A 106,366-nucleotide genomic window follows, 5' to 3' on the forward strand; every position below is an offset into this window, starting at 1 on the left:
GGTTGTGGGTTTTGTATGTATATTTTTTTTGTGGTATTTTTTTTGTGGGTTTTGTATGTATATTTTTTTTGTGGGTTTTGTATGTATATTTTTTTGTGGGTTTTGTATATATATTTTTTCACAACCATGCACTGTTTATATTAACACCATTCTGTTTTTATACCGGAAGGGTTTCTAAAGTTAGTTATGTCCGGGATGATTTAGGGAAAGGGGATGGGACTGTGTTATCTTTGTTTGATAAATATAACTACACATCTTGTCAATAGTCTGAGGGACTCTGAGCGTGGTATTTTGGCAACGTGAAAATGGTTACATTTATTGCTTTAAACTGAGCACAACTATTTTAAATATGTATTGTCTCCAAACTCCTCTTGTATGTACTTCTTTTAATACAAGATATCGGCGTACGCTGTACTTCAACTTTAATTATAGGCGAAGGTCTTAATATTTGTTGTGTAAATTGTAGGGGAATGAATGTCATCTAACCCAGTAAAATGGGAAGATATTTTTGAAAAATACAGGAATAAATATGACATAGTATTTTCGATCGAAGGTCTTAATATTTGTTGTGTAAATTGTAGGGGAATGTCATCTAACCCAGTAAAATAGGAAGATGATTTTGAAAAAATACAGGAATAAGTATGACATTGTATTTTTTGATCGACACACATTCAAATAAAGAAATAGAAACGAAATTCAGAGATAGATGATCGCTTAGTCCAAGTCCGGGTTCATAGTTTATTTCATCTAGCATTCCCTCCTCATTGGTAAAAACAAGATCTAAGGTGGTGGGTTGATTACCTTCTCTAAATCTGGTAGGTTTGTTGACATGTTGGTAGAGGAATTCATTTCTTGTACATTCTAAGAATTTTGTAGCCATGTGTTGATCCGATACTGATGTTGTATTGGTTTTCCAATTGATGTCCTTTTAGTTGAAGTCCCCCATGACGCCTATGCGACTATTACGTCGACGGTTCATACTGGCAATCACTTCGTGAAAAGCAATAGAGTTGTCAGTGTCACTATTTGGACTTCTATAGATGGTTCCACTTAGGAGCTTGTCGTTATTCTTGAGATTAATACTGCACCAAACTTGTTCTGAAACAATGACCGTTTGTTGGAGATTGCTTGGCGTTTAGATTTGGTGAATATGACCCTCTTGTTGTTGGACGTGTCCAGGTGGGTGTCACAGTATGATATAGGTCCTGCATAATACCGCCATTTGTTTTGTGCATGCGTGCATGTGTGTATTTGTGCTGGAGGCAGGGTGTATCGGTGAATTTGAATTCTTGCGATAGCGCAGACCTGATGCCGACTTTATAGTGTCATCTATACATCAACATATATTTTGGTAAACTATATTGTAAGAAATTATAAGTTAAGTTTTGTTCATAGTGACTATCGTTCAAAGCGAGATAACTCAATAGTAAGCTATCTTTGAGTATGGTGGTAGGTGAATCTTGTACGCCGTTCCCGGTCCCGGACTAAAACCCCGTAGCAGGAATATAAAGATATTTTCATATCTCATTAACGCGATCGTTTATATTTTTCATTACATTATACAAAAATTTCAATTTTTTTTTTCTAAATGTGATATTTACCAAAATGTTTTTCAACCATCTGATAATTTAGAAATCGACGATAATGTATATTTAAAGGGGTAAAAACTTGTACGCCGCACTCAACCGTGAACATTATCCTTTTTTACAAATTATCCGAAATATAATGGCATATTAATTTTAGTTCCACAAAACAAAAATGCATTATTGTTTGTAATTAAATCAGTTTTAATGAAAAAAACCCGACCTTGTTCACATGAAATATCGACTTTATATTGATCACGGGCGAAGATCGCAGGTGTTTTGTTTACTCCCGTACCCGTGCTAAGGGGAAATCACTCTGTCAAGCTAAGTCGTTATCAATTTATATATTTATGAAAACAAAACCTGCTGCAAATTTTATGTTAAAATCGCAATGCTGGCTAACCTAACTAAACTGCGGTATTTCAACATGATCTTTGTCCTGAGACCTATATACAGATGACTGTTATTACTGTTTTAAGAACATGAATATAGGAGGGACTTTTCGATCAGTTTTAAAGCAAGTTAGATAAAGTTGAATGCATTATAATGTTTAATTTGTGTACGTTATTTCAGATGTTCAAATACGGTTATCTGCATAATTATAAACAGTAAGGTATTTTTGTTCTACATGTCTGAAAACAACATGTCTCTATTTTTATAATGATATGTAAAAAAACGTAATTTTCACGGTTGAGATTTACCCCCTTGAAATACACATTACTGTCAGTTTCAAAATTATCAGACGATTGTTTGGTTTGAGTAAACTTTAAACTAATGAAAATAACTATCTCATTGTTGAGAAATATTAATATCTTTATTTCTTTGGTACGGGGTTTTAGTCCTGGTCCGGGAACGGCGTACAAGATTTACCTACCACCCTTGATTATAACTTGCATTCAATTTGTAACAGTTAATTCCCTTCCGTTGAAACGGTGGTGATTATTCAAACAAAACGCATTAAAGATTGTAGATATATAACACCTTTATTGTCATTTTGTTTAACAAAACTATATCAAGTTATACTGTTATAGTCTATTATATATATATACGCACTATGTTTACACATATTTGATTATGACTAAAACTAAAACACACAAACTATAATGCATACTAATCTACTGCATAAGACAACTCCATCGGTTTCTTATCGCCCGGCAGTCCAACCACCGACAGCATACTAATTTACTGGAAAAGGCAACTCCATCGGTTTCTTATCGCCCGGCAGTCCAACCACCGACAGCATCAACACCCCAAACCTGCTAACCCATCAATGATATTGCCCTTGTCACTCAGGATCAACTAACGCTTATTTTCACGCAAATTCATATTAACCGGAAAGAATATTATGAAGCTTTGAAATTAAAATATTGTTCCCGAATCCGTAAAAATGGATATGTACTGAAACCCGAATGAATTGTAAAGGTTTACATGAAAGAGGTACGTCAATGTTATTTCGATATGAGATTCGACCGCGAATTCAAGAATCGAGACAACGAAAATGTCTCTCTTAATGTTCATTGCGTGCATATATGTCTTTTCGATGAATTTTCGAAGGGCTGTATGAATAGAAGAATAAAATAACCGCTGTCGACTAGTCGGAAGCGTCACCATGAAAAAGGATATTCACAAAATTGAAATTAGTCATAGCAATTATTTGAGATTGATAATTTCTTCTACATACAAAATATATCATCAAACTTCTACTTTTACTTCATACTTTAATATTTATTTTCTACTCCTACTTAAATGCATCTGTATATAGCCACAAACATAATTTAGGAAATGTAAAATGATTGGCTATGCAAATGAACGTGCGTCATGATATTAAAAGAAGAATACATCGATGGAAAATGTTTCTTATTCCCCTATTCCGTCTTTGCGTATTGCAGAGTTATCTTCTCCTGAGAACAGGTATTGATTGTTACGTCATTGGTTTGTGTGAGAAAATTACGTCGTTTTTCTCAAAAATTGATGACGTTACTCTCACAAACAAATGACGTAACAATCAATACCTGTTCTCAGGAGAAGATAACTCTGCAATACGCAAAGACGGAATATTTTGTATTTAGTGATACATTTCCCTGCCGTCGGTAATTATCGGTTTTTGTGTTTTTATAAAACTTTCTTTTGCTATAATCCTTATCCTTACCAGTCCGAATACAACGCCTAGGTCATCGCTCATACTTGATATATGGCCGTTTCCTGACAGCCGTCCATACCTGATACCTGCCTATTTAATTGTCAACCGTTCCCAACTGATGTCTGTCGAATGCAAACCAAGCTGGTTTGATATGTAATTGGTTTGTTCCCCGACATGTCTAAACACATGATATAATACAACTAGCACACACTTCATTGGTAAATCTGTCCTGCTTGACAAATTCAAAAATATGTTTCTTTGTTATATTTCTCCGCGATGCACTGTTTCCTAGCCTCAGATTTGCATTTACATCACAGAATTAATTCTGGATACTCATTCTAGATCTTTATAATCTATTTTTATCATTTCACATATTACTTTTAAGCCACGGGCATGTGACTTCTGGCTATAGTTATACAATCATGCCGGCACTAATATGATACGAGTTAAATAGTGCAGTGTGTTACATGGCTTATCTCCCCTGATTTTGATCCATCTGTTACCATGGTGTGTGTCCCGCCCCGGCCCTGTAAGATTCACTGTTGCTTTGCGTTTTCTGTCACTAGTTGCCGTGAACTTAACATTGGTTATTGCTTAAAACCTAGAACATGTTTCTCGAAAGTCGTGGTAACGTGAGTCTTAATATTTTTTTCTTCTACTAGTTCCTCTTCTGGGAAGAAAGCTGGTACTTCCGGTTTCCAATTTATAATGTTGAAGTACTTTACAACGGCAACTAATGGAATCCATATCACGGAAGACATCACCAGCAAAAAGGCGATAACCAGACACCACCATGGCAATGGGACTGTCACTGTGTAACCCTGAAATGCAAGAACAGGTATATCGGTCGTTGTTTGCGTTTAATTTTGTATAACCATCCTCGAAATGCAAGTGTTCTGCTCTCGGTACACATATCTTCTTTGCACCCATAGAATAGGTCATGACCAAATCAAAGTTTTTTTTACACTTTATATTGCGGATGATAAAAGTCGACTTGTCTGATAACTGTTTAAAGGAATCGCACGGCAGCGTAACGGTAAAATCTCCAGACTTTGAAGTCGGGTGTTCGTTGGGTATAGCTCTTTTTGTAATCTTCAAAAGATAGGCATCAGCCTAGGGATTGGTCAGGTTTTTATGCCTGAAATTAATCAAATAGCTTACTGCGATCCTTAAGTTATCTCGTGGCTTATTCCGGTTGGTGCAGAAAAGAAGGCAGGGGAAGTGTCAAATTGACCCTGATACCATCGCGATCCTGGTTTTGTTTTTCAAATGCAGTAGTGCTTAAACGTATAATTGCAGTATAAATGTCGAATGAAGAAAGTAGAATCAAACACATATACAGTATTTCAGAAATGACAGGTCATCGTCTTAATGATATCAACATGTAGAGCTAGGAATGAGTGTTTTACCTTTGCTGCATCCCATATGTCGTAGGACAAACCGTCGTTGAACATCTCTATGATGCTGGCAAGGAATATAACAATCATGGCTAAAGGTCCTATAAACTTCCAGCATATTAAGAAGAAGTAGCTCGGCCGTTTACCAATCATCATCTCAATATCATATGACAATCTGAAAATAGATAAAGTATGGAAGAATGAACGCAAGACACACATGTGATCGCACCAAAAAAGGAAACAGCAGTATGCAAACATGGATTACACTAATATATTTGTAGTCGTTAAGCGCTACAACACAATCGATTGTCATTGAATTAATAAATTTGTAGTATGACGCTCAAATGACTGTTTAATGAAGCCGTTCATACTTTTAAAGTTGCTTATAACTATACTGCATTTGTTTGCAAATATTGGTTCTGTCTCCCAGCAACACCCGTCCCTTTTAATGGCTCTTCTTCCTGCCCACATAAATACGGGCGGATTTTAAGCATTTACCTCAATTTCCCCTATGTGCCCCCGCCCTTTTGCCCGTAAGACCAACTCTCAATTTATACAAAATTGTGACCCTTTCGCCAAAGTATGCTCTACACAAAATTTGGTTAAAGTTCCTCCAAAATAGACTGAAAGAGAAGAATTTTAAACATTTAGTACTACCTTCCCCCTACTTGAACCTACCCTATTGCATACAGGGGAACCTAACTTTATATAAAAACAAATCGAGTCCCTTTGTCACATGATGCTCTGGATCAAATTAAGTTAAACAAATTCAAATTGTACAGAACATTTACGACAAGTTCTCGTATTTGGCCCCCGGCCGTCTTCCCAAAACACCCTCCATTAATAAAAAATAAAAAAATGATTACCTTTCACCCAAGGATGCTCTAAACCAAACTTGGTTAAAATCCTTCCAATGGTACAGAAGAAGGTTTTTAAGATCCGACTATTTTTTTCTTATTGGACCGCATCCCTGTGCCACAAGGAAGCAACACCCTCCGTTTATACAAATTTGAGTCCTATTTGCCCACGAATGCATCAGGCCAAATTCGAATAAAATCACTCAAGTGGTAAAGAAGCAGAAGGATTTTATTGATTTAAACAACAAAATACCCTATTGGCCCACGGCCCTTTGCACCCAGATGGGCCACACCCTTCGCTTTTACAAAACTTTGTCCCGTATGCCCAAGGATGCTCCATATTGAATTGAGTAAAAATCCATACTGCATGTTCAGTACAAATAGCGTTTTAAAGAAATAGTTGACGGACGAACGGATAACGGACGCCGCATTACGGCATAAGCTCATCATGGTCCTTCGGATGTTATGTTAGCAAGATCACTAGAGCCGAACGCCCCAGGTTGATTTAATACGTGGCATATTTGAATGTCAATTTAATGGCTTCATGTTTTCATTGGTGTCAATATCAAGGGTCTGAAAGAATGAGTGTATACTTACTGGTCTAAGCCGTATATATGGGAGACGGCTATACACTCAGTAAAGGCGATGATAAGTAATGGAATGTTGGCAGAGAAGGAGTCGAACAGGAAAAATACATATGAACCAGTTGACGTGGAGAAACACAGGGCAATGATGAACGACATTAGGCATACCACACCTGAAATAGTCAAATGTCAAAGTTAGGTACCGATCAAACTAGCCAACCAAAACTGTCGTGCACGTTTTGGATATTTTTAGTTTAAACAAGTCTCAAACCTCCTTTCGCAGCAGTCAATTTTTCTACAGTTCTGAATAACCTGAAAAGTGTTAGATAGTTCAAAAAAAGAAACTTGTTTTTCCATTGCAAGCTGGCGTTTATCTTATCGTTTGGTTGATGCCATTTCCTTAACATGTTTTTTTCGACCTTTACTTTGCCCTTCTGACCTTTTTATCGATAGGCCGTCAAGAAAGTTAAAATGAAATATTTTTTCTTTAATCACACTCGGTTTAATTTGTCAATCAGAAACTGTTCGGGGTTTTCCGTGATAGGGATATCTTGATCCAATCGTTACCTGAGGTAAAATTCAAAATAAAAAGGAATTTCGCGAATGCTTGCAAACTGACTTTTTGTGTTTTCCTTGTTACATGTATGCATTTCCGTTCTACAATATTTCAAAATTTACCCAAGATGTGCTATCGCGAACGTCCTCAATTCAAAAGGAAGTAAGTTCAATTTATAAATATGACGCTTATTATGGTATCATAGTTTCCTTCTTGACATTAACCATTTATGTACATTTGACCAAGTATGATTCTTTTGTGTTAAGGAGCTGTGGAAATTTTATCAGTCAATCATACAACCTTACCGCATATAATTTCCCTGCGAACCCCTGGGAACAGCATCATATCGTTGATGGAGGTGAGAGCGCCCTCTAGCGTACCGAACATGCTGTCTAGGCCGAGTGTGAAAAGCATAAGGAAGAAGAGGATGGACCAAAGCTGTGCCACTGGGAACTGATTGATTGCCTCTGTGAATGCTATAAACGCCAGACCGGTTCCGGAACCCGACTGTAAGGAAATCACTTATCAACAATGATTTTGTAGTGGTAATACAGTGCTGGAATACAGTGTGAAATGCAGTTTAGCAGGTGACCATTCATTAAAACGGAATGTTCAATTCATTGATGTGGTTTATCTATGAACAACGTGTTCATCGACATCGCGTATATAATTGAATACTGAGATTGTATAGAACCTAAGCCTTTTTGGTTTAAAGGGTGTGGTATTTGAGAGTTGCTTCCCTTTCTATAAGCTTCTATAAGAAAGTAGAAGATAGTGTTAGCTAAATGAAGCTGTTAGAATTAGTAATCAGTTTTGAAATGACGGAACTATGAACGAAATATTACGTTTTTATCTGTAGTTTGGTTAAAGAACGAAATAATTAAGAGGTCTTTCCTGAAATGCTTACCTCTATAAGTATGGTTTTAAAGTCACAGGTGTGGTTGACATGTGAATGTCCGTTCGTGATGACGTCAGTTCCATTTCCGTACTTTTCGAGACATTCCTCGTATGCAATAGTGGCCTTGAATCCTGGAAAAATGAAGGGGCGAAATTTGTTTGTTTTGGGGTACCTGAAGAGACACTACCACAAAGAAACGATAGGAAAATGAGAAAATGAAATCTATAGATCCCAAATATTGCAAAGGGAGAACAGATGATTTAGGGTTTCTTTAAATTCGATTGTGTGGAGGGTGATACAAATGGCCTTTTAAGGCATGCATTTGTATGTATGACGTGTATTTTCCCCTACCTGCCCATGGGTATCGACTGAATCTAGCTATAAGTCCCTGTCAGATGACAATCCATTGGGATATATAAATTATGAGCTGTTGCAGTTTTAACGATATGTCTGACATTGATTGACATACCAATATTTATATGAAAGATATGTAAAATGTACGCATTTTCGATGATCTACAATGTAGATACTGAAATAATTGCCATAACTTACCAATAATGCAGAACAATATTAAAACTTCGAGATAAATATATATTAAAAAGCCTGTGAAAGGGCATTTGTCGAGGAAAATAGGCACTGACCGAGAAGAGAGAGAGAGCACCAGCGATCATGAAGACACTTCAGAGCGGGAAGAAAACTCTGGCGATCACTTACCGAGTATGGAAAAAACGACTGTGGCAGTGAAAATGGAAGTGAAGAAATCACAGATAGTGACAAAGAAGGCCTCCTTTGCGAAATTGTTCCTGACGGGGTTATAGGAGGAAAGAGCGATCAAACAGCCAAATGCCAGACCAAATGAGTAAAATATTTGAGTGGCAGCGTCCAGCCACACCTTTGGATCAATAAGAGACTTCCACTGCAAAACAACAGAACCATAAACAATGTCGTTGAAATAGCATATATGGTAAATGAACACATGAATCGATCTCGATAGGGCTTTGCTCCCAAGAGATAGCTTATATATGGTTAATATACACATAAATCTACCGTGGAAGGGTTTGGCTTTCAAGGCCTTTCTATTTTACGTTTATGTAAGTAAATATTCTGTCGAAACTGTCAATGTATCTGTAATCCTTGATTACTAGAAAACTGTGTGTTTGTGCCAAAATATATAACCAACTATATAACCTTTATCAATTTTAAAGTTGACGTTCGTGTTATATTTACTCTCATTTGATGTCATTTCCTTTAATCTTTTTTTTTTTTTTGTGTCGGCCGATAAGGACGTAATGTTTTAGGTAATGGTACAGCACCATATATTTGTCTGTTTTGAACATGAGACTATCATACTTTTGTAGGAATAATATTGTAGGATATATTTATGAGAGAAGAGAACAGAATCAATTGCATATCACTTTAGTTGGAAACATTATCAAATTACTTTACCTCCGGAACAAACAGGTGCCACAACCCTCGCTCAAATCCACGCAGGGTGATACCCCTGAAGAAAAATATGACGAGCACCAAATATGGGAATGTAGCTGTGACATACACCACCTGGAAATACACGGAGACAGAGTTTGTGCGTTATAAACGTTAATTTTACCCTTTGTGACGATTTCTCGGAAATATCTTTATAACATTGGTAAGGGAAAAATGCTTTTGGAGAGAAAGTCTATGAGAGGCATGTTGCATGCATTCTTTGCATGTGTCGGACGCTAGTGTGTTGCACTTGATCCATTTGGCGAAGGGCACAGTTACTAAATATTTGTACAGACTCATTTTGCAGTCCAAATTTTAGATTAATTCAAAAAAAATTCCAAACACGAATATTTGTTTATTATTTGATAATGACTTGGAAGTATTAGACATATTTTCAATTGATCAGTTTCCACGTCTAAAGGTGCATTGTATACATACCTTTCCTGATGACTTTATTCCTTTGATGAGACACAGGTACACAATGAGCCAGCACACGAATAATGACACGACCAGCTTCCAGTTGATAACACTAGGCGATTCTATTGAAGGTGCTATGTCTAAGGTTTGTCTGTACCAAAAATAGGAGGTGGAGCCACTTTTCTTGGGAGAGAAACAAATGATACAAACCGATACGGAGGACGTTTGTTACAGAATGTGGAGTACATGCTTACACAAGGACAATGCTTGTTATACATTACTGCATATCACTTAGATTTCGAAATGTATAATTCATCGAGTGCCTTTTACAATTAAAATATTAACTAAAGAGTGATACATAAACAAGATAATCAACCATCACGAATTTGGGGACCCTTTTCTCCCATAACATCCTGATATTATATTTAAAAAATGATATGCTTCTCTTGATGATGCATTACGTCCAGATAATTACCAACTAGTGATTAACCAAAACATGTACCAACTCCTAGAAGCGTTATGCAATGAGTTCGGAGAGAGGAAATGTATAGTGCTTGTTCGAAAAATAGTGGTTACTGCATTGAGAGGGAATTCGACTGTATATTGTCATCATATGATTACCAAAAATCATAAGTGTTCAAACAATGGTTACCGGTTCGTAATTGTTCCTTTCAATATTTCAAAAAAACGTAATGAAGTTATGTGTCCGATGGAGTTTCGCGGCCGCCAATCCGAGGGTTGGGCTTCACATTAAAGGTCTTAAAACTCATTGTCAGATGAAATAATCTTCCAAATTTCTGCATGTCTTTTATCATTTGTTCACACCGAAGTATTAAACAAAAAATCTGAAAACTTTCCAGTTTTCTCGTAATGTAGCGGTATTTCTTATTGATGGCAGAATTTAATAGGACATTTCGACAGCTAATGTTAACTCGATGTCAGCATCAATTGCATCGTTTCGTTGTTAATACATTTATTATGAAGTCATGATTGTTTTCCTATAAAGTTAGAGTGATGCCACAGTTTTCATTTTATTGAACAGAACATATCCTGAAACGAAGGAAATTGATGAGTTTAGGCTTAATGTTGCAACTCCACCGGCCAACTTTGTACCCGTTAATCTTGAAATGTCGTTGTTATTAGCTTGTTAACATAAAAAAAATGTTTTAATTAATTTTGAATATAGTTTATTGTTCAAATTCAGTTGAAGAAATCGTTGAAACAAGCACGAAAATGAATGTTCGCAAAAATGGAAGGTACATGCAGTGCAACCTTTTCTATTAAACGCTTTCTGGCAAGAAATTTTTGAGAAACAGAATACAATTATGAAAATTTAAACACCTCCACTTCAATATTTTGTGCTGGTCGAGATCCAGACAAAATGCAGCATACTTAATTTGTAGGCATCAGTATTTGTTATTCTATCTTATCAATGGAGGTCCCAACAGAAATTAGTGTTTAAGTTATGAACAAGGGAAACAATAACAGGACTGTTTATTCATTCGTTTCTGACGTAGGGTAAGGGGGCTTCGTGCAACAAAAAACAATGACATCAAAATAATAAAATATGTTATTAGTGTTATTCAAAAGCTCCTTTTCAACAATAAATAGTGGTGAAGCTCTCTATAAAGAGGAAAAAACAGAACTTCTTTCTCGTTCGTATAGAAAAAAATGTAAGGAAATCAACACTCAATTATACTTGTTGTCAGGATTGTCACAAATATTGACACAATCCCACAGTACATGCGCGAAAATACACTTGATGTATGTGATTTTATGTGGTTGCGATTTTTTCTCCGTATTATCAGAACAAAAGCTTAGCTTCTTCAATGAAAAAAAAGATTTTTTTAGATGTCTAGGTTTGGCAATTCTTGAACTGAAACTAAGTAATATTGCCATTATTTCTTACACTTAAGTGACTTTAAAACCAAATAATACCGATGAATATTCTTCATGATCAATAGTTAAAATAACAGTCAAGAAGTAACTAATATGATCTTAAGCGTTCACTAATTATGCTTTTGGAGATGCACCATTAACAGTCAAAATAAACCCTTGAGAGGACGTTACCTAGGAACCATATAGGTGTTTCAGAATAAATAATAGATACGTGAATTTCTTTTTAAAGCAAAATTAATGGAACAAATTTGATATTTTAAAATCAATAAATGTTTTTATACGAAAAAAGCACTGTACTTTAAAGCATTCATTGTATATAAAGTATTGCCTTTACGAGGCTGAATAACGGTCGTTTCCCATTAGCGCTTGCAGTTGAAATCCCAGTTAGGAAAATTGAATAGCCTTTAACAAGAAATCTCAGAGATGGGGATAGAGGAAAGACTTTTTTAATTTTGTTAACAGTTATCATAACATGCAGTAACATTTTATCCTTGCTACATCTTGTTGTTTTCATGTTTACATACATTGTTGATACATATTCGCTCTTATCATTTGCAGTCAATTATGATAAATGTTTCTGTGTCATTTACATATAAGTAATTACAGTCAATCCATCTTTACCGTAAAATGTAATATGACCAATTGATTTGACGTCGTTTGCTTAACCTTATACTTTTTCCTTATCTCAGTTAAATATCAATGGTTTATCAGATCCAAGCTCTTTTTTTGCTACGAACCTGTAACTGGTGTAAATGGTGACGGTAAATCGAAACTTCACGGATGACTTAAATATATTTAATAAGTCTTTAGTAACAACCAAAAGGGCATTAGAATGCCACAAATATGTATGTGATAGAGACAGGTAAAGCGATTGGTTTTGTATGTACTAAGATAAATAATGTCAGCTTCACAGTTGTGAAATTAAGACAAATATTGTGATACCGATTCGGATGTCCTGAATGTTAGAAGAAAAATATTATTTAGGTGGCCATTAGTCGTCCCACACAAAAGAAATACTTGAATAGAATACATACCTGGCACTCCGGTTCTAAAATGGTGACGTTGCCTTCTGTTATGGTGGGACAAACTGACCAGGGGAGGGGGCTTTGGAAACTCTGTACAAGGTAAATACAGCACCACGCCATGATGGTGTTGTAATACAGGGCTAGGTTAATGGACACTCCAGCGGAGGCCAGCCCCAGACCCTGCAGAAATGGCGAGACTTGATTCCATGCCCCGACTGCCCCCTTCCGGAGGCGCTGACCAATGGCAAGCTCGAGGTAGAACAAAGGGATACCCTCAATTACCAACATCACTGCGTACGGAATGAGGAAAGCACCTGGAGAAAACAAAAACACATGCATTAATTTATTGGTTTAACGCTCAAAAGAAGATTTACTGCAACATGCTTTCTTTAAAGCCCAAAATTTACTAAGACGTAAATGAGATTTTTTTTTATATTTCATACATGTATAACCAACATTATTAAAACAGCAACGAACATGTTATGGGGATAAATCAATCAATCAAACATTTTGTAATGATCACAATGCAAACATATATCCTCAGAAAACTAAGAACGGACATGACTCGACCTGTTGTATAAATTGTATCACATGTACGTCAACTTGTTGCTATGAAACGCAATGAGATATGTTAAAATCAAATCTGTTCTGTCTGGAAAATCGATGCAAAAATAGGAGCCAATAAATAATTCAAACTGGACATCGTTTTCACAAGTTTTACACGCGCTACTGTGTTGATGAGATCATGACATGGACAGCCTTTATTGCACGATTAACTTAATTACTATTGAACCCTGACCTAACAAACAGGAGAAGACAAAGAGGGCAACACAAAATTACATTTGTAAGGCATATTAAAAACAAAGAGACATCTTATTTTTGGAATATAAATGTAAGCTACTTCGAAATTATTCGTCATTTTCTTAGAAAGTTGAAGTTAAATGCTGTGAAATGCATTAAAAATAGGCATATTGCACATATGAAATTCCAAAATGGTTTGTACATTTTTAACAGCTCATTCACGCACAGAGGGATCGCCTTTTAAAATGAAAATAATCTAAACAAATTATTTTGAAAAACAAGAAAGGTAAAAGACCAGTGGTCAATATTTAAAAAAAATCTACGTTCAAAATACACAAAAGAACACGACAGTGACACATTATGCCTTCGATATAAAAATTACAGCTTTCGTTTTAAAAATCTAGGAATGTTTCAGCTCGCAAAATGTGGAGCAACTTCTTAATGACTAGTTTTGCTTCATTTATCACACTCTCTCTCAGCTTCCACTCCCATCCCATTCTCTCTCCCTCCAGTTGATAAACAATGCCTAATAAACTAATCTTTCAAAGCACATAATTACAAAATGTAGCTGATTAACATTATTTCATCAAGAAATCAATGAGAGCACACCAGATGGATTTGTCTTTGTGATTAACACCAGGTAATGAATGCGCAGATATATAGTTATCACTCAATTTGCAGAGTTAAACAGCACCGTGCAGATGAGCAAGCAGACTCATTTCATATTCATCTTACCACTGATTACCATGAATACAATTTGTGTCAACAAATGCTGATCTTGCGCTGCGGACACACGACAACGCAACTCAAAAGGATAAAACTCCATTGTATCAAGCCTGAGTGTTGCTTTAATTGCTACGAGTCTTTGGGCATAACATGTATCTAACTATTACTTTTGGATAAATTAAACGGAAAAAATGCAGAACAATTTCCAAAGACTTCAATTGAATTACTTTATATATAAATGAATATGTTTGGCATATTTCCGTGCTTAACGTTCATCAGGTTAACAACCGGTCCACCCGTTGTCAGTATAATGTGACCGGCCGGGATATGTGCTGGGTGCCTTCGGCATGTTATTTCTTTCATTGAGATAGCACTATAAAGTCGGCATCAGATCCGCGTTATCACAAGGAGGCAATTACATAACCTGCCTCCAACACACATACACACACACACGCACGCATACACAACACACATTGAGGCATGTCCTTAAAAGACCTTGCCTGCTGATAAGACGTTCAATCATATAAAACCAAACCAAACAAAATGTATTTAACTGTTACTTTTAGACATGTAAAAAAAAAAAAAAGTGTGGAAACATTTTCCAACGACTTCAAGTGATTTTAAATATATATAAATGAATTCATCATATCGCAACATAAAAAGAAGCATGATCATATAAACATTTTTTTGCCGGGATATATTGATAATTATTAAAGATCCTATACGTAGGGGGAAGAGGAAGATATATGATTTGATATTGAGAGTGTGTAATATATATATATGCAATTGGAAACATATATCCATATGTTGTTGTATTCGTTTTCATCTTAAACTCATGGTAAGAAAAATGATTGAAGTGCAACTACACTGTATAAAGCAATTATCATTCCTCTAAAGGAACGTCATAAAAGCCTTAAAATTTGTCGGTTTCAAGATCAATGAAATATTGCACAAGTCGACATCTTCAATTATGAGAGTGACTAAAAACTTGTGAGAAACCAAGAAATTCCCGACAACCGAACGTGCAGCGCATACGACAGAAGAGAGGCAATCTCTTTCTAATTAGCTAAATTACTCCTCCACATACTGATAATTCAATTTAGAATAGTGGTGACCTTTCTTTAGTCTGCACTGGGTAGTATTATCTATATTTATGACGATGCGTGTGATGTTTATTTCCTGGAGTCATTCCAAGCTGAATTATTACTCAATTGGTCTGGAGATAGCCCTTTCCCACACCTCCGCAACAAAGTCTAGACCCCGATCCGTTCAGCACAGAAATACACCAGTGCCTTGTCTTACCTATATAGGAGCACACTTCGTGTGTAAATTTTGCTAGACTAGACGTTCGGTACTTGCCTTAGATCAATCAGTTATATTTGGTTAGGAAATTAACATAATTCGCAATGACTGCTATTCATTTCTATCTGAAATTTTACGGTTTGTTAACTTTCCATCGTCTCATTCGTGTACAATATTCCTTATGTTTCAGATACGAAATTAGCCTGCTGAAACAGACTTCATGATTGCTTAACGGCATGATTGTGGAAATCCCTGCAGATCCTTCTGAGCCATTCATTGTCTTTCTTATTGCTTTCCTTACTTAACGCTCAACTACGAATTGGTGGCAGTAAGGGCTATTTAGCCCAGTATAATGTGACAGGTTTACTGTCATGTGACTGTGCCCAGTCAAACAACCAAACATGTCGTCATAATAATGTTTGGGAATAGGATACAAATATTGCTTTGACATATTGTCAAATGACTTTCAACGGTGCTAAATCGTACACCTTGGGAAATTTTGAAATGGTCATCCCTGGTTATTTCAATGATAAAGTATTTGCTGATCTTACTGTTTAAAAAGGTGAGCAATGCAATGCCATTCAGTTTTTAAAACAATATTGCCTGACAGCTCCATTCACAAGTTAAGGGGCGGCTGGATTCAGCAAACCAAATTATAACGAATTGGAATTGCGACATTTCGTTTCATTTAGTTGTAACAGTAGCACATATGAAAAAAAACAAAATATCTTGCCTGTATAGATAAATTAAAGAAAAAAAAGAGTGAAAATACGCTAATTAAGAGTATGTATATATTATGTAATAGCAGTAAGGCAACATTTTTAAAAATACGCTAATAATACTCCTTTACAAATACCTCCATAACAAAACATAATACATTATTTCAACTTTCTAGCTCGTGTAGATAGTAACATAAGAAAACAACTGGCAATGAAAATGGTCAGATATCAACGATAACTTTATGCGATTAAACCAAAAGGAACTCCCTCCTAGGGAAAATCGTAGAAAAGAAATCCTTCCTCTCACGACTTCGCACAGGTGATATATGTTATCTTAATGCATACCGGATACTGAATCAGCCCTCATGCAATGAACATTTTGACTTAATTTACATTTGCGCTGCAATGTCACTTTCTAAAAGTAAAATATGTTTCGGATCATCAGACTATGTATAAATGAACAAACAATATGGAATTTGTTTTTCTTTTAAAATTACCATACTCTATAAGTTGTAGGTGAACATTAAATTAACTTGTAAAAAGAAATTGTATTTGCAGCCATGCCACAGGTCAATGCTGTTAAGTTTAAAAGTAAGCTCTTACTATCTAGCACGTCCGTTTCCCGCTTCCTTAAATGAAATGTCGTTGTCAGTGTCACTAGATACAAATAACACGAACAGAAACAAATCTATCTTTCCAGCTTTCACAATGAAGTCTACCTGAATATGTAATATCAACAAGTAGCAGGATGGCGATATGCTTTCCGCGACGACTTGACTACTCAATTTTCGAATTTAGCGAATATTCCTCTGCGGTATGACGATATTAATAAATGACGTCAATAATGTTTAAAATAAAAAAAAAATACAAACAAAAATATGTCTTAAAATTAATAGGAACTGATAAAAAGTGAGTAACGGTTTTTATGTCAACGGCCTATGTTTAAAAACTTCAGTCATAGGAAAATGCATGTGGAATTATTATCAGCTCATCAAAGAAACTAAAATAATAACTTGCTTAATATAGTGATTTTGTATAAAACAATTAATCAAATACAACACGAACAGTGCATTATCGTCACCTATGAACCGATCCCATAAGGAATCGATACCACAGTAATTTGTGCTCTGGTGATAGACGATATAGACTGCAGCTAACGTTCTAGCGGTACGTCTCCTTGAGAAATTAGACTTAATCAAGAAACAGGAGGGGTAAAACCGGAAAACTGAAATGAAAAACTCGATTATTGTGTAACTAATCGGGAAAAGTAATTTTCAATTCTTTCATTCGAAATTTTGTGAAGATTTTTGTGTGGAATCTATTATAAAAAATATATTTTGAAATGTTAACTTTCGAGCTAGAGCACTAGCATGCTAACACAACAATAGCGATTGCGTATGACATTGTGATGGATTCTCGAGGATAGTGACCATTGGAGAAAGTAACTTTTACCAGCACGACTTCTAGTTTACATAACCAGATAAATATCAGAAATCATATCTTTGCAGAGGCAAGACAAACAGACTTTGCGATGCTGTTCACTAGTTTGTTCGTCTTTGTATTTTAACATTTTACTACTACGTTTCTTTGGTGTGTTAAGTTGCGTAATTGTCCCTTATTGTTGATGTCAGGGTCGATATGACTTCATCGTTGCTGAGCCGTTAAGCCCCCCCCCCCCATTTAAAAAAAAAAAAAACAGACGAAAACCATTAATCTGCAAGCGCTCCGATAACAGTCATCTCTTTAAGATCACAACAAGTTATGGATTTTCATAAAAAATAACATCCTTTAGTCTGATTTTTATGTAAGCGTTAAATGATGCTCTTTTGTTTTTTAAAAAACACCAGGACTAATGAACCTTAAAGTTACTGAAGAACAAAGCGACGGTCGTATTAATACAGCAATGCATATTTTGATCAGCTAGGATGAAAACAGATGCATAGGTTGGAAACCACCGTGAAAAGAGAGCAGATAAGGAAAATAGAAAGAGTAGGAAGGAAAGACATGGCGTATTGTACATTTACAACACTTAACCATCATCCTCATTCATCACCTTCAATTCATCATCATCGTCATCACCATCACAATCATCATCAAAAACCTGTTCCTAATCGCCTATAACGTGAACCATGTAATTTGATACAGAAGGTCAGTTCTTTGCACTGCTTTTATGAACTTACTTTCTAGTATATTATTTTTGAGCAATGCAATATAAGTGATTGCGATGATGATAGTTCGTTGAGTGGTCCATCACCTGTTTACATAGTAATGTAACCTTGGTTATTGAAAACAAAACGAACTGCATCACTTTGAATAAAACAATCAGCTTTGAAATTCAATGCGTGGATATCCATAATAATGAAATCACAATATGTATCATCAGTGAGTTTCTTACATCCCAGCGGACTTTATCGCTAAAATTTGTAAACAGTCAGTTGATGGAGTAGATCCTAAAACATATCCAGTGGTATCAGAATAGGAAATGCCTGTCCAGTCATGACACAGATGTCATCCTGTGGGAAATAAGTACCCTGCGCACGTGATTCTAATACGGCATGTTTGCAAGTGAGAATAGAAATTTTGTCATGTAGACTGATTTCAGATCAATCAGTCTGCATCTAGACAGCGTCTGGCATACTCAATCGTTTTACCAGATATCGAGTTCTGGTGACGTGATTACATTATGTAATAATAGAATTGTGCAAATATATTAATATGTACAACACATGCGATTGTTATCTGTTATTTTGTACAAGTAGATATATGTGGATGAATTGTGTTTCTTTAAGGTGTTTGAACGGGAAAGAAAGCGAAGATTGTTTTAAGATATATTTCCAATTTATATTTTACTTCTGTAACAACTCGTGCTAGTTCTGATAAAAAAATTGACCTGCTTTATCCCACTGCATGACCAAAAGATGCGACTTATGTTTGGCTCCCTGCAGAATAGGGTGAGTTGTTTCCCTATTCCTCCTTCGATTAAGACAACACTAAGAAACCAAGAATAGACTTTATGTATTCCACTGCATGGTCCCCCTGCAGAATTTGAGCTTTTCTCACGAGGTGACATGGAAGAGACCCAAATTGATCTGCTGCCCTCATTGTAACACATGGGATCTTTTTGTTTCCTATCTTTCTACTTTTGTTTCTTCTTCTATCTACTTTCTCTTAGAAACAAGAACTGTGATTGCCTCATAACATCCAACGTGATATGGAAAAATAAGTGTTACTCTACAATAACCTGCAGGGAGGGGATCCGAAGTAGTTTTGAAATTTCAAACGCTATTTAGATTGGCGCTTTTATGTGAAATTAATAGAATGAGCAATTATATGGATTAAAGCGCAGAATCTAAAATTGATTTTCAACACAAAACGCATGTGGCTTTCGCTACGTATACGCCACTTATATAGAATCTGTCTAAATGAAGTTTCCCCATTCATGTTCTATCGGGATATGAAGAAGTTTCAGATTCAATCCATTTCTGATATATTGTATAGGAATTCAGGTAGTTTGCCATTACGAAATATATCCTTCCAGTGGTTAATATTATATTGATTGATGCATATATGTAATTCATATTTCGTTTAAATTTGTCATGTTGTATTTTCTTCCGACGGACCGTTTAAATCAATTTGTTTTTCTTTAGATGATTCTAAGCTTATGAAACGACTACTGTTTGATACCAATAAGCCTATATTGCTACAATGATATTTATTGTCCGCAGAGAAGAGGTTGTCTTACCGCGTTGACACAAAGGCAATACCTACATTACGCATGCGTACATTTCACGAAATGAAAATTATCCATTTACAGTCAACCATTCTTAAGAATATACCTGCTCTGACCTACTGCATGTTATACGAAAAGTAATTTATTTAAGAACCCTCTGTAGAATCTAGTGTTTCCCACTGCTTGATGACATTAAATCGACAAAAATACATTTGTTGCACCCAGTGCAACTTTTTAAAATCTTTTTATTTTTATCCACTACATTGTTTCCTTGCTTGGTACTATGACGTCGGCAGCACTTCCGCAATATCGCAAGGAGACAAATAAACGAGCATACTGCCCCCAGAGGAAATACATAACACGCATTAGGTCACATTCCTAAATGACCTTCATTAGCTGTTGATTAGACATCACACCTCGAGAAAAGAAACCGCAAGAACAAACATAAAAATTACCATAGGAAGTATATCTAAATACAGACACTTAGCTGTTGATTAGACATCAAACCTCGAGGAAAGAAACCGAACGAACAAACAAAAAAGAGACCACAGGAAGTATATCTAAATACAGACACTTAGCTGTTGATTGGACATCAAACCTCGAGAAAAGAAACCGAACGAACAAACAAAAAAGTGACCATAGGAAGTATATCTAAATACAGACACAGCGAGTACTCTAATTATAAATGTGTTTCATATTATTTAATAACTATGTTTATGAATTAAGAAACGCTTTTACAGCAAAGCCATTAACACGGAAAATATTATTACATGTGCGATCATTCACCGTCGAAGGGGATCGAGACAAATAAAAATGAGATGGACAAAACTCTCAAAACTCGTATCCATCCCTCAGTATTAACAGAATAGGTATAACAAAACAACATATTTCAATCCAGGTTTGTTGACTGTAAATTGTGGCGTCAATACCTCCTCACAGACAAACTGTATGCCTTCATATATTTCTCAGTAAAAGCAGTAGACCAATTCACTTTCCTTTGGGTTTGACCTTGATAAACGTAAGGTTAGCCCCCAAAATCATTCGAGTACGAAACGTCAACGTGTACCCTTCCCAGGCACTAGGATGTGTCGAGTCTATATATCAAGTTAGCATACATCCTCGTTAAACTATTATAACTTACAGTGTCGTGTTTGCATTAGAGGGATACAATTTCGAAGAAACGTATTGATTTGTGTGGTATATGGTAAAATAAACTGAAAAATATCTATCACATATATCACATTCCAAGATTGTTGTATGTTTTAAAAAAATATTTGATATCGGACGGAAAACTAGATTAGTATTAGATAATCGACGATACACTTGAAACACAACACCAAGTTCTGAGATTTCAAACCGATCGGCAATGTTCGTTGACAACCACAGTAACATTGACTGATATGCTAAAAACTGGACTAGTATTGGAATCTAAGTTCGCCAAATGTTCAAATTCCTGTTGTGGAAAATATATACACATTGTATTTTTATAAGATGGACATTTTTTATAATATATATTGAAAGTATTTATTTCAAACACAAAACACGTTAAACATATAACCGGTATTGACTTCTTCGGGTTATAATATGTAACCTAAAACGAAAACACCAAAAGCAGTAACGTCATCTACCCGGGTTGCGTTTTACACATTTCGCGAACATTGATTTAAAGTTATTCATTATTGATTTAAAAACGTCATTCTGGGACTCGACAAGTCAAGTTATGTTAGGGGAGGGGAAGTGGTATACGTATACGTTTTACCCAACCCAAACGCAAGGACACCTAATTCTTGGTAATTCATTGGATATTTTTTTTTTTTTGGGGGGGGGGGGAAACATTCAAACGATACGCGATACGGATTACCCAGTTTCATATTTGATGCCTTTCAAATATTTTATTAAATTAATTAATTGACGAAGTACAACGTAGCATTCACCTCTTCTTTCTTGAATCGCTGTTTAAAATGTAAGAGCGATTTGTATCATTTGTTTTGATTTTTGCGTTGAACTCTTTCGGAGGCACGTTACAGATAAGAAAGCATACACCCTTAAGAAAAAAAAACTGTAAAACACAAACCAGCAGCTCGGCGATCGATACCGTACAATTCACGCCACACCATGTCTGGTATATTATACTGAATCGTATCATATACACTGTAAGTAACCAAGAAAGTCGGAGGGACACCATATACACAGTATTTAGTGTAGCTGTGTTAGGTACAGCGTGCTCTGTATCCTTTGTAGATACGGGTATGATTTACTCTCGTCTTATATAATATAAAAGATCAGAAGAAGGGACTGTGTTTGCCCTTTATGCGTGGCATGCTCTCGCTTGTGGTTGTGGCATGCTTCACGGTCAGTTGTCTGTGGTATTTGTGGCGTGCGAAAAGTGCGTGCATATTACACGTCAGAGAGACACTCCCTTAGATTTTTTTTTGACTCTACCTGTAAAGAGGGGATGGTTGAAAGGGTCTTAATGATACCCGTTAATGCTACATTACCGGAGGCCAATAACTTCATCTACGTACATGTAGTATCGATTCAAATCCGGAATACGATTTTATAGTGTTACATAATTACATTTTAGATCGATATTTTTAGCAACTTAACAACAACAATGCCATAAAAATAATATTGGTTTTCCCTTGCCGTTATACCGCTTGTATGTAAAACGTACATTAAGGCATTTATGGAACACTTGAGATTGAACTGAACTATGCATACAAACCCAACATAAAATCAAAACGTTTGCATTGATTGCATTTGTATGCGAGGTAATGTTGTGTGGAAGTCACGTGATGGCTTTCCGGAAGTGATTGCGCGATAATGAGTTATTTTTTGCGCGGACTCTCCACTCCCTTGATTAATTTCCAATATTTTACATTGGTCGATGAGGATTACCAAATAGGATTTAATTTGCATCAAATGCAAAACATGGAAATCTCGAGAGGTTTGTTGCCTATCTCATTCATGTTGTAAAGTCTGCTGTCACAACATTTCAATTTTTTTGAACCATCCTTTCTCCCTTATCATTCCGTTAGAAGATATGTATACAACTGACTGTCGTTATCCGACATCCTGACTGGCATTCCCGTGTAACCGGTGACATTAGCTGTCGCCAGGAGGTTAAACCGCATACAACCTGTATAATCGGTGTTTGCCCCTGTGTTTTTCTCCATTTGACACATCGTAGAAAACGAAATGTATCTGCTGCCCCTATTGGAACACTTGCTAGCTTTAACCTTACTTTTTCGTACTACAATATAGCGACTACTCTTTTCTTTCAGTACCGTCTCCCTAGGCATCCCTTTTCATGGAGTGGCGGGATGAGGCGATGCGTGCCTTCGGCATGGTATTTCAGTGAGGTAACACTATAAAGTCGGCATCAGATCCTTATCATGTCCTTAAATGACACTAACTGCTGATATGACGTTAGACTCTATGCGACCAACCAACCAATCACAAACTACTATGAAGATATCATTTTGATATTTCGAGTCTCACATATCGATTGCTTCAAAACATAAACGGTAACAACCATGAACGGGGAGTACTAATATTAAACTTAAGAATATCCAGCCTTTATTAAGTAAACGTTGTCATTATCATAGAAACAGTAGGGAAAGAGGAGGTGGGTTTGGTCCGAACCAGAAAGGTCCATACATAATTACTCATTCCCACTTGCTTAAGGGTGAAGACCAATCTTCCTGTTTCGCTTGTGATAGTACATTGGAGATTATTATTAAGGGTTATAGACAAACAAGAGTTTTGTGCGACACACCTGATAAGATGGGAATTTTCGTCCGTCTGACAACGTTGTGAAAAAAGCACTCGTTTATTTAGTTGAAAATGTCAATGTTGACACGTTTTCTAAATTGTACAGAAAATTCCTGCTTTTTAATGTTAAATAAATAGGAACTAAAAAAATATTTTAACATTCAAGCCGGCAAATAGGCGAGGGAAAAGAGTCAATATGACTCTGATCAAATTCCATTCATAGCAATCTGAACGCTTTATAGGGCTTATATAGGGACTGAACGCGAAAATATGTAAATTTAGATATTGACACTCGTTGTTTCAAAATGTTTATCGTTTGGCAACCGTACGGAACATACCAAACAAATGTCTGTTGTTGGTAGAATACAAGCACATGATAAAACACAATTGAACTTAATCTTGTAAATTTTTATTATTCGTCTTACTGGAGCAACCTTACTTGCAACCTTAAGGGTGTAATCGTGTATATCTCACTGTAAAAAAAGGAGAAATCTTACATTTTACGTATGTTTCTGTTTCAGATTATGTTCACCAGATGTCAACAAGCGTCGTCTACATCTATTGGTCTCTAGGGTAGTATTGTTCGAAAAGGCAACGGATACCTAGGTTACTAAATTTCTGTCTGATAAAGAAACAATCGATACCAAAAAGGCCACATAATTATCGTTAACATGCTTTCGACAATATTTATCCAAAAGGAACAAGAGTCTGGGTCTGAACAATTTCTCGTCTGACAAACAGGCTGATATTCCTTTAATCTTTTTATAAATGTAAATGCAGAATAAAAAAGAACGTTTCGCATTACAACACTCACAATCGTCAACATGGCATTGCAATATTTTTTTTCTTCAAATATAGGCATAGAGATCATTAGTATGCCACTTTAAAGAAGGTTTGTTTGGTTTGATTTTACTTTGTTTAACGTTCTTTTAACAGCTGACGTCATTTTAGGACGCGCCTCCGTTTGTGTTGTGCAAGCGTGCATGCCTGTGATAGAGTATGTTGATGTCTAAAAAGGTAAATAAATGTAGTGTAGTTGTAGTGTGAATGGTTAGACACCTTGTAGGCTCACGTCGAACATACACTATAACGCAACACACACGCATACACTACACGCATGCATCTTGCACACAGGAGAGGCCGTCCTTAAACGACCATAGCTGTTGATAGGACATTAAACAATACCAAACCAAACCAAAACAAACCAACCATGCTAAAGCAGTGTCCTTGTGATCACACCTAGTGGCCTATAATGCAAAGTTTGTTTTTCATTGATGTATGCCCTTGGACATCGAAGGCGTGAACAATTCAGCGTATGACTGAAAAATCTCTTCGATATTGCCATTGACGTAAAATTTCATCTTCATACCCCTATCTGTACAAGTACGAACAGTCAAAGTTAATGGAGGAATAGGCAAAACACTTTTATATCATCGGGATATGATGAGGTAAGGCCATTGCCTCTGTTAAAAGTAACATTCCAAAATGAGCACGATTACTAAATTCACTTTTTAAATAGATCATACGATCATCATACATGTACATATTGTATGGCAGTTATAAACCATTTTTACAAAGGATATCTTTGTTTTTGCACGTTCCCAACAACATACAAACGCAAATAACCGAAATATAAATGTAATTTAATGTAGTGTATTAGCATGTTCGCTACTAAATAAAGGACAAAATGCATTTCCTTTTGCAGATCAGTAGTTATCCCAATTCATATAAGCCCGAGGTGACAATATGTGGCCCCTTGCAGAAGCGGGGAATGAATTTTCATTCCAATGTTTATGGGACATTGACAAAAAAATCAACTGTCTCCATCGTACAGTAACACTCGTGACTACCCCCATCTACTAGTACTTTTTCATGTTACCTATAACAAGGATGAACATAGACAAACATGCCAGGTCTCCGGCACACATACTGACATGCACGCTTACACAACACACATGGAAGCACGTCCTTAGATGACCTGAGCTGTTGATAGGACGTTAAACCACGTACAACCAACCAACCAATTGTTCTTGTTAGACACCTCGCGTCATTGTGACTGTATTAGATTGCATGCGACCATGTCCACGTTATCACATGTCTTTGAGATGGATCATTAATTTCGCCAATCATCTGTGGCCATCATGTTTAACAGACAGTAGCTGTTAAGCGAGGACGCAAAACAATGAGTAAATGAGCCAACAACAGCAGTCTTACAGCATTTATCAAAAGGTCAAGTATGCCTGCAGATAATAACAGCAGCTTGTTGGTACAATACGGGGTTTTTTTGGTTTATGGTATTCTATTGATTTATATCTGACATAAAATCAATATTGCCTTTTGTCTGCGAGACGTAATTAAGGTATTTCTGTTTTAGATTGGATGAGTGTCCTTCAATAAACCATTGCCGGATGTCCAGAATAAGCTGTTAACAAATACGGCATGCGCCCCAAAACAATTTCATTTAAAAACATTAAATAAACTTAGCCCTAGCGCTAACGTTCCAACAAGCAGTCCTGATGTGTAAAATATAAATACTTGCAAGATCAAAGGAATGTTGCATCTCTATTACATGACCCTCCGGCTACATGTTCGTTGCTATTTACTACAATGTACTACGTCAAGACATTTTAAAAGAAAGCCAGACATGGCATGTCTACTAATCTCGCGGGAATAGAGGAGACTGGCGAGATTGTATCTTATATTGACTTGGTCTTCGGAATCAATATGATTCCTGTATAAGTTTCCACTTATTAGGCACAGTGATCAATATCTGTTGACGAATAGCAACTCGTTAGTAAGGACCATGGCTTGACCGTTTCTGGACAGTCTTAGGTCACTGTTTTGTCCACGAATATTCGCTTAATGGTGTGTGTTCAAGTCCAATGACCACTACTTTGGGACACAAAAACATTGCAATATTTGGGATATTTTTATTTATATCTACTCCTAACTACATTCAGTGATATAACGCCGACGTTATAGTGCTATCACAAGGAGGCAAGTACACCAACACATCCTGTCTTCGGCACACATATAAGCATGCATGCATATAGCACACACATGAAGGCACATCGATAAATGACCTAAGATGTTAAAAGCAGATTCAACAAAATAAAACCAAACCAAACCAGATTATACTAACAACCAGTTGTTGTCATAACCCTCAATGCTGAACTTTAGGTAGGAATAACGACTACCATTTTATGGAATTTTGTATGTCCCGGCCTCGGAAAAGATTCCATTGCCTTCATCAACTTGGCGAACATTCAACATTTAAGCCAAAAGAGAGGTATTGTATAATGTAAAACAATATAATACTACTCATGATACTGTGAACAATATCATTCGATATAACAAAACTATGATCAATATATTTGGAAAATGTGTCTGATTAGCAAACTTCGCCACAATACTCAATCTTACAATGTGCATTCTGAAGCCGTAATTTTTCAAAAAAGGGAACATAATCGTTTCGCTGATTAGACGCATTCAATGTATAGGGCAATGAGATGCATTGAAGAAATGATGACGAAATATCGTGAACTGTATGTGTAGTATAAGAATCGAAAGTACTTGGCACGTTGTATGAGAAAATAAATATAACGACGATGTGGAAACACATTGGTGACGTGTAACACAATAGTCTCGATTACTTCTTACATCAATTTCTAAGCAAATATTGAGTTACAATATATCGACATTTGTTCCCACACGATATCACCCTGCTGTTAGACGCAATCAAACAACGCTATAGGGACACAACGTCATGTACCGTGAGTGTTTAATTGTAATTATCCTCCCGGGAAACTCGGCCATACTTCACCCTTATGGAGTGTTACACTACCGAAACCACTCAACACCTTTTACCGCAGTTATTTTAGAACTACAGCAATTAGTGGACGCCCCATTGATTTTCCAGAAATGTCCAAGTTATTACATCTTTTTGAAAGGCTGGAGAGACACAATAAAATAGCACTGATACAGGATATCAGAAACTGTGTAACCAAATCAAGTTTAGGTACACTTTCTCTGCAAAACTAACTCAGGTGTATACTGAAAGTCGACCCCAAACTTCGACGAGTTACAGACTAAGTATCACTATCTAACAAAATCAGGTCACAGAATAACGTTACTGCTTTGACTAAGAGAAATCTGCCTTACCAAATCATGTTAGATCAACAGTCACTATTAACAAAAGACTAATAGTTACTGTCGAACTAAATCGGGTAACAGATTCACAGTCACTGCGGACCCAAATTAGGTAACAGACTAACAGTCACTCTCGAACTAAATCAGGCAACAGGCTAACTTTGTTAACAGACAAACAGTCACTGCCAAACTAAATCAGGAAACATGCTAACTTTGTTAACAGACTTACAGTTACTGCCAAACTAAATTAGGCAACGTGCTAACTTTGTTAACAGACAAACAGTCACTGCCAAACTAAAGCAGGAAACATGCTAACTTTGTTAACAAACTAACAGTCACTGCCAAACTAAATCAGGCAACAGGCTAACTTTGTTAACAGACAAACAGTCACTGCCAAACTAAATCAGGCAACATGCTAACTTTGTTAACAGACTAACAGTCACTGTCGAACTAAATCAGGCAACATGCTAACTTTCTTAACAGACTAACAGTCACTGCCAAACTAAATCAGGCAACAGGCTAACTTTGTTAACAGACAACCAGTCACTGTCGAACTAAATCAGGCAACATGCTAACTTTCTTAACAGACAAACAGTCACTGTCGAACTAAATCAGGCAACATGCTAACTTTGTTAACAGACTAACACTCACTGCCAAACTAAATCAGGCAACATGCTAACTTTGTTAACAGACTAACAGTCAATGCCAAACTAAATCAGGCAACATGCTAACTTTGTTAACAGACTTACAGTCACTGCCAAACTAATTCAGGCAACATGCTAACTTTGTTAACAGACTTAGAGTCACTGCGAAACTAAATCAGGCAACATGCTAACTTTGTTAACAGACTAACAGTCACTGTCGAACTAAATCAGGCAACATGCTAACTTTGTTAACAGACTTACACTCACTGCCAAACTAATTCAGGCAACATGCTAACTTTGTTAACAGACTTAGAGTGACTGCGAAACTAAATCAGGCAACATGCTAACTTTGTTAGCAGACTAACAGTCACTGTCGAACTAAATCAGGAAACATACTAACTTTGTTAACAGACTAACAGTCACTGCCAAACTAAATCAGGCAATATGCTAACTTTGTCAACAGACTTACAGTCACTGTCGAACTAAATCAGGAAACATGCTAACTTTGTTAACAGACTAACAGTCACTGCCAAACTTAATCAGGAAACATGCTAACTTTGTTAACAGACTAACATTCACTGCCAAACTAAATCAGGCAACATGCTAACTTTGTTAACAGACTAACAGTCACTGCCAAACTAAATCAGGCAACATGCTAAATTTGTTAACAGACTAACAGTCACTGCCAAACTAAATCAGGAAACATGCTAACTTTGTTTACAGACAAACAGTCACTGTCGAACTAAATCAGGAAACATGCTGACTTTGTTAACAGACTAACAGTCACTGCCAAACTTAATCAGGTAACATGTTAACGCTGTTACCAGACTAACAGTCACTGCCAAACTAAATCAGGAAACATGCTAACTTTGTTAACAGACTAACAGTCACTGTCGAACTAAATCAGGAAACATGCTAACTTTGTTAACAGAATTTTAGTCACTTCCAAACTAAATCAGGAAACATGCAGCAAATCACTAAGTAACCCAATCAAGTTACAGATTTAGTCACTGACTTGCTAAAACAGATTAGAGACAAACGTAGTCTGTTGACTTAATCAGCTTTAAACATCAATCATCGCCTAACTTAATCAGGCTACTGACGACATTTCCTTCTGAACAATTTCGGAAACCTATTAATGGGAAAAGGCTTACCATTTCAGGTTTTGATTTCCAATGCAATGTTTCTGGAAACTAATGCATACAAAAACCAATGCCACAACTGTCCAAATTTTAGACTGAATAAACATTTTCCGGATGTAACACAAGCAATAAACGTCTGCGGGAAGTGAAAAATGGAAAAGAGAGAAAGAAAAAAACCAGTTACTTTTTTCAACTTTAACAATCGTTTTATCCACTCTGTTGTTCCAAATATTACATCAGATTGAATAAAAAAGTGTTTTCATTAAGATTGAAAGTTTGCTGTTTCCTGCTCGAAATATGTGATATTCGTGAAAATTGAAAATAAGAAATCCAATATTTTTACCTTTTTATGAAAATATGTTCATGTTTAAACCATCCTAACTGATACCACGCACACGCAAACCGCCATGGGACCGTTACCGGAAACAACAGAACAGCGATGATTATTTCACAGTATCTTTGAATAATCTACCAATACAGAGGTTTATTTTGAATTCGAAAAATACGAGAAACGACATACGAGGAATCTTGTCAGAGTAGCACATTTGAAGTTAACATTAGGCGAGGGCTTGTTGTTCGTTTAAACTTGAAGCCCGGAAATATTTCTAACGAGGCACCGTAACCGAAAACTGCGAAGTAGGTGATACTTTGTCAGCAAGGTATCGTTCCCGATATACCGTTCTACACAACTTAGATTAAGTTTTCTGCGTTATAAGATATAAACGCGATTGTTTGTTTGTACTCCATCAGTAGTTAGGTATATACTGTTTGTGAAAAAAATCTTTTACCAATTTGATGAAGACATTCGATTCTCTTTATTATCTTCTCAGTATTGGTATGCACCAAAGGACACGCATAATTAAGCCATACCTAGGAACGTTATGCACGTTTAACTCAATACAACACAAGTTTTATTTCTGCTGTCTGGTGTGGCGCGAGAGAATACTGGATACTTAATACCAAGTCTGTCTCCCGTTTGTATAATTCCGGTATACTGTTTCATAATCTAGAGGATTGTCTAGAGGACACACGGCACAAAAGAAACAGAATGCTGGGCCATTTGCACTTATACGATATGCGTATTGTGTGTGCGTGTGTAAATTCGTGCCTGCGTGCGGCGTTTCTGTGTTATTGTTCGTGTTAACTTACCTTCAAATCGCGTTTTCTAGAAGCGAACCAAAACACATTACAATCAATAATGGGATTAAATATTTAAATCAATTGATGCTAAATTTCATTCATTTTCAGAATTTCCTTAGAGGAGGTATACATTTGTTTTCCTATACAACGAGTTAAGATTTGGGTTTTTTAAACAGTCTAAGCGAAATTTTACTCCTTTAAGCAACTGTCAAAAAGCATGCTTACTATATAACAAAGAGTGTCGGATAGTCATAGTTGAAATTTTAACACTTTTTTATATCAATTCCTACGATGTAACTGGATAAACAGAATTATGAAAATATGTCGTCTGTACAAATGTACTAGCATGTTTTATATTATATGACATCCTTAAAGTGTGACTAAATCCAAGTTTACCCTCTTAATCCAAAAATATATTTTTTGACAAAAAAATGAAAGAGTGCCTTGGAAACGTTTTGTTTCATTTTCCAGTGACACTCCTAAAAGCAGAAAGGAAGATTTGTGAATGGCAGTAATGTTGTAACAATTCGTTGGCGTATTTTACTCGAATGTGTTTGTTTTATTACACGTTAAGAACTACTTGTTACTCCTAATCCACATTATCGGTGACTTTATTGACAGCAAAGACAAACAATTCATTCCTAGTTCTATTTCCGTCTCGTATTAATTCTCCGCTCATAACATGCGGAATCCCCATCATCATCGATCGTAAATCCGCGAGTAGCAGACGACGGTCCCTAGGGTCTACCCAAGATTGCGTTTATTATCTTACCGCCATCCCCGCCACCATCACCCATAGTCAAAATCGATTGGAGAGTGAATTGGCATGACCACTTTATTAATACAATATATACTGATTGCATTGGTCTTGCTTTTTTAAATAATAAACCCTCTGATATTAATGATGTTATCTGCACTCCTCTTTTAAATTATAACCAATATCGCATTCACCTTTCCAGAATCTAACGTAGATGTAGGTATCAACGTTCCAGACTATTGCGAGATATTACGGTTTATTATTTGATTTCAATAGAATATGTATCGAAAACAACAACACAATGATAACAAGTAAATAAGATCATAGACAAAGGGACAGATTATTTGCTGATTTCGAATCCAAATGTGCTATCTATTCGGAATTTCCAACTGTCAGCAGATATATGGAACTCTGAACTTATGTTTCGAGGAGTGTTGGCAGTTGCTGCAAAACAGCAAATATTCAAATTAGCCAAGGGTTACCAGGGATTCGAAGCAGCTGCAGAAAAATACGTTATTTCTCTGTACAGCAGAAAGACGTTATAATGCCACCACATTTGTATAAAAACATATTTCCTTTGCTTAGGGAGGGGGGGAGGGGGGATATGGTAGTAAAAATGTCTGTACGTCTTCGATCACTAGCCCTTTACTATTGGTTCGTGGGCTCGATGTCTAAAACAACCATGATGTCTGGTCTAGGTTTACTAGTAGATATCTTGGGTTACCAAGGGTTGTCTTGGTTTACAGAGTTAGTCTGGGTTTAACATTGGTAGTCTGGGTTTACCAGAGGTTGCCTTAGGTTATCAAAGGATGTCAGGGTTTAACATTGGTAGTCTGGGTTTACCAGGGGTTGCCTTAGGCTACCAGAGGTGGTCAGGGTTTAACATATGTGGTCTGGGTTTACCAGGGTTGCCTTAGGATACCTGGGGTGGTCAGGGTTCAACATTGGTAGTCTGGGTTTACCAGGGGTTTCCGTAGGTTACCAGAGGTGGTCAGGGTTTAGCATTGGTAGTCTGGGTTAACCTTAGGTTACCAAAGGTGAGCAGGGTTTAACATTGGTAGTCTGGGTTTACCAGGGGTTGCCTTGGTTTACAGAGTTTGTCTGGGTTTACTAGTGAATGTCTCTTTTCATAGATTTACAGCATAAAATGTAAACTTAGCTTTTGTTGATGACGGTTACACTGCTGTTTTAAATACCACGTCTCTATCTTGTATTCTCTGTTATATCTTAGTTTGGTTATATATTTTTTATTTTCAATAATATCATAAAAACATGTTGGGTTAATCGCAACTGAAGTTAACAATATTGTGATGCAATGTTAATCTTTTCTTCTAGTGTCGATGATATTGATCGGAGATTTAGGTCCGCAATTATATACAAAACGAGTACTCTTTCCACTGACGTACAGATTGGCCAATCAGTGAAATGTCTGTGTCCGGTTCCTTCGACTTGACACCTGAAAGCAGGATGTTTCTTAATTCCTTCTGTCACTATCGAAAGTCCTTCTATCCTCTGTTTAAAGATAATTTTGAAAGGCAATAATGTTATTCGAATAGTCATCGACATGTTATGTCCAGCATTCGATATCAGATAGATCATGTATAGTACGTGTACAATATAATGATTTGATGATATCAGTATGTTACAATAGATTTTCATAGAATAAATAGAATTACAAGCTATACGAAAGCTGTTGTTACGAGCACAGCAATCGAGGAGCGTTCTTCTTAATCCTTTTGTCAGCAAGGTGTTTGTCAGGGTTAGTGCATCTTTGCAATAGCTAAGGTCATAACAAACAATGTTTATACATCATGGAGCAACTGTTGTCAGTCTGATTATTGGTATAGGGCATCTCACAATGCTATGCCTAAGAGTTCCTGTCTCATTGTAAGCAAACACTTCAGAATGCTACCTACTTTTTTCATACGTACAGTAACTTCCCCTCCCACGTTCCCATATGTTTAAGACATAGCTGTAGTGCGGTACGGCCAATACACTACTATTGTTTAGGAACATAAAGCAACACTTTGGAATTTCACTGTATTTCTCGGGTTTTTTTAATATGTTAGCCCCATCCCTAATTTTCGTTTTAGATATAACCCTAGCGCTGCCGGGCAACGTTACTACCTTTCATCAGATCGGTCAGATGGTTAGAGCTATAATGGAATTATTACAGGCAAATGGTTCGAATCCTGATCTGGGTTCAGGTGAATATTACAGTGATAACACTATTTGTTTTTCTTTATTTCCTTTTAATTATTTCGACCTTAAGTTCCATTCACTTATGATTCCTAAATATACCACATGGGGATAAGATGCAGCAAATCTGTATTTAGTTAAGCTTTCTGCATTTACTTAAAGTTATCGTGCCGGCCGTTTTCTGTTAAAAAAAACTGCAGTCAAAATTGAAGTCATATAGTTTTATAAACATTTAAATTCCATTAGTATGAAAAGATTAAATGTTCCGATAACTTATAATTACCTCAAGGATAAGATTGCGGAGCCTTTTTCCTGACTGCTACCTTTCTCGCCAGGCGCAGGGTTGACGCCATGTTTACGTTATTATCACGCAAACACGAAATTCACGAGACGAGTCATGCGAGCAGACTCGAATCGAATTGCGACATTGTGTTTGACAGGGTCAGAGGTAATGTTTACACACTGTACGAGCTTTCATTTTAATTAAACAAATATTTATTATGTCACTTGGTTTGGTGGACGACTTTATATTCAACTTACGGTAAACAATCAAATCGATAGTAATAGCAGAAGAATAGTGTCAAAATCTATTAAGGGGCCAATTCGAGCATGCGTGACAGTGTGTAGATCATCGAATTCTATGTGGCACGTAAGAAGATAAAACTTAATTCCTTTTTGTTATTATTTCTGTGACACGTATTACACCCCGAGCGTGGTATCAACGGAGAGTTAATAACTTTTGCTGCGGATAAGAGAGAAAAGAACGAATATAAGCGGCACAGTACCTTTAATTAACGTTTAAACAGGTACTTTCCTATTTCGTACTTCTAACAGTTATTTTAATACATATTCGTGATATATTGCTTACTACTTGTTTTCTCATAATGACACCTAAACTATATTCTATATATCCAGAAACTGTTTCAGGTAACGTATTTTTCCCGGTTCATATGAAACAAATAATGAAGAAAATGTTTAAGCATGTCCTTAAAATCCTACATTTACACTTTCTGTATCAATTTTCTCATACGTCATTCTGAAAATAAATTGATTATATAAAACCAGATGTAACTAAGATGCTAAATGCTTATTAAGGCAAATTCCCCGGCAAAGTTCCCCGGGGTTTTCACAGCGAGAAGATGTCTTCACGAAACCTGTTGATAAGGCGGTGTACCCGTTGACACGGCTATGTTGCTAATGCAATCGGAGAATGTTTTGAATTATAATCTTTTAAGGGGAAGATATTCAATTTGGTTACTAAACCATGTCTTAAATCATCAATCAGATGTCGTGGGGATATGATATAGAATAAGCGATGCAAACGGAATTCGTTGTTCATTTGATTGACGACAAGTTATATTTGCCTGTCGTTTCAAAACAAGGTTCTATGGACAAACGTACCAAAAGCAAATACAACTCGGAACAAAATTCAATAGAAAAAAAATCGAACGACGACCTGTGATCAATGACACCGTGGAATGATCCTGTTACGCGTGTGCAGATTTACATCTTTATACACCAACGACACGAGATTGCTCTAGGCAACCTCGTATTTGTGCTTTACATCTGTAACAGAGCAAACAATTTTAAAACATGATAAAAATCTTTTATCACTCGACTTTCATGTTTTTTAAATGGATTATTTATGTTTTGAGTGACAGAACAATTATGACGCCCTGTTATAAGGTCACAACAGTGACTGATATGACAAAGCAAACTATCTTCTGGAGAAGCCTGGAAAGCCTGGAAAGAATAAAGCTGCTGTTTTCCACTGCATGGTATCAAAAGAGACAGCTAATTACGGATTTATGTTTTGTCGTCTACTTAAAAGTCATTGAATAAACGACACGTTAGCTGCTGTCCCTATTACAACACTTCTGAATACTAGTTTCTTTGTCTTTCTATCGAAACCATGTAGGTACGGGGGGGGGGAGGGAGAGAGAATAGGCCTGCTGTATCACACTGCATGATCGTAGGAGGCGGCTTATGTGAGGCACGTTATGTGAGGCCCCCTGCATAATTCTTCTCTACATTCTGTTTCATGCGATGTTTCCCGAGGCATCCGTCCTCATATGTCTTTTGCTGTTGCGAGGACTTTGAACCCGAACAATCCGTACTGTCTACGCTTTGTTTTCGTTGGTGTTACCATGACAAAAGTTTTAATATGACCTTTGCTGTTAAAAGAACGTTGAACACTGAACAAATAAAGCTAATAAAGATTACGATAACTGACCCCAGGTATGTATATTTGTACTAAACGATGAGTATCCAGAACATATTACACTGATAAATGTCGGTGAACTGCGTTCCTATAAAATCGCTATTATACGGCCGGCCATGTTTCAACTCTCGTCGAAACAGACCCCATACATCACCCTGATTCAGTATCGGTATCACCGGCTGATTTGTTACCAATAAAGGAATCCGTTTAATGAAATGAGCGTGTTTTCGTCTGGTAGGATACGTCCTTTATTGTCCTGTAATTGATACCGACACTTGCATTGCCACCATCGAGCTCGTCAATGATTGTACGTGATTAGTAGGTTATAAGTACGATTTATTTTAGATCACAGCATGGAGCGCCTTTTTATCGATCTAACTTGGGTCCTGGCAACTGGTGGTTCTAGCGTCACTTGTAGTAGTATCAGCAGTTACGTATCTTTGGGAATTCATTGGTTCTAACGCTAAAAGCAGAAATATCGGCAGTTAAATGAGTTTGTGAATTCAGTGGTTCTAGCAGTAAGTACAGTAGTATACAGTGCTTTTACCATTTCCTGCGGTAGTATCAGCTATTGAATGTTGTTTTGAATAAAGTGTGTTAAGCATTAACTTTAGTAGTATCGGCAATAGGATCACCTTTGTAATGCGTTTTTTTCTATCATATATTAGCATTAACTGCAAAAGTATCAGCTGTTGTATGTTTATAACTTACAATAATGACTTTGCGATGAGGAGTAAGAAGTGATGAAACTTTAACTACATTGTACTAGTTTGTTATCAACAATGTGGTTTTAGGAACGCTTTTTTCTCACACTTTAAAGGCAAATGGTACATCCCGTTTTTCTCATGAAAGGATTAATAGAATAGTTCATTCCCCTGAAGGCAATTTCGGGGATCTCAGTCGATGTGGTGGATTCTCAGATGTCACACACGTGGTTTGCAAAGTGTTAAATAATGTAGAAATTTTCCCCGAGGATTTCTCATCCTAAGTTGGAAGAAAATTATTTTCCTCTTATCCTGTTCTGTTGGCTGCAGTATATCGGCAATGTTGACGTAACTGTGGTTATAATGCATCACTAACGTGACGTCAATGCATTGTTATAGAGACTGCAAGTCATTGCTTACATGTCGTCATCAAAACGTTCTGAATGGGAAATCCTCTCATTTCAACTCAATGATTGTTTCTCCCCTTCTGTGATCACATTTAATGCTTTTCATATATTAACACTATTTTTATATATTAATTGTTCCAAAAGGGTCATATCCCGGGGGCCTTTGTAAGTAGGGGACTCCCAATCACTTAGAAACCTGGGATATGGATACTTTTTTTTCTCTGATGATTATTACTGGGTTTTTTTATTAATATATGTGATTATCTCCCTTTACTTGTAATATAATATGTTATTGTTATTATACATATGTTTGTCGCAATAATAGCTCTCAAGCGCTAATGTTCCTTGTTTCCCTGTATGCAACGTTAAATAAAGTTTCTTGTATCTTTAAGATTGACATATCCACAATTTCCGCCAAAATATGTCTTTCTCCGAGTGAATAAATGTACCCGCACGAAATATAAGGGCTTGCTAGGCCGGAATCTACATGTGTGTACTATACTGTAGTTTAACGGCCATGTTGAATGTGATTAATGAATGACAAATCTGTTCCCTTTTTGAGCAGTTAGAGACATTGGAATAGTATTACCATTTTCTAGAGACACCCGTTACAATTAAAGTCATTCATGTTTAACATAATGCAAATTTATGGAACTAGTTTCATGGGTTTATTGAATTGTGAGCACAACGGAATTATGCCCCGTCTTGGAGAGTAGGAAAGAGGAATCGTTTTAATACACTTTAGTTATTGAGGATAAAAAGCGTGTTTAACTGAACAATAACTAAGTACATTTGTTAATTAAAAGATAAATAGAATTTTTTTACACCAACAAAAGTTCTAAGATTATATCACAGTTATCTTTGCTAAAATATCACAGAACGCGTTAATTTACATGCAAAGTTGTTTCGACATCTAATGGCATTTGCCTGGAATAAATACATGCTAATTTAGCAAACATTGATAATTTACATAGCTGTATGCTAATATAGCAAAATCTTATAAAATATTAAGGTAAATGAAGAAGCCATTAAGGATTGAACAAGTAAGGGTTACAAAGTGAAAAATCAATGAAATTTCTTTGACGGATATATAAAGCTGCAAGGTCACTTGGTAACATATTCTAGTCTCAGCGATTATAAATTTTCTAGAATAATAAACAGTTCTATGGTTTAGCACTCTGAAATTATTTTCACATGAATATTTTGTCTTTCTTCTATGACCATCTCGCATAAGGGATACATTGTTAGATAACTATTCAGAAACAAGCTTAAACATTTCACTAGAAAGAGATTCGCCACCCTCATATGAGATTGTTTACTGTATAACTCTCGGCTGAAGCAGGTCCAGTTGCGGCCATCAAAAATCTCGGGGAAGGGGGATGAAACCTCAAGTTAGGAAAAATCTGATTCATCGGTGCTTCTACATTGTTCCCGGTGGAAGATATTCCCATCTCACCCAGGATTTTAAATGAAAAGGATTACCAAGTAATTACACTTGTATGACGTCACAGCAACAATGCTTTGAGACTGTCACGTCAACATTGCATTATAGATATGACACGGTCAGCAGGGCAAGAGCAAAAACTCATTCAACCCCTGGTAGTGTTTGCATTTCAGATCTAATGACCCGGCATTTGGTTTCAATTGTATTGTACTGTGGAGCGTACTTCCGCTACGGGGGATTCTGGAATACACATGTTGACAGGAGCAGCGGGTTTTATTTGTTTGTCCGAGAGACAGTACACCCCTTCAGGGTGAGGTTGGGGAATCCCATCATTAGAGAAAAGATTATTTACTTAACACTCTGTAATGATTCATTGTTCGCCAAGGTATGGATGGCAAAGGGGTTCGACCACAGGCCTAGACATATTCCCTGTACTCGTTTAGGGTTCACCCGTTGTCAGTATAATGTGAGCGGGCGGAATGCTGTCCTGGGTGCCTTCTTCGTGTTATTTCAGTGAGATAGCACTATAAAGTCGGCATCACCAACATACGTTTAACCCTGCAACTAGCACACATACTCGCATGCACGCATACACAACACACATGGAGGCACGTCCTTATGATAGGATATTAAACCCTATTAATATTATTATTATTATTATTATTGTTTATGTTGTGCTATAATTTTATCATATTTAACTTAAATCAAGGAAACTAACGTATTTGTAGAACAATTGATTTAGAACGTTAGATATCGTAAAGAACTCTAAGAATAGAGAAAAAAACATGTGTTAGGCTTCTTGTAAATAGGTTACCGGGAATGCACAATGAAGCGACAAGTAAATGTAATTAAGCGAGTCATGTCCTAGAGCTCTGTCGTAGGAAGATTCGCCAACACATTCCTCAAGTTGATCAACAGCATTGAAATATCAACGTATAAAATGTGCCATGCTGTTTGATATGATGTGTAAAACCAATTGTTGGAACCGGAAATATTCTATCGTATATGTACTTGTATGTAAGGATAAAATGTAAAAACTAGATTGTGTCAATTGTCATTCATGAATACCCCATTCATAGTATCGCAGAGTCATCGAAAGGGCTTGGCTCATCCGAGTATAGAACTCCGCCCAAATTGTATAACAAACTATTTGATTTCTTGATAAATGACATTCGGGGGGCTTGACTTATTGTGTTTTATATTTAGCCAGACGTACGTGTAAATCATTCCGTCCTGCGACATTTAATTACAAAATCCCATTCTCTGCAAGTGTATAGCATTGGAAAGGAATCCGGAAACCATAATTGGTTTTGAACTCATAATTACGAATGCCTCTTTTCTGTCCGTGCTCAGTATGTCAATTTGTCTCTTGGAGTGTCTTCTTCCCAAATATAACACCACCTGCTATCAGCCTTGCTTTCAAAGATCAATTTGAAGCTGCAGATTTCTAAAATGGAAATGATTGTAAACTGGTTACGAAGGTGGTTTTTTCTTGTTGAAGTACTGTTGTACACAATCATTTAACTGTTTCTATTTGAAGACATTCTGATCAGAATGGTAAGCACATGCCACCTCCAGTACCAGTCTCAGGTCTACTGTTTTAATTACTTGTGTAAAAGATGATTCTTATTCTCCACCACATATGTGTGTATGACAGTCCAAACAAGTTTTGATCTTTTCTGTCAATTTAAGGAACAACATGCATGTGTTGAGTGCTAAACCTGTGGACTATCGGAGCTACACTCGTGTTTCAGGGGCCGATACATGTATGATTGTCTACCTTCTACATCATCTGAGGGAACAGGGGCTGATACAAGTGCTCAGTTTCACCATTTCTCCTGCTTGGCGTACAGCTTTAAACGGGTAACTGTGGTGACTGGTTTACCAGTTATCATTCAAATACGACCGGGTGGATTAATGGGCTGGGTGCCTTCGACATGATAATTATAAAGCACTCTCAAATTGGAATTATATCTGCGTTATTGCACGAAGACAAACCCCCAACATACCGCATCCATCACATACGCATAAGATAGACACTCGGAGGAACGTCCTTAAATGACATGAGTCATTGATATGACACTACAGTCAGTCCAATAAACCGACCAATGACCTAAGAGAAAAACACCCATGTTTATGTAAGGTTTGGGGTTTTATGTTACGTATTACACAAGTCCTTCATGTTCTTGATATTTATTCTGTGTCTCTCGGAAGTAGTCTGTCTTACCAAGGACTCGGCCAGGTGATATCCCGTGACAGGTAGCTATATCTGAGTGTACGTGTCAGCTGATCTACTGCTCAGCTGCACTGGACAATGGTTTGTGGGGTGTGATGAAAAGTGGTTGCGCATGCGTCGTTCATATAGACCGAGCTGCAAGCACAACACCAGGTATACGTTCCTTCACTCAGGTGTGACATAAACATACTCACATATATGTGCCTAAATCGATGTATTTGGTAACCTTAGATATGAATATACACCGAGTCTACACTAAAATGCAATAAAACCGATTATTGTGTTGACCTTCTCCGTCATCTTAACTTCTGCAAGAGTGAGGGCAAATAGGTTTTGCTGTACACAGCTGCGTGTTGTTATATGAAATCGACTAAGGTTGGGTCCACGTCTTTTGTCATCTGTGTAGGGGACATTAAAGATATAAAACTTATTTGCTGCCCCTTTCCAATGTTCCCTGAGGTACCAGTAGTCGTATTAAATTGTCTGTTGATAGGACGTAAAACCCCAAATATCACTGTGACCTGACGGGTCTATATCAACTGACCTTCTCCATGAACTCAATAGATCGATAGAGTTGTAGTGTCCTCAATCTCCCGTGAGCACTATATCCGTGTGTGGTACCTTAAGGTGTTGACGTTCTTCACTCAGGGGACACCATTTGTGTGTAAGGTCCGAATAAAATATTGACCTCCTTCTAACTTCCTTTGGAGATAGCAATGCTTGACAAAAGTCCTGTTAAACTATCGTTGTCGTGTTGTCCGACTATTTAAGGGCACCTCGCAGAATCGCGATTCGTAAGAAACGTAGGGGGAGGGGTCAACGTTACCGGTGTATTCGGATATACCCTCTCAATTAAGACATAGGGGACCAACTATGATCTGCTAAAACGCCAGGATCATTGAAGTTATTTAGAATTTAACATTTTGTATGCTATTTTTTCAGATATAAATTTAACTGGAAGGCGAGATCCCATTTTACGTTAAATTAACGTTTAGTTTACCATCCGTTCGAACATTCCAGCAAAGTGATATCGGTATCAATAAAACCTTCGTGTATTTTTAGTATATGCAACATCAATAAAATACAGCGCACTTCATCCATTAGTAGAGACAAAATCAAATCAACGTTAATTCTCAGAAACTTCATTTCCATCTCAGATCCAGCAAAAAAGATATTGTTATGTTTGTCTAGCATACGACCTAGACGTTACGGAAACTCTTTGACAAAGCATTTAGGAACCCCCGCAGAGACATTCGGAAGTAAAACGTTATGTGGGACGTGACTATTGGTAACCCCTTACGGCTTATGACAAAAACATGTGCTGACAGGCTGCAGAGAGGACAAAGATTAAGCTAGACAATCAGTTAGGCGATTTGACTTTTCAATTCAATCACATCCGTATGTGGTACTGTGTATGCCGCCGGCTTGCAGTAGACGTCGATTGAGGATGGCGGCTGTGCGACAGAAATTGAAGACGCCGCCAGTAATTCGATTGTCATGAACAAACTTATCCTCTACCCAAATGTCCACACAGATCAATGTTACGATCGTTTACAGTCAAATAGAAACCCTAGCTGTCGTTTTAGTTATGTATAACACCTATTCTCTACCGCGGACGTCGCGTTACGTACTACTTACTTCTCTGAACGTTTTCTCTTTACATATTCTCATAGAAAAGTTCCATTAAGAATGTATGTATGCTATCTTTCTGTACAGTGTAACATAAATCTTGTTTTTTTAAAGGGATCCTTCCACACTAATAATCCTGACACAATATCCGGTACCTATGGTAGTTAGGCTTTGCTGATAAGTGTGCACGATACACACGAATACGTTCATTTGCAACACATTGATATTACTTGTTTTCATATAATGCCATAAAATTATTTGCGGGAAGAAAATAGAAACCAATTGTTAGATATGCACTTCCGTTGTACCGAGAAAGATCAACCTACCAACTGAAAATACATCTTGTGAAAGCAAATAATTTGACCTCCCTATGCAGATTCGAGAAAAGAACAGACCTATTGTATCCTAAATTTCTTTATAAAATAAATAACGTTGTCTGCAAATGTATGCTATCTGTAAGCTTAGTCCACTTTAGCCACTTTAAGTATTCAAATTGTCATTTGTCTCGTACCTTTAAGTTTGATTGTCATTTTCATTTTGCATTTATTTTTGTCGACTATTTGTTGGCCCTAACGACCTACCCTGTGTCGATGGGCCGTTAAGCATGTTAACATAGTAATATTATTATTATCGTTACATTATTCGACCTACATAATTGAGTGGGATATATTATTATTAAATAGTATTGTGTCCCACTCCTTGTTGAAGGAGGCGAACAATGTGGGTTACACTGCAGTATCAGAGGTTATCTTTAGCGAGTTTTGCTTAGGGAACATATATAGAATCAAGAGATGAAAAACAAACCACGACATCCTTACCTTTTATTTTCTCACTTAACTATTTTATTTTATTTCACCCGTTGTCAGTATAATGTGACCGGGCGGAATGCCGTGATTGGTGCCATTGACATGGTATTTCAGTGGTATAGCGCTATAAAGTTGGCATCAAACTCGCGCTATCACAATAGGCAGGTACGCCAACATATCCTGTCTGTCTCCGGCACACATACACGCATACATGCATTCATATCACACACACCGAGGCACGTCCTCAAAAGACCTTAGCTGTTTATAGGACGTAAAACAAAATAAAACAAAACCAATCTTACAGATATGATTATGGCAGTTACGATAACATGAACGCCGAACCAAGCGAGAAGACAGAACAATTTAACCATCCTGGATTTCAAAATACTGATTCTAAATGTTGCCAATGGAGTGTATTGGTAGACATCCCAAACCGCAATTAATTTTATGGATTTTCAATAACAGACTTGACATCTTTAAAATACATTTTTCGTATAAAATATGAATTACGGTGTATTCTCCCTGTGATTTCCATATATGTAGACGTAACACGGTCGTAAGCAGCCCTCGTTAAGTTGTACGACGCGATATGGAGTTGCATTGTTCTAACTATCACAGTAATGTCAATTTATTGATTTCGTCCAAGAGACAAAGCCAATCAAGTAACAGGTTTTTATTTAGATCAATATGCCAGTGATGTCATGACAATCAGATTGGATTTAAAGCACGTCTAGATGAACAACAAGTACTAGAACATCATCAATCAAAACGGATTTCATTGCAACATAATGGAACTTGTTTGCGCTTTAAAAATTGCAATATATGTGTACGCCTTTTCCAAGCAAGTACGATATAGAAACAGAAACATCAATAATAAACTAATATATAACTAAATAGCCATTGAATGAAAGAGAGAGAGCTAGGGCCAAATCGGATTATTTAAAACAGACAACACACTTAACAAAAAAAGAAAAACAGAATAAAACGTATTCAATGCAGCATCATTAACTTTCATACTGCCATTTAGGGAGCGCTCCGCTTTTCAGATATAGATAATACTATACATTGTGTTTCCAAAGACCTTTCGAAAACCAACATCATGGCGACTAGTGTCTTTTAGCCGATTCACAGTGTGATTATGTACGTGCAAATAATTTAATCCTACACCTTGTCTCCTGTGTCGAATAACAACTAAACCAAGCGAAAAAGACAAATGACTGCAGAGGTTTAGTGCGGCTATCACAAAACCACACCTGCTAACTTGTCCAAATACTAACACGTGATCACAAAACAAAAGAGTTACTGCACCCTCGATGTCAGTTAACCGTCAGTGGCACTGCTGCTAGTATACTATTTGAAACCAGATAAAGGTCTCTTGCCATGATAGTTGATGTTAACAAAACAAAGCAATTCAGTGCAAGATCCATGCTTTTATCAGAACAGAAACCACAAAGCAGAATCCCATGAGATTAGGTAATCAGACATAAAATGAGATATAACCGATCAAACGTATGCGGATTTATTTAGCAAGGTAAGGTTAATATGGATGACAATGCGTCAAGCATTTGGTGAAAAGGTCAGGCTATGTATCTGATCGATTGTTTAATAAAATGACACGAGGAAGCATCTGTTAAGCAAAGCTGCATGATTGTGAGAGGCAACTAAAATTGTGAGATCTGTAGAATCAATTATGTTCCTATGTGCTATTCAATGCCAAAAAGGGTGATAAAAAATACTAAATAGAGCCGTTACCTTCATTGTAACAATGGCTTTCGGTGTAGATGTTTCCTCTTTTTAACGTTTGTTTCTACCGTGTTGTGTACCTCAAAACAACTTGAAATTATCTCTCTTTGAACCGTTTAACAACAAATCCCCTGCTTGTTTCCTGTATTTCCCATTTTTATAATATAATAGCAATAATAATTCGAGGTTCATATATACCGCTTTATCACAATCTAGTTCGTATATCGTCTCAAAGCGGTTCACAAATTATTATCTGTGGTTATAGGGCCTTTGCAACCAGACAATACTTTTCTCAACTCCTTCGGGAGCATACAGCCGGAGCTACCATTTCGGCGCTAACAGCTAGCATTCAACAATTCTAGCACTTCCCAACCACGTACTCATTTACAGCTGAGCACACTGGAACAAGCGGAGTAGAGTATCTTGTTCAAATATACAACACATTGCCATGCCGTGATTCGAATCCGCAACCCCTTCGATCACGAGCCCGCTGTCCTACCACTAGACTACCGTGCCTCACGGCAGTGTCTCATCGTTTTGCCCATAATAGGATCATGCGATAAAATAGCAATACGTTCCATGTTAACAGCTTATGTCATTTTAGGACCTGTCTCCCTGTGTGTTATGTATGTGTGTGTGTGTGCCGGAGGCATGGTACATTTGTACAGTGGTCCTTCGTGAGATAGCGTGAATCTGATGCCGACGTCATAGTGAAATGCCATGCCAAAAGCACCCGGCACATCATTTTGCACGTCGCATTATACTAACAAAGGTTAAACCAGTTTTTGGCTTTACCCCTTGTACCGAACTCTAAATAGGGAATGAATAACAACTACCATATTTAAGGACGTTGGTATGCTCCGGCATGGGGACAGAACCCATTGCCGTGTTCATTTTGGCATATGTTCAACATTAAAGCCAAAAATGAGGTATTGTAAATGGAAAAGAAATGAATTCTATTAATGATAGGTCTTACGTATATCCAGGCCTGGAGATGGAATACATGGCCCTCTTCACTTGGGCGATCGTTCTACAATCTGATAGTCTCTATGTAACCTTAGCTGCTGTAATGGTGTTGAAATAACAAACTGTTTTGTCTTGTCTCGTTAGCCCGTCCTAATGATTATGAAAACTGTCGTGTCTGTTACGTGACAAACATTTGTAACGGCAGTATAGCAACCATTTGTCGCCCTGCTCCTACACTAACAGAAACATTCGTCATACGACATCCACTGTTTTAGAAATGAAACATGAAACACCTAACACACAGAACAAAGTATGGGGGAAATGGAATCGACCCTTGCAAGCTGTTGATAATGTGTGATTGCATAATGGCAGGACATGATCTGTATATAGTCAAAACGGCTTGCTCAGAGCGCGCTACGACCATTGTCATTTCAAGTCAAACATTTGCACAGCGGGTCGCGATCTACCAGGACAAAGTCAGATTTATTGGTATGGTGTGTTGTGCCCTGGGGTTTATTTTATATGGCAATTACACTAATTACGACAATGTGTTCCGTGTCGAATAATTAAAGCCAAACAAAGTAAGCGACATGTAGAAGTTGCACCTGTGATGGCTTATTTAAAATAGGAGTGTACGTTGTAAGTGGTTTGTACGAAAACAGATTGATAAATTGAAAACTGTATCATGTAAATTATGGTAAAATAAAACGTAATGACAAAACGCAAGTCTATTACACAAATAAATATAGATATTTTAATTCAGCAAATTAAAGTTCAACTGGCATCCAGTTGAGTAATTAAAAACAAAATTGCTATCAGTCTATCTACGTTATTATTTAATTTGTCGAGCTTAATCATTCACTTTATTTTACAGAATATGCTATCTGTTACATGTGCTGTTTGGACATTGAGTTTGATGTGTATTGCTATACAAACTACCGACAATCGTTCGACGTAGGTGCCAATAGCGTGAAAATAGACGTTATCAGAAAAGAAAACATCAGAATGATGCCAAAAGAATAATTAAAAACCAACTAGGTGACTTAAAATTTGTCTTGATTTATAGTAAAGAGAAATTGAATATATATAACCATAATGTTAATGACGGATACACTGTAATAAAACATATTCTAAAAGTAAGTATATTATGATGTTTTTATCACATATGTATCTAAATTAGGTGCATACAATCAATAAATGTTTTACTGTAAATGGTAGATCACAAGCATGACAATAAGGTTTATCTTAATTTCGTTAAGTGAAGCCTGGTTGATGTAAGTATGACCTAGGCAATGATAAAAAGATATCTCCGATGTCATCAATTTAACGGACTTGCTATAATGCATATGAGCTTGAAATATGGAGTACATGTAATCGTGTATCTTGAGCTATTTCGAAAACAAACTGTCATGCACTGCACGCTATAATCTAGATAACTACCTTTTATGTACCAGGCACTGTACACTAAACTTGCGCTCATATGGTGAATATGTTTGTATAATGTAATTATACTGAACTGGGAAGTGCAAGAAGGGTAAGGAAGATACATGGCTTTCATTTCCAATTTGTATCATCTGTCTTCCTTGATTTAGTTGTTATGATGTGCACATAAACCGTTTTCTAAACATGAAGATTTAAACGACGATGCATGGACGTTCAGCGTTAACGATAGAGCGCTGTGAAACAGAAATAGAGCCACATTTTTTTTTATTTCATTATGTTTCAATTTCTACTGAAGTTGGATTCTATGAAATTACACAAAGCGTGTCTGTTTCAAATGCCCAGGGCCACGCTGGTGTAGCGGTTATCTTTCGTCACAAAAAAAACTTAAATAATCGTCGCTGCTAAATGCACATAAAGCACAAAAGGAATGCCCTTGAAATTGATCTGATCAATATTGTCTGTGCGTATGAATACAGTACTTGCTTTCTGATTTTGCAAGAATTAGTCAAATACAATTAAAGATGACATTTGTTCTCTGTAAAAAAAAAAATTAAAAAAATTAAAAAAAAATCTGTCGTTTTGAAATATCAGCTAACACTTCATCGTTGTACATTGTATGATGGATTTCCAATGAAGGATTATATTTTGTTCCATTATGTCTATATGTAGACTTGCACAAAATCCAGTATCAGCGACAAACTATATGGAATCTCACAAGTTCCAATCGTTAAAAAAACGCGTTTATTGAAATAGAAGGAATGATTCTTGCTTTGGTCGATTTCATGGGTGCTAAATTGAGTTGGTCATGAGATAAAATCAATACGAACTGCTTGTCAATTCATTAAAACTATCACTCCATGAAATCGAAAAAAAAAGGAAGATTTTATCTTCAGTTAACGGAACAGATCAATTCTATTTTATGAAAAACTTATTTCAATGCAAATCGTGACTGTGTATGTGTAACGCTTTCCCCGAGACAGTATACACTAACATATAAGTAATGCTTTCTATTGCAACGAAACAGATCAGTTGTATACAGTTGTATATGTCACTATATGTCGTTATCCATATCTATATTACACATGCTTGCATAAAACGAGATGAAATGAAAATCAACCTTATTTCCATGCTTGTGACCAACCATTTACTGTCAAACATTTTATGGTCGAGCGTTCTAATTATCTCAACAAGTTCGTGAAAACTTCTACAATGTAACAAATATGACAAATTTGTTTGATGCAATTTCTGCAAGGCAGTCAAACTGACATACTCTCAATTAAACAACAGCTCAACATAATGGTCAAGAGAAATTAATAATAGGCGGATGGGTCGAGTGGTTAACACTCCGTCCTTCCAGGTGCCCGGTGTTCGATCTCCGAAGACGTCGTAACCATGGATGTTCAGAGATTTTTTTTGTCTCCTGCCCACACAACTCCAAAAACCCTGGTGGAGTATAAATTGGTCTTGGTGGATGTTGCAGTATCTGTGCTGTAGCATTCAATTGTGGTGGCACTATACATGATGCCGTTGAAAGCACGGTCTCACTACAAACAGAACACATTACATCTCCAGCACACACGTAGCCATACACACATAGGGAGATATTAGCCAGGGGGCATATGACTAGTAGTTAGCACCTGATAAGGCAGCTCCTGCAAATTCCTCAAAATTGTACTGATTAATGTATTTGCAAATTGTATTAATTGTATATCTATGTACTGTAAAGGGCTTTAGAGTGGATAATGTTAGCTATAGTAGATAGGCGCTATATAAATGTTGTGTATTAGTAATACGTTGGTTCACTTCAACCTTATGTAAATTCATGAGCAAGATGTAGACGTGACCGGAGAGAGGAAGTTGTTATCTCGTGACCATATATGTATCAAGTCTTACAACCATACATTTGCTATTGATGTTTTTTCTTTGCATTTTTCAAAACACTTTCACGTTTTATAGGCCGGGACGGCCGAGCTGTTTAGGTGTCTGACTTTCTATGATCACTAGGTATCCATCACTGGTTCGCGGTTTCGAGGCTTAAGTGGGGAAGCCGCCAGGTACTGGCCTCAGGTGTGTGGGTTTCTCCGGGTACACCGGCTATTCTCCATCACCAAAACATGGTACGCCCTTAGATAACCATAGCTGTTACGCGTAAAATGACGTTAAGCACAAACAATTCTGACGTTTTAGTTGAAATGTAATATATTTCTTTTGAGAACGTTTAGATTTATTGTTATTTGACCCCACGTGACTAAAACTGTTGATGGGAAGAAAACAGGACAAACCTCAAAACAATTTCACATATGCATTAAAATTCGTTTTAGTTTACACTAAACTATACACCAAAGTATACTGTATATATATATGTATATAACGAACCAGACCTCATCAAGACTATTCCCTTCATGTATAATATTACATGTATCACGCTAACATGCCATTGTAGATGCTCCACACGAACACGTTTTTTCCCCAAAAGAATCTGTATTTCATCGATACAATTTAATATTGTTACATTTACTGGCAACAGTTCTATTTCGATTCACGACACTATCCCCCTACTGACGTAAGATAATCATATAATTGACAAATATAATTAAGTATGCAACATGAATTATTGGTAAGTTATCAACCGCCTTCACACCGTCCGACTAGTGCCAGACACTTACCCACCAACCAGTACCTTATGTATACCAACTCGGAATTCATATACAGTATACACATCCATACCACACATTCTAAACTGCCTTAGCTGTTGATAACACGTTAAACGAACAAACAAACATCCAAACTAGTATCTTATATGCAATTTGTACCCCAATACTACCTCATATAAATGTTGAACAACAACCAATACCTTATATACATTTTGTACACCAATACTACCTCATATAAATGTTGAACAATCATTATCTTGTATAAATTTTGTACACCAATACTACTTCATATACAAGTTGAACAAGAACCAACACCTTATATACATTTTGTACACCAATACTTATTCATATGAATGTTGAACAACAACCAACACCTTATATACATATTGTACATCAATACTACCTCATATAAATGTTGAACAACATACAATATCTTATATACATATTGTACACCAATACTATTTCATATAAATGTTGAACAACAACAAACACCTTATATACATTTTGTACATCAATACTACCTCATATACATGTTGAACAACAACCAATACCCATATACATTTTGTACACTAATACTACCTCATATAAATGTTGAACAATCAATACCTTATATACATTTTGTACACCAATACTACCTAATATAAATGAATAACAACCAATACCTTATATACATTTTGTACACCAATACTACCTCATATAAATGTTGAACAACAACCAATACCTTATATCATATTGTACATCAATACTACCTCATATACATGTTGAACAACAACCAATACCCATATACATTTTGTACACTAATACTACCTAATATAAATGTTTAACAATCAATACCTTATATACATTTTGTACACCAATACTACCTAATATAAATGAATAACAACCAATACCTTATAAACATTTTGTACACTAATACTACCTCATATGAATGTTGAACAACAACCAATACCTTATATCATATTGTACACTAATACTACCTCATGTAAATGTTGAAAAAAAACCAATACCTTATATACATATTGTACACCAATACTACCTCATATAGAACATTCAATACCTTATACACATTCTGTGCACTAATACTTCCTCATATGAATGTTGAACAACAACCAATACCTCATATACGTTTTTCATAACAACCAATACTTTTTATTGTATAACCGTCATGTTTCCCACACGCTGATTGGTCAAAACACCTGTTATAGGTCTAAATATATTGCGATGCTACCCCGAAACCTACAGAATCCGTGCACGCGAGGTGAATATAACAGTCCAAAACCCCATCGGGCGCCTCACAGGTGAATATTACAATCCAGTAACTTGTGCTGCAATTTTTTACCAATCAGAAGCACGGATTGTCGTTGCCTCACTGGAGAGAAAATGGCAGACGACAGTGTATACAAACCAGGCTTGTCAAGATTTGGAACTGTTTCCGATGACCAACTTAAAACTATATTGGTGCAAAAGGATACTAAAACACTGTTAAAGCTACCGACACGTCCGTTTGTGTATTGCGTGAATATTTGTAAGAACAAGCAATAGACACGGACTTTGTTGACATGCAGGCGCTCGAACTCTGCAATGTTCGTCGGAAGTTTTATGTGGAAATGAGTAGGAAAGACGGTGAAAAATATCAACGTAGTTCTCTCTTTAGTATCCGGCATGGTATCAACCGATACCTTTCGAGTGTCGGTTGTAACATGGATATAGTGCATGCGCTGAATTTACTGAATGCAACAAAGTGTCTGATGCTGCAACGATACAACTCGAGCATTACCGTTACACGGTACTGTATTTTTACCCTTGAAAGTTTACTTTCACTGCATATACATTATGTTACATTAAATAAATACTAAATTTGTTTGATTGAGTTTTCTCCTATTTACTCACATTACGCAGCATGGTGTTTTTGATCTTATTAACAGCTCATATAAGGTTATTTTAATTGCAAAGAGACACATATTCTGTTCAGGCAGAATTTCATTGCAGGTGCCATAATCATGGCGAAATATGCTATTGTATAATATACATTTTTCATAACAACCAATACCTCATATACATTTTGTACACAATCCAGTAACTTATATAAATGTTATACACCAACTAGTATAGTATATACAGATCAGTATCAGCCTGTATACACACCAACCAATACCTCGTGCTCATTTCGTTCAACAACCAATATCTCATTCTCATTCTATTCAACAACCAGTACCCATTACTTAATATACACTTCAACCAGTACCTTATATACACAACAACCAGTGACTTATATACACACCAACTAGTACTTTATATACACACCAACCAGTACCCTATATACACGTCAACCAGTACCTTATATACACAACAACCAGTACCTTATATACACACCAACCAGTACCTTACATACACACCAACCAGTACCTTATATACACACCAACCAGTACTTTATATACACACCAACCCGTACCTTATATATACAACAACCAGTGCATTATATACACACCAACCAGTACCTTATATGCACGTCAACCAGAACCTTATATACACACCAACCAGTTACTTATATACACGTCAACCAGTACCTTATATTCACAACATCCAGTACTTTATATACACACCAACCAGTACCTTATATACTCGTAAACCAGTACATTATATTCACAACAATCATTACTTAATATACACGTCAACCAGTACCTTTTATACACAACAACCAGTGCCTTATATACACACCAACTAGTACTTTATATACACACCAACCAGTACCTTATATACACGTCAACCAGTACCTTATATACACAACAACCAGTACCTTACATACACACAGACCAGTACCTTATATACACACCAACCAGTACCTTATATACACACCAACCTGTACTTTATATACACACCAACCAGTACCTTATATACACAACAACCAGTATCTTATATACACACCAACCAGTACCTTATATGCACGTCAACCAGAACCTTATAACCACACCAACCAGTTACTTATATACACACAAACCAGTACCTTATATACACACCAACCAGTACCTTATATACACACCAACCAGTACCTTATATACACAACAACCAGTACCTTGTATACACGTCAACCAGTACCTTATATACACACCAACCAGCTACTTATATACACACAAACCAGTACCTTATATACACGTCAACCAGAACTTTATATACACACCAACCAGTACCTTATATACATAACAACCAGTACCTTATATACACGTCAACCAGTACCTTATATACACACCAACCAGTTACTAATATACACACAAATCAGTACCTTATATACACGTCAACCAGTACCTAATATACACACCAACCAGTTACGTATATACACACAAACCAGTACCTTATATACACAACAACCAGTACTTTATATACACACAAACCAGTACATTATTTCACAACAACAAGTACCTTATATACACACCAACCAGTACCTTATATACACACCAACCAGTACCTTATTTCACAACAACAAGTACCTTGTATACACATCAACCAGTACCTTATTTCACAACAACCAGTTCCTTATATACACGTCAACCAGTACCTTAAATACACACCAACCAGTACCTTATATACACAACAACCAGTACTTTATATACACACCAACCAGTACCTTATTTCACAACAACAAGTACCTTATATACACACCAACCAGTACCTTATTTTACAACAATCAGTACCTTATATACACGTCGACCAGTACCTTAAATACACACAAACCAGTACCTTATATACACAACAACCAGTACCTTATATACACACCAACCAGTACCTTATATACACGACAACCAGTACCTTATATACACACAAACCAGTACCTTATATACACACCAACCAGTGCCTTATATACACACCAACCAGTACCTTATATACACAACAACCAGTACCTTATATACACGTCAACCGGTACCTTATATACACACCAGCCAGTTACTTATATACACACCAACCAGTACTTTATATACACACCAACCTGTATCTTTTATACACACCAACCAGTACCCTTTTAATTTGCACTGACCACAATAACCATTGTTTCCCCAAAACATGTATAAACCTTAAAAGGAAGATGCAATAATGATAATTGGTCCGAAACGTCTTACACGTCGCCCTGTAAATGTGAGACACCTGACTACGTCAGACAAGGAGCGGCATGCCAATTGATTAACGTACGAAATGTGCAGACATTCTTGAGTTGAAAGGCTTCATTAATATATTATAAACACGATTTACATGTCCGATGAGCGGGAGTCGTTGTTCATGATGTCCACACTGAATTTTCAGCACGAAAGCTCTCTATCAATGCGAACTCGAATACAAACGCCTAGCCGTTGTTTGATCACAACCGTTTATAACGACCTTCAGGAAATTCTCAATGACATTATAAAACAACACATCTTTTATGCCTCGTTTATTTCAGGAACCATTTTAGTGATTAGTGTTGTCGCCATATACATAGTTACCATGGATACGGGGATCCATCATTATATACCGGACACTGGACGGTCGTCTTCCGGCGCGGGGGGAGTCTGACGTTTGGAGCATGGTACGTCTGATAAAGGAACAGAAGAGGCCAACCCGATCAATACACTGTTGTTCATACGACCTCTGCCCAATGTCAGGCACTCATGTCTCACAGGTTCCATTGTTTTGATATATTTTTTCTAGTACGACTCTGCACATTGTTGCCTGAGTAGTGCTAATTCAATTCCGTATTTCACGTCATAATTCGATTGACCCGAAATTTTATTTCCTAGAAATGTGTCTTCGGGGAAATTATGTAACGTTTCTCCACACGCAACGCACACGTTCAGAGCCTAATTTGGTTTCCTAGAAAATGTAGATACGTCAAAAACTACAAACCAGGGTTACAACACGTCACGAACAAGGCATTTTGTTAAGCACACCACGGCTGCCAGTTAGTTAATTCAACACAAAGACTTTTTTGTTCGAGTCGTGTTATTGAATAATAAATATATATGCATGAAAATATACACATTTCTTTGTTCAATGTTGAGATAAAATGGTTTTACCATGAGATTATTTTTCAACAATAGTGGAATGAGTTCTAATAACATATATTAATAATTACTTTGGCCCAGATGTTAGTGTACAGAGGGTCTTCGTGTTGGAGGAAACCGAAGCACCTAGAGAAAACCCACTTGTTCAGGCAGGTGAGCCTATATATTTTCACTCTTGGACCACGGTCGGACAGCGATTAAGATGTCCATCTCGCAAACTGGCCACCCAAAGTTTGGGTTTTTAAGCTTATTTTGATTCTTGTTTATTATGTTATGTTTTGCAATTTTTAACAATTTTATAGATGATCTGAAAAAGGTGATTTTAAGCGAATCTAAATATTCCATTTCAAATCATATATACATAGGGTATACTACATAGGAGCAACCCTAATGCCCATGAAAATACTTCCATCTCCCAATCGCGACCCTTTAAGTTAATATGTTAACAGTTGTGTCAACAATACTTTTTCCTTGAAAGCTGAGTTTTAGCGAGATGAAAACCTATCCCCATGTGTAGTACGGCCACAAGTACCAGATTGTCTATCTGACCAAGCACGCGGCTATAAATAATGCCCAAGCAAACCAAAACAGGTATACTGGTGGAGATTCTCATTGATTATTGAAAGAAAATCTTTATCGATAGAAACATGGCCACCTCTTTGATCACTCATACATCTCACCTGTACGTTACCTGGGGAGACTAGCGACCGTTCGTAGCCTTTTAATCATGACGTCACGTTCAGATTAAAATCCGGGTTCTTTTCAAAGGTAGACGTCAGCACGTGCAGTTGAACCGAGCGTGCCTGTGTTTTGTTTACAAAAAAATAGTACTCCTTCATGTCAACGGTGATCTGAAAAGTTGTTCGACATTTACAATGCTTATAAAGGTATGACTTTTCTATGAGAATCATAATAGTAAGATATGTTTTCTTGCTGACATGTGAAGATGCCGTATTGGGCCATTGTGTTCAATACATCCGAGAGTGGCCCGGTGGTGCTTTATTTTTGATACGCTTTCTTGACAGTGTAATTTCTTTATATTTTGGATAAATTTTGTGTTAAACATTTTACGGGGATCACACACTTTTAATACTTAACTTAAAGGTGCAATTGTTTACTGCAGATGACGGTTATTGGTTCAACGGGGCATTACAGGTAAAGATGTTTAGATTTACTAGGGCTTAAGGTAGACGGGTAATTTTGCTATGCTGCATAACAGGCAATCAGGTGAATTTGCTATGATGTCCTACAGGTAAATGGGTAAAAGAGCATTTGCTATGGTGAACTACAGGTAAACAGGTAACATTGCAATGGTGAGCTATCGGTAATGACTACTTATGCAGTCAATGGTGTATACCAGGTGAAACGACTAAGGGTACAATGGTGTAATGTACATATTCACAGGTACAAACGCAACAAGTGATGAAACAATGATACAGTAAACAGGTAAGGTGCCATTGTTTACTACACTGGTAAGGTGCAATTGTTTAATATACAGGTAAGGTGCAATTGTTTATTTTACAGGTAAGGTGCAATTGTTTATTATACAGGTGAGGTGCCATTGTGTACTACACAGGTAAGGTGCAATTGCTTACTATACAGGCAATGTGCTAATGTTTACTATACAGGTGAGGTACAATTGTTTATTATACAGGTGAGGTACAATTGTTTACTATACAAGTAAGGTGAAATTGTTTACTATACAAGTGAGATACAATTGTTTATTATACAGGTGAGGTACAATTGTTTACTATACTGGTAAGGTGAAATTGTTTACTATACAGGTGAGGTACAATTGTTTACTATACAGGCAATGTGCTAATGTTTACTATACAGGTGAGGTACAATTGTTTATTATACAGGTGACGTACAATTGTTTACTATACTGGTAAGGTGAAATTGTTTACTATACAGGTGAGGTACACGTGTTTATTATACAGGTAAGGGGCAATTGTTTATTTTACAGGTAAGGTGCAATTGTTTATTATACAGGTGAGCTACCATTGTTTACTACACAGGTAAAGTGCAATTGTTTACTATACAGGTAATGTGCTAATGTTTACTATACAGGTGAGGTGCAATTGTTTATTATACAGGTGAGGTACAATTGTTTACTATACAGGTAAGGTGAAATTGAATATACAGGTAATGTGCAAATGTTTACTATACAGGTGGGTACAATTGTTTACTATACAGGTAAGGTGAAATTGTTTACTATACAGGTGAGGTACAATTGTTTATTATACAGGTGAGGTACAATTGTTTACTATACAGGTAAGGTGCAATTGCTTACAATACAGAAATGAAAGTAGAGTTAAGTGGCTATTACACTTCTTATAAAGATTTTAAAAAAAAGCAATCAGTTTCAGATAGGTAAACAGTGTTTATTTCACAGATGTTTCAGGCCAGTGAAAAAAGATAACTGGCTATCAGAGACATCATGTCAAAGGAGCGACAAAACATTTCAAATGGCTTCTCTTGAAACATCTAAATGTATATTGGATGTAAAACAACTCTGACAATATAAATGAATCTATTTTAGTCTTAGTACTAGCTGACGCTGGAGGTATTGCTATCAAAGTGATGATACATTTTTATTATCACGCAATATTCCGGGTAGGTCCATCCGACGTGTCTGATGGCTTACAATTTACCATACTCACGTGCATTGTAAGCAGCCAAGGAGTGCCATTAACCAATTCAATTACTCCATAGATTTTCCTCAACTTTCACATTTTGTTGTGTCTCAATATAGCCATAAATAAACACAAGCATGTGTTCAAGGTAACCATGGACACAGAGCAGTAATGTACATTTCATAATTGTAGACGGTTTAAGCGTTCTACAGTAGTGCATAGTTTGGTGTTGCTGAACATGCCGAAGTCACTTTTTTTAGATGTGTGACAGGATTTTTTTTGAATTCTGTTCAGTCATAAATTTGCGTCGGTTTTTAACCATACTATTTATAAAAAAAAAAGAAGAAGGTTTGCTTAGCCAGTTGAAGAACATATAAAATATTAGTATAGTTTAGACAAATTATATACTAATGAGACACTACACCTGTTGAAGGGAGCATACTTATAATTAAAGCTCAAGTGATACAGAAAATTTAGAAAAGTATTGACACTTACCTCCACCGTTTTTCTGCGTGAGGTAGGGAAACCTCCAAACGTTGCCCAGCCCCACAGCATAGCCGACAAGCGAAAGGATAAACTCAGCTCGACTGTCCCATGTCTCCCGCTCCTCGCCCGTGTGGCGGGAAATCTGCTTTTCCAGATCTATCTTCAACAGGTTAGCAGTGGAAGCTCCCGGTCCTATACTCATGGTACTCCCGTAGGAGGTAGCGGGGCTGGGCAGGGCTAGAGACTCCCTCCCATCACGGACTTCGCCCTCCTGGGCTGTCCCGTTCTCCTCCCCCGCTACCCCTCCGGGCGGGGCCAACAAATTATCTAACTCAATCTTTTCACGATTCGCTCTAGTATCACTCGCCATGTTGCTGGTATAGGGCAGCAAGCAGCTATAGTTTCCCTGGAAATGAAAACGTTAAAGATTCACGGTGGTATCGGATTGGCCGGGTATCGATCTGTGGAGCCACTCTTTGGCCGAGTCTCCCGCTCATCGACAGAGGGCGCTATCACTCCTAGATCTCAACGTAATTGGGGATGATAATGAACACATAGTGTGTATCGCAGACAAGACATGGACACTGATATTACACAGTGACGTGTTCGGGGAAATAATTAGGAAAAAAAGGAATCAATTGTTGTGCTGTCTGTATTTATGTCCGCATAACTTCTCTGGGAAATGGGCTCACAGGCTACTTACTGTACGTTGTTTTGTGATGGTTACACGCTATTGTGGGAATACCGCTTGCTAGTCTTGAAATTTTATCATGGTTTAAAGTTAATATCATAAGATTGTATTTGCTGTTAGTTCTTGTGGCGATGTTATACGGAACTTACTCTATATCTAAAGATGGCTATAATCTGTTTTAAATTAGATATATGGTAATTTTTCAGTGTTGTGTGTTGTTTGACAGATGTTCCCACAAGGAAAATCTACATTATTTTTGCTTTTGTCGTTTGCTGGCTTAAAGTTAAGGATCCTTGTTCCACTGAAGACAGCTCAAAAGTGGTGTTTCGTACATACAGTGACCTCCCCTTCTATTCCGTTTTGACATATCTGTAGCACGTTTGAGCCAGAAAACTCCCGTTGACCAAATAGCTCAAATGTAAAAAAAAAAATAGGATCAAGGATTCGAAATCTAGCTAAGCCATGCTGATTTATTTTTTGCACTCGGATTACAACTGTTAATTTACTTTATCTCTATTATTTGCAAACAAAGAAAAGTCCAGCAGAACATTATTTTCTTTCCAGATGCCGAGAAAATGAGGTTCAGGTGTACGGTACGGAGATCCGTAAGCTAGGTGTTGGTAATGGTTGTATGTAGTACGATATGGTTTAGTTGGTGGTATTTCGATATGTGTACAAGTTTGTGGTGTAAATTGCTGTTCATGTAGAACGTTATTATGGTTAATTACATTGTTATGTTAAGAGTAGTATTGTGCCCAGTGCATTGTTGTGTGTAGAAGGTTGTTGTAAACTTGTTTTTTTTTTATTGTGACTTTTAAAATGTTCGTGTGAATTTTATACATGTTTATATAGCGCAGCCAGCGAAACTTTTATCTGTAACGTTTCGATGACTGATACGATATGTATCCTGTCACCTTCGTCATCCAAATTAACCTGTATAACATGATCATAAACGTTCGTACAAATCTTGTGATAAGGTCATTATAACAAAAACAGTCTAAACAGAAACAAGTCTGAAAATGCAAGTGACACCTGGTCGCCGTACCAAAGTACATTTCAACACGAAATTCCTACTGTACAAACGACTGTATTCCTAATTCTTATATTTCAATCCACATTTTATGTTTCGTTTCAATTCTTATCTCGATTTTAGAAATCATATAAATCATCTTTCCCCAGAAAGCAGACACCATTACTTAGATTTGATGTTTCTTTTTAAATGTATTCACGGGATGATTAACCATTTATATACCTAGTAGGAAACAAATTGTATTGTAGCCACCATAATTATTTTACTTCCTCTTCGTTTCAAAATTAGTATGGTCCTTGCAGTTAAATGGGTGTTAAAAATTCACCACTTTGCATTGTGAAGTAAGGGCTTTTAACAAAGTTCTTGGAGAGTTAATTTGAAGTTATTCTGTCTTCTTTGAAGTTAGCTTAAAGGTAAAGTTAGCGTAAGGTAGAACTGATACATTGTACCTGGGCGCCATTCCAAGTGGTAACCTGTTCTTTTTTTCTTTAAACTCTCTTTTGTATTCCTGTCTGTCCATTTTGACAGGTGACACTGTTTATATTCACTCGCATTCGATGTTATAGACGCGCTTCATAGTGGTTTAAGAATCAAACGCACGAGTGATTTTTTTATGCAAGAGTTATCTTACTGTGGTCGCAATCGGGAACCGTCAGCACTTTCCGTAAACGAGTCGTTTACCGAAAATGCTGACGGTTCCCGATTGACTGTGGTCGCTAACCTTATCTTAAAAGCAGAATGTTTTACATAATCTCAATGAATATGCGTTGTGTGTTACACTGTTATCTACCTCATATAGACAATGGATGTCTTTATCGGTCATATTTTACTAGATTTTCATTATTTTTTGTTATAACATTTGTATGTCTGTTATTGGACATTGGGGCCTTTTGAATTAATTCAAGACGGTCCTCGTTGTTCGTAGCGCATCGTTGTGTATATTGTTGTCTGTATTTCATTGTATTTTGTAATTAGTTGTGTGTATGGTTTTATGTTCGTGAATAATAAGACATTATCAATATACATGCGCCAAAACACACATACTTTACAAANGGGGGGACAGGTTAACAACAAAGGGTCAATCTGTTTTCAAAATTTGTCTAGATCGATAAATTGTACCTAGGATTGTTTCATACAAAATTTCCATGATAAATTTTCACATATGAGAAACCGGAAGGAGGCCAATATACCTAATGTTTTCTAATATTGTGAAAGACAGTGTATACATAGTGGCTCCCTACGAGGGATTGATTGGTTTTCATAATTAATTAACCCAAGTTAGTTTACTTTCAAATTATGTACAATGTACAGACACAAGTTTCACGTGCTGTCCTATTAAAGTTTGAACAGTAACGAATGAGAGATACATAAATATAATTACGGTTTGGGGGGACCTTTACCCAATAGCGTTCATATCCAATCTGAAAAATAACACCTGTATGCCTTTTATTAGAAAACTATATTCCGATCGGGGGACAGCTGTCTTGAATCATGACGTCACAAAGGCAAATGATGTAGCAAAACATTGTTGTTTACGTCAAACATAACAAAACACATGGTTTAGAAGATGACCCCATTCCTTTCCACGTCCTATCTGAGAATCGATCCCCGGCTGTCTCGGTGAAAGAGGAGTGTTCTTTCCACTACGCCACCAACAATGAAGATTCTAATGTTACCATAGAGATAAACTAGGGAAACGTCAGTAAGACATGAATTGCCTCCTTGACCCTTTGGTTGAAATATTTAAAGAACATATTATAAGAAATCATTCGAGTTATGACAAAGAATTGCGACACGAATGGGCGAAACAGACAAAGGATACATGTAACACAGTATGTCCTACTCAACGAAAAGCAATTAAAAACAAGTTTTCTCAGTTCTTGGTTTATGTCGGCAAATCTCCTGCCATCTATAAGAGCCGCTCGTATAGCACAGAATTACAAAGGCGATTTATAACTTGTTTTAAATATGAAGACTATCATCCTGTATTTTGTGAACTATCACTGCGTGTTTGACCATCCTGATTTTCTTTCACTAACTTTGGTTACCGAATGATATCCCTCTGATGTCCGTGTCACCTCATTGGTCAGTTCTTGCATCGAAGGGTTGCGATCGACTCGCAACAAAAGGAACCAAATTACATGTTGCCATTTTGGCTAATATAAATATTCATTTTTCTGCGGTGCCAGTCAATGCCAATTGGGGTAATTGCATGATTAACTATGTATTACTTATTATCGCCAGAGTAACTTCTTTCAGTAATTACGACATTTTGACATAGTAATAATATCTCTAAGGTTTGGATATGATATATTATATAAAAAAAGTATGTTGAATACTAATTTTATTTTTGTTTAATTTCGTGTTGAGGAATAAGAAATGTGACAAATGAACCAAAAATGTCTGTAACTATTTGAAAGAAAAGACAATTTGAAGAATACACAGACGCAAAATCTACGACAAAGCTGCAAAACAGGATGTCGAAGTCCTTCTACATTTGGTAGATCAGGTGATCGGTCTATTACAGTCCCCAACTACGTTATACCTGTTATCGTAAGTAACGGTGTATGTCGGATCTCCTACAGAGTTTTGGGGTTTTCTGTTTTGCCTGCTGCTCCTATTACAATACTAGGTATCTATATATTTTTTATATCACTTCTCTTCTGTCACTTTCTTTTTGATGATGTCTACGTATGAGCTAGTTTCCAAATGACCTATGCTGTAACGAGGACGTTAACACACACACACACACACACACACACACCCCAAAAAAAAATGATCCTGGTGTTCGTCAGGGAGCTTTCATTGTACTTCAAATGGCGGAAGCGAAATATGAGATACGTTTCCCCTGCTCGTTTACTCTGCCTTTTGCCATGCAAACAAAGCTGCAACGAGGATGTTAACCCAAACAAATAAACAAACTTGATTTTCGTCAAGGAGCTCTGTTTACGTTAATGACGAAAGCAGACGATAATAAAGAAAGACAAAGCACGTTTTCCATGCTCGTCTTCCTCTGCCTTTTGCCATGCAAAAAAAATGTACATGTAACGAGGAGGTTAAACCAAAAGCAAACGAACCCGGTGATCACCAGAGGGAGATATTCAAGCTTTAAAGGACAGTAAGGGAATATAATATATGCGTTCCCTACCCGTTTTCTTGCAAAATATTAAGGTTCAGAACGGCAAAAAGAATTTCCCAACGATTGTTTCCTTTCATCTTTGTTAAATGTACGCAGTGATAACAACGGTACCACTTACTTCAGTTTGAGTGATGGTCGTCTCTATTGTCGATTAATACACGACATGACAATTTCTAGGAAAGTGTTTGGATTTTAATACACGCCTGTTCTATTTGATATGGTTCCTTGCCTTCCTCGACTACGAGCACTTTACCCTTGTTTCGACTCGCTGGAATAGTAGCGTAACGTCAAGAGATGCCCCCTCTCGTAGGGGCGCTGTTAATTAATTCTACGTTTCAGTGTTGTCTGCCAAAATATGCTTCACGATAATGTACAAGAAACGCGGATTACTTCGTAGGGGTCACAGCATAGTATACAAGACAAAACAGGCAATATGTCACAATATGTCGTATCAATACTTAATATTTCCTACAGGACAGAGGTGAGGGACACCACTACGATTTGTTTTACATATTTATTTAAAGTAACAAATAAGTGGTAATTTACTTAACTCATTCATCCCTGAAGTTTCATAATGAACTATTCCAACCTTTGAATTGGAAGAGTTCAAATGTGTCTCCAGGGGTGAATGAGTTACAAAAATGTAAGTTCCCTCATTGCCATCAGGCAAGGTTTGCGGAGACATCTACAAATTGCGGTCATGTGATGTACTAAATCTGTTTTGTTCCTTTCTCCCGGAATCAGTGCTCTTGTAGAGCTTTCTGGAGGGGTATACAGTTAACTCAGGAATGGCATTAACAGATTAAAAAGGCCACTTTTTCCAGACAAATATCAACGAAATTATATTTGGATGGGAGTCAATCAAATAATACTTAAGTTGATTAAAATCATTGAAGTTTCATTACCTGTAAACCATGGAGTGCGTTAAAAGCGTATTACATAATTTATGGCTTCGGCAATCTCATTTGCGCAGCACATCTCTTATATTTAATTTTATTAATTGAATTTTGGAAAGCTACAATTTAGAAGAGGTCTTAAAACTATCTCCTGTCGATACCTACTAGTAACAGAATACCTATACCGTTAAATGGTTTAAATTGCGGTGTGTGTGTTTGTGTAAATTTCTGTCTTTATTTTAGTAGAAAGCGTGGTGTTATCCGTGAAGTGGTGCGTAGTACGCAAGGGTAATAAACACGCGCGCGAACAAACGGGCTTGCTTTGTCTCCATACATCCGGTCATGGCAGGAGAATCGAGATGTGGATACCTAATAACTGAACTGTAATGTGATTACCTGCCGGATCGATACATAATCCGATTACGTGATCGATTAGCTCCCTACCGAAACGCCACGTTCCGGATACTGGGTTCCGTTGTCGCGCCGAATGTTGTACAGCGTCTGGTCGGTGCGCTACTATTTTTGGCCGTAAATCATATTTGGGTTTATGAATGACTGAAGAACATTTTTGTGGCAAGCTGAGTAAGCTATTTGCTGTTTTGAACGCGTATGTGCGATGTAATTGTCGAAGACATATCACACAAAGAGATCGGGGACTGAGCAATCATATACGTGTGTGAGAAAAAGATATACCTGTTGTTACCCACTGCATGTTGAAAGGAAACCTACTAATAAAATGGGATTTATTTTTCAGCTTTCTACTAGCCTTCTTCAGGGACACAAAAGTGACCAAAATAACTCTGATGCACACATGGCAACCTTTGGATGTATTCTCTCTGCAGCCTAACAGTCTTAAACTGCCCTAGTGCCTTGCTTAGAAATACCTTACTTTTTGCCTGAGAGTTGAATTCACCTAAGTGGGGAAGGTAATGGATCCATGTCCCCAGTCTGGGAAATACTTTAGTCCCTAAAAAGGGGTTATTTCCTGCTAAACGTGAAAGCATTGAGGGTGTTCACAACAACTAGTTAACCGTTGTCAGTATAATGCCACAAGATGGAATGCTGCGTTGAGTGCCTTCGGCATGAATTTTCAATGAGGTAGCACCGTAGCAATCAGCACATATGCATATATTACACACAAATGGACACGTCCTTAAATGACCATAGCTGTCAATACGAAGTAAAACACAGAAAAACCTAAACGAAACCGACCCATGACATACAAAATGTCGGCCCCATAGCCAGTTAGTATCTCATCCCGCTATTGACTGCAGGGTTTGATACCCTAACGTGGTGAGGTATGGTTGCGTTTTAAAGGCAAACATTCAACATTTTGTTGGTCATTCCACCTGAATCTAGCCAAGTGCGATATTGTCTGGTTTCTGGTTTATGTTTTCCGTGTTAACAAACGGTTTCATTGAAGTAGTAAGTCTCTATAAACTTGCTTAGTGTATATATGTAGGGTTTCGTTTATTATATAATGTGAGGTTTCGTTTAAGAATAATATATATATATATATGCCGTTAACCTTTTAAGGAGCAGTTAACGTATACAACCTACAAGATTCTTGTTTGATTGTTTGTTTGTTTGGGGTTTAACGTCATCGCCACAGCTAAGTTTGTATGAAGACAGTAGTCTAAGGAGACACTGCCATAAAGGAAAGGAATAGAGAAGAGCGAAAGGATAAAGATCCCAAGTCGGCTTCTTTAATGCCCTTTAAAGGAAAAGACACATAGCCCCTGATTCTGCTGATCTGCATATTAGTCGCACCTTACAACATACAGCGAAATACAACAGGCATAGTCTCTCTCCCGAAGGTAGATATGTATATAGATATATCACCAGCTCATTTCCTTAACTAAGTAAACAGGAAATTGACATCTGTGTTGTGCTTTTAGTCTCTATCTGAAAATGCTTGTGTCAATACACCAAAGGTCCTACTCTTTTGTTAATTCGTGTTATCATTTGATTGGGTTTGTCAGCAGTTTTGTACCCAAGATACGTCGCAAGCTACTGGTTAAGCTTATATTCATATTGTATTCTATTCAGAATTTGTTAGATCCGCGTTATCACAATGTGGCCAAATTGAAAGAAAAGAATATACCAACATACCCTGCCTCCAGCACATATACACACATACACACATACACACATGTACACATACACACATACACACATGTACACATACACACATGTACACATTTAGGCACGTCCTTAAATGACCTTAGCTGTTAATATGACGTTAAACTAAATAAAACCAAACCATTAAGGATCTGTATGATCCTCTCTACCGGAACCGGAACCAGAATGTAAATAGCCTTTGGATTAAGATTTTTAAAAATTATTTTTTTAGACCATGGATAATCGGTACGGTTATTAAGGCGAAATGTTTTTACTGTACACAACATGCATGACGTTGAAAGTGTTCGCGTTAAACTATAGCGAACACCAAATACGTTGCGAAGACTTTCCCACGTTTCAAAAATACAATAATTCAACAACATTTTATGACATGTTAAGGTGGAGAAATCAGTATTGCTCTATATAAAGAACTGTTATCATACAGTTGACGTACTTAAGGAATGGGCTGGGTTTCCGTCTAATGCGTTTAAAAGCTATTTCATGGTTAAGGAGCCGATATGTCGAAAGCTGCTTTCCACGCAATATATACCGTTCAACAAACGAAACTCTTTAATTGTTGCAAAAGGACCCACTGGACCTCATAAGAGACGTTTTGCATGAAAAGCAATCAATACTTCGGAAACAATGCCTGCCATAAACTGTGGTTATTTGGAAACAGGCACATCGGGGTAAAAGTGCGCTTGAAATGTGCTGCGTTGTTACGTCACACAGAAAGAGTCCCGGGACGGCCTACACATAAGCAATTAACCGAATACTCAACAGTCTTATTGGTTTTGCTATTTCAACATTGGATTTTTTCTAATAAATGGGGTTGACGTCGGTAATATGTAATATAAGTATTATCGGAGTGATCGATTTTATATAAACTGAAAGAAAGCGTAAATACAATAATGTCGATCAATAAACATATTCCATATGGGAATAGTAGTAATGTTATTGTGATTCCGGATCACCGGAAACCACTTTGTTTCTGATCTTTACTAGGGGTTTTAACGTCCTCGCAACAGCGTTTTAAGCATTGAGCTGTTTTTATTGTAATTAAGATCTATTTGAATGACATAGCTTTGTAAGCAAACATCATAATGCACGCTAGCGTATTATGATTTGTTTGCTTGCAAAGCTGTGGCATTCAAATAGATCATAAATACCCTACAAAAACAATTCAATACTAATATTTACGTTTTCTCTGCCTTTTAAGTTCTTTTTAACTTCCAATTTATATTTGAAATTTAAAATTCCCGCCTTATCGAAAGTCCACACTAATTCAGTATCAATACAATTGCGTTCGACATGTCTAAAGGATGCTTTAGGTTTATCAATATAAATCTGAGCTGAAAGTTAGATTTTAAATTGTTTCGATTTTTCCCCCGAACAAATTTCGCGCATGGATAAATACAGTAAACACAGTAATCAAACCTTGCCCTCAACAAGGAAGTTTTTTTTGGAAGTTGAGCAGAGAGGAAAGTTCGAATTTGTGAAGAATCCAAGCATGAATTTATTTGTTGATTGTATGGGAACCTGACTACAGTCGGTAGATTCTAGAAGTCTCGTTATTTGACATGTCGTCAGAAACTGAGGAAACCGTGGCTGATAGACGCGTGATACGAGTCAGTGATCTTGCGACAGAGCACAGGGGTTCGTCACAAATGTCTGAAATGCACATATGCATTGTGTATGTTTATGTGTGCTGACTCATATATCAGTAGGTTTACATGCAAATAGGGCATGCAAATGTAAATATAAGTCATTTATCAATATTCGTTTTTTCAATGTCCACACAGCAAAGGGAAAATACAGAATCTGCAGGGAACCTACTTTGGTTGATTTTATCGAAGCAAGTTGTTAGTTAAGGACTATACTCTGTAACGTCTCGTTCTTGGGGGTAAAATTGTTATCGTGTTAATGTCCCGATATGGCAGTGACTTGCCACTTATCAGGGATGACGGGGACGTTACACACCAAATACACCAAATTCGGGGACAAGAGAACAACAGTAGTTAACCGATTCTCATTAGGTCTGCTCTCTCTCCATTATAAGCCTCGTTTCGGTTTCCTTGTATCGGCTGTATGAACTAGATTTATCAGTGTCAATTTAATATCACTGTTGCTTAATAAAACGACATAAATAAAACCGAGTTGCTTAATTACGAGAAAAATATATCGGCTAGATTATCTCCCAAACTGCATTTATATGTCGACATAATCATAATCCAAAGGTTTTGTCAAACTTATTTGAAGAATATGTCGGAATTTTTTTAAGATGTCGAGATATATTAAAAACATGTCGGCATGCCTCGTAAGAAGTTTTTAATACAGATGTTGACAATGAGAGAAAAGTTATTGATAAATATGCTTATAGTGCATTGTCGAAGACTATGGGTCCCGTTTCACAATCTTTCAGTCAAATATATCCGTAACATTATATCAGCAGGGACATATAAAAGTATCGTAATAGTCTCGTGTATGAATAACAAATACATACCTATATTGCATAGTGCAGTATTAACGTTTCGGAAAATATGTCGGTGACGTGGATATTTTATTTATCACTGTGCTAACTTCATGTTAGATGTTAAGGTAAATGGAGTTATCTCCCCTGCCGCACCTGTTGTATTTTATATGGACTCGCAAAGCGATGTCCTGCACTGTCGTTTTAAAAGAGAAGGTTGAAGATATTTGTATTTGTGATGAGGATTTTACTGTTTCTGTGGCTCCGATAATGTGTACAGCTGCCATACATTTGTATTGATTGAGATACAGTGTGAGCACTTAAAATGTTATCGACAGGAACAAATGGGCAAAGGGGAAAAAACCGTTAATAAATTGGTATTTTAATGTTGCTAAATATATAAAGCGTCCTCGAGGGTTTATGTTGTTGCCCTCTAACTAAAGGATGGCCACGTGGGCTCGCATCTTTGTTTGTTAGATACAAAGTACATTGATAAGTTTTAATAGACGCAGTATGTTTTTACGGACACTCTTTTGTTGGTCGGTCGTTGCCCTCAATCTACAATGGGGTGATTTTTTTTCAATTCTATTCCTGTTCATGTCCCCCTCCTCTGCTCAAGCAAATTTTCCGGTACTTTCAGTCTCGTTATCCTTGTATGTGTCACCTTCCTTCTGTTTATAGACATTTAAGTTAAAAAAATATGTACATGTATAAATACAATTTAAAAGCAAAAATGAATTCTTAAAATGTTATGGTAAAATCATTCGCGGTTTAATTGGGGCTCGCTGCGCATGCGCAACTTATTAATAAAAATATTTATTTGTAACATTTCTTTTTTTAATTTGCAGACTCGTTGTCATAGTTCGGTCACTGTCCTCTTATCAACACCTCTCACTCTGTTAAAAGTCAGCACTACTCCAAATGTCAGCAATGTCAACTTAATGTCTTTATATATAGAGCATTTAATCCCCTTAGCCCCACACTGTTTCAATAGTTTTCAAATTTAACGACAGCGCTGTCAACTTAACGTTTTCATAAAAACAGCATCTCCGGTTTTCACAGATTATTCCTATAAATAGAAAACGAGGCCATGAATTTCATTAATGCCTAAAAGATCAGGACATTTTAGAAAATCCAGCAACATAGCAATCTAGCTAATATCAGAGCTCTTTTTTTAATAATTAATGCCGAACAATTGATACTCTTGTTTTAACAGCATCATGGTCATAGACAAATGTTCGCTCACTTATGCGCATGCGCGCGCCAGCCCAACAACGAATCGCAAATTGGACGCCCGCGGAATCGAGTTTAAAGGGCACTATAATATTGCGAATTGTCTATTTTTGCCCACATTGACACATTGAAATATATTATAAACTCTCTTACACCAATTATGGAACAAGTTATTTCAACTGATATTAATCACTCTTGTTAGCCCGGATGTTAGCGCGCGGGGCATTATTGTGGGAGGAAACCCATGTGATCGGGCAGGTGACCCCATACCTTTTTATGTCCGATCGGGGAATCGGCCTTGGTGAAAGGCAAGTGCGCTTTTCACTGCACTACCCGACCACCATTTAACTTTCACAACTTTAATCTTCTATCATACACAAGTGTTTTTTCAGACTAGATTGAAACACACCAAAAAAGAGCGAAACAACCGTTCCTGCTCAACAAGCTACGCATGGTTGCGATGGTGGTTAACCTCCATTAGAGAAATCATGTCGGATGGTCTGGCGTTGGCAAAGAGGCAGCAGTGGTGGTCATCATGATGGTTTATTTGCTAATTTCAATCAGAGACCTAAATTAACGGGACCTTTACTTTAGGTCTCTGTTTCAATATATCGCCAAAATTAAACTAATTGATTATTTGAGTCCCTTTGTCAAGCTATGACTGAGTCAGTATTAATTGTATTTTTGTTATGTCACGCAACCCGGGACTTTTCGCCGATCGATAGAAAGCGTACGTACACACTGTATCAAATAGATGTTTGTATAGAAAGTAACACTTTGATATTACATACTGCCAAACTGACGAATATGATTGAGGTGTAACACATATATTTCGGCTGACAACGTACAGTAAAAACATCTACCAATGGTCTTTTTTCAGCCAGAGAAAGACGACAGCCCGTATTTAACATATCTACTTATTATTGTCCAGAGTCTGACGGTATACCCCACGCGGATAACGACATGATCTCCCGGGTTCAAAGTAAGAACAACTACTGCCGTAGATTGATGAAATTCACCGACCCCTGAAGTATCCGAAAACGATGACCCTTGACAACTCCAATAATATACCTAGAGAACGTAGATATTGTAAACAGTGTAACTCCCCCTCTGAAGTAGAGAACGAATTTCATTTTTTTATTAGTCTGTTCTAAATTCCAAAATCTCAGATCACGTTTTATCAAAAGCTATTATTGGAAAAAACTATCTGTGTTTAAAGCCGTTCAGTTATTGAGTGTCCATAATATTAAAGAATTGTGTTTACTAGGAAAATTCACCTATGAGGCAAACAAATTAAGGGTATTATAATGGAATATGATTGTCTTCATTATCTGTACATTGTCCATAATTTGTGTATAACATGTATTGTATACTGATGGGCCAATGGCCTAAAGTTCGAATAAAACTTGACAGCTCCATTCACTACGAGGACAGCCTGGTACATACTAAGGTATGACACGTGGAATACGGTAGATATTGTGCACTTACAGCACTCTCATATTTTCTGCACCCCATATTAATGTTGTGTATTTTAAGCCGTCAGACGTGTCACAAAACAAATCATTGAAAAGAAATTCTGATATGATATCTGAACGCTGTACCGTTTCAAACCTCAAGCTTAACATAATTACCTCCCTTGATGTATTTTTTTCTAGAATCACTAAGATTAAATATAGGAATAATATAAGAGATAATAGTCACATAAACCTTTGGTATATATAATTAGTTTTGTTTACCGCTCTTTCGTACTAAAGACCTTAGAAACTGTAGTTATTATTTCCTGCTTAACATTCAGCATTGAGGGTAATCGCTTTAAAATCGTTAACCCATTGCTATTATATGAATGAGTTGAACGCTTTGTTACGAGCATTCGTGATCACGTTTCAGTGAGCTAGCACTTTAAGGTCGGCTAAACCACTCATACATTACAAACATGAAGACATGTTCCAAAATGACCTTAGCTGTTAATAGGAAGTTAAACCCAATAATACCAAACCGTTATATTAGTTGGTCTTATCAAAATATCATTCAATCTAATGCTGTTTGTTATAAATTTATTAACCGTTAGGTGTAATAATACAGAAAGTCTGGCCTGTGAGTTTTTGTTCTCAGTCAATTTTCCAGCCGGAGAAAGTAGACCATGCAGCGGTGCTATCACTTACAATTACACCGCGTCCGTAAGTTCGTCCCATGCGGACGAAGACACGATCTCCCTGGTTCAGCGTAAGGACGACGATAGCTGTAGTTTGATGGTCATCGTTAATCTCTTCTGCATCTGTCCACGATAATCCTCGTATAGCTCCATTCACCACGAGGACAGTCTGGAAAGCGCTATGTGCATAACAAACTGCTGTCCAGGTGATGACGTATGTTCCTGATTCTGGGACGATGTAGAGCCCCACCCCCGGGTTGTATCCACCCCCTTGGTCTAGTTTCTCCTGGTCGTAGGCTATTATTTCATTATCAGAAAACACTTTGTTCTTGGAAAATTCCGCGTGGAACGCCACAGCGCGCCGAGGAGACGACGGGGCAACACCTCGATACTCTCACCAGTAAATTGGCCAAGCTAGACAATATTGAAAAATCTGTATCTGGAATTAATGAAGATATGAATATCCTAAAACTAAGAATGGACGAGTTGGAGAAATCACAGTCTTTCCTAAACAATTCTTTTGAGGAGCATCAGCATTACAGAGTCAAACAGGATGTCACTGGTATTCAGGTCAACATGGATTCAGTGGCAAGTGACATATTAGAGTTGAAATGTCGCTCCATGAGAGACAATCTCCTCTTTTTTGGTATTGATGAGTCGGATGGTGAAGACTTTAAAGTCGAAGATGACATACGAGTACCTACAGAAGACTGTGTAAACAAGGTTATACGTGTTGTACAAGAAAAACTGGAGGTACGCGAGGAGACCTATGTAGAGCGTGCTCATCGGGTCGGACATAAAGCGGAAGGTAAGGCCAGGCCTATAGTCGCAAGGTTTAAAAGGCGTGACCAAAAAGAAAAAATTAAACAATTAGCACCCAAAAAGTTGAAAGGATCTAAATTTCGCATAACAGAACAATTCCCCTGGGAAGTTCGTGAGACTAGGAGGAGGCTTTGGCCAGCATGTAAGAGTGCTCGGGACGAGGGAAAGAAGGCATACTTTGTGCGTGAAAAGTTGTACATTGATGGTATTTTGTACACCGAGCCTACAGTAATAGCGACCACTACCAAGGACACTGGTGGAGCCATCCCTAAGCCAAGTAATCATGGTAACAGAGCCAGCCAAGGAACAGCTAGTCGTGGTCAAGGCAAAGCTAGTCGTGGACGAGGAAGTGGACGAGGAAATGTCGGTCGTGGACATCATCCTGTTTCATAGGACAATGTGGAGTGTGGGGACACGCCCCAGAATCTCAAAGTTCTATCATGGAACATAAACGGTGGACTTGACAATAAGTTAAAGACAATAAGTTTTTTAAATTATATCAAGACATATGACTTGATTTTTCTATCTGAATGTTGGATACCCAATGATTATTCTTTATCAATTGAGGGGTTTTCGTGTTATATTTACCCTAGATTACTAGTTGTAGGATCTCAAGGTGGTGGGATGGTTATTCTTGTTAAAAACGTGTTTGTAAATTATGTATCTGTAATTGAATCAATATATGATTCAATCATATGGTTAAAGGTATCGAAAACCCTTATTGATAACCAAAATGATTTATATATAGCATGTGTTTACATGCCACCTTCTAGTTCTGTATATTATAACATGTACAACTGTGACCTTTTCTTTGAACTTGAAAATGGTATTGTAAATTATAGTTCCCTCGGGGACATTATGATGGTTGGAGATTTTAATAGTCGTACAGGTATCCTACCTGATTATATCCAGAATGATGTAATTCATTCCAGTATTAAAAATTGCCTCTCCAATATAATAAATTATGAACCTGATGACGGTTTAAAAATCAGGCATAACCCAGATGTAGTAATTAACACTTTTGGTAATCGCCTGATACAGCTATGTAAATCATGTAATATGTGTATATGTAACGGAAGAGACCAACAAGGATATTCTAATGATTTTACATACTATGGACACAACGGCATGAGTACTATAGATTACTGTATAATTACAGATTCATTATTTAATATTCTGGAACAATTTATAATTTCAAATTTTAATGTATTTTCTGACCATGCTCCTTTGCATATTCAATTAAAATGTCAGATTTATCACACTGTTACACATGAGGTTACTGAAAGTGGTGAGCGTAAACCATTATACAAATGGAATGATGATTTTAAGGATTGTTTTTTAAATCTGTTGTCTGACAATCAGGAGAACCTATGTGTTGCTGTAACCATCCCTGATGCTGTTAGTCAGTCTGATATTAACACTAGTGTGAGTAGTTTTACTGAAATACTGATGAAATCTATGGAACCTTTCCTTGTAAAATTAACTAAATATTGTGATGCCAATCAAGATAACCATAATTATACATGCCGAGATGGGTTAATCAATTTTAATACTGATAAACCATGGTTTGATATGGAATTGAAAACTTTGTACAACTTGTACAAATCAGCTCTGTATAACTTCAATAAGGAAAAAAATGTATTTAATCATGCTCTGCTTGTGGAGAAGAAAAGGAACTATAAATTAAAAGAATCTATGAAAAAAAGAATGTACTTAAAGTGTGAAGGCGACATGCTTGAATACATGAGATTTAACAATCCTAAGGAATTTTACAGAAATTTCACTGCAACCAAGTCCAAGAAACCAGATATTGAATTGAAAGTTTTATTTGAGCACTTCAAAAATTTGGCCAGGAACGATAACTCTGATCAAGAACCTGATCAATCTCACAATCATTCAGATGAAGTACCACTATATGAAGAATTGGACCAAGTAATTACTATTGATGAAATTTGCAAAGCAATCAGTAATTTAAAGAAGGGAAAATCCCATGGTATAGATTGCATCTTAAATGAAAGTTTATTGGTAGGGAGGGATATTTTATTACCTATTTTGTGTAAACTTTTTAACAATATATTGGACTCTGGTCTCTATCCTGCTGATTGGGCAGTTGCTGTAATTACACCGGTACATAAAAAGGGTGACCTAACTGACCCTAACAATTTTAGAGGTATAAGTATAGTAAGTTGTTTAGGAAAATTATTCACTTCTGTTTTAAACAATAGACTTTTAAAATGGTCAGAAACATATGATGTAATAACTGATGCTCAATTTGGGTTTAGACCTGGTCTTAGTACAGTAGATGCTATATTTTGTTTACATTCTATTATATCCAAATCATTTATTAATAAGAAAAGATTGTATTGTTGCTTTGTCGATTTTCGTAAAGCATTTGATATGGTAAATAGAATAAATTTATGGAATAAGCTATCAAAACTTGGTATAAGAGGAAAGCTATTACAAGTTGTAAGGTCTATGTACTCTCATGTTAAATCTTGTGTTAAATTAGATGGAAAGTTGTCAGATTTTTTTCTTAACAGGGTTGGATTATTACAGGGTGAAATTCTGTCACCGATATTTTTTTCTATGTATATAAATGATTTTGAATCATATTTTATACAAAATTGCAAGGGTAGTTATGAGTTTGAGGAACTCAGTTTATATCTGATGCTATATGCTGATGATCTGGTATTATTCTCCGAGACTGTAGAAGGTCTCCAAGATATGCTTGATAATTTAGAAAAATATTGTACTGAATGGAATTTAACTGTAAATGCTGAAAAGACAAAAATTGTAGTTTTTAGAAAAGGTGGAAGATTGCATAATGAGGAAAAATGGTATTACAAAGGAAGTAAGGTTGAATGTGTGGATCAATTTCCTTACCTAGGTGTTATTTTAAATTACAACAATAAATTCACATCTATACAAAAACAATTAGCTAGCCAAGGACGAAAAGCTATGTTTGCATTATTTGCAAAGTGTTCATCATTAAACTTAAATGTAAAAACTATGCTCCATCTTTTCGATACATATGTAAGCAGTATCCTTTTCTATGCAAGTGAAATTTGGTGTATGCACAAAGCTCCAGAGATAGAACATGTACATTTACATTTTTGTAAGAAACTACTAAAAGTGAAGAAATCGGCCAATAACAACATGGTATATCTTGAATTGGGACGGTTACCTCTAGTTTGTATGAGAAAAATTAGAATGATAAAATATTGGTTTAAATTATTAAAATCTGAAAATTGTATTATATCAACTTCCTATAGGTTTTTATTACAATGTTGTAGTAGAAATGATTTCAACTGGGCTATAGCAGTAAGAGATGAATTAAACAATCTAGGTCTTAGTGATGTTTGGTTAAATCCATGCATCTCTCAGCAAAATCTGTTATTACCATTGATAAAACAAAGAATTTTTGATCAAGGCATACAATCCCTAAGGGCCACAGTGGAAAACTCTCCAAAATGTTTATTGTATAAACATATAATAGATTTTGGAGAAACATTACAATTTTACCTCACAAAATATATACCAAAGAAATATCGCATTTGTTTAACTCGAATACGTACATCTACCCATTCTTTAGCTATAGAAGTTGGAAGGTATAATAATATACCTAGAGAACGTAGATATTGTAAACAGTGTAACTCCCCCTCTGAATTAGAGGACGAATTTCATTTTTTATTGGTCTGTTCTAAATTCCAAAATCTCAGATCTCGTTTTATCAAAAGCTATTATTGGAAAAAACCATCTGTGTTTAAAGTCGTCCAGTTATTGAGTGTCCATAATATTAAAGAATTGTGTATACTAGGAAAATTCATATATGAGGCAAACAAATTAAGGGTATTATAATGGAATATGATTGTTTTCATCCTCTGTACATTGTCCATGATTTGTTTAAAAATGTTTTGTATACTGATGGGCCAATGGCCCAAAGTTTGAATAAAACTTGAACTTGAACACCTGTAATAACAATATCGCATACGCATATAGAATAACGTGCATAAGGTATAACGCGAACATGGTATCGTGATTTTCTGATTGACTTGACGTTTGTCATAGAAAATATATATTTTTAAAAAGGTGTTAAGAAACTTTCGTTGAATTTCATGACTTTGATATACGCCTATTAAATATTTGGTCTCTTTCAGACCACGAAACGTTTGAATTTGTGTCCATATTGCGATTTTTCGTAATCAGAATAGCATAAAAGGCTCGCTTTCTGCTAAACGCACAACTCAAATACGGAATTTCTTACAATAATTTTACATAAGGATTCGTCTTTTTGGGAAATTTTTGAAAGGACAATGTAAGATGTTTCACAACTTTAGTTTAACACTTTGATAAGACTATTTCAAATATCATCTTGTGTTACAATGTTTTAATAGATATTCAAACTTTAATTTAATTTGATCATTTTTTCTCATATTACTTGCGCATCATGAGACTTACGACTTTGGGGAAACTGGGCTTTCGGCAGGTTCACACTATCTTCGTTCTTGTCCGCTTGATATGTGGGTTGGTCTTTTCCAGTGAAATGCTGAGAGGTGGGAGGAATGTAGTAACTATTTGTCGAGGAGGCTTCAAAAGTGCGACGTTTTGAGTCAACCGTCTTCGCCATTCTAAATCGGGAGAAGGGTGTAGTCTTCTTGTGAAGTTGGTTTTCGTGTGGTTTATTTCGGGTCGATCGAGATCTGACGCTTTCGCGCTGGATGGTGGTATTATTGATGGAAGGTCGAATTTGACGCGCAAAATCGTTATTAGATACAGGCATGTCCGTATTTGACATCGCACGGTGTCGTGTTTCGGGATTCTCCGAGATAGGGTTTAGCATCACAATTGTCTCCAAGTCTGATACTCGCTTAACTAATTTACCGATGATAACATCCTTTTCAGACAGCAAACGTTCCATGCCTTCAATTTTCTGGTAAACGAAGGAGATAAGGTCTTGCCATTCTTGGGTGTGATTTCTGGGGTCCGGCTGTTTTCCGTCCAGACAACTAAAACAATCGAAAACACATATGATCAGAATGAAATTCACTAACCTGGTCGCCATCTCCCTGCTCATCTAAACAATGATTTATCTGTACAGTGTACAGTTATATATTGTTCCTTGTTGTCTTATCTTTTGTACCTGACTGACAACTAAACCCCACCAAACATATATATATTAGCATTCGTGACTACAACACGGACAGGTGTTCGGAAACAGACAGGTGTTCGGTATTTGCAACATACAACGCAATAGATAGGGCCAATTAAAAAACAGTCTCGAACATAGATAATATCAAACGGAGCTGACAGAAAGTCACCCCAGACGCATACTGTAAATGTATTTATTTTAGCGCAATCAAAGTTTAGCGCATTGTCAGATGAACGTATTGACGAATTGGCACACCATCAAAATATGCAATAAAAACAACACAAAAGAACTTTAATTGGTGCAACTGTAATTTAGCGCGATATTAAAAGCGTGAGGGCGCTTAATTAAAAACTACGGAAAACAATAATTTATGCATTCTTTCCAAAGATTAACAATTCGCTGTTATTTTGCCTTGCAATTTAATGTTGTAAACATTGTAACATACATGTAACAAACACACTTTGTGCAAATATTTCACCTTTCTGCAAAACTGCTATGTATTAACGAATTATGATGGCGCACGCTTTTGTACCATAACGCTGTTGTTATAATATGTACGCAATGCAGTATAGCACAAGAGATCTGAGCGTTAACATTCAATGGTGCTAGACCGGAGTTCGTCACTGGATTTCAGATTGTTGTACTGTCGCTAATCTACATGTACCTGTTCAACGGATTATACCATTATGCCCAAAACGAATATTCAGGGGTAGTGTTTGGGATTTACTTTTGTACGAAAACCACGATGCAGTCGGACAGGAGTAATTAAAGAATACAAAATTGTGTTTCGGTTTCTTGATTTCAAGCTGACGATTTTGTTTTCTAAATGTTGGTTAAGATAGACTTAAACGACTTAAATCAGATGTTCTAGTCGTGAATACCATCTTGCGTAGCACTTCGTATAATCGTTCATGATCTTAAATCTCACATTCCAATCCCTATCCCAATGCAGTGTGGTTTTAATTGACACAGTAACCTTCTTTAATTTTGTTTTAGATATAACTTAAGCTCGTATTGTTGTTAAAATATTCTTCCGCTAACCAATTAGCGCAATCTGTTAGAGCATGCACAACAATCTAAAACCTAGCATTCCAATCCTGGTATAGCCCAGCTGCATTTTAACACTCAAAACATGTTTGTTGATTATAGTTTATTTCCTCGTTATTATTGTTAAAAAGGGTACTCAAGGGATGGTTTTCTGTTCAGAAATGATTTATCAAAGATGCTATCATGCCATAAAAACAGTTTCCAATGCATGATTTTATTTTGGAAATGCATAGCGATTTTTAACACTGATGTCCGAGCCTCACTCATCGAATTCTTGATTACATTCATTCAGACAACAAGTGAGTAGTGATGATATACACTTCTTAGATTTGTTTTGGATTCTATAATCACAATATACTTTGTTTCAATAACGTTTAATCTCTTATCTTTAATCTTGGCTGGATGCATAAACAAACTTTGTCCGAGCGTTTCATTGCCATTCATTTTAGGTGCCATTATACTAGGGCTACGATCGTATTGTGACACTGTTTACTCCATAAAGTGAATGACTGCTTGGTAAGTTTTGAGCGCCCTCTCCTGATTTAATATGTGCGTCTTTTATCGATATAAATCGGTTTGTAAACTATTTTGGAGGGCATATGATTGTAAAAGTTTGACAAAGCCTTATGAATTTAGTAGATCACATGATAATTTCTAGGATAGCTATTGGATAACTACCCTTGTTCTATTCGGTATAGTTAGCATCCGCCCTAGACGACGGGAACTATACCTGGAGACGGGCACTATACCTGTTTTTGGCCGCTGAGAGTGCCGGAAAAGTAGCGTGGTGCTAAGAGTTGCGCCCCTTCTCCTAGGGGGCGCTATACATATTCTACTTTCTCTTCATTGTTGTCCCCTGCCAAAATGGCTTCGAGATTCGAGACCCGGAATGCCGAGTGCTTCGCAGATTCCTCAGCAATGCATAAAGACGATGCAGGCGACACATTTGCCGTCTCAGTCCTTAAAGACTTCCTACTGGAAAGGGGAACCGTATGTGACCTAGCGGTGGTTCAATCCAGTGAATTAAAGGGTGTTTTAGTGGATTTCTATGCGCTGTTTTGGCGGAGATCTATGCCAATATACGCAACAAAAAAGGAGAGATCTACTCAAAAAGTTCTCTTATTGCCACCAGGCTAGGTTTGCGGCGAAAATTTGCAAGAACCATTATGTGGCAGTGATTTCGACATTATAATCGATGCAAGGTTTGCAAAGGCTAATAACGTGTTTAAAAGTATGCCAAAACACGTCCGAGCAGAAGTAAAGGGTGTTGTGCAACACAAAGTTCCCATTTATCCCGGTAGGTGATATATCCCCAGACATTTTCATTGAAATGAATTCTTTATATTGTCAAATGACAGTCATGTGATGTACTAAATATATTATGACCCTTTCCCTCGGGAACAGTTATCTTATAGTGCTGTCTATGGAGGTATAGTGCCCTCGCCCAACGCCTCGGGCACTATACCTCCCCAGATGACACTTTAAGAGAACAGTTTCCTCGGGTAAGGGCCATAATAGAATAAAATATCGAGGATAAAGTCGTGAGATAAACTCAGTTCCTTGTTGAGAATACATTTGTAAATTTCTGTGCAAATATTTTTGAGCATACTATTGACATCCGCACACTGTACTCTCTCTTGGCTGTCTTATTTATAAGTAGCTGAATTCAGGGAAGTGCGTATCAGGAGAGTTAACTGATATGTCCTTTGATTTCACTTTTAAGATAAATCGACGATATGCGTCCTGAACTTGAAATCAAAGACACTAAATATATTCTTCATCAGCCAATTTCCTCGATTTCTTATTGCAACATGACCAACAGGGCTTCTTTAAGGTGAACGATCATCTGGCCTTATCTTAAACTTTTCCTTTTTCAATAATTCCATCACTGTTTTCAACCAACGTTTTTAATTGTTGCAGCATATTCGGTATTCAAGAGATTGTTCCGAATACCATGTGATGGATGCCAACTGCTGGCTGATAAACTGCTCAATAAGGTTTCAACAGATGACATTGAATCAGTTTAAAGGCAGCCATCATTACATTACTTGGGAGTATTCTATTTCCTCGTTTTATATAAAGGTCGGCGTTTTCTTTTTTATACCTATGTGTATGCCTAGAGTATTAATAAAGCGCAAATACCAGCCGAATTGTGGTTTTGTTGGCAGCTCGGTATCCATGTGTTGTTTTATCGTTAACAATAAATTATTAAAAAGAGCTATTCGTTAAAACCACTTTTGGAACATATGATAAAATATCTAATCTGATACTGCACGTTTGTGATCAAGATACAGTGAACACAATCTAGTCAGAAAAAGCTTCAACTCATTGAGGTAAGCTTCCCAAAAGAAATTTAGAATGCTGATTTACCACTGAAGATACTATTGGACGACGATGTTAACGCTATTGCTGCTGAGTTATTTGTAAATATCATTTTACCATAGGATTAAATCATTTGATTGGGTTAATAATTTGAATGATGATGGAACAAACGAACCAGAAATCATGTTTATAGCGAGATTGAACACACAATAAAAATATGTATACCGTTGATCGTCTAGAAGTGTTCCTTTTCAGTCAAGTTGCCAGCCTGAACATGTAGACAATCCATACCTAATCTCTTCGCTTATGATATCCCCTTGTGCAAGTTGTGTAAAACCCATGCGGATAAAGACGTGATATCCAGGGTTCAAAGTAAGAACAACTACTTCCGTAGATTGATGATACTCGTTGACATATAAAGTATCTGAAAACGACGATCCTCTAACTGCTCCATTCACTACGAGGACAGTCTGAAATTCTTCATAGGAACGACCAATGGTCGTTCATGTGAGAACGTAGGTTCCAGATTCGGGGACAGTATAGAGCCCTTCGATTGAGCTGTATCCGTCGCCATGGTCTAGTTTCTCGTGGTCGTAAATTATGATACATGTAGCTCCACTTCTAAAACCAGAACGAGTCATGTGGAACGCCACTGTCTGTTTCACAGGTCGTTCAGCAACACTTACAACACATGAAAATAATTCTAGCAATAGCCTAGAAAGTCTTTTAAACATTCAATATGTTTTCTATACGATGAGACGTCCTTTTTGCCATTTTTTAAGTTATTCCCCCCTACCTTTAAGTTCGACTTAAACATTTATTTCAACCTGCTGTCAACTCTTCTCGAAAATTTATGCACAAATATATTTCTCGCGAATAAATAAAAAAAATACAGTTAATCCTGCAAATTGCATTTCTCTAAAACGCTTAAATTAAGGGTCTATATCTATTTCAAATTCTATAAAAGCCACAAAGAATGATTTTTTTTAGAAATGATATTGATGATAGAATAAGTTAAAAATCATTCATGTATCATTTTAAAAAAATAGCCGTACGTTGATGCCTATTCTAATCGCTAACATTTTCGAAGACTTACGATTGTGTCGGGATCTCCATATCTTGGATATTAGAATGATGTCAGTTTCTTCATTCTTGTCATAAATTCGATGGTTTTCTTCAGAGGGTTGTTGGGGGTTGTGTGTCGGAGGAATATCATCAGCTTCAAAGGACGAGGTTTCACTAACGCTGAGTTTGGTGGTAATGTTAAAAGTAGGCAAGTCCGTATTTGATTTAGCATGGCTTCGCGGATCGGGTTTCTCTTGAACAGGGTTTAGAATCACAATTGTCTCCAAGTCAGATACTCTTTTAGCTAATCTATCGATAAGAACATCTTTCTATTAGATCGCCTTTTCCTGGGACGCCATATTTGATTCAAGTTAGTCAACGCGTTCATCCTTATCGGCAAGCATACGTTCCATACCTTCCATTTTCTGGTAAAGGGACCATGGAACCAAATCAAAAATAAATTGTGGGTTTTTCCCTTTTGGGCAGAAGATTTGATAGGAAAGTGAATGCCTCGGGGCCTGCTGGATGGATATTTAGGTGGCAGAAGTTTCAAAATTTGTTGTAAATCTTGGTCAATTTTTGGTGCCGAATTCAATACAAAATGGCGGCCCCCATATAAAAACGTTCAAATTGGTAGAATTTAAATATATTTTTTACAGGTGTGTGAGATGACATTCTTCAAAATGAGGGCAGGTGAACCAGTGTGGATAACCCCATTTAACCAGGACAGTGGTAAACGTTAACACTATCGTCTATGGAAAATCATTTGGTTCTGCGGTCCCTATACAAAAGTTACAAGTTCCTGCCATTGTCGCGGTTGATTTCCGTGCTCATGGTCCTATAGTTGTCGCAGTTGATTTCCGGGGTTAAATTGTCTTCCATCCAGAAAACCGAAACAATCGCAAACACATATTATAATAATGAACTTCACAACATGGCTGACACCTTGTCGCCCATGTTAACAATGACACACTTGTAAAGTTCTAGTTAATTCGTAATAATCTTATCTGTTTTACCTGGTTCGCAGAAAACCTCACCAAACAAATATAGAAACATAACTGATTTCAGATCAGGCAGGTTCTCTACATGCTGGTGAAATCACCAGTGAACTAGACGAGGTCGTTTCCTAACGTTTATTAGGGCTTTTTACTTTAGAATGTTTGGTGAATATACCTATTGTTTTTGTAATGTTTTGTATTTGTCCAAACGTTCATTGCCATTCATGTTTGCTACTTTTAAATTAGGGCTTCAATCGTATTGTGACGCTGATTACTCCAGAAAACGAATGAATTCAATGTTGATTTTGAGGACTCAACTTAACTTTTGGTAAGTTTTGAGCATCCTCTTCTGATTTTATTAGGGCATTTTTTGCAAAGACTACGGCGAAATAACTCTTATTTTAACCTATTTTGGAGGGCATATTTTTGTAAAAGTATGACAGAGCATAGATGAATACATACCGAGGATAAAGTCGTAAGAGCATTTGTAAATTTCGGTGCAATGCTTTTCTAGCAGACTGTTGTCATTCAAGAGAACACACTGTGCCTCTCATGACTGTTTGTTTTATATGGGTCTGAATTCATGGAAGTGCTTATAAGGAGAGATACATGTAACTAATATATCCTTCATTTTCAGTTTCATATATACGATGAAGTGTTGTCTTTAAATCATTAAATAGGATCGACATCTTCGATAGGATATGGCGTCCTGAACTTGAAATAAAGGACACTATATGAATTCTACTTCAAAAGCCATTTTCCTCGATTTCTTCTTGCAACATGACCAACAGTGCTTGTAAACGGCGTACGATAAGCTTGCCTTATTTAGAACTTTCCCTTTTTCCATAGACACATCACTGTTTATCCACCAACGATGTTTAGATGTTGCAGGTTCTTCGGTATTCAAGAGATTGTTCCGAATATTATGATTTCTGTGATTGATGTCATCTGCTGGATGATATGCTGCTCTACCAGGTTTCCATAGGTAGGTCGAGAACATAAACACGTATAATAGCCGTAATAATAATGTTATTGCTTCTTACGACATGGATGTCACTGTTTTCCTATTTAACTTATTAGTGTGCCTTGTTTTTAATTGAAACTCGAATAGCATTGCATAAACCTACAATAAAACAAATATTACATGATAACATTGTATTGGTATTTTGCCTTAACGAGAAAGGTCTCTAATATTATAACAAGTCTTAAAAAAAAATCTAGACAGAAAATATCCTTACAATTTTAGTATAGCTGAAAAATGTTTATCTGCTCCAAACAAATTACTGTCAATTTTACTTAAATTTAAGTTGACGTTTGGTTTCTACCATTTATATTTTGATGTTATTTCCTTTCAGCTGTGTAGCCGGTCAATTATTGGCCTTTATGACTTCTTCTGTGACAATAGGCCGTGAAAAAATATTATACTTATAATTATGTTGAGTTGTCACTGCCCTAGTTCTCACTTTGAAGACCTGACATTACTTGAATTTGAACATGTTAGATATCGTCGACGATATAGAAAACGCTAACATCTGCGGAGCAACTATTCTATTTGCCCTACGTTTTTAAGATCGTTACGTTTATCCAACCCTTGTGCACATTTTGTAATAGTTTTATTCAATTTGATCTCACATTGCAGTTTTTTGGCAGTTTTGGTATTCAAGTGTTGTTTTATCTCCAACAATAAAACATAAATCAAAGTACTGAAAGTCCTTAAAGGCTAAACATATTACTTTGTCAATTTACATCATCTTTAAGCTTTAAGGGCACCATCTAGCTAAGTCTGATTATACAAGTCATTATCATTAAATATTGAAGTCGGGGATTTCAAATGAAATTTACAAACAATAGAACAATATTTTACAAGCTTGATGGCACCCTTAATTAATCTTAGCTTGGTTAAGACTTCTAATATTAAGAACAAGTTAACAAAAGAAAGTGCAACAAACAATATTTTATTTTAACATTTATGATTATATTATAAACATAAAATGTGCTGCCTCTGTCTTTGAAAAAGTTTTCCAATATCACTTCGTACTGTGAATGTAGATTTTGGTAACTGAATAGCATGCCATTGTGAAGACTTATATAAAAGAATATCTGTAAATAACATTAGAATGTTTGGAAATATAAATAAAATTTCTACACAAAAACAGGATTTTACATGTACTTAAACCACAAGATGTAAAATAAATGAATTTGTTTGTTGAGTGATGTGTTATAATCTTCCTGAAAACATTGACCCTTATGAAAAATCTGCTATAAGAAGTTGCATCTATGTAATTGCATTGAATTTTAACTACCCAATCAATTATATGATACAAAAAAATGTGGCACATGGTTACTTATTTTACTTAATTATCAAGTCAAGGAAAGAACACACATGCATGTTTTCCTGATTTATTTAAAGTAATACGAAGCATGCGAAATATCTCAACCTTTTCCCTACCCCCATACATACCTAGTATACAGATTATAATACAACACTTTCAATATTCTCAATCTTAAGCTTAAGATATGCTTTCTCACCACAGCAGTTTAGTCAATGGTGTTCACACATATAAACGACTACTAAACAGTATCAACTATTTACTGGTTTCAGCACAGTGCTGGGTTTTTTTCAATATAACAAATTTAAAATCAACAATAAAATGGTGAAGTTATAATCAACTCATACTGTAATGGTATATATTACAATTCTCCGTTAAAGAACAGACAAATTAAGCTATTGCACAGGCGAAGTTTGTTGACTTCACAACCTTAATACATGACATTATTAACATAAATTTCTAACTTATGAAATCTGTATGGAAATGGTATGAAACACTCCTGAACGTTTCTACGTATGAAATCTAAGTCAATGTAGCCTTCTTTAAGAAATGAAGTATGCGTAGCTCTGACCAAGTGCATTTAACAGGGTGAGATGTCATCTCTGACAAGAAAACGGATGATTCTTTCCTTGTGTCCTCAACCAAGCATGCTGCCATCATAAAAATCAAATCCAACATACAAACTACAATTTATTATATCAGAACAGTTGGTACAATTATATTAACATACCACACTGAAATCTGAAAAACTTAGTGAAACATACATGATATAATGTTGCAATAACCTTACAACAACACAAATCAAAGAGATATTAACCTCTGTTATGATAAAAGCAAAATAGAATGCATACAATACTCAAATGAATCTCCAAAACACTTTACCATCAAAACAAGGTAACAGTGACATTCCGCACGATTATGCAATATGCCAAGCTTAGGAAAAACAAAATCCAAAGCAAACAAAAAAGAAACCACGAAGTTGATGTAAGATAATTAACTTTTTGCCTATTTATAGGCTGAATTATCAGATAATCCACAGCATTTTTGTTTCAGGTAACAATCATTCTTCAGACTTTTTTTCTAAATGCAGCAAACAAGCTGATGCATTAATTGTGCCAATAGTATACAAGCAAACATACACACACACTGTCTGTTTGCCTTCTTAATGCCATATACTGATTACATTCAGTCATTCAGGTTGTTAAGCATGTCAAACTAGCATAACATACCATAAAATATACTGGTAAAAAATGATATGTGCAATGCACATTTAGTGTCAAGAGTATCTTGACCATCTCCATAAAAATCTTCACAAATGATAAAAAAAGTTAAAAAGATGAAACAAACATATATATACATTTTGTATATTTAGACAAAGAAAACAAGTACACTAAACTACTACATAAAATGTAGTATGAAAAATACATGATTTAATATTTAACATACATCAATATCAAACTATTCTCTTTGAAACAATTATTAGAGTATTCTTTTCTTATCTTAATAACTTGAAACATAGTGCTATGAAATATTTATGTTTAAATGTATATACAGAAAACAGTAATTTTTTGAAATACCAGGTCAGTGTGCCTTGATACAAACTGGATACTCATACATTTTGTACATTTAAAAAGCTAAGATATATGTTGCTCAGAACTATTGAAATGCACAGGAAATGTTTGGATGAAGATACATGTATGTAAAGAGACCAATGTACATCACACAAAGAAGAAGAAAAGAAAGAAAAAGAAATCATCATGGAGAATTAAGAAAGGTTCTTCATTGCATGACATTTTCTGAATGACGTGGCTTAATGCTAAATATGATTTCTGTCTACATGTAAAAAAAGAGAAAAGAAAACTGCAGAAGACTTATGACGTTTGACCTTCTGTAAGGGCCTTAGATAATCTATTCTGATAGTCACTGTAACTCGACCCTGACGTAGGATATTTGAAACCTCTATTAAACATCTTCATATCAAACTAAAAGGTATCACCATGTGAAGTGTATGCCATATTGGCATTCTGGACATAATTCTGGATATAATTCTTGACATAATTCTGGATATATTTCTTGATATAATTCTGGACACATTTCTTCATGTGCTAGACCCTAATTTTATTCAAAGTAACAGCAACTTTGACCTTAGCAATCTTACATTACCATATTAAAAATTACACATCGGAGTATTGGCCTTATTGATTCTAAGAATTTCCAGAAACAACTCATTAAAGAAGGCTCGAAATGCCAACACTAATTGTGGTTGATCGAAACTTTACTATGGGGTCAAGATTTCTGCCCAAGTGTAGATGGTGTGAAATAAACACCACCACCATGTTTAACATACTCTTAAGGGTTACATTTTTTGTGCATTTATGTGTTTCAAAACCAACACAATACCTATTCATTATCACAAATGTTTTACAATACAAAAATACATTCAGCATTATAACTTCATTGTATCAATAGTTAGATTAGACTCAAACTTGCCAACGCTAATTCTGATTGATGGGACTTTTCAGTGCAATGATGCATTTCAAAACCAACACAATACCTATTCATTATCACAAATGTTTTACAATACAAAAATACATTCAGCATTATAACTTCATTGTATCAATAGTTAGATTTGACTCAAACTTGCCAACGCTAATTCTGATTGATGGAAATTTTCAGTGCAATGATGCGTTTCAAAACCAACACAGTACCTTTGTATTATCACAAATGTTTTACAATACAAAAATACATTCAGCATTATAACTATCAGTAATTAGATTAGGCTCGAACTTGCCAAAACTATCCTGTTTTTTTGGAAATTGAGGTTTGAAATGTTAGTGTATTGATGCGTTTCGGAACTAATACAATTGCATTATAACAAATGTTTTACAACACAAAAATGCATTAGACATAATAATTATCATATATGTTTATATATATCTCTACCATTATGATTTTATAGAACGATAGAATTTTGACAGGGGAAAGGATTAATTAATTACGATGAAAAGGATAGAGAGAACAATCCGCTAAAGAAGAAATTCGTTATTCAAAATAAGTGTAGGCTCGAATTTGCCAACACTTATTGTCCATATATGACATTTAACCCTGGGTTTGGCATTTACCTCTTCACATGCATATCAAGAGAATAAGGAACACACATATCCTACAAGATTGGACAAGTTTTTCTTGCTTTCAACCTGCATTTCATACAACAGCTAAATTTACTACATCAGCTCCTTCCACCGTTAAGGTAACTTCGATGGGCATCCTGTTCATAATTTCTTCCTCCTCGAAGCTCTCGAGAGACAATGACTCCAGAAATTTCTCTGTGCTCATGATGTAGTCCTCAAATTTTCCATCAGCATTTATCGCGAATTCAATTTGGTCTTCGTCCCGGCTAAGCCACAGATTTATTGAGCGGGCATTTCAACTTTCTGCAAAGACATTCATGTATACAGAGTATACATATATAAATAGCCAAAATTTTAATGTTGATATGTTGAATACCTTATTTGTTTTAGCCTGTGGCACATTTCGAGTATAATTTTGCACTTTTCAATACTTGCATTGCTTTAATTATATGTTCATTACCTTATTTTCACAAATTCTTTGCGGATTTGAGATAACTTCTACAATTTGTCAAATGAAAGTTTTGACTTGTTTTTCTAACTAACTTTTTTAACATCCGATAGTCAAAAATATACATGCTACAGGTCATCACAAAATCAATGATATATAATATGCTATGTTTTTCGGTGAAACTTCCACATAATGGCACTTAAATTATAAGGAGTCTGTTGAAACGTAATACTGCATCTGTAGTCACTGCCTAATAGTGCCAATTGATTCTAGTTTTGACAGTGAAGACTCAAAACTGTTCTGTATAAATTTGGATATTGTTACAATTCTTTACATTCCACATGGTCTTTGTTTTGTAACCATATAAAGTTTAATTTTATATTTTTCATTTTATGTTTAAGTTTTTGTTTTGCTTGTTTTCATTTCAAAATTTCAAAATTTGCCTGTGAAGGAATAAAGTGATGAGATTAAGAAGCTATAGTTTCTTATTAATTTTCCATAGGTATCGCCAGTCTGTATCACAACACGTATTGTATCATGGGTTGGTGGCAATACACAGCTTTACAGAGATTCACTGATATTATGCCAAGTATTGCATAAATACATAACTATAAGTGTGTACGCTTTTCACTTATAATTTCTGCTGGAATTGTAATTTCATTTCTTTGTGATGCTCATTTCATGCTAATTTTATAATATGCACCAATATTTTATACATTTTGACTAACACAAGGTAACCTGTTTCGACGCAATCAACACCATGTGAACATTTGTAATATCGATATAGTTGCTGCAGCTAGATCTATAACGTATTTCCACAAATTAACCATCATATGCTTTTTATATGGTAAATTGAGGCGTAGAGACTTTTATCCCTTTATATAAAGGTAAATAAAAAAAAATGTGCCTTTAAAGTGTAACCGGAACGAAAATTGATATACATTTAGATTTTATCAATTTGTTTCCCAAAGAAGCAAGTCGAAAATGGTATCAAAATAGGTCCATCCAGTATCGAGATATCGATCCCCGAAGTGCTCGATTTGCACCTGTCGATCTACTGCTGATCAGCGTATTGTCACTTACGCTGAATGAGAGTTTTTCTGGCTGTAACGTCACAAGCAGCGGTAGCCAGTATGGTAGAGAGTGATAGCTTTACGGGGTCAGATTGCGAATTGAAAACGGATTTTGAGGAATTGGATTATGGTAAAGATGATCAAAATTAAAGTAATACAAAGTTTTACAATTGTAGCTTAAATTTATATAGAATGCCATGTATACTTTACATTAGATTTACAACAGATAGGCGTTTTAAATTGTGTCAGTCACGGTTCGCCTTACACAGGTCTGGGTTTATCTGTTAAATTAATCGTATATCAATAAAAAAAGTCATAGTTTTACTGATAAACAAATATCCTGCTATTGTAAGTTTTAAAATCGGTTTTGAGTGCCGTTATTTATCAGTGTTAGTTGCACGTCAGCCATGTTTAAAATGTTAACTAGTGTTATATTTAGCTGTCTCGTAAACGATTTTTAAACAAAAAAACAATCCAAGACGCTGACTAACAAATACATGTATAGATATGAATCAATTACCCTTTGTAAATGTTTCTGCTGACAAGTATGAGCATCCCCCTTCCCCAAGTACGAAGGCGTTTGCTGAAAAAAAATACTTCGTGCTTTCACGAACATATATTAGATATATACACGTCCGTGGTATTCCATGGCTCTCAGCTAATATTACATAAAGGTCCTTGATAAAATGAAAGGCGTAGTTCATTTGTATTACATCAAAAATATATATTCAAACTATATATGTTCCAGTAGATCTATGTATGTCGTTGAAGAAAACAGCCATCACATTTTTAGGGGCTTGGGTGAACGAGAAGGATGTTGATTCGTTTTTATAGAATATGAGCTGCCCTCAAATAGTGTTTTAAACACAATAGGGACATTCGTATGTCTTTCCCACATTCAACAAACTGTACGCATTGTTTCCAAACACTGACAGGTTCAAGGGAAATGCGTGCAAATGAGACACTATCTACATGCGTGTTCCGACATCCATACACAACACGTGTTTTATCCCTCCTCGATACGAGCTCCTTCCACAACACTTCAGCGTTAAAATAAGCATATTATAGGTATTTTTTTGTATTTCTGTTATTATTGATTATTGACAGCACTTCAGGCTCTTGTAGTCCGATATGCATAGCCGACGTGTCAATAACTGAATGTACAAGGTACACTAAAATGTTATCATTCAACACATTGAAATAAATACCTGCTGACTCAAAATTCTATATAAGTATAGGCGTAGATTCCTTGCCCCGTAAAGTTGACTAAAAACATATTTTCTGTGTGATCAATGTAAATAGTGTCATGGCGGTCTAAATCCTCACTTCTCCGTCGTTTTGAAAAAGATTTGCTATTGAAAAATGCATCCTCACAGTATTCAATTACATACATTACATATGGTTGTGCTTACTTACATTCTGAAAAGATATTTTCTTAGGCGTACAATGCGAGCAGTTGATAGTCGATGTCAGCTCTCTTCAGCAGCACCACCACAATATCCGAAAAAAACCGAAGAAGTCCGAAGAAATTTTATGATTATTTTGGAAGCTCTGGGGTTTTTTCCAATATCCGAGGATTTTTTTAAATTTAGTTAATCATCGATATTGACAAATGAAAATAGTATTCAAATAATAATTAAATGTTTCAAATCCACAATGACAATGTTGGTTTAACTGACTGGCGACTCGACAGTGCAAAGTTTACCTCGCCATTCATGGCATAAATATGTATCACAAGTGATTCAAAGTGTAGAGGATTAGGTAATGTGGAATATAAAATGATATTGAGATGACTTTTTTGATGATTGATATACCATTCCTCATTTTTTATAAACAAAAATCAACCGTCTTAATTTTCCTGGTAAATCAGCACTATCGACTTCGACGTCAGTCATCCCATTATCCAGTTCGCCCCGCCATATTGTAACGTATCGGAGAATTATTGTAAACTAGAGCAATGTCAGTTCATGTTTGACGTGAGTATCAATCTGAAAAGTGTCAGAAATGCGTGACTTTTTTGATAGGGTAAGCTTCTTGTTTATTTATTGTTTGTATACCGATTTTGAGTAATGGCGGCAATACCTTTATGACAGACCGTTTACACATCTCAACACTAGGTGGTGTTAGTAACTTGCTTCAGGCTTTAGATGCGTTCACAAGCTCAAGGTCGTTACGATACGGTCGTTCACAATAGACTACAACGTAACTGCGTTACGTTTATCCTAAAAAGAGCTTACCATTAAAACCACTTCCAGAACATTAAATAAATATATTTACATTTGCATGGCATTGTCACTATATAGCCTCTTTGAAAGCTGTGTCGTTGATGGGATTTTAATTACCATGCATCACGAGACACAATTCTTAGCGTATTAATACAACACTGACCGGAACTACAATATCCAATATAAATAAACATGACGGCTGCTGAAATATCGCTGGGCATTGTGAGATTTGACAATGTCATTGTAAATTTATGTGCAAAATAAAAAATAAAATAAAAAACTCTTTTATTACAACGAAAACAAGACCAAGGTCTGCAATATCATACAAAATGCACATCGGTTGAAATCACCAATGCCGGCAATGGAAACAATTTGAACGCTCATGCAATTTATCAGAAATATCGTCTGTTACACTGCACTGATCAACAGGGGTTCGTTACAAATGTCTGAAATACACATACGCTATTGACTTACTGACACATATGTTACAGACCAACTGATATGAGTCACAGCACACATAAACATTTCAGACATTTGTAACGAACCTGTGCTCCGTCGCAAGATCACCCACTTCAAACGCTATCAGTTTCACGCGTCTGGCATCCACGGTTCCTCAGTTTCTGACGACATGTCAAATAACGATGCTGTTATAGAATCTACCGACTGTTGTCAGGTTCCCATACAATCAACAAATAAATTCACGCCTGGACTCTTCACAAAATGAGCAAAGTTCTAATTAACTTCCAAAAATAACTCCCTCGTGGTGGGCAAGGTCGGATTTACGGTGTTCACTGTATTTGTCCATGCGCGAAATTTGTTCAGCGGAAAAAAAGAAACAATTTCAAATCTAACTTTTAGCTCGGAGTTCTATTGATAAACTTAAATCACCCTATATACATATCATACGCAATTGTATTGATAGTGAATTGTGGAATAAAATTGAAGTGTTTGTTAAAATTTCAAAGTACTACTTTGTTTGCCAATCAGCACGCGACAATAAGCTGTTCAAACTATTGAATGACACAGCTTTGCAAGCAAACAAATTATAATGTATTAGCGCGCATTATGCTGTTTGCTTGCAAAGCTGTGTCATTCAAATATATCATAAATACCATGCAAAAACAGTTCAATGCTTAAATCTAATCTGCTACTGCACGTTTGTTTTCTGTATTATCTGTTATAATATCAAGATACATGGAACATATTCTAGTCAGAATAAGCTTCAATTCATTGAAGTAACCTTCCCAAAACGGAGGTAATTCAGAATGCTGATTTACCACTGACGATGATATTGGACGATGATGTTAACGACATTGCTGCTTAGTTATTTGTAAATATCTTTTTACCATAGGATTAAATTATTTGATTTGTTTATTAGTTTGAATGATGATGGAACAAACGAACCAGAAATCATATTTATTGCGAGATTGAACATATAATAACAATATTTTCACCGTTGATCGTCTAGAAGTGGGTTTTTTTCAGTCAAGTTTCCAGCCTGAAAACGTAGACAACCCATACCTAATATCTTCGCTTACTATATCCCCTTGTGCGAGTTGTGTAACACCCATGCGAATAAAGACGTGATCTCCCGGGTTCAAAGTAAGAACAACTACTGCCGTAGATTGATGATAATCGCCGACGCCTGAAGTATCTGAAAACGACGATCCCCTGACAGCTCCATTCACTATGAGGACAGTTTGGAATTCTTCATGGGAACTACCAAGGGTCGTCCATGTGAAAACGTAGGTTCCAGATTCGGGGGCGATGTATAGTCCATCGCTTGGACTGTACCCGTCGCCATGGTCCAGCATCTCGTGATCGTAAATTATGATAGCACCAGTTTTGAAAGACTTTCTAACAGAAAGAGCCGTGTGGAACGCCACTGTCTGTTTCACAGGGGGTGCGGCAACACCTACAACACATGATTATAATTCTAGCAGTAACCTAGGAGGTCTTTTAAAACATTCAATATTTTTTTCTGTACGATGAGACGTCATTTATACCATTTTTTCCAATATATATTTCCGAAGATTTCCATTTGCTTACATAATTAGTAAATTGTCCTACCTTAATGTTCGTCTTAAAATACATTTCAATGTGCTGTCATCTCTTTTTCAAAGCTTATGAACAAATATATTCTTCGCAAATATAAGATACCTGAAACTAATCCTGCCATTTGTATTTCTCTAAAACACTTAAAAATAAGATTCAATAAGATTCATCGATTTTGAAATATGAAAAATCGAAGGTTTTTTTAGAGCTTGACAAAAGGACCAGTCGGTCTTGAAACGTTGTTTGTGTATAAAGTAATATTTCGATATTTCTTTGAAATGAAAGGGTTAATATCTTTTTTTTAATTCTATAAAAGCGACAAACAATTATGTTTTTTCGACATAATGAGAAAAGATAAGGAAGATATGGAAAGTAAAAGCTATATTTATATACTATTTAATAAAGTGCCGTAATCTGATGCTTATTCTTAACGCTATAATTTTGGAAGACTTACGATTTTGTCGGGATCTCCACATCTTGGATATCGACATGGTGTCAGCTTCTTCTTTCTTGTCTGTTTGATACAGTAGATGGTTTTCTCCAGAGAGTTGTTGGGAGTCGTCTGTTGTGCGGATACCATCAGCTTCAAAGGACGAGGTTTGACTAACGCCGAGTTTGGTTGTAATGTTTAAAGCAGGCAAGTCCATGTTTGATTTCGGATGGCTTTGCGGTTCGGGTGCCTCTTGAATAGGGTTCACCATCACAATCGTCTCTAAGTCTGATACTCTTTTAGCTAATCTATCGATAATAGCATCTTTCTGTAATATTGCCTGTTCCTGGGACGCCATTTTCGATTCAAGTTGGTCTACGCGTTCATCCTTATCGGCGAGCAGACGTTCCATACCTTCAATTTTCTGGTAAACAAATGTTACAAGTTCCTGCCATTGTCGCGGTTGATTACCGTGCTCATGGTTCTGCAGTTGTCGCAGTTGATTTCCGGGGTTAAATCGTTTTCCATCCAGAAAACCGAAACAATCGCAAACACATATTATAAGAATGAAATTCACAAACATGGCTGACACCTTGTCGTTCATATCAACAATGACATATCTGTTGAGTTCTATATAATTCGTAATAGTCTTATCTATTTATCTTGTTGGCAGGAGATATCAACAAACAAATATAGAAACAATCGTGATTACAGATCAGGTTGTTTATACACACGCCGGTGAAATCACCATGCACTAGATAAGGTCGTTTCCGAACGTTTATATACATCACCAGTGCACTAGTCGAAGTGCAAAGTTTGAGGTGTGTCTTGAAGCCTGATCTGAGTATTAAACAAAAGGTAAGTGTGTAATGAATATGCATTTTATGAAAGTTTACTCAAATAAGTAAAGTTGTAAATGTCAACTCAAAATATAAATTAGAAAAGAAATTGTTGAGAAAACAAAAAAACTTCTCATTTGACAATGACCTAAAACAACCCCATGACTTAATCTTCCGTTTTATATAAACAATCTTTAATTGACGATTGAATTTCTGTTATTTTTCATTCTTTTATATATGCCTGCTTAATTTACACAGGTTTCCAAAAAACAGAAATGGTATCATTCTGGTTGTTTTAACTCATTTTGAAAACAGCAAATTATATTTATGGTTTATCCTACCCCTTTTGGTACCCCAGAAACCCACTTTCGGTCAAACATTTTCCTTACATTTGGCGCATGTGATACAATAAGACATCTTTGAACAAATTAATTAACGTGGCTCCACACTTTCGCAATTAACCAGCAAAATTCGTTGAAACTTTCATATAATGGTTATGCAACTATGTAGAGTTAATTTTATGAAAATCTAAACATTCTGATAGTTCGGGGATTTTTTTGGAAAAATACCAAAAAATTGAATTTTCGCCAATTTTAATATTTTCCGGTTTTTTTTGTGTGTGGCATTGTTCGGAATAATAACAACAATAAAAAAATGAAAAGAAGCATTTCTAATTAACCCTACCAATATTTTATTTATCGCAAAATATGTAACACATGTTACACAAAGTGTTTTTTTATTGAATTTGTACGGATAAAAGTGATTATCTACAAGCTGAAAGCAAACAGGACACCAAGATCTATATATATAGAGTGGGAAATTGAACAAAATATACACAATGGCTTTATAATTAATTTATTTTACATTTTACAATCACTTTGATCCGGGTGAGAGTTATCTTCCTTGAAAAAAATCGGAACTTTTTGCAGAGGGGTGACATTTACACAATGACAGTTGTCTCTGTTTACATATAACAAAAATGATGGAAATAAATCAAAAATATGATATCAAAATTATCAATTTATTGTTCTTTAATGGAACCAAATTACCCTCAGTCGTGTACACTTTGGACATCATTCCACAGTCCGCTAACTCACGGTATATTTATAATTACATGTCAGGTACATATGTGACCAGAGGCTATCGCATGGCATGCCGTTCTCACGTGCACTCACACATGCATTTCATAGGTATCTTGATATTTTACAAAACATAATTTTCACAGAGTAAGTAGACTACATTTGTAAACACGATTAAACGACAGAGCGAAACTCCCTCAATAGCGAAAATCGTAACGACCTTGAGCTTATGAACTCGTGTAAACACGTGATATGCACATGTGAGGTTGGTACGTCCGCATTCCATGTGTTTCCTATATGACCTTCTTGAGGTCGTTTGGTCTCATGTCACTGTCTTCCCGTGAGTCTGTTTATGTCTATGAATTGGAAAGCTTTATTCCTGAAGTACGTGTGATTATACATTTCCCGGTAAAATCTCGATATCGGGTGTTGACATATCATCGGCACGCACGTGTTCTATTGTTTACCAGGGGCCTGTTCGTTTATGCGGAACAACCGGTTTGACCGTTTATAAATGTAACAATTTCGGGTATAAATCCTGGCGGACCTGCAAATGTGTATGCAGGCCTTGCAGGGCTTTCTCAAGGCTCGCCTGAAAGCAGCATCAGATTAATAGGTCCGACCTTATTTAATAAACGAACAACAGTGGTCCGACCGGCTTGACCGTTAAAACGAAAACGGCCCAGGTGTTACTATAATTTGCACTACGATATCGAATGCCCGATACGCAATACGGAAATGACGACACGGTGTGCATGCACATTTCGATCAAGATAATTGAGTCCGAGCTGTACTTTTTCCGGAAGTACGTCACGAAAATGGACGCTGATGACGATGTGTGGAGCCACCTTAAGGAGGTGAACATCCAGATATACCGGGGCCCAAAAAGGGGCCTTATAGACACTCATCCTTTGATAAAAAAAATAACAATAACAATGAATTGTAGGGGCTGGACTCTTGACCATTACACTACCAATCATACACTTTACCCATGTTAATAACCAGGGTTTATAAATGTACAGTATCTAGATGAGAGTCTAAATTCAAAGTCGCACGGCTCAAACTGAGAAACAGAAATACCTTGGGATTGAAAGTCACTCTTTGCCAGTAAAATACAATCGTAGCTTCATTTTCTGTATAATGCGAGTCAAAAACCGGCTCTAATTGAAACTGTATACATGTAACTAATGCATTAGTACCTTAAATCCTTTATTCACTATATGGGTTCTTTTCGGTAAGGTTTGTATAGGCCACAACCACTGGGCTCTCAAAGGCATCTACTGTCTTCAACGAAAGACGGTCAAAGGGAGGCAACTCGCGAATTATCTGAGTCTTGAACGCCTCTATGCAGTGACATGTACAAGTTCAGCTTGCCCTTCACCGTTTTGCCGTTACGACAATTAAAGAGTTAATGAAAACCGTACATGATACGAACTTTAATAACTGTTTACCAATGGTGCATTTGAAAATGATCAATTTTCCAATATACCACAAAAGCTACAAAACTATAACCAATTGATTGTTTCAACATGATGAAACAGATTTCAAGCTGAACATTAGGGTTAATAGAACTAGATCAATCTGGTGATTTATCATTGTGTATTGCGTAGGGACTATCTATTACAGGTAATTCAATTGAAAGAAATGAAAACAAATTATATCTAATTAAGGCTAATACATGTTAAAAAGATGCATTCCAAACCTTTTATTTACATTCTATTACATCCACTTTTATTATTTGAAATTAAGAAAAATAGTATATTTTCACGTAAAAAAACCGAAACACCGGCACGAAAACAACAATAACTGAACAGCCTTTTTCGCTGGAAAGATGATACGTTGTCAACGGTGACGAAATACACAGTTGAACAAATAGTTCCACTTTGCTTATTTTGAATCATTTATTTTTTATTACCAGCATGTTTTACAAGCATTGAATGTCTCATTGTCTTGTTCCCGTGTTATATTAATAGTAAAATCACATTTTTTTTTAAATTGCATTTAAAAGATTTGGAGAGGCTAAAAGCCTAATACGGTTTTCAATATTAAAAAAAATTGAAAGTAGATCTTGATTTGAAACATAAATACTCTGTAAAGTATTTTAGTTGCAAAAAGGCAGAAACGTATTCCGTGCTCGCGGAGATAGCGGACTGTTAAAAAACGGTTGTGCAGCGGCTACGCTCATCAGGCTACGAAGCGGTTAGACTTTTAACGAGATGATGGGTTAATGGTAATTGAAAGTGCATCCATAAAACGTGGAGTTTCGTAAGAAACCAGATGATGATTTGAAACATGCTGTTGGCTGAATTCTTATGTCGATCGACTGTGTCAACTGGAATAGCTCATCGTTCGAGCAGGCTGCATGTCTTACTGTTGCTGAGGAGACTGGCCGACGATCCAGGACGATTTGACCTGCTTCGCTACTTACAACTGACGCTAGTGTAGTTGACAGCGAAATATTCTCTTCTGTTGAAAAGAACCTGTGTTAAAGGATTTAATAGCAGACACGCTTCGATGGCCCGACATAAACATGATATGCACTAGGGACACGTCCATGACGTCGCTGTCAGACATATAAGCTGGAGCACAGGGGTTCGTTACAAATGTCTGTGGTTGGAGTTAGCACACGACGGATTTTAGACGCTGAATACGCGGACTTACATTTCTTTAAACAGGGTGATTTCTTGTTGATAGTTTAAAAAAAAGGATTAATAAAATATATTGATATGTTTTTTATCAGTTGATAAATAATTTCGTTTTTGTTTGTTTGTTGTGTGTTGGGGGGGGGGGGGGGGGGGGGGGGGTGTCAGAGGTCAGAGGTCATGTCACGGTACATGTAATACTGTTAATATTACTACACACTTGATTTTATTGAATCATAGTTGGTACTGTTATCTAGAGGCACTACAACACAAATGTACATATTTGATGAAACTTAGATAGGCAAGGTAAAGTTTGACTGTTATTCGTTATTTGTTATTCGGAATAACACTTAATTCTCTAACTACCGGGTGCGACAGTTAATTTATTCGTAATTCCGAATAGCGAATAGCGAATAACTGTCCAACTTTGCTTTGCTGCTTATTTAGTTTAGTATTAATTTCTATGTTGAGAAGAAAATTGAAATGCAGTATGTTTGTCTTGGTTACAAGCCGAAATAATATGATACGCTATACAGGTCAATAACCCCAACGGCATGTTGCGGTTTTTGACCTAGTACATGAAATAACTGAAGATGTCAGCACATCTATTGTGTTATATTTTCTGAAAAATCAAACATGCAAAGTTGACATTTAGCGTTTATAAACACGTCAATTTGACCTGCTGTATCTTTTATATACATTGTTTATCGAAATTACTTAAAGAGTATTCAATAATTAGTATGCCATGTGATAACAATTGAATCACGTCATATATCACAAGAAATAGTGTAAATTTCAGCATGGCTGTCACCATAGATATTGTTTAGTTTTACCAGCCTCTTTTATTCTCATTTCACTTTAAGAAAAAAAAATCGGGACTGATGTTTTAGTATCGTCAGTTATCTCTCGTTACCATTAACAACTTAAGTATGACGTCAGAAAAAAATGACCGCTGATTTCAATAAAATTTTATTTCTTCGACAGTAATATTAACAACAATTGATGTGTACATGTATATGAGTGTATGTAGATCCATGTGGTGTAATGTGAACGATTTCTGAGAAGCACGACACCTCAAGAGCGATAACTCTTGTTCACTTCCAGCTAAACCGAAAACGACATCTACGTACATAGATACGATTGTATTTTCGAATCATTATGTTTAGGTCTCCTGAGACAAAGTATCATGTGACCTATTCTAATCGCCTTTTGTCCGTCGTCGTCCGTCGTCCGTCGTGCGTCCGTAAACAATGTACATTTTCAACTTCTTCTTTTTTTGCAGAAACCTTCCATGGCCAAAGGTCAACCAGAAGTTTGAATTATATGGTCCCAAGCCCAGGGGCCTGAGGGGCGGGGCCAAAAAGGGCCAAATTGACTGAAATTTCAAAAAAATCTTCTCAAGACCCAGATATGGTAGAATCAAATACTCTTCATAGATGGAAGGGTCTTAAGGAGCTCTACCAAAGTTGTGAATTTCATGACCCTGGGGTCTCACGTTTCCTCCTGGGCAGGTGGTAAACGTTACTATAGTTTATATAGGGAAGTCACATTTTGGACTAGCATTTGTTTAATTTCCATTGGAAGTAATTCAATTTGGGTAAGCATTATCAGTATTGGATAGCAGTTTGATTGTATGCACATATCATCCCTGACTGACCCCCAGGGGCTGAAGGGTGGGGCCAAAAAGGGTCGAATCGACTGAAATTTCAAAATCTTCTTCTCAAGACCCAGATATGGTAGAATCAAATACTCTGCATAGATGGAAGGGTTTTAATGTGGTCTACCCCAATTGTGAATTTTATGACCCTATTGTCCCACGTTTACCCCAGGGGAAGTGGGAGTTATAACCCTGAATTGACAGTTTGATACTTTAAACATTGTGAGCCAGCCCTACCCCTAAGAGCTGTAGGGTGGGGCCCAAAGGAGTCAGTGTGCCTAAATTTCTAACAAGTCACACATTGCGTTCTCAAAGAAAACGTCAAACACGTTCAGCATGCCAGTTCTCAGTTATCTGCCCTTTGTGACCTTGCGGATGACTGCTGATCTGCTTGTTTCACCCAGGGTTCACAGATTGTGACCCCTGACACACGAGATTAGACATGTGACCAACAGCGAAATTCCGCCTGCCGCGTGATCAAAGGGTACCGTTGTTAACCAGATGGAGAATGCTTTTGAATGGCAAAGTAATGAGTTAATAGATTATGTCATAACATATGTGCTAATATATCACCACCATGGTCCATGTGGTGAGAGCACGCAAATTATCCTTTATGTTTTTACAATCGTTCGCTGTGTATTTATCATCAGCGGTGTTGTCATATAGTAGTTACATAGGCAAGCTTAGTACCTCGATATCCAAGTCAAGGTATTTATTGTTTCGGTCAATGTACTTACCTGATAAATATTTATAGATTTAACAAAATAAGAAAAGAGTGAATGAATACTCCTGATTTTCGAAGTTGTGAATCCAGATATGTGAATCGAGACATATGAATCAGGGCACGAATTCACGAAACCGTTTCCATGCGCAGGCATATGAATTATGTGTCCAAGCAAATTTAATTGCAACTCGCTTAATGTATGTAACAAGGTCAAATAGTAACGTATTAATATTGAAAACCCGTAATAGGCTTTTAGCCTCTCCAAATCTTTTAAATGCAATTGAAAAAAAATGTGATTTTACTATTAATATAACACGGGAACAAGAAAATCAGCTTAAGCACAATCATCATAGTTTGAGCATGAGAACAGTTATATGAATATTTACCATGAACATTCAAAGCACGACTTCTTAATCTGAATCTCTCTCTTACAGCAATTGTTTTTGTGATGCTTGTTGTCATGTGAAGCAATACATATATGACAGTTATATTTCATGTATACGTAATATAAAGTTTATATGTAAAGGCAAAGCAAACTTGCTTATTTGTTATATTTAAACTAATTCAGAATTTTACATCATTGATAAAAAGCAATCAATAATAAACAACAACAAAAACTGAGGTGTCAACAAAACCATCATTCGAACTCCAAATCGGTAAAACTAGAACAATATACGAACAAAGGAATTATTTTTATGGATTAAATAAAGTACACTGACAATAATACCAGGTCTTCCAGAAAGGTAGCGTCCTCTGTTTCATTGACGATTCCCCGCCATCCGTAAATCTCGGTCAAATCTAAGTTATGGCACGTACTTACATCGATAACTCCGGTAGTGACAACACATCACAAGGCACACTGATCAGTGTAATTTAAGTTGTTGCATCATAGAAACCCCCACTCCAACCTTTTTGTATTTAGTGCCTGTCAAACTAAACCATATAGCTTAGTAGAGTATGTGCAGTATAGCTCAAATCGATTAGTTGCAATCATGTGTGCCAATTTGTTCTCAGACATATGTTTAACTTATAAAATGCGTTGTGTATGAAAGGGTGGCGCAGTGAATAGCGCCCTCTCCTTTTCCCAATACGACAAGGGTTCGATTCACAGATCTTGTCGCCTGTCCGACCTAGTGAATTTTCTCCGAGTACTCCGGTTTTCTCCGACGTGTTAACCCTCTGCGCGCTCGCGCCCGAACCTTCATGTTTGCTGTAAAATAAATAAAGTTTATATACAGTAAGCTGATTGGGCGATAAGACGTCAATTATGATTACGTATCATTGTCATTATGCCGGATATATAACTTGATTAACATGAAGTTTCAATCTATTTTGTTAGTGTTCGTCTGGTCATGTTGGTATTTCCACCTCATTCTATCCTTCCTTTACAAATTAAACTTTCCCCTTCCTTTACAAATTCAATTTACTTGCTCTAAATACGTTCTATACTATCTTACAGTGAAATCAGTGGAGCTATGTTTATCTTAAATCTATTTCAGATATTTGATTTTGTTGTTTGACAATTTTGAGATTCTAGGCAGGAGTGCGGCCGGTATTACTAGTTTAATTGACTGTGGGCGGATTTCGGCCCTATACTGTGTGTAACTACTTTCACTGGTGTATAGTACAGTATCTCCCCACACAGCTATGTCAGTACCCTCCACCGATCAACATGTTAAAAGTTAAGTCTACACTTAGTCTTATTAACGATAACTGGACACAAAAACGATACCGGCAGCTTCATTACTCAGATATTTACGCTGAGTGCAAATCTAAATACCTTATTAGTTGTATCTATAAACAGTTGAGAACTCAACCAAGTTTGAACCCAAACAGATTGTTTCGTCAAACCATTTCCATGTTTCAAGATTCAGCAGCAACAAAATATTGTTATTTCTATGTATGCCTATATTGTTTGTGCATTTCGTCATTCACCAACACATAGAACCAAACGAACTTTTGAAATAAACCTGTCTACCCTAAAACCAAAGGTAGAGATCAAACAGATATGGGACTGGAAATATTATTTTTAAAACAAACTGAAAATAATCAGTGAAAACAAAATGGAAAATAAGTATTTTGGTAATTATAGAAAGGGAGTAGAGTAGTAGAATTCAGTAAATGTTTAGCAAGGTAGTTCATCGCATTGGTGGTAAAAGACACACAGTACATTGTAGTGATGTATGACGACAGATGGTACATTGTAGTGATGTATGACGACAGATGGTTCATTGTAGTGATGTATGACGACAGATTGTTCATTGTAGTGATGTATGACGACAGATGGTACATTGTAGTGATGTCTATAGAAAGGTGGTACATTGTAGTGATGTCTATAGACAGGTGGTACTTTGTAGTGATGTCTATAGACAGGTGGTACATTGAAGTGATATATATCATTGGTGGTAAAAGACACACAGTACATTGTAGTGACGTATGACGACAGATGGTACATTGTAGTGATGTCTATAGACAGGAGGTACATTGTAGTGATGTCTATAGACAGGTGGTACTTTGTAGTGATGTCTATAGACAGGTGGTACATTGTAGTGATGTATATAGACAGGTGGTACATTTGACGACAGATGGTACATTGTAGTGATGTATGACGTCAGATGGTACATTGTAGTGATGTATGACGACAGGTGGTACATTGTAGTGATGTCTATAGACATGTAGTGATGTCTATAGACAGGTGGTACATTGTAGTGATGTCTATAGACAGGTAGCACATTGTAGTGATATATATAGACAGTTGGCACATTGTAGTGATAGAAATATAGATATTTGGTACATTGTAGTGATATCTATAGACAGTTGGCACATTGTAGTGATAGATATATAGATATTTGGTACATTGTAGTGATGTCTATAGACAGGTGGTACATTGTAGTGATATATATACAAAGGTGGTACATTGTAATGATGTCCAAACACAGGTGTTACACTTCAGTGATGTTCATAGACAGGTGTTACATTGTAGTGATGTCTATAGACAGGTGTTACATTGTAGTGATATCTATACACATGTTATCCATTGTAGTGATGTCTATAGACAGGTAGTACATTGTAGTGATACATATAGATATTTGGTACATTGTAGTGATGTCTATAGACAGGTGGTACATTGTAGTGATATATATAGACAGTTGGCAGATTGTAGTGATATATATAGACAGTTGGCAGATTGTAGTGATATATATAGATATTTGGTACATTGTAGTGATGGTTATAGACATGTAATCCATTGTAGTGATGTGTATAGACAGGTGGTACATTGTAGTGATGTCTATAGACATATAATCCATTATAGTGGTGTTTATAGACAGGTGGTACATTGTAGTGGTGTATATAGACAGGTAGCACATCGTAGTGGTGTATATAGACAGGTGGTACATTGTAGTGATGTCTATAGACAGGTGGTACATTTTAGTGATGTCCAAACACAGGTGTTACATTTTAGTGATGTCTATAGACATGTGGTACAGTGTAGTGATGTCTATAGACAGGTGGTACATTGTGGTGATGTATGCAGACATGTAATCCATTGTAGTGATGTCTATAGACAGGTGGTACATTGTAGTGATGTATATAGACATGGTACAGTGTAGTGATGTCTATAGACAGGGGGTACATTGTAGTGATGTGTATAGACAGGTGGTACATTGAAGTGATATATATAGACAGTTGGCACATTGTAGTGATATATATAGAAAGGTGGTACATTGTAATGATGTCCAAACACAGGTGTTACACTTAAGTGATGTCCATAGACAGGTGTTACATTGTAGTGATGTCCATAGACAGGTGTTACATTGTAGTGATATCTATAGTCATGTAATACATTGTAGTGATGTCTATAGACAGGTGGTACATTGTAGTGATGTTTATAGACAGGTGGTACATTGTAGTGATGTTTATAGACAGGTGGTACATTGTAGTGATGCTTATAGACAGGTGGTACATTGTGGTGATGTATGGAGACATGTTATCCATTGTAGTGATGTGTTTAGACAGGTGGTACATTGTAGTGATGTCTATAGACAGGTGGTGCATTGTAGTGATGTCTATAGACAGGTGGTACATTGTAGTAATGTCTATAGACAGGTGGTACATTGTAGTGATGTTTATAGACAGGTGGTACATTGTGGTGATGTATGGAGACATGTTATCCATTGTAGTGATGTCTATAGACAGGTGGTACATTGTTGTGATGTGTATAGACAGGTGGTACATTGTAGTGATGTCTATAGACAGGTGGTACATTGTAGT

The 106,366-nt window shown here is 36.4% G+C and overlaps 3 protein-coding genes across 3 annotated transcripts; all 3 read right to left on the reverse strand.

Annotated features, from left to right (window-relative positions):
• Positions 1-3,600: 3,600 nt before the first annotated feature.
• Positions 3,601-58,768, reverse strand: LOC110452591 (sodium- and chloride-dependent transporter XTRP3-like). The gene is made up of 10 exons (XM_021501222.1): positions 58,336-58,768; positions 12,848-13,152; positions 9,936-10,097; positions 9,462-9,572; positions 8,730-8,931; positions 8,025-8,146; positions 7,423-7,624; positions 6,575-6,734; positions 5,133-5,295; positions 3,601-4,544 (listed from the first exon to the last, which is right to left on the reverse strand). Exons 1-10 carry the CDS (start codon positions 58,694-58,696, stop codon positions 4,311-4,313), a joined length of 2,022 nt encoding a protein of 673 aa, XP_021356897.1. The 5' UTR covers positions 58,697-58,768; the 3' UTR covers positions 3,601-4,310.
• A 13,185-nt stretch (positions 58,769-71,953) lies between these two features.
• Positions 71,954-77,993, reverse strand: LOC110452606. Its single transcript, XM_021501240.1, has 2 exons — positions 77,339-77,993; positions 71,954-72,442 (listed from the first exon to the last, which is right to left on the reverse strand). The coding sequence occupies exons 1-2, from the start codon at positions 77,952-77,954 to the stop codon at positions 72,015-72,017; spliced, it is 1,044 nt and encodes a 347-aa protein (XP_021356915.1). The 5' UTR covers positions 77,955-77,993; the 3' UTR covers positions 71,954-72,014.
• Positions 77,994-94,072: 16,079 nt separating this feature from the next.
• On the reverse strand, positions 94,073-95,795 carry LOC110452593. Its single transcript, XM_021501223.1, has 2 exons — positions 95,178-95,795; positions 94,073-94,583 (listed from the first exon to the last, which is right to left on the reverse strand). The coding sequence occupies exons 1-2, from the start codon at positions 95,755-95,757 to the stop codon at positions 94,150-94,152; spliced, it is 1,014 nt and encodes a 337-aa protein (XP_021356898.1). The 5' UTR covers positions 95,758-95,795; the 3' UTR covers positions 94,073-94,149.
• Positions 95,796-106,366: the final 10,571 nt, after the last annotated feature.

Source organism: Mizuhopecten yessoensis, unplaced genomic scaffold (genome assembly GCF_002113885.1).
Source record: "Mizuhopecten yessoensis strain PY_sf001 unplaced genomic scaffold, ASM211388v2 scaffold6759, whole genome shotgun sequence".
In the NCBI taxonomy this organism is placed as follows: domain Eukaryota; kingdom Metazoa; phylum Mollusca; class Bivalvia; order Pectinida; family Pectinidae; genus Mizuhopecten; species Mizuhopecten yessoensis.

Excerpts from the sequence above, each read along its gene's own strand:
- LOC110452606 (XM_021501240.1), bottom strand. The coding sequence starts at position 77,954 with ATGAGCAGGGAGATGGCGACCAGGTTAGTGAATTTCATTCTGATCATA. Across the intron at positions 72,443-77,338 it reads AGCCCAGTTTCCCCAAAGTC|GTGTTGCCCCGTCGTCTCCT; the intron begins GTAAGTCTCATG and ends GAGAGTATCGAG.
- LOC110452593 (XM_021501223.1), bottom strand. The coding sequence starts at position 95,757 with ATGAACGACAAGGTGTCAGCCATGTTTGTGAATTTCATTCTTATAATA. Across the intron at positions 94,584-95,177 it reads GTGGAGATCCCGACAAAATC|GTGTTGCCGCACCCCCTGTG; the intron begins GTAAGTCTTCCA and ends CATGTGTTGTAG.
- LOC110452591 (XM_021501222.1), bottom strand. The coding sequence starts at position 58,696 with ATGGCGAGTGATACTAGAGCGAATCGTGAAAAGATTGAGTTAGATAAT. Across the intron at positions 8,147-8,729 it reads AGTCGTTTTTTCCATACTCG|GATTCAAGGCCACTATTGCA; the intron begins GTAAGTGATCGC and ends TCATTTTTCCAG. Across the intron at positions 7,625-8,024 it reads TTAAAACCATACTTATAGAG|TCGGGTTCCGGAACCGGTCT; the intron begins GTAAGCATTTCA and ends ATTTCCTTACAG.